Source organism: Elephas maximus, chromosome 21 (genome assembly GCF_024166365.1).
Source record: "Elephas maximus indicus isolate mEleMax1 chromosome 21, mEleMax1 primary haplotype, whole genome shotgun sequence".
Lineage (NCBI taxonomy): Eukaryota > Metazoa > Chordata > Mammalia > Proboscidea > Elephantidae > Elephas > Elephas maximus.
Window position 1 is genome coordinate 6,305,236 of NC_064839.1, and position 144,179 is coordinate 6,449,414.

Genomic DNA, 144,179 nt, shown 5'->3' on the forward strand with positions numbered 1-144,179 from the left:
ATAAAAAATTTTCATTTTGATGAAGTCCAACTTATCTGTTTTGTCTTTTGTTGCTCATGCTTTTTGCTGTCACATCTAAGAATCCAAAAACAAGGTCTTGAAGTTTTACCTCTACGTTTTCTTCTAAGAGTGTAATGGTTTTTGTTCTTATATTTAGGTCACTGATCCCTTTTGAGTTAATTTTTGTATATGGTATGTGATATGGGTTTAACTTCATTCTTCTGCATGTAGAGACCCAGCTGTCCCAGAACCATTAGTTGAGTAGACTATTCTTTCCCCGTTGAACGGACTTGGCGCCCTTGTTGAAAATCACTTGGCCGTGGACGTATGGGTTTATTCCTGGATTCTCATTTCTATTCCGTTGATCTATATATCTATCCTTATAAACAAAACCACAGTTTTGATCACTATAACTTTATAACATATTTTGAAATTGGGAAATGTGAATCCTCCTACTTTGTTCTTTTTCAAGATTGCTTTGACTATTTGAGATTCCTTGCAGTTTCATATGAATTTGAGGACTGGCCTTCCATTTTTGCAAGAGGCTGTTGAACTTTTGGGTTGGATTATGTCGAATTTGTCGATTGCTTTGGGTAGTATTGACATCTTAACAATGTTGTCTTCCAATTCATGAACATGACATGTCTTTACATTTATTTAGCTCTTTAATTTCCTTCAACAGTGTTTTACAGCTTTCAGTACACAAATCTTTAACCTCCTTCATTAAATTTATTCCTAGGTATTTTATTCTTTTAGGTGTTATCATAAGCGGAATTGTTTTTTAAATTTTCTTTTCAGATTGTTCAGTGCTGGTGTATATAAACACAACTGATTTTTGTACCCATTATTAACTTTTAATTATGTAACACCTGCAACACCCCATCCAAGCCCAAAAGAAGAGCATCACCAGTGACTTACATCCTCCCCGCTCCCCATTCTACAGATGGGCAAATAGAGGCACAGGAAGGTAAGAGGGCCATCCCAGGCTGCACAGCCAGTGGCAGAGGACTGGCACCCTACTGACCTGCCTGGGATCAAAGCTCCTTGCCTGGACCCAAACTCCCTTAACTCCCAAATGTTTTTCCTTTCCTAGAATCCCATCTCCTGATCTGCTACACAGCTCAACTTCTCTGTTAACTGGAATTAACTCATATTTCTTTTCCAAAAATATTGCAAGAGCACCTATGCAGTGTCAGGCCCAGGACACAAGATACTGAACACACAGATGTGATTTCCATCATGTACTAGCTGAGAGAGAAAGAAAACGAAGCAACCAACTAATGCGTGCATGAAAAATGGTGACGTTCATTCCAGAAAGATGTGGACAGGGTTTCCCCTGGGAGAGTAGTCAGGGAAGGCCTCTCTGAGGAGGTGACATTTGAGCCACCATCTCCCTGTGGGTACCTCTCCTGGTCCTTCCTTGTTTTTACAAGTCTTGTACTTTTGAGCCATCCTGACCTCTTGGCCTTTCCTCAGCCTTGGATCTAGGAGGTTTTTATCATGTGGTTAAAAGCTCTCTTGTAAGTGGAGCCCTCAAGTCCCTGTTCAGCCTTAGTGAAACTCACATGCAACATCCCATAATCTCTGCCCCCACCACCATTTAATGTAAGACTGCTATTTTTTTAAGGGGAGGAATATGACTTTTGAGCATTTATTTTCCTGACCTTTGGAGAGGTTGGAGGTGTATGTGGATTGTGTCATGGGCTAGGCCAATGTTTGTCCTCCAGGGAGAGACACATGTTAGAGCGAAAACAGACCCCTGTGGAGACCTGGACGTGGCCCCCTGTGGAGACCAGTTGCTGGCAGAGGGAAAGTGCCCTTACTAATGGGAAACAACTGTTGGTCTGAATGTCTCCTATGTGCCCTGGGTAGGGCAGAGGAGTCCCAGAGATGGAGAGGAACCTAGTGAAGGGAAGGAGAAATGGACGACGGGGGGAAGTGAGGGGAGCTGAGGCCAAAGGCCATCAAGGTGATGCAGGCAGCATTCACGAGTGCCCAGTGGGTGACACATGGTTTGCTGGCTATCTCACAGAAGCTCACAGTGCCCCATGAGGTGGGTGGTTTTTTCATCCCCATTGCACAGATGAGCAAAGCAAGGCTCAATGATGCACGAAAGAGTGCTCAGCTGGTTTCAGAGCCAGGAAGTCTGGCCCCAGAGCCTGCGCTCTCATATGCGACTTCTTCTGCTTCCAAACCTGATCACTGAAAGGAACATAGGGCTCAAGTCCAGGGCTTGGTCTCCCTGGCCTGTTGTGACTGCTCTGCCAGGACACCTAGACAGGATGGATGGACACATGGATGAACAGATACCGAGCGCGTATTTTTGTTGCTGTCACCCAATCTTTACCTCTGCCAGTGTGCTTGGAAGTAAGGTGGAGGTGGCTGTGTGTTGTCTATGTCTGAATCCTTCTCTCTCTACCTCTCTCTCTCTCAGTCTCTCTCTGGATCTCTGGGACTTGTTGTCACTCTCATCTCTCTCTCTGCTTTTATCTATCTATTTCTCCATCCATCCCTCCTTCCCTCCATCCATCCACCCATCCATCCTTTTACCTATCCATCCATCCATCCATCCATCCATCCATCCATCCATCCATCCATCCATCCATCCATCCATCCATCCATCCATCCATCCATCCATCCATCCATCCATCCATCCATCCATCCATCCATCCATCCATCCATCCATCCATCCATCCATCCATCCATCCATCCATCCATCCATCCATCCATCCATCCATCCATCCATCCATCCATCCATCCATCCATCCATCCATCCATCCATCCATCCATCCATCCATCCATCCATCCAACTATCCATCCATATCATGTATAGTCATTTTTTTTTTTTTGGTTGTTCCTCTGTCTGTGTCTCTTTCCATCTCTGTTTCCTTTTGCCTCTTCACATCTTGCTCTCCATTTTTTTAAATTCTCTCTCCCTCTGTCTGTCTCTCTGTTTTTCTAGGTCTCTCCCTGTCTCACTCTCTGTCTCCCTTTGTGTTTCTCTCACAGTCTTCATCTCAGTTTCTCTGTCTCTCATTCACTGACTCTCTCTGTGTCTCTCTCTTTCCCCTTTCATCTCTCTCTTTGTCCTTTTGCCTTTGCCTCAGTCTCTCTCCCTGGCTCACTCTGTCTCTGTCTCCTTCTGTCTCTCTTCATCTTCCCTCCCTCTCCTTTACTCCCTCATCTTATCTCTCTCTGACTTTCCTTCAGCTTCTCTTTTTCTCCTTCTGACTCTCATTTTCCACCCATCTCTGTCCTCTCCCCATCTCTCTGACTTGTTCATGGACCCTCTCTGAGCTCAGCCACCCCAGCATGTTATTGCTTCCTGAGCCTTTCCCCAAGGCCTGCCTCTGTGGCCCTCACATCACCCTGTACAGCATACAGGGCAGGGACCCAGTGCCCACCTGGAAGGGACTGCCCAGACCCAGCGCTGTGCAGTGACGTGCACACTGCCACTGGCTGGTGACTGGGGTTGAGGAGACTCTGAAAGACTTCCTTGCTTTGGGGACTTGGAGTTTGTGCTACCCCACTCCTACCCTCCCCCACCCCGATCTTCCCCTTTTTGCTGTGTGGCAGGACAAGAGTATTTTTAAGAAACATTATTCAGTAACTCCATATAGAACGCCTGCTGCAAGTCAGAACTGTGCCAGGGCTTGTCTTGTCATCTGCACCTCAGGGGTCTGAAGACAAGAAAGACCCTTCTGAGGCCCCTTCTTTGGGGACAGCTACCGTGACTCTGGCCAGAGGTGTCCCACCAGGCTAGCTCTGTGTCATCCTGGCTGAAGAATTAACTTCTTCCTGGAGCAGAGACCAAAGAGCCCATCCATTTGTACTTGTGGGACGAGGAGCTAGGGAGATGGGCACCGTTTGAATCCCTGCCATTCTCTGTGCTTTGGAAGGACTACAAGTTTCCTGAGTTTAAAGGGAAAGAAATGAGTTTCAAGTTGGAAAACTTAATGGGTATCTGGCATCTCTGTACCGTCTCCCAGTCTCACACACCTGGCGGTGGTTGTGGTGGGGGGATACATGAAAGGTGCCCACGGAGGACAGAGGAACCAGCTCACCCAAACCTAGGCTGGGAAACAGCCCACCCTCACTGCTTTAGAAACCCCCTTGGAAGCATTCAGGTACCCCTCCCCCCCAGTCCCTTCCTTTATCCCAAGCCTCTTTTTTGAGGTTTGGCTGCATTTTTTACCTTAACAAGTATTTTTTTCGTCGTCTTTGCTAGGACTTTTACAATGCGATTTCCTTTTATTTTAAAAACGGTGGCTTGCAAGCCTCTTCTCATCTGTGATTGTTTCATGTTTTCAGATTTCTGGAAGGTCTGGAGCTGGACCCTGGGTGGGGGACTTCCCATCTGCTCCTAGCTCTGCATGTTTGCTTGGAAAGGGTCAGGGCCTTGGAGCAGCAGCCTCTTTTTCTGACCTTCCCTGGTTTGGGCCAGCACTGATGGTGAAAGGTGCAGAGTTCTCATCTGCCTGGCCCCCCAAATCTCCCCACTCTCCACCAGGCAGAATACCATGAGGTTGGAAGCAGGCTACCTGAGTTCCAGCCTCTAGCTATATGACTTGGGTCAGGTACTGGCACCTCCTAAGCCTCAGTTGCCCCATCTGTATAGTGGGGATAATAGTAGTACTTACCTCACATTGGATCAAGTAGGATGATACAAGAGAAGTGTTTGCTACAGTGCCTGGCACAGAGTGAGGCGTAATAAATGGTACCTGCTGTAGTAGGGCGAATGCCATTCCCCCAGGCTCCATGAGCTAGCCCTGCCTTCTGTACAGCTTCATCAGCTGCTCTACTTGTCTGTGCACCAACCCCCAGCAGAACTCACCCTGCACCTTCCCAATGAGGAATCTTTGCTGTTCCCTGTTCCTGGGACGCTGGCCTCATTTCCACTGCTGTTGAAAGGTTCACACACACATGCACTTTGTGGCTGTTGTTGAGCTACTTTGAATTGGGGTTTCCTCCCTTGCAACTGAAATATCTAACATTTGCTGGAGTCTGGGTGATCTGCATTTCCAAGCCCTGGAAGCAGGAAGATAGGCAAAATGGTTCCTTGAGGCCCCTGTACAACTGCCTTCCAAGTCCAGCTAACATCTTTACAAACCACCCTCCGCCTTTTCCTGTTAGAGAGAGGAGACCTGTCTCCTCCACATGTGAGCTGAGAGAGAGACTCCACAGAAGGAGGAAGCCCCAGCCACCTTCCTTCCTGCTCAGAGCGGGGAGGGGACTCTCTTTGTGTTTTTGTTTTACCTTTTATTTTTTTTTGCAGATTTACCTTCCTAATTAGGTTTCACTCAGGCAAATATATTAGGATTAGTTTGTAATCCTTGAGCTCACAGAAAGTGAGGGTGGGACGGCCCAGGAGTGAGCCGGGAACCAGGAGGAGGCGTTTGCTGTGAAAAACCCACAAAGCGGGAAGGCACGTGGATAATGAGATGTGTCCACACTTTGCGTTCCAGCTGTATTATTTGTTTAAGAAGCAGTTATGAATTATCAATTCTGTGCTAGGTGTTGGGGATACAGAAGGGATGATGCAAATAATTAATGTGCTCAGCTGCTAACCCAAGGTTGGTGGTTCAAGTCCACCCAGAGGTGCCTCAGAAGAAAGGCCTGGTTATCTACTTCTGAGAAATCAGCCACTGAAAACCTGAGGAGCCCAGTTCTACTCTGACACACGGGGCTGCCATGAGCTGGTGTCAACTCAACGGCAACCTTTTTTTTCTGCCCGTCTTTGAGGGGCCCAGGAGTCCTTGTGGCACAGTGGTTAAGCACTGGGCTGCTAACTGAAAGATTGGTGGTTTGAACCCATCAGCAACTCCACAGGAGAAAGATGTAGCAGTCTGCTTCTGTGAAGATTACAGCCTTGGAAACCCAATGGGACAGTTCTACTCTGTCCTACAGGGTTACTATGAGTTGGAATTGACTGGACGGCAGTGGGTTTGGTTTGGTTTGTTAAAGGGCCCCAGGGGAGGGAAGACACAAGCAAGCAGGACAAGTAAACCTTGTGGTCACAGCCTGTCTCAGCTTCTGCTGCTGTTGGGGCTGTGTCCCGGTCTGCTGAGGCCGTGACTCACCTGCTTCTCCAGCCCTGGCAGGTGAAAGAGGCTCTTCAAAGAAGAGCACTCCCACTCGCCCTCTGTTTGGCCTCCCTGGTTGCACCTCTTGAGCTCACATTCCTGTGCCCAGCCATGCATACCAAGGCCCATCCTCCATGTCAAGTGGCTGGGTCAGGAGCAGGCACTAGCCTGCATCAGAGCCAATGTCCTCCCTTCCCAGCCATCCTCACAGGGAAAAGTCTACTCCACCACCCAGTCTTCCCTTTCCTATGGGGAGCACTCCCTGAGGTCCTTGGGTCCTCAGGGGGTCCCTTCCAGCCAGGGGTCATGGTCAGGACTCTGTCAATTTGCAAAGCCCTGTGCCTTAGGAGGGAAGAGGGCAAGGGTCAGCTCTCCTCCCCCCAGGCTCCTGGGCTCCAGGGACAAGGTGCTGCAGCATCAGGGGTATGCACAGGGCTAGCCTTGTCAGTCCCCAAAGGTGTGACCACATTCTTTTGCTTTCTATGACTGCCCACTAGCCTGACGTTTGCCCGTCCAAGAGGGACCTCAGGAAAGGCCCTCCCCTGCACAGGGAAGACCGCTCTCAGACCGCTAGTGAATCTCCCGAAACAGAAGCATTTGGGCAGCCGGCAAGTGGTGCCTTCTCAGCTCTGCTCTAGCAGCCCTCGAGATGCACACCCGCCCTCTCCATTAGCTGAGCCGCCCATAGCTCCAGGACATGCCCCCGAGGGAACAGGCCTCCTGGGGACACTCCAGCCGGCGGAAGGGAGCATTCGGCCTGGGCTTCGTCCTGTGCAGAGCGCGCTGGGGCTGTCTGTCTTCCATTTTGCCTGTAATTCTCCTCTGCAAATGGCTGTTATAGGACCCAGAGCTCTCAGAAAGGTCGTCTGCCCGGAGAAAAAAGCCATCCTCCATGGAGTGGGTCAGAGGGAGTGTGCTTATGGGCCATCTCACTCTCATGGAGGAGAGTTTACATCTGTTAGTAAATTTAAATGATGAGTTAAATGGGGTTTAGATGGCACTGCGAGCAAGTACGTCCTCTGCCTAACGACTGTGCCAGCCCATTATCCATTTCTGGGCTCATGCACAGGCTGTCTGTGGGTGACTCCTAGCTCCTGGCTGAGGGACGTCTGTCCTCTCCCTCCCGGTGCCGGGCACCGAGCAGCTCAGCCTCGTCCAGGTGAGTATGGCCGATGGTCTGTGCCGCTGGGGCTGGTTACGGCCCCTGCCTCCTGCCCCTCGCCCTGCCTTCCTCCTCCATCTGCGGTCAGTCAGTGCCTGGGCATCAGTGAGCTCTAGCCCAGCTTGGGAAACCTCATGCCACCACTCACGGCACTGTAGGAGAGCTGGAAGAGTTCTGGGATTTGTAGCCTAACCTCCCCACGTTAGAGCTGGGGACCCTGAGGGCCCTTGGCTTGGGAGGAGGTTGGGCTCTGCCTTGCTCCCTGCCTAGGGGGGCACAGTGTTCAGGACCCACTGGTTCTCAGCCCTGGCCGCACATTGGCACCCTCCCCCCACCCCGATCTTCTAACAACTGCAAAGCCTGGGCCCTGCCCCAGGGCTCCTGGTGCAATTGGTAGGGCTGCATCAGCATGGGTGACTGTCACAAGCCCAGGTGATTGATATGCACCCGGGCTGAGAAGCACTGGGTGTTTGAAGGGAGTAGCTTTGACCAAATAGCTGTTGCTGTGGCCTGTGTCCACACTAGTCTGGGGCCACCAAAGGGCATTCGCCGGCAGCAATGACATATATTATGTCGTTCTTCCTCTCACCTACTATTGCAGAACTCCCAGAAACCACCTGTTATGAATTGAATTGTGTCCCCCCAAAATATGTGTTGTGAATCCTAACCCCTATACCTGTGGTTGTAATCTCATTTGGGAATGAGTATTCTTTGCTGTGTTGACGAGGCAGTAGTTGTGTAGGGCGTGTCTTAAGTCAACCTTTTTTGAGATATAAAAGCAGATAAAGCAAGCAGCAGAAGAGCAGAGATGGGGGAAGTAGAAGCCACATGAAGATCAATAAGGAGCAGAAGCTGAACAGAGTCGAGGGCCTTCCCCCAGAGCCGACAGAGAGAGAGCCTTTCCCTAGAGCTGTTGCCCTGAATTCAGACTTCTGGCCTCCTGAATTGTGAGAAAGTAAATTTCTGTTTGTTAAAACTATCCACTTTTGGTATTTCTGTTAGAGCAGCTCTAGATGACTAAGACACCCCCTCAAACTGCCACCCAGGTATTTAGGGGGACTCTGCAGGCTTTTCTCACATGAGCTCATAAACACACCTGTGGCATGTGACCAACCTCTCTGTTCTGCACTGGCAGCCTTCAAATGCATTTGCTGCCTGAGAAGTTGTTTGGAGTCACCCAACTCCTGCCTCTGGAGGCCCAGGGGGGTTAAAGCCCAGTTCTCCTTCCTGCCCGTTCCTTGCTCTCGGTGCCTCATCTGAATCCTGCCCCTTTCTGTCAGCACTGCCTCTTCTGTAGGCACCGCTGTGCCAGCTGAGCCCTCACACCCTCTGCTGGGTCTGCCCCTCCCTTGGGCCATCCTTTCTGCTGGCCCTGCAGTCTCCTCTGAGCACCATACCTCCAGTGTTGATAGGCTGACACCCCAGCTGCCCGTGTCTCACCGCATTATGGAGTCCTCCCTGCCCTAAAACTGCAGGGGGCGTCTCCTCTCCCAGCAGCTGCTGCTCTCTGTCCTGTGGGCCCCACAGCAGTGCTGCTTGGTCCTCATGTCTTTTCTTTTTTAACAGACTTAATTTTTTAGAGCAGTTTTAGGTTTACAGAAAAATTGTGCAGGAAGAACAGAGTTCCCAAGTGCCCCTTCCCAGGCAGTTTCTCCTATTATTAAAACTTTGCATTCCTGTGGAACATTTGTTACAATTGAGGAACCAATACTGATACATTGTTATTAATGTTAGTTTACCTTTAGCTTCACTCTTTGTATTGTGCAGTTAGCTCTGTGGTTTTTGACAAATCCATAGTGTCCTGTGTCCACCATCACAGTATCATTCAGAAATGTTTCACTGCCCCAGACATTCCCTGTGCTCCACCTATTTATTCATCCCTCTCTTCCCCTGAGCCCCTGGCAACCGCTGATCTTTTTACTGTCTCTACAGTTTTGCCTTTTCCGGAGTGTCATATAGTTGGAATCATATAGTATGTAGTTTGTCAGTCTGGCTTCTTTCACTTAACAGTACACATTTAATGTTCCTCCATGGCTTTTTGTAGCCTATAGCTCTGATGTCTTCTGAGTTTTGATGAAAGTCATACTTTCAATTCTTTCTGACAGTTTCTCTCTTCCAAGGACTCAGAACATGAATCTAGAGGGCTTGATTAGGAGATAAGTCTGTGTGATAGACACTAGAACCCCCACCCCTGCTATGCTCAAACCCTTGTTATACAGCTAAGCTTGTCTGATGGCTCTCTCTTTAGAAAGAATTCAGGTAGACTCCTGCCCTCCATCCCTGCCCCACCGGTGCCCAGATACATCCTGTTGCCATCAGAAGACATGCTTTAGGCTCAAGCCACCGCCTCAGGACCCCACTGTCCTGTACATAGAGTTTTACATTTTAGGAAGTGATTTCTTATATTCCATGTTGATGGACAGTTTGCAGTTAAGATTAGGCACTGGTAATCTAGTTCACATCATTGTCTATTCCTGCCCTACCTTCTGCAGGCCCTTTCCAGCTCTCCATCCTGCCATCCGACTCGCATCTGCAGAACAGATGCACAGATAGAGATGGTAACACCCTGAGGAACAAAAGGGACCATTGACTCCCAGCATCCCTTCCTCTGCCAGTTTATTGGCGAGAATCGGATCACATGCCCACCCTTAAAACAATCACTGGTGAGAGTAAGGGGGAAACCATGATGGGCTGAGGCCTATCAGGGCCCAGCTTCTGAGGCTGGGGAGGGGCTGGACCACCATCAGAGCGCAAAGCTCTGATTTACCCACCAAATTCCCTCCATACGTTTGCATGCTTGCCTTCACTTCCTGAGGCTGCTGTACAAACTTCCACAAACTTGGAGGCTTAAAGCAGCAAAAATTTATTCTCTCACTGACCTGGAGACCATAAATCCAAAATCAAGGTGCTGGCAGAGCCATGCTCTCTCTGAAGGCTGTTGGGGAGGCCCTTGCTTCTTCCAGCTTTTGGTGGCTCCAGGCATTCCTTGGCTTGTGGCCACATCTCTCCCATCTCTGCCTTCATGGTCACCTTGCCTCCTACTCCGTACGTCTCTCCTCCATGTGTCTTTCATAAGGATGACTGTCATTAGATTTAGGACTGACCTGAACAGCCCAGGGTTATCTTCTCATCTCGAGATTCTTAATACATCTGCAAAGGCCCTTTTTCCCAAATAAGGGATTGGGACATGGACATATCAACCCACTATGATATTACTTACCTTTGTCAGCAAAGACAAGGCTGATGAGAGACTGTTTTGGTAGACAAACAGCAAGATGCCTGAGCATCTAACTAATGGGGCCCATGGGGAACTATTCAGTGATGCCGTATGACCTGGCCATACAAAGCCTGCTTGGAGCAGGAGGAAAAGTTGGGTTACTGTCTACCCTGTCTCTACTCTCTGGCTCATTTCACCCACTGACCCTTTTGGTCTTGAGCACCTGAATTTTTCTGTGATCCCAGAATTCTCTCATTGTGCCTTGTCTGACATCTGAAAGCAGCAAGTGGCCAGCCTGGTACTGAAAAGGAAAAAGTTTCTGGAAGACCCACCTGGGGCTAGAAGCCTTGATGTTGCTGTGGGTCTGGGGCTTGTGAAGGGAAGCTGAGATGGGGGAGAGCTGGGTGGAGGCAGGGGACTGGCCTCAAAGGCCAGAGAAGGTCTCCTGAGAGCCAGGCTCCTGGCTTCAGAGAGGGGTGGTGGGTATAGGGGGTGTGTGAGTTGTCACCTGGGCACTTGGGGTCCTCTAGGGATCCTCCTCTAACTGGGGAGCCCCCATGGCTGCCTTTCCCAAGCCCCCAGGCCCAAAAGCTAGAGGCCCAGGGAGAATAAAACAGCCTAGACAAAAAGCCTCCAAGGCAGTTCAAAGACAGAGAGAAACTGAGAATGAAGTTTTCAAGCCACATCTAAGAGGAAAGCTTTTCATCTGCCAGTGTTTGAACCAAGAATCAAGGTGGGCAAAGTTACTACCAGGTTAAAGTTCAAATGGCACAGAAAGGGGAGACGGGTAGATGAAACGGTGGCTGTCTGGCCAGAGGAAAAAAGCCCACGGCCCAGCCGGGGCACCTGGCTGCAGAGGTGCTAAGCTGCAGTAGTCCCAGCGAGGAGGGGCTGTGCCACTGCCATTGTTCAGCTTAAGAAGGAAAGTAATTGAAAGGAAAGGTAAGCCAAGGAGAGGAGGCCGGCGCGTGTGACTGGCTGGATTGTTAGAAAATAATTTAAAGGGAACTGGCCTATCAAGCAGTTTCTCTTATGAAAATGGCATCATTGAAGAGAATGGAAGGGAAGAGTAGAGGAAGTCTTTTTAGTCTTTAAAACAGTGAGTTTTTTTTTTTTTACCTTACCAAGTACAGACTTGAATATTATTTGAAATCCTGTCTTTTCTCCCTAACTGCCTGGGCTGGAGGCCCTCTCAGGAATCTTGGGGTTTTGGGGAGCTGGGGTTTTGGGGGGACCACATGGCTGCATCTTCACAGGCTTCTCGTTCTGAGGCCAGGCTTCCTGCTGCTTCAGGATGCCCACCTCTTGTTCAGCACCCTTGCTGGTTCTGCCCACTACTCTTTCTGTCTTATTGCCCCTCAGCTGTCTGATGCGTGACTGGCTCCCATCTGTGATTCCTGGGCTCTTGAAGATAAGAGCAGATGATTTAGTATCCCATCCCTGGGGGCACAGCTGCACCTTACATCCACACCTTTCCCCAGTATCGGACTGTACACAAGTGGAAAATCCATAATAACATTACTTTAATCCTCTGAAGCTAAAGCACGCTCAAATTTGTTGTTAATCAAGCACCTATTATGTGCCAGGCTGAGTCTAGTGAGCAAGACATAGGCCCTGGTGTTTAGGAGCCTATGGTCTAGTTGAATGGATGGACAAATAAACAAGGAGTAATAATATAGACTCATAGGAACTATGACAGAGGAAACATGGTGGCTGTGGGGACCCATTGCAGGAGCATCTAACCTGGTATAGAGTTCATCAGGGAAGGCTGCCTGAAAGAGGTGACTTTTGAGGTGAGAGTCATTAGTGAGGGAGCTTCTGCTTCTGGCCACAGTGGAGTAACATGGTCCAGATTTATCTTCATGCCTGACACAACCAAAAAACTGGACAAAAATTTATGAAACAATAGTTACAAGACACTGGACATTAAGAAATAAAGGACAGTGTTTCCTGAGAGACAGAAAACAAACTGGACAAACTCCATGATTGCCCTTAGCTTATTGCCATGAAAAAGTCTCCAGGACACAAAGGAGAACCTGGGAGAGACTGAGAGACTCCCTGAGTTAAGGTGACATTGCTGAGAGTCTGGAGACCAAGGCAGCTGGAGTTTGCAGGAGAGAGAACTGAAGGGGAGTGAGCAGTACAGAGAGAACTCCAGAGATGTGCAGAGGGTGGCCCTCAACTATTCAGCAGGATATTGGTCAGTGCACACTTGTGAGGAAATTTACTGAGACTCAGGAGAGAACCATCCAAAGAGTCAGAGTGAAGAATACCCAGTGCTCACACAGGACCAGCTAGACAGGAAAGCCTAATAACTCACTGGACATTGGGTGGAATAAGGTTTTGCCTCAGGAGTGGGAAATGATTAACCATAGTCTGAGCACTGCTCTGGTCCTGCCTAAAAAATCTTAAAAGACCCCAAAGGATCAAACTCTTTCTGGGTACTTTAACTGCACCCCAGAACAAACTTCAAGAATATTTATAGGCATACAAAGATATCTAGCACCCAGAAAGATAAAGTTCTTTATGTCTAGCATCCATTTACAAATTAATAGGTATGCAAAGAAGCAGGATAATATGATACATGGTGAGGAGAAAAATCATTCAATCAGAACTGACCCAGAACTGATACATATGTTAGAATTAGCATACAAGGACATTAAAGCAGTTATTATGACTGTATTCCATATGCTCAAAAAGTTAATTGGAGACATGGAAGTTATGACAAAGACCCAAATCAAACTAGTAGAAATGAAGACTACAATGTCTGTGACTGAAAGTACGCTGGATGGAATATATAGGAGATTACCCATTACGGAAGAAGAGATAAGTGAACTCAAATACATAGTAATAAAAACTAACAAAAATGAAACAGAAAGTGAAAAAACAAAAGAAAAGAAAATATAACAGCATAAGTGAGTTGTGGGACAACATTCAGTCATCTAATATAAATGTAGTTGTTGTTGGGGACAGAAAAAATATTTGAAAAAATAATGGCCAAAAATGTTTCCAGATTAATGAAAACTATAAACCCATAAATCCAAGAAGCTCAATGAACTCCAAGCACAAGAAACATGAAGAAAACTACACCAAGACACATTAAAGCTAAATTTCTCAAAACCAGTGGTAAAAAGATAACTTTAAAAGAAGACAGAGGGAAAAAAGACACATTATATATAGAGGACAAAGATAAGGATGACAGCAGATTTCTCACTGGAAACAATGCAAGAGAGAAGACAGTGGAGCAACATCTTTTAAGAATGGAAAAAAGCTGTCAACTCAGAATTCTATACCTACTGAAAATACTTTTAGGCAAAAATAAAGACTTTCGGGCACACAAAATCTCTATTTATTTTTATTTATTGTACTTTAAGTGAAAGTTTACAAATCAAGTCAGTCTGTCATACAAAAACTTTAGATATCTTGCTATGTACTCCTAGCTGCTCTCCCTCTAATGAGACAGTACTTTCTTCCTCTCCACCCTGTATTCCCCGTGTCCATTCAACCAGCTCCTGTCCTCTTCTGCCTTCTCATCTTGCCTCCAGACGGGAGCTGCCCACATAGTCTCTTGTGTCTACTTCAGCCAAGAAGCTCACTCCTCACCAGTAAGATTTGTATCTTATAGTCCAGTCCAATCCCTGTTTGAAGAGTTGGCTTCAGGAATGGTTCCAAGTCTTGGGCTAACAGAGGGTCTGGGGACCATGACCTCTGGGGTCCCTCTAGTCTCAGTCAGACCATTAAGTGAGGTCTTTTTATGAGAATTTGAGGTCTGCCTCCCACTGTTCTCCTGCTCTATCAGGGATTCTTTGTTGTGTTCACTGTCAGGGCAGTCATTGGTGGTAGTCGGGCATCATCTAGTTCTTCCAGTCTCAGGCTGATGTAGCCTCTGGTTTATGTGGCCCTTTCTGTCTCTTGTGCTCATATTTACCTTGCAGAAACACAAAATCTTAATGACCCATTTTAAATACAAAGACAAAAATAGGTTAAAAAACAAATAGCAGAAAGATCTTTGGAAAATCACCAAATGTTTGGATACAAAATAATGTGGTTCTAAATAACAAATAATCAGAAAAATAAATTAAAAAGGAAAGCAGAAAGTATTTTTTGAAACCGATAATACAATAAATCAAAATTTGTAGGAGGCCGCTAAAGCAGTCCTCAGAGAGAAGTTTATAGCACTTAATGCCTACTTTAAAAAAGAAGAAAGTTCTCAAATTACTGACCTCATCCTTCACCTTAAAAAGCTAGAGACAGAGGAGCAAATTAAACTCAAAGTAAGCAGAATAAAGGAAATAGTAAAGATCAGAGTGGAAATCAATGAAATAGAAAACAGAGAAGCACTGGAGAAAAAGATCAGTGAAACCAAAACCTGGTATTTTGAAAAGACCAATAAAAGTAATATATGTCTAGCCAGGCTGCATGAGAAACAGAGACAGAAGACAGAAGACAGAAATTACCAATATCAACAATGAGAGAGGTAACACCACAGTAGACCTTAAAGATATTAAAAATATAATAAGGGAATATTATGAACAACTCCATGTTAATAAATTCTATATCTTAGATGAAATTGACAAATTCACTGAAAGTCACAAACTGCCAAATCTCACCTAAGAAGAGACAAGTGACCTGAATAGCTCTACATCTGCTACAATAACTGAATCTGTAATTAAAAACCTTCTCCCAAGGAAAACTGCTGGCCCAGATGGCATCACTTGCGAGTTCTATCAAGCATCAAAAAGAAATAATAACAACTGTACACAAACTCTTCAAGAAAATTGAAGAGGAGAAACTATTTCCTACTTCATTCTATGAGGCAGGATTAACCTGATATCAAAACCAGGAAAAGCAATATAAGAAAACTATGGGCCAATATTCCTCAGGGACATAGATGCAAAAATTCTAAACAAAACTTTAGGAAACTAAATCCAAACACATATAGAAAAAGGTAATATATCATGACCAAGGAAAGCAAGGTTGGTTTAGCATTTTAAAATCAATTAATGTAATTCATCATATTCACACACTAAGAAAGAAAAACCAAATGGTAACCTTAATAGACACATTAAAAAAAAAACCTGACAAAATTCAATATCTATTCTTGGTAAAAATTCTCAATAATTTGGGAATATAAGGGAAGTTATTTAACTTGGAAAATCTACAGGTAACATCATACTTAATGAAGAACTGAAAGCTTTCCTCCTAAGATCAGGAAGAGACAAAGATATCCACTCCCACCACTTCTATGCAACATTGCATCGTCAGCCCTAGTAGGTGAAATGAGGCAGGAAAAAGAAATAAAAGCATCTATTTCAAAAAGAGGAAGTAAGAACATCTTTATTTGCATATGATGTGGTTGTCTATGTAGAAAATCTGATGTAATCTATAAACAGCTACTAGAACTAATAAGCATTTTTAGCAGGGTCATAGAACAAACAAAAATATACAGAAATCAATTGTATTTTTATATACTACAAAGAACAATCCGAAATTGAAAATACCATTTACTGTAGTACCAAAAACACAAAATACTAAGGAATAAATCCAGCAAAAGATTTGTAAGAACTGCAAACTGAAAACTATAAAACATTGCTGAGACAAATTAAAGACCTAAACAAATAGAGGGGTATGTCTTATTCATGGGCCAGGGACTCAATATTTTTAATAAGCCAATTCCTCCCAAATTTACCTGCAGATTCAAAGCAATTCCAGCCAAAATCCTAGCAGGATTTTTTTTTTTTAATTGACAAGCCAATTCAAAAATTCATTTGGAAGTGCAAAGGAGGTAAAACAGCCAAAACAACTTTGAAAATTACAAATTGGGAACCAACATTGTCTACAGTAACAAGGGAGCCACTTTGAGGACTAAGGTGCACCTGACCCAAGCTGTGGTATTTTCAGTCTCCTCATATGCATATGAAAGCTGGATGATAAATAAGGAAGACTGAAGAATTGATAACTCTCTGTTAAGGTGTTGGCAAAGAATATTGACTACACCATGGACTGCCTGAAGAATGAACAAATTTGTCTTGGAAGAAGTACACCCAGAATGCCTCTTAGAAGCAAGGATGGCAAGACTTCATCTCACATACTTTGGACATGTTGTCAGGAGGGAGCAGTCCCTGGAGAAGGACATCATGCTTGGTAAAGTAGAGGGTCAGTGAAAGAGAGGAAGACCCTCAACCAGATGGATTGACACAGTGGCTGTAACAGTGGGCTCAAACATGGCAATGATTGTGAGGATGGCACAGGACTGGACAGTGTTTTATTCTGTGTACATAGGATTGAGATGGGTCAGAACCAACCTGGCGGCAACAACGACAACAAGAGAATGTGGTACTGGTGTAAAGACAGAGAAAGAGATCAGTGGAACAGAACAGAGAGTCCAGAAATAGACTCACACATATATGGACAACTGATTTTTGAAAAAGTTGCAAAGGCAAATGGGTGGAGAAAAAATAGTCATTCCAACAAATCGTGTTGAAACAATTGGATATATATACACAAAACAAAAATTCTGATCTATACCTTGAACCATATACAAAATTTAGCACGAAATGGATCATAGACCTAAATGTAAAATATCAAGTTGTATAAATTCTTGAAGGAAACAGAGGAGAAAAACTCTGTGACCTTAGGTTTCTTAGAAATGACACCAAAAGCATGATCCCTAAAGAAAAAAAAAGGATAAATTGGACTTCATCAAAATTCAAAATTTTTGCTCTTTGAGAGAAACCATTAGAAGACTGCGAAGACAAAAGAGGCAGAGCCAACATCTCTTCTTTCTGCACCAAAACCCCGAAAAACTAAGTAAAACAGGTACAAATGTCAGCCCTGGAACCCTAAGCATCAAATAAAGGATAAAGAGCTCTATCGAGAGCAGAATGGAAGAAGAAACTGACAGAGAACGCGGAGAGCTACGGAGTGGAGGTCGCTTGCCAGCTAACGCAGCACAGGTTTGCCATCTTGGACCATAGTCACCAAGGAATGCAGACGTGGAGTACAGGAAGGCAATCTCAAGGAGCTCCCAACAGGAGACAGAGCACCCATTCCACACATCATGTTCTCTCCCTTCTCTCTTGCCTCTCTGCACAGCATACCGAGTGCCATGTCCCTGAGTGGCATTTACGTGGACCTCTGGACTCCCAGACCCCACCCCATACCACCTCCTAGCCCTGCCCTAATGAATGAGGTGTCCCTGAATGGCACAGGCATGGGCCTCCAGCTCTGCCAGCCCCAGTTCATGCTGCATACAACCCTCCCCCTGCCCCCGACTTGACCTGCCCTGCTGCACCATAGCTGAGTGGCCAGCCCTGTTCTCCTAGACAAGGTGGTGAGAACTATCATACAGACAACAACACACACTCAGCCCACCCAACCAGTCATAACCAAATAAAACAGAAAAGCGGGAGGAAACAAACAAACATACAATCAATAAACAAAGAAAATTCCTGAATGTCTGGGAGACAGCAGATAGTATCAAAACATATATATATATATATAAACCCAACCCAGTGCCGTCGAGTCGATTCCGACTCATAGCGACTCTATAGGACAGAGAAGAACTGCCCCATAGAGTTTCCAAGGAGCGCCGGGAAGATTTGAACTATTGACCTTTTGGTTAGCAGCTGTAGCAATTAACCACTACGCCACCAGGGTATATATATATATATATATACGCCACCACATATATATATATATGTATATAATGTATGTATGTATGTGTGTGTATATATATAAAACAGGATGGGTGGCCCCAGTATGTGACAAAATAAAACATCAGATGACCTTCCAGTAGAAGGAAAGGCACTGGAACTACCTGACAGGGAATTCAAAAGTCTAATATTCAGGGCTCTCCAGGAGATTAGGAAAGAGAGGAATGAAAACACAGACAAAACTAGGGAAAAAATAGACAAAATCATGGAAAATACAGACAAAATGAGGGAAAAAACAGACAAAGCAATGGAAGAACTCAGGAAAATAATACCGAAACAAAATGTCAAAATAAATAAACGATCAGAAATCATTCAAAAACAGCAACCGAAAATCCAAAAGATAAACAAGATTTCAGAAATGGACAGTGCCATAGAAGGTTTTAGGAGCAAATGTGAAATAATGGGAGACAGGATCAGCTAAACTGAAGGCAAACACTTGGATACCCCTCTGCCTGAGGAAAAATCAGAGAAATGAACAATGAAAACCTGAGAACAATGTGGGATACAATCAAGAGAAAAAATTTGTATGTGATCGGAGTTCCAGAGCAGGGGGAGAAAATGGAAAACACAGAGAGGTTCATTGAAGAATTGCTGACAGAAAACTTCCCTAATATCATGAATGATGAGAAGCTGACCACCCAAGAAGCTCAACGAACCCCATATAGGACAGGCCCCAAAAGAAAATCACCAAGACACATTATTATCACACTCGCCAAAACCAAAGATTTCTGAGAGCAGCTCAAGAAAAATGAAAAGTCACATACAAAAGGGAAACAATAAGACTAAGCTCTGATTATTTGGTAGAAACCATGCAGGCAAGAAAGCAATGGGATGACATATATAAAACCTTGAAAGAAAAAAATTGTCAACCAAGAATAATATATCCTGCAAAACCCTCCCTCCAACATGATGGTGATATTAGGACACCTCCAGAAAAGACTGAAAAGACAAACCACTGGACAGAGATATGTCAGAGACACCTCCAGAGAAGACTGAAAAGACAAACCACTGACAGAGATATGTTTGCAATCATATAGCTGATAAAGGGCTTGTTTCTAGAACATGTAAAGAACTTTAAAAACTCAATAATAGGAAAACAAATAAACCAGCAAAAAATGGCAAAAGATTTAAGCAGACATTTCATCAAAGAAGATACGTGATGGCAAATACGCACATGAAAAGATGCTCGGTATTATTACAAAAGAAAGTTGCTGTCCAGTTGATTTTGACTCATGGCAACCCCATGTGTGTCACAGTAGGACCATGCCCACAGGGTAGATTGTCAGACTTTCCTTCCAGGATGCCTCTGGGCAGACTTGAACCTCCAACCCTTTGGCTAGCAGCCGAGTGTCTTAAATGTTTGCGCTGCCCATGACTCCTCTGTTTCTTAGGTACTTCAACACTGTTTCTTCAATACTCAGGGTCATAATAAGTTAGGCAGGACCTGAAGGAATGAGGCTGTTGGCTGGAAGGAGAGGAAGACCAGAGGTGCCAGGGCCATGAAGGCAAGTCTAGAGGAGGTGCCCTGAGGCGTGGAGAACATGAGTCCTAGATCCCAGATCCCTATTTCCTCAGGTTGCCTCAGAACCTCCTTCCCAGTGCCGAAAGGCACTGTGTCCATTCACAAAAGCTAATGTGCCAAACATTCCTTTAACGAAGTCCTATTTGTGGAACCAGCAGTCAGACAAGTGGCTTCGAGTTCCCTGAAGTCATCTCAAGTCCAACGGCTGGGAGAGGTGGCCACGGCACTCAGGATGCAGCGTTTCAGAAAGCCTGTCATGTGCACGAGAAATGGCAGAAGCAGGGACAAAGGTGGGGGCGGGGTGGAAGAGGGGAAAGTAAAACTTCCAGAAAGGCCCTCAGTAGCTAGGCTGGCTGGTCAGCTGGTGAACTGGTTTTCTGCAGATTGGCTTTCGGCAAACTGATTTACATGAATCGGCCGGCTTGTCGTGGGAGGAATGGACAAGGGTCAATACCATTCACAATGTCAGATCAAGTGGTTCACGGACCACTGCTGAAATGAGAGCTGACTTTTTGGGACATTGCCTGGAGTGTTGTCAGGAGCCCACCGTCAGCCTCAGCTGTGCGGGGGCTGCCAGACAAGGCAGGGTCGCCCATGTGGATGGAGACAAGAAGATGCAACAAGCATGGCAAGCAACAAGACGGCCTCTAAGAAAGAACCAGGCCACGGTGACATAAGATGACATGTGGGCTTGTGGGGAGGAGTGGGAAGGGCGGCAGGCCCCTGCAAGTGTCTTCTGGGGAGACAGGATTGAAAGGGGCCTACAAGATGGGTTTAGATTCGACAAGGACAGAAAACGAAGGATAATGCCGGCAGGGGAAAGGTCCCCAGCTGAGGGTCAGGGAAGAAAAGCACAGGGACCAGCATGCTCTATAGCACCTTGCCCACAAGAGCTCTAGGCAATGAAAGGATCCTACATAACACTAAAACCAAGGAGCCCTGGTGGCATGAAGGTTAATCGCTCAGCTGCTAACCAAAAGGTTGGCGATTTGAACCTACCCAGTGGCTCCCCCCGAGAAAGACCTGGTGATCTGCTCCCATAAAGATTACAGCCTAGAAACCCCTATGGGGCAGTTCTACTCTGTCACATGGGGTTTCTTTGAGTTGAAAATCGATTCGATGGCCCCTAACCATAGCAATATTAACACTGCCCCTTGATCAGAGGGTCTGCAGCCAGTCTGAAGACTTCAACAGGAGTGGCTGAGCTTAGGGTGATAAGGTTTGTATGCTCGTTGGCTCATCTGACTTTGTTTCTGGTTTTTCCACCGGGGTTCATATTACTTGAGCATTAAAAGAAATGCGATGTATTTACAAGCTAACAAATCCAGCCCGTTTCCCTTCAGTTTAGTAATCCCCAAACCAGACCTTTGCTGGACTGCAGCCTGAAGACAGATCAGCCCTCCTGCAGGGGTGGGGGGCCAGGGATGTCCAGCCCCCAACTCTCTGCAAGGCCCCCAAGGAGCCTTGTATGTTCCCATCAGGCCACGGGCTTGACGGACACAGGCCAGGAGCAAGAGAGCCGGCTCGCCTGGCAGTGCAAGGTGTCAGGGCACAACAGAGCAGCCGGACAGGTGTGACAGATGCCCTGGACTCAGAGCTGGCTGTGCTGCACACACCACCGTCCTCACCCTGCTCCCTCCTGCACCTCCAGCTCCTTGCCGCCTAGCTCAGGTGTGGTGCATCTGTGGCCTGTTGGCAGCTCTCTCGGGCTGCAGTACTAGGGAGCTGTCAGGTTAAAAGCTGGCTTGCTCGATTTGATCCCACATGTGAGCTGTTTTATTTCCCTCTCTGTCCTTACATGGCTTTGGTGTGCTTTTATAAATATTTCACTAGCCTTGCTAAAGTCTATTTCATCTCTCTTAAATTTATTAAGTATAAATGCAGCAACAAGGCTGCCATAAGTCTCTCTTTACTGTCAAAATCTCAGGCACCCATGGAAGCAAATATAATTTGCTTTGTTTACTGTGGGTAACTCGGAGCCCTGTCTGCTGTATTGACATCTCGAATGCCCCCCAAATCTTCCTATTTTCACCAGCAGGATCTGCCATGTCATCATGTAGGGCCGAGGGTCACAGCCCCCACTCTGAAAATGGCATGACAAAGAACCGGTAGGGGCTGTTCTCTGAGGCTTGCATGGCAGGGAATCCCATGTTTCTCTGGCCTCTCCATGGCTCCCTCTAAGAGTAAAGGGTGTGCGCCAGATCTGAGCAGGCCCTGAGACCCGTCTGAGCATAGCTTTGCCCCTTGGATCACTTTTGAAGTGCCCAAGGGCCCATCTGCTGTGGCTAGTGACCTGGCCAAAAAAGATATAGCCCACTGTGAAATGATTGAGGGCATTGACACCCTTCCACCCCCGGACATGGAGCCAACAGAACCAGGGCATGACAGGAATTCTGGTCCCCCCAAACAAGCCCCACCCCCAAGCCCTCTATCACTTCCTTTGTCCTTTGTTAATTGCAAAATAAACACAGCCCTGCCCACCAACTGTGGAAAGGGAGTGATGCCAGCAGGGGCCAGCAGGCAGTGGGCAGGGTCTGCGGTGGGTTCTGGCCGGGCTTGCCCTCCATTGGCCCCGTGTGGTTTCCTGGAGGAGACGAGGGCAGCAGAGAATTGCTGTGCACGGGGACTGGGGAGAACCTGGTTAAGGGCTCCTGGAGCCAGGTGTTCACGGGGCCAGCAGGTAAGGCCAAGGAGGGAGATGCCCAGGTGGAAGACACAGGCATCTGGAATCAGGGAAGAGTTTTCTGTTCCACAAAGAACCGAGTCTATTTGACAAGGAAATGTGCTTTTCCCTATTTTTATTTCTTAATAAAAATATGCAGTCTGGTCAATGACTTATTCTGCAGTTGAGGACAGCAAGACCCTAAGACTAAGTCTCCGAGGTTTCTTGCCTCGGGGCTGCTTCTACTGAGATGGCCATTGATGGGGGTGACCATGAAAACAGTGAAGCCAACACCGCCCCAGGCACATTTCTTAAAAAATAGTTCTCTCCATCCCTCCCATTTTGTTCTACTTTTGGTGGTGACATCGGTATAAGAATTATTGCATTTCCTTTGACTACAAGAAGGATAAAGGACAAGGGTTGGCCCAGAATCTCTGCTTCTAACTACAAGCCTAGAAACTTCCACTAAACTTGGTGGGATGAAGGCTCTGATGACTTGGGGTAAGAGGCAGCAAGCCCCCAGATTGAACCCGTTGCTATAAAGCTGGTTTTGACTTATAGCAACCCTACAGGCTAGAAGTTCAGAATTTGCCCCTGGATGCCCCTAGGAATTCAGATCTGTGCTAAAACTCTCCGTGGCACCAGGAGGCTGGCTTCCACGGTGGCTGAGCTGCCTCTGAGTCCATCCTGCAGATTCAAGAAGAGGGGCACGTGGGCTTGTATGTTTTCTTCCTCACTGTCCCATTTGGACCAGCAAAAGGAGAGAACTTTTACCCCCAGCTGTGAAAGGAGAGAGTTTGGGGGGTCAGTTAAGACCTTGGTGAGGCCCCACTGCACAATGCATCAATATACAGTAAAACCTGTGAAAGCTAGAAACTGTGTAAGGCAGAAACCTGTCAGAGAAGGAAAAGCAAATATTTTCCACTAAAACGAGCCGTAGAGAAGTGCTAAGGCTGCACCCTGTCAAAGACGGAAAACGTGGGAGACCCAGAAAACCAAGGCGGCCCCGTCAGGTTCCGGCTCCCACAGGTCTCACTGGGACCAAGGCGGCCCCGTCAGGTTCCGGCTCCCACAGGTCTCACTGGGTTAAACTCCGCTCAGCTTACATTGCACGCAATTACTTTGTAAAGTTCTTTTGCCTAAAACTGCTAAAAGCATTTTAGAATCTTGCTTTTGAAAACATTAACTTTTATTTTCGTATTTTAGACTCAATAGTCTTGTTTTCTTTTTGGGTCTCAAGCATGTTGAGTGGCCCCTGAAAAACCTGTAGACTCTACTGCTTCAGAGGCAAATTGACTCCCTGGGTTTGGGACTGGGGAGCCAGAATGTGGGCAGGGGCTTCCGGGTGGGGTCTGGGAAGAATCTGTTTGCCCTGTGTCAGCGACCCAGTGCTGCAGAAACAGAAACACCATGAGAGAGCGGCTTTAAAGAACAGAAATTTACCTTTCCACAGTTCTGGGGGCTAGAAGCCCACATCAGGGTCCCAGCGGCGTTGATTCCTTCTCTCCTAGTTTCTGGGGTCGGTGGTAATCTTTGACGTTCCTTTGCCTGTAGGTGGGTCCTCACATGGCGTCTGTCTGCCCCCATGTGGGTCTCTGTGTCCATCCTGCCCTGTGAGGTGGGTCCTCACATGGCGCCTGTCTTCCCCTCTGTGGGTCTCTGTGTCCATCCTGCCCTGTGAGGTGGGTCCTCACATGGCGCCTGTCTTCCCCTCTGTGGGTCTCTGTGTCCATCCTGCTCTGTTAGGTGGGTCCTCACACGGCGTCTGTCTTCCCAGTGTGGGTCTCTTTGTCCATCCTTCTCTTTCTATAACTCAGCAGTGATTAGGTTTGGAATCCACCCTGCTCTGGCATGGCCTCCTTAGCACAACAAAGAAAACCCCTTATTTCCAAACAGGGTCATGTTTACAAGAACAGGGGTTAGGGTTTCAACACATATTTGGGGGGGCCCGATTCAATCCATCCCCTGGAACAACTGATTGCCCCCCTTCACCTTGCCTTTCTTGGAATTTCTCTGGGGGGCACAGCCCCGCCAGGCCCCTGCCAGCCTCGCTCCCAGGCTGTGTGGGGGTTGAGTCCTGGAGGTAAGTGACCAGGGCCACGTCACGCTCTCTGTGTCATCGCATGACGGTGTTCGTCGTGGGGCCTGGTGGCTTCCGTCTTCACATTGGGAGCCAGGCTGTTTTGAAATCTTGCCCCTTTCCTTCCATTCCGGGGAGGGAAGGTCGAGGCAGAATGCCTGTGCTTCCACCAGGTGTTCGAGATGCGAACTTTTCATTTTCTGTTCCTGCTGCCCACTGCTGGTGGAAGGGGTTTGCAGAGGCGCTGTAGCTTTCTTTGATCTGCTTTTTATTCACTTTTTTTTTTTGAGTTAAGTAAAAAAGTCCAGTCGCATCCTACTCAAAGTTTGAAAAGTTGTCATGTAAAGCAAAACCTCCTGCAGAAAAACGTGCTTTGGAAATCCTATAACTCTAGGACCTGATGAGTCCTGAGGTTTTAGCTTGTTTCTCCTGCGTTTTGGAGTCCCTGGGTGGTGCAAACAGTTAATGTGCTCAACTGCTAAGTGAAAGGTCAGAGGGTCAAGTCCACCAAGAGGCACTTCAGAAGAAAGGCCTGGCAACCTACTTCCAAAAAATTAGTCTTTGAAAACCCTACTCTGACACACGTGGAGTGGTCATGAGTCAGAATCACCTTGATGGCAACTTATTTTTCCTTTGGCATTTAATTTGTTTATTTAGTATACTTTAGATGAAGGTTTACAGAACAAATCTTGGGCATTTTAGCTGTGGCACCTCTTTCCCTGGAGTGCGGGGGCAAGGGCAGATGGACAGGGTAGATGAAGGTCCCTTTGTCTGTCTGTCTGTCTTGCTGAGCCCACTGAGCTGAACTTGGCTGAGAAGAACGCTCGTGTGATGCACACCTTGAACTTCTGCACATGATTTTACTCTGGTCAAAATGCTCCCAGACCCTCCGAACCGTGATTTTGACGGCCTGCCCGGCGGTGGCAGGGACAGAACTGACATCTCTGATTTTCATAGGGGGCCACTGAGGCTGGGAGCAGGGAAACCATTTGTGTTGGTGGTGTGATGAGTTGCTGGGACCTGAGACAGTGAGCACCTCCCCCGCCCCACACGGCCCCTTGGCTTGGCCTGGGGTTTCTGGGAGAGGCCCCTGATCAGCCTGTAGGGCCAAGGCTGGGCTCGCTCCAAACTGTGACTCAAGGACTTTTAACAGGTTGGGGCAATGGTTCTCAGTTAGAAGCTATTCTGCCCCTCAAGAGACATTTGGCAATTTCTGCAGTTCTGCTTGATTATCAAAACTGGGAGAAGCTACTGGCATCTAGCAGGTAGAGGCCAGGGATGGTGGTAAACATCTTACGATGCACAGAATGGTGCTCACCACAAGGAATTATCCAGCCCAGGATGTCCATAGTGCCATTGTTAAGAAGCCTGGTTTAAAGGTTAGTAACAACAGGGAGAAAACCCTGGTGGCGTAGTGGTTAAGAGCTATGTCTGCCAACCAAAATGTCGGCAGTTCAGATCCACCAGGCGCTCCTTGGAAACTCTATGGGGCAGTTCTACTCTGTCCTATAAGGTCGCTATGAGTCGGAACTGACCTGATGGCACTGGGTGAACGGTAAGAACAGTTGCATGTTTACTGCCTTTTTCTAGGTACTCAGCCCACAATGTACAGCAAGCATTTACTGAGTGCCTACTGTGAGTGTGGTGCAGTTCTAGTCGTACTGCCGCCCTTTGCATGAAGGAAAACATTCAGGTTTAAGGAGGGGGTCACAGGTGAGTTTTCTGGGAAGCAGGACCAGTGCCGGGGGCAGTGGGGGAAGCAGGACGGGGCAAAGAGAGAGGCCGGGCTGTGTCGCAGTCATGGCAAAGGCCTTGGCTGGCTCCATCGAAAGCCCTGGAGTTGGCATGGTCCTTCAGAGGGTTTCCAGTTGAGGTAAGAAATCCAGGCCTGATACTACCCCCTACATCAGCCAGCCACTAGGTGTGGGCTGCCTCCAGGGAGGGGGTGTTCTTGGGTGAAGGGTCTCTTTCAGGTAAAAAAAAGGTCCTGAGAGCCACTCAGCGAGAGCCAAGCCACCACCATCCCAGCAGCTGTTTAAGAAAGCTTTGGCCCTGGGAGAGGGACCGGAGCTCCCAGTGCCCAAGACAAGGGCAGGAGCATTCCCCAGGTTTGTCCCAGAGAAGAGCTGCCCACCTCGCTAATTTTGGCATTGGGAGTATATGGGGACTGAGGTCTTCTCACCCAGGACCCTAACCCTCTGGTGGAGTTTCAGCCTTTCCCGCCCCATAAGTCACAAACTGGCAGCTCCAAGACATGTTTTGTGCAGACCCTACAGCATTGTAATAGTTTAATGAGTTGCCACCATTCTAAGATAAGGAGAATTCACAAGAAGTTCTGAATTTCTAGTTTTCATGGGAACGTTGGGATCTTTTAAGGCTGGGCACGCTCCTGCTCTGAGTCTGGGGGACCGTTTCAAAAGGTGGGTGATCCTCCACTCTTGGTCATTTTACCCCTGACCCACGACCTTCTTTGCTCAGCTGTGTCATGACTCGCACTGCCGGCACAGTCTACCATTGGGCTGGGGGCTTCTGGGCTGAGTCTTGGCTATGTCTCGCCTCGCCCTGTCCTCCCTCCCTGCTTGTCCTATGACCTCAGTATCCCACTGAGGCTTTTAAACAAAATCTCAAAAATCAGAGAGAAAGCTTTTTGATGAAAACCCGTTAGAAACACATCCACCCTTTGTTCCCGGAACCTCCCTGCCCTTCTGGCTGGTTCAAGGGCTGCAGGCCTGAAAGCCAATCCCTGCTTCACCACAGTTTCCCTCTTTAAGTGGGCTGTGATTTTAACAGTGACGCCATTGCTAAGAGCCAGCCTGACAATGGGGTGAGGACGGTTGACAGAGGTTTCTGAGCGCGTTTCCGATCACGAGAGGTAACAGCTTCATTACTAGGTGATGAGTGACCCATATTTCCTAACATGATTTCCCTGCTGTAACTCAAATTGAGTTCATGTTATTCTAATGATATCAGTTGACCTTGAGAATTAGACCAAGAAGCCTGGGGTTATTCTTCCGACTTCCACTGCAGATTCTTGCGATGTGTTTGGAAACACAATTTGCTCCTAGTGGCCCTGAAGTAGGCAAGGGGAAAAGGAAAAATAGAAAACGAAAATCTCGACCTGCTCTGATTTTTTGAAAATGCATCTGGGCAATTTCAGACCTGGGAGGTTCCTCCTCTCTCGGGTCTGCTCCTGCCACGGGGGGCAGCTGGAGTCTTTCCTGCACCCACCAGCCACAGTCAAAGACCTTGGTCTCCTTTGCCCATACATCTTCCCCAGTCTCCTGGCTCTCCCCTGCCAGGAAGAGTTCTTGTCTAGGCCCTAGGGGCCTCCTGCCCTAGCATCTCCCCACTCACCCACCCCTCCAGGTCAGTCTTCCCAAACCAGGGTGGGTCTCGTGCCACTTCCCTGCTACCCTCACTAGTGCCCCATGGCCTGTTGGATAGAGCCCGAACAGCTCTTAGCCTGGCATTCAAGGCCCTTAATTCCAGCCCATATACATATCCAGAATATTACCAACAATATTTTTCAGAAGTCTTCAAAGAAAGATGTCATTTGATGACTAAGATGCACCTGACCCAAGCCTTCATCTTTTCAAACACCTCACATGCATGTGAAAGTTGGATGATGAAAAATAAAGACAGAAGAAGAATGGACCCATTTGAATTGCGGTGTTGGTGAAGAACATTGAATATTCTGTGGACTGCCAGAAGAACCGACAAACCTGTCTTGGAGGAAGTACAGCTAGAATGTTCCTTAGAAGTGAGGATCATGAGTCTTCACCTTGCTTACTTTTGCCACATCATCAGAAAAGACCAATCTTTGGGAAAGAACTTCATGTTTGGTAGAGAGTCAGCGAAAACAAGGGAAACCCTCCGTGAGATGGATTGACATGGTGGCTCCAATGATGGTTTCCACATAGCAAAGACTGAGGTTGGCACAGTGGTGTTCTGTAAACATAGAGTTGCCAGCAGCGGGCGCCTACTCGACAGCACCTAAAAACAACAGTAGTAATAACCCTTCTGCTGATCCAGTATGTTGCAGGCTCCACCACAATGTCTTACCTGCTCCCTCACCTATTTGCTATCGATGTCAATAAGTGGGTCCTGCCAACACTGCCCTTGAAGCACACGGTACTGAATGACTATGTTTGGTGAGTACACACCATGTTTTTAAACCTCAGTTCCTCTGCTCACCCATCTTCCCTCCTGAAGTACTCCTGCCCACCTCTCTCACTGTGTCCGGGCAGGCACAGGTCTCACCCTCCTCTCACTGACTTTCATTTCCAATATTTCTGGAGCTCTGCCTCTGCTCTGGGAGTTGGGATCATAGCCATGAGCAAGATGGAGCAGATTTCTGCCTTCACAGAGCTTCCATTTCAGGGCAGGAAAGAGAGACAGTGACCAAGAATACAGATAAAGAGTAGCATTGGAATCCCCAAGGTGACAAGCACTGAAGGCTTTAAACAGTGTGGGGTCCTGGGGGCCTTGGGGGAGCGGCTCCTTTCTGGAGGGAGTTAGGGAAGACCTCTCTGAGAATGACATTTCAGCAGAGAATGGGGGGTAAGAAGAAACCAGCCTGCAAAAAAGTGGGGGAAGAGGGGGGAAGGGGTCCAGCCCCAAAGCCCTGAGGAGGAATGGACTTGATTATTCTAAGAACCAACAAGGTCAGCTTCCATGTGCCCAAGGTGGGGAGGACTTTGCATAGAGGTGGCCAGGTGCAGCGGTTCAGAGCACCAACGCAGGCTGGATGATTGGGTTAAAGTCTACACTGAATAGCTGTGTGAGCTTGGCAAGTTATCTAGCTTCTTTGTGCCTCAATTTCCTCGTCTGCAAAATGGGATTTTTATAAGGAGTAAGAGTTGCTATAAGGAGTGAGTTCACATTTGTAGAATGCTTAGAATAGAATAACTGCTTAATAAAATAAAGAGCACTCGCTACTGGACAGCGCAAAAGGTTAACATGCACCTGCTAATAAAAGGGTTGGTAGTTCGAGTTCACCCAGAGATGCCTCAGAAAAAAGGCCTGGTAATCTATTTCCAAAAAGTCAGCCATTGAAAACCCTCTGGAGCACAGTTCTAAGCTGACACATATGGGGTTACCACTGAGTCAAAGTTGACTCAATGGTAACTGGTTTGGGGCTTTTTGTTTTTTTGTTTTGATGTAGACATCAGGAAATCACTCTTTTGGTAGAGATGGGTGAGGTTCCTGCGCCCTCGGGAAGCCTGGAATTTTCCGACCCTCCACTCCAAGTGTCCCTCATGGGGACGAGGAGCAAAACAACGGAAAAGACTCTTAAAATGTGCCCTTTCCTCAGGAGGAACAGCCAAGACCCTGTTTGCGGAGGAGAAGAATTTTACCAGGACTGGCGAGGAGCATGTGATAAGCCAGGATACAATGTGGCTTGAATCTTTGCCCGTGTGGAGCGGGAATGTGAAATTAAGCATTCAGACCTGGAAACCCCGTGTCTCCAGAGGATCCTGCTGTTTTGGAATACGTCACTTCTCCCAACGCAAAGCACGCAGCCGATGGAGCTGAAAGAAAAGGTGTTCTCGGGATGAAGGAAGATATGAGATTGTTAGAGGGAAAGATGATGGACAGACAGAGAGAGTGAGGCAGGGAGAGATAGGGAGAGACAGAGAGAGTGAGGCAGGGAGAGACAAAGAGAGTGAGGCAGGGAGAGACAGAGACAGTAAGGCAGGGAAAGACAGAGACAGTGAGACAGGGAGAGATAGGGAGAGACAGAGAGAGTGAGACACAGAGAGAGTGAGACAGGGATAAACAGAGAGAGTGAGGCAGGGAGAGACAGAGAGAGTGAGGCAGGGAGAGACAGAAAGAAGCAAGGTGGGGATGGGGGGTGGGGATGAGGGTAGAGACAGAGACAGATCAGGGGTGAAAGTCCTACCAGGATCCCTTTACTTCCTCCCACGTGCCTGAGGTAAAGCACGCACCACCTTCAAGGTCGTGCTTGGAAAAAAGTTGCTTCCTCAGGCTGCACCCCAGCGCCCACCCCCCCAGCATGCACCTACACATTCGTGTGCACAAATACACACTCACCATAAGCCAGGCCACATTTCTGCCCCGAAAACCCTGGGCTTACAGTCTTCTTTTTTCCGTCTGTGTTTGAAGCTGTTTGCTCGGGTTTGGAGAGCGTGCGCAGTCTCCTTCATAAGGCCTTCCATGTTTTACTTCGATTCAGGCAAACAACAAGAATTGGGCCCTGAATTCTTTCCATTGGCCTCCACTGCCCCCTTCGCTCTGGTTTGTGACCTCGTGGCTGAGATCGTCTGCTGTGGCAGGGTCCTGCCATGCCAGGCTGGCTCAGCTGTTGCCGTTGCCAGCATTTCCCTCCCATCTCCAGCTCCCGGAATGGCTGCAGTGGGTGTAGCCGAGGCTGCTTCTCCGTGGAACCCAGACGCTGGTTCTAAATGGAAGCCAGACGCGGTATGCAGTGAGGCTAGATAAGGCACGGTAGAGGCTTTCTATAAGCTAAATGCTTGGAGCCAGCACTTTCTGCCAGCTTTCCTGAGATACGTGGCCCCCTCTCTGACCCTCACTCATCCCCACCCTGGCCCCTGATGTTTACTGTTACCCTGAGGTAGGAGGGGGCAGGAGGCACCTTGGTAGCTGTGGACTGGCCTCTGCTGGGCTCAGAAATATCAAAAGATGTGGGGGAAATGGGTTAAGTTCTTGAATTTGAAGATTGGTCACAATAGCCATTGCCAATATCCATGAGTCCTTGTTGCTGTTGTGTGCCGTCAAGTCAATTCTGACTCACGGCCACCCCGTGTGACAGAGGAGAACTGCTCCATAGGGTTTCCCAGGCGGAAATCATTATGCAAGCAGGTCACCAGGTCTTTCTCCCACAGAGGTGCTAGAGGGTTCCAACTGCCAATGCAAAATGCTTCATGTGCGTGATTTTATTTAATCCTCATGAGGTGGGTACTGATACTATCCCCATTTTACAGATGCAGAAACGGAGGCTCAGCAAGATAGAGTCATTTGGACTAAGCCACATTGCCTAAATTCTAACTCCTGTGCTCCTGTACAGTCTGTGTTAGGATGATCTTCCCGTCTGTACGGCATTGATTTCCCTTGCTAGAAGACTTGGGAGCCACAGCCACCAAACAGAGAGCACGGCCTTCTCTTCCAACTGTGGGGCTGTGTTTAAAATACGTGCTTTTTCAGATCAAAGGGACTGATAAAATATCTTGCATGGATGAATAAAAAATAACAACAAAAATAGTTGATTTCAGTTGGACAGCCAATTATCACCGAGTAACTGACTCAGATCAACTGACTCGACCATATCCAGAGCCAGTCTGGGAGTAAAGGCACAGTCTCAGCGTCGGAGTCTGGTGCTGGGCAGCCCCACCCCTGCTTTTGACAAAAGAGATTGGGTACTTCAGCATCCAGTCCAGCGTGTCCCCATGACATTAGAACATTCAAGCATTTCAGTGAGGAAGAAAACAAAATGGCCAAGTCAATTTACAGTGCTATGTAGACTGAACACAGCTTGTTGGATAAAGTAGAGGGTCAACAAAAACGAGGAAAACCCTCAATGAGATGGATTGGCACAATAACCACAGCAATGGACTCAAGCATACCAACTACCAAGAAGATGGTGCAGGACTGGGCAGCGTTTGGTTCTGTTACACATAAGGTCGCCATGAGTTGGAGCTCGCTCAGTGGCAACTAACAGCAGATTGAGACTGGTTAATGTTTCCTCTTTTTGTATTTTGACTGATCATGCTGGGTATCACATAGACAGCCCAAGTGAGTTGGGTACCCTGTGCCTTTTCTCCAGTGGAAACAGAAAGCAGGGGTTCTCTGGGGTGTCACTGGGGGCTCAGAGCCTCCCTGGGGATTCTTAGCCCAGCAGCCATAACGACAGCCCACCTTACAGGTGGGGAGTTGGGCTCTGAGAGGTTAATCATGTGGATGGTGTGATGGAGCTGAGACTGGGAGCCCCAAGTTCCTTCCATTACACATACGTCTTGGGGTGCCAAATCATTGTAGAAGAATAATCTATCCAGATATTAAACTAAAATGATGGTAGTAGTTAAATCTAAATAACTACCCAAATGCCCACCAAGAGATGAACAGATGAACAAAATGCAGTATATACGTATGATGGAATATTTTTCCACCCTATAAGGAGTGAAGTTTAAACACATGCTACAACACAGATGCATCTTGAAAACATTAGTTTGAGTGAAATAAGCTGGACCCAAAAGGACAAACATTGTATGATCCCATTTATACAAAATAACAAGAAGAGACAAACACAAAGAGACAGAAAGTAGACGAGTGGCTGTCACGGACTGAGGGGAGGGAGAAATGTGGTGGGCACAGCGTTTCCATTTGAGGGGATGAAAACGTTCTGGAAGCAAACATTAGCAATGGCTGCCCAACGTCATAAGTGTGATTAACTCCACTGGATTGTACACTCGGAATAATTAAAATGGCAGATGTTATATTGTGTGTATTTTACTGCAATTAAAAAATAAAACACTGGTGGAAGCTGGGTGAAGGACGGATGGAACCTCTGCATTATCTCGCAGCTGTTAAGTCCAAAATTATTTCAAAATAATAGTTTAAAACAAATCTAAATACCCAACCAGGCGACCTGACTCAGTCCTCAAGTGTACTCCGTGCTCCGGGTGTGCGCTAGTGAGATGGTTGAGAAAAAGCCCTTTAAAGCCAGGCCACCTGGGGGAGGGCCCCAGCTCAGCTGTTCAGAAGTGCTGTAACCTGGGACAGCTTCCTCACCCTCCCTGTATTTTAGTTTCTCAATCTGTAAATCCGCACGCCAGTTACTGGGAAGTTGGTTGCGACGGGTGGTGACCCGTGTGTGCCGGAGTAGAACCGTGCCCCACACAGTTCTCAGTGGTGAGGTTTTGGAAATGGATCTCCAGGCCTTTCCTCTGAAACATCTCAGGGTGGGCTCTGAGGCCGGCCTTTGGTTGGCTGGTAAGCACGTTAGCTGTTTCCACCGCTCAGGGACTCCAAGGTAGGGGAGGAGCCGGAAAGAAATGCTAATTTCAATGATTTCTGCTTCTGTGTTTTCTCCCAAATCAGTCACCAATGCGGTAGATTGCAAAAATGGCCAAACATTCGTCCTCATCCTATACCTATTTCCATCCAACGTGCCTGTAGCTCCTCCAGTCAAGAGGGAGAGCCTTTCTCCATCTCTTGAATCTGGGCTTGCCTTGTGACTTGCTTTCATCAGCGGGTCAGTAGCAAACATGGTGCCAGTACTTGAAAAGTAAGCATTGAAACTTCCCTTTCCCTGTTCTTGGAACCTGAGACAGTCCTTCCACAAGCCTGGGCTAGCCTCAGGGCTGATAAAAGACCTGTGGCCCAGGGGCTCCCTACCCCACCCCCCATCGCCCTAGCCAATCACATGCCAACCGGCACAAGCAGAGTCGCCCTGTCACCCTGCTGCTGGCCTCAGACACATGAGGGAGTCCAGCCAAGATTAGAAGACCTGCCCAGCTGAGTCCTGCCCAAACTGCCCATGGAATTCTGAACTAAACAAAAGGTTGTAGTTTTAAACACTATGTTTTGGTGTGATTTGTCATGCAGGAAAATGACGTGATATATGACATGTAATTCAGATGTTTGGGGATGAGCAGAGTATCTGCTGGTGTTATTAGGTGCTGTAGAGTTGGTTCTGACTCATAACCACTCTATGCACAACAGGATGGAACACTGCCTGGTCCTGCACCATCTTCCTGACAACAAGTCCAAAGTAAGTGAGACAAGGCCTCACCATTCTGTCTTCTAAGGAGCATTCTGGTTGTACTTCTTCCAAGACAGATTTGTTTGTTCTTCTCGCAGTCCACGGTATATTCAATATTCTTTGCCAACACCACAATTCAGAGGTGTCAATTCTTTCTCCGTCTTCCTTATTCATTGTCCAGCTTTCACATGCATATGAGGTGATTGAAAACACCATAGCTTGGGTCAAGAGCATCTTAGTCCTCAAGTGACATCCTTGCTTTTCAACACTTTAAAGAGGTCCTTTGCAGCAGATTTGCCCAATGCAATATGTTGTTTGATTTCTTGACTGCTGTTTAGTGGGCATTGATTTTGGATCCAAGTAAAACAAAATTCTTGACAACTTCAATCTTTTCTCCATTTATCATGATGTTGCTCATGAGAATTTTTGTTTTCTTTATATTGAGGTATAATCCATACTGAAGACTGTAGCCTTTGATCTTCATCAGTAAGTGCTTCAAGTTGTCTTCACTTTCAGCAAGCAAGGTTGTGTCACCTGCATTACACAGGTTGTTAACAAGTCTTCTTCCAATCCAGATGCCCTGTTCTTCCTCATATAGTCCAGCTTCTCAGAGTATTTATTTCCTCAGCATACAGACTGAAAAAGCATGGTGGAAGGATACAACCCTGATGCACACCTTTCCTGACTTTAAACCATGCAGTATCCCCTTGTTCTTTTCGAATGACTGCCTCTCGATCTGTGTACAGATTCCTCATGAGCACAATCAAGTGTTCCGTAATTCCCATTCTCCGCAATGTTATCCATAGTTTGTTATGATCCACACAGTCAAAAGCCTTAGCACAGTCACTAAAACACAGGTAAACATCTTTCTGGTATTCTCTGCTTTCAGCCAAGATCCATCTGACTTCAGTGGTGATATCCCTGGTTACATATCCTCATCTGAATCCAGCTTGAATTTCTAGCAGGTTTGTGTTAGAGGTTCATGTTCGTGAGATATTCCTCTTGGGAAAATCTATTATTGTAACTTCTTTAGGACAGGAACTGTGTCTTATTTATTTCTGTTGCTTCAGCCCCTAACGCAGGGCTTGGCATGTAGTAGATGCTTAGTAAGTGTTGGTTAAAAGAATGAGTGAGTGAATTCCATTTAGAACACACCACCAGAGCTGTTAGCTGAGTTTTGGGAATTGTGTGGGGGAAGTGCCTGGCCTAAGATTCCCCCATGTTCATGGGCAAAGATCAGACCAGACTCAGGTCTTCTTCCCTCCGTGCAGAGCCCTGGTCACCCTCCAACATCTCCTTTCCCATATTCAACGTCTGTCAAGCTCTCAGTGCCAGGGGACTGAAGCGACATGTGTCATGTTGATGATGGATACGAATATTTTATCTTTCCTGCCTTCTTGTCAAAACCCACAATATTGCTTTCATAAATCAATTTCATCTGAGCACTCTGTTTGAGGTGCGGCATGCCTTTATGCATTTAGTCTTTGATTTGGTCTCCGGCCTGCCTTTATGAACAGCCTGACACTCAGGGACCCTTCGAGCAGGGATATTCTGATGGCAAACAGGCGGCTTCCTAACTTGGGCGGCTTCTCATCAACTTCAGTGCTTTTACATTAAAATAATCATTACAGCCAGGCTAGCTGGGGGCTGAGTGTTAGCCACTTAATTGCACCTACCTTTTAGCCCTCTTCTCGGAGACTGATTTTGGGGCTTTCTTAGCATAATGTGCACCAGGGTCTGTCAATGCAGGAAGCGGTGGTCCTCTTAACCAGAGCAGCAAAGCCAGTTGATGAGTTTCTCCTGTTAAATTTACTGGCTTTATTGAAAGGTCTTTGGGGAATTGCTTGCTCATTAAATACACCAAACACAGAATCTCTCTTAATACAGTATTATCTTGATGACATAGAAGACTTCCCCAGTGTGGGCTCAGAGAAATGGAACTGTCAATGCTTTTAGGAGACCACGTTTACAAAGGGCTCGCTTCCCCAGCAGCCACCATCGTGATCTCTGTGATTTGGGGTGTCCCTCTGTCTGGTCTGGTCCTCAGGTTGCCACACCCCACCCTGTCATGGGCCAAGTCAGTGTGGCAAGAGGCATGGAAGCTCCCAGAATTGTGGAAATTTAATTTCAGATTTATCACTTCAGTGACTTTAGAACTGAGGGGGAAAATGATTTAGAAACACACAATACTTTAGCCAGGCTCAGGTTCACACAGAGGCAGAAGGACGAGTTTAGGGGTAAGAGTAGGGAAGGGGTCAACGGCTGGTTCTTCCCACCCCAGGTGCTTTGGGACTCAGCCCTCGTGAGAACTGAGGACTCTACCCGGAGTTAGAGCCTGACCACAGCAGCCAGTGGAGGGAGCACCGTGCTAGAGGGCTGTGGCCTGGGCTTTGCCCCTGTGGGCCCTTACGTGTGATGTTAACCATCACTTCCCAAAGTCTGACTGTCAGTTTCTTCACAAGTAAAATCAGGTTAAAAAGCCTTTCCATCTTTACAAGTTTGGTGAGAAAAAAGATTCCATTACTTTCCTAAAAGGATGTGGGTCAGCTAACAGCACAGGAAGTCTTGGATAATTTTCACAGAACAGAAATAGAAGGGAAAGCCCAGAGTGGAGGGGAGGAAGGAAGCCCGCACATGCTTAGTCAGAGGAAGGACGGCGGGCACCAGGGAATCTCAGCAGCAGAAAGGTGGGGTGTGCTGCTTTAATGGTGACACACAGGGGTCTTCACTGCCAGGGCAGACACTTTTCCCTGCTCAACCCCAACATCTCTTCTCTCCTCCCTCTTCCTTTCAGAACCTCAGTTTTTTCAGGTTTTATGCCAGCTTCACAGGGGGCTACCTGTTAGCATAGCTACCTCCACCCCCTGACAGTCTAGAGAGGGCCAGTGTCCTTGTTGTGATCTGCCTTCAAGTTGGCCCCTGACTCTTGGTGACCCCATGCACAACAGAACAATAGCCGCCCGTTGTTTCTGCGTTGGTTGTATACAAACCAAAACCCCCATTGCCGTCGAGTCCATTCCAACTCATAGTGACCCTGTAGGACAGAGTAGAACTGCCCCATAGGGTTTCCAAGGAGCACCTGGTGGATTCCAGCTGTCGACTTTTTGCTTAGTAACCAAACTCTCGACCACTGTGCCACCAGGGCTCCTGGTTGTAGATAGGACCTTTGTAATCCATAGGGCATTCACTGGCTGATTTTCAGAAGTAGATCTCCAGACCCTTCTTCCCAGATGGACTTAGTCTGGAAACTCTGCTGAAATAACACAGTAACTCATCTCCACTGACAGACTGGTGGTGGCTTCGCATGAGGTACCTTGGCTGGGAAGCAAACCTGGGTCTCTCGCATGGAAGATGAGAATTCTACCACTGAACCACTACTGCCTCAGACTAGTATCTTAAGTTGGCCAAAACACTTGGGATTCATCCTCAACTACTACCACCATCCCCCCAACCTGTAGGATTCAGTGGAGAGGAAGACCCCCTGACCCTGCCCTTACGTTGCCTAATGGATGTGGTGTGTCCTCTTATCAGTCCTTATCGGCTGCCTCCTGAAAGGAGACAGCTTTGTGCAGTGAGATTTGGCTTGTTATTTGCAGTGTCCCACCCTGTTCTTCCCAGGGTGCTCCTTCACCAGAATGCTCATTAGAAGCTAGGATGGCAAGACTTTGGACAGATTATCAGAAGGGACCAATCCCTGGAGAAAGACATCATGCTTGGTAAGGTCAGCTCAAAAGAGAAAGACTCTCAACGACATGGATCGTCATTTGGCTGCAACAAAAAGCATCAAAAGAAAGTGGAAGGAATGCACAGAGTCATTATACTAAAAAGAATTAGTAGATGTTTAACCATCTCAAGAGGTAGCATATGATCAGGAACCGATGGTACTGAAGGAAGTAGTCCAAGCTGCACTGAAGGCATTGACGAAAAACAAGGATCCAGAAATTGATGGAATATCAATTGAGATGTTTCAACAAATGGATACAGTGCTAGAAGTGCTCACTTGTCTATGCCAATAAATATGGAAGACAGCTTCCTGGCCAACTGACTGGAAAAGATCCATATTTATGCCTATTCCCAAGAAAGGTGATCCAACTGAATGTGGAAATTATAGAACAATATCATTAATATCACACACAAGCAAAATTTTGCTGAAGATCATTCAAAAATGGCTGCAGAAGTATATCAACAGGGAACTGTCAGAAATTCAGGCTGGTTTCAGAAGAGGATGTGGAACCAGGAATATCATTGCTGATGTCCGATGGATCCTGGCTGAAAGCAGAGAATACCAGAAGGATGTTTATCTGTGTTTTATTGACTATGCAAAGGCATTTGACTGTATGGATCATAACAAATTATGGATAACATTGTGAAGAATGGGAATTCCAGAACACTTAATTGTGCTCATGATCATAGATCAAGAGGCAGTTGTTCGGACAGAACAGGGGGATACTGCATGGTTTAAAGTCAGGAAATGTATGTGCCAGAGTTGTATCCTTTCACCATACCTATTCAATCTGTATGCTGAGCAAATAATCCGAGAAGCTGGACTCTATGAAGAAGAACAGTGCATCAGGATTGGAGGAAGGCTCATTAACAACCTGTGATATGCAGATGACACAACCTTGCTTGCTGAAAGTGAAAAAGGACTTGAAGCACTTACTAATGAAGATCAAAGACCACAGCCTTCAGTAAGACTTGCAACTCATCACAAAGAAAACAAAAACCCTCACAACTGGACCAATGAGCAACATCATGATAAACAGAGAAAAGACTGAAGTTGTCAAGGATTTCGTTTTACCTGGATCCACAATCAACAGCCACGGAAGCAGTAGTTGAGAAATCAAATGACACATTGCATTGGGTAAATCTGCTGCAAAAAAAAAAGAACCTCTTTAAAGTCTTGAAAAGTAGGGATGTCACCTTGAAGACTAAGGTGTGCCTGATCCAAGCCACGGAATTTTCAATCGCATCATATACATGTGAAAGCTGGACAATGAATAAGGAAGACCGAAGAATTGATGCCCTTGAATTGTGGTGTTGGCAAAGAATATTGAATATACCATGGACTGCCAAAAGAATGGACAAATCTGTCTTAGAAGAAGTACAACCAGAATGCTCCTTGGAAGCAAGGATGGTGAGAGTGCATCTTTCATACTTTGGACATGGTGTCAGGAGGGATCAGTCCCTGGAGGAGGACATCATGCTTGGCAAAGTACAGGGTCAGAGGAAAGAGGAAGACGAGGTGGATTGACAGAGTGGCTGCAACAATGAGCTCAAGCATAGCAACAATTGTAAGGATGGCACAGGATCGGGCAGTATTTTGTTCTGTTGCACGTAGGGTCACATGCTTCTTTGAAAACACATTACATCATACCTAGCAGTGGGTCTTAGCACTACAGTCATTAGGAAGAAGTGATAGTGTAAGTGCTACTTGGAGCCATCTGCAACAACTGTGGCATGACTAGAAAAGTACCTGTGATGTTTCTTGGTGACAAAGTCACAGGTACTGCTCACACTATCATAATTTGTTGCCTACGTTTACAGTTTAAGGGACAGTAGGGTTTAGTTAGGTGTCAGTGTATTAGTCGGCTTTCTCCAGAGAAACAGCATCACTAAGGTATCCATTATCTACCTTATTGTATATATCTTATATCTGTCTGTATCCATACCTGTTTCTATATGTATATCCATATGTATGCATATACGTATACCTATATAGATCCTTATACCTATACCTCTATCTGTCTGTCTATCTATCTATCTACCTATCTATATCTATCTCTCTATCATCTATCTGGAAACTCTGGTGGCGTAGTGGTTAAGTGCTACGGCTGCTAACCTAAAGGTTGGCAGTTCAAATCCGCCAGGTGCTCCTCAGAAACTCTATGGGGCAGTTCTACCCTGTCCTGTAGGGTCGCTGTGAGTTGGAATCGACTCAACGGCAATGGGTTCGGTTTTTAGTACCATCTATCTCTCTCTCTATCGTCTAGATAGCTAGATAGCTATCTTTCTTTCTAATGGAGAGAGAGATTGATTTATTTTAAGGAATTGTCTCATGTGACTGTAGAAGCTGGTAAGTCCATATCTGTAAATCAGATTGTGGGGCGGAAACTCCCACAGGGTGTCTATGTTGTCCAAAACCAAAAATCCACTGCCGTCAACTCAATTCCAGCTCATAGTGACCCTATAGACAGAGTAGAACTGCTCAATAGGGTTTCCAAGGCTGTAATCTTGAAGGAAGTAGGCTGCTACATCTTTCTCCTGTGGAGCGGCCAGTGGGTTGGAACTGAGGCCTTTTCGGTTAGCAGCGAAGTGCTTAACCACTGAGCCACCAGGGCTCCTTATCGGCAGTTAAATAACTTTTCCTGGTAGAATGGAGACTTGACCCTAGACCCTAAGCCTGTCAATCACTGGGCCCTCTATCATCTGGGCTAAGTTACAGGGCCGACTCAGCCCATGGGGATCAATCCTATAATGCCAGGCAGGGCAACGTTATGAAAGCAGAGAGTTCCATGCCACTAATATCAAGCCACGCCCTTGGAAGCCTGAAGGAGGATTGTTCAAGATAAAGAGAAGGAACCCCTGCCTGACTTCATGGAAAATAATGTTATCCTAAAATACAGTGGTTTGAGCTGAAAGCTTGAAATGGTTTGGGATTAAACATCAGGCATTGTGTCCACCTGGTACCCTGGTAAGGAAAGACATGGTTAGGCATGGTTAGGGCTGTGTGGCATCCCAAGAAGAGCACTGAAGTAGGATTCCAACTTCAGCTCCCAGTTCTGGCTCTTGGAAACCTTCCATTGTCCTGGCCACAGTGATTGGTTTGGAGAGGGCCTTGTCATCCAAGACACACCAAGACAGCCAGTCAGAGGAATTCAGTCTCCTTCCTGCTGGGCTTGAAGCCAAGAGGGGGTAAATTTGGAGTGGCCAGAGCCACCTTGCATTTTGAGAGAAGAACCCATCAAAGAACAAGGCCCACAAAGGAAGGAGAGCTAAGCAGTGGGGAGAGGTCAACTGGGTCCTGATGACACCAGAAAGCTCCTGGATCAAGCTGTATCTGAAGCCAGACCTGCCATGGACTTGTCAGTTAATAAAGCCATGGACTTGTCAGTTAATAAGAGCTAACATATTCCCCTTTTCTTAAGCCACTTTGGGCTGTGGCTTTTGTCACTTGCAACTAAAGGAGTCCTAACTACCGCAGTGTATCAACCCCTTGGGAGTTTGAAAACCCATTTGTAGGGGTCATGGGGAGCCACTGCAAGTTTTTTTTTTTTTTTTTGCTTTTATTTATCTATTTTTTTTTCTTTTTTTTAAAATAATTTTTATTGAGCTTTAAGTGAACGTTTACAAATCAAGTCAGTCTGTCACATATAAGCTTATATACACCTCACTCCATACTCCCACTTACTCTCCCCCTAATGAGTCAGCCCTTCCAGTCTCTCCTTTCGTGACAATTTTGCCAGTTTCTAACCCTCTCTACCCTCCTATCTCCCCTCCAGACAGGAGATGCCAACACAGTCTCAAGTGTCCGCCTGATACAAGTAGCTCACTCTTCATCAGCTTCTCTCTCCAACCCATTGTCCAGTCCCTTCCATGTCTGATGAGTTGTCTTTGGGAATGGTTCCTGTCCTGGGCCAACAGAAGGTTTGGGGACCATGACCACCAGGATTCCTGTAGTCTCAGTCAGACCATTAAGTCTGGTCTTTTTATGAGAATTTGGGGTCTGCATCCCACTGATCTCCTGCTCCCTCAGGGGTTCTCTGTTGTGCTCCCTGTCAGGGCAGTCATCAGTTGTGGCCGGGCACCATCTAGTTCTTCTGGTTCATGTGGCCCTTTCTGTCTCTTGGGCTCATAGTTATCGTGTGACCTTGGTGTTCTTCATTCTCCTTTGATCCAGGTGGGTTGAGACCAATTGATGCATCTTAGATGGCCGCCTGTTAGCATTTAAGACCCCAGACGCCACATTTCAAAGTGGGATGCATTGCAAGCTTTTGAGCTGAGGAGTAGCAAGCTCTGAGCCACACTCCAGAAAATCTCTAGAGGTGCTTCAGGTTTGACTTCTAGAAAGTTCTGGATTTGATGCCTGCTTCTTAGAAGATGAGAGGACAAGCTGACCCGCACTCACCGGGGCCTGGCTCTGCCACCTGGCTGCCTCCACCTAGCTTGGGGCTAACGCTCTGGCATCTGCCGGCCCTGGGCTGGCTATGTTCACAAGCATCTCCCTGAGAGAAAGAACGTCACATCCAAGTGGCATGGTGGCTTTCCTTAAACAAAACAGCCCTTCTTCTTCCAGCTACCTTGCAAGAGTGAGAAACCTTGTTTAAACACCTGCAAGCTTCCTTTCATTGTCCCATGTCATTACAGGACTGCTGTGATGGGGGGCCAGGCAGGGAGGAGTGGGGGGATGCACTCCACCATTACAATCAGCTTGTTAGAGATAAGGATGCCCAGCGAGGTCCCTGCTTGCCTGGGGTGTGGAGTGGGGATGGCTAAGGCCGGGGTCCACGGTGGGGGAGCCAGGCCTGTGGCTTCTTCGGAGAGACATCTGAATGGGGCTTAGCTCCTCATTGGCCCTGGCAGTTCCAAACACCTTTTGTTCCCTTTATGGTGCTAAGAGCTCGGCTTTTGGCATCAGACAGCTTTGTTGCTATGTGACCACTGTCACCTTGTGTCATTTGTTGGAGCCACTTTCCTTACCATAAAAGGGGGCAGGTGAGGACTAGGTGAGAAAAGTAGCTGGAGTGCTTCCTGGAGGAGAGGATGGCCAGACCTCGTCTCTTGTACTTTGGACATGTTATCAGGAGGGACCAGTGCCTGGAGACTGACATCAAGCTTGGTAAAGTAGAGGGTCAGTGAGAAAGAGGAAGACCCTTTAGGAGATGGATTGACACAATAGGCTCAACCATAGCAACAATTGTGAGGATGGTGCTCGACAGGGTAGTGTTTTGTTCTGTTGTGCATAGAGTGGCTATGAGTCAGAACCGACCTGATGGCACCTAATAACAACAAGTGAGACTGCCTACAGATGGGCAGCAGTGCATCTGGCCTCTCTGTGGTAGCCTCTCTTGTCCCTATAAATGAGGAGCCCAGAAGAACAATGAGGCAATTATTGTCACTGCAGTGGTCATGGTCCTGGGGAAAAATGCCTAGCCAGGTGGGAGGACCCTGGGGGTGTAGGTCAAGAGGTGGGCTCCTTCTCTTGGACGGCTGTCCCTATTTTACGGAGGGGGACAGTGAGATGGCTGTCCCAGGCCCCATCCTTGCCTCAGATCCTTTGAACCATGGATTCATGGACTCAGTGGCATCCTGGGATTTCAGTGCTGAGAGGGACCTGGGGCCGTCAAGGCTCCCAAGCCACCCTCAATCAATGCTGATTTCTGGGGTCACTCCTGAAAGTGGGGGGCAGGGTAGGGGTTGTTGAGGAGCCCTGGTGGCACAACAGTTAAGTGCTCATTTGCTAATCCTAAGGTTGGCAGCTCAAACATACCCTGTGGCTTCAAGGGAGAAAGACCTGTCAATCTGCTCCTGGAAGGATTACAGCATAGGAAACCCTATCAAGCAATTCTTCTCTGTCACAGGGATTCGCTATGAGTCAGAACCGACTCCATGGCACCCAACAAGAACAACAGGGACTGTGATCGTCTGGTCACCCAGGGAAACCTCTCCAGGGCTCTCCCTCCTCAATCTTCATGCGTATTCCTGCAGGTACCTGAGGGTAGAGAGGCCCTGCAGGTTCTGTGTGCTGTCCTTCTGTCTTCTGACATTCTTTCCCTGGCAGGCAAGCTTTGGCCCTGTGGGAGAGCTCCCTTGGGCAGGCGCTTGGAAGGGAGGAAGGGGCAGGGAAGGCTCTGAGTGTTCTGGTGTCTCTGCCTTAATAGAACCGAACAGTTCCTGCCACACACTCGTCCCCTCTCCCTCTGCCACCACCCTCTCCACTTCTCTGAGAACTCATCTGGTCTCCCTGCTCCTGATCATGTTTCGCTCCACATTGTAGCCCTGGTGAAATTTAAAAAGTGCCAAATTGATCTTGTCATTCCTCCGTCTAAGACCACTTAATGGCTTCTTGTTTTTGTTGTTGTTAGTGGCTGCTGAGTTGCCCCTGACTCATGGTGTTACAGAGGAGAACTGCCCTATAGGGTTTTCTTGGCTGCAATCTTTATGAAAGCAGTTTTCCAGTCCTTTCTCCTGCAGAGCTGCTAGGTACGTTTGAACTGCCAACCTTTGGGTTAGCATTCGGTTGCAAATCCCTTGTGCCACCTGGGTTCCTTACTTAACGGCTATATTTCAAAATTACTGCCACTGTCTCCAAGGCCCCGTGTATGTGGGTCCTGCCTGGGTCTCCCCTTCTGTCTTGTGTTGTAGCTCCTGTAAGCCCATTTTTCCAGTTCCTCCCTAGGGCCTTTGCACACACTGTTCCTACTGCCTGAGCAGTCTTCACCACGCTCCGCCTCCTCCAGAAGTCTCAGTCTAGGTTGCCTGTCTAAATCAGGGGTCTCTGTTACACGCCCTCCACACTCCGGCCCCAGCCAGCCTAAGGTGTCTCTTCTCCAGCAGGGCAGGCTCTTGTTTCATGTGTGACTGCTTCTCTCCAGAATCCCTCTTGCTCGTTCAGTACTACACCCACCCAGGGCAGGGGCAAGTCCATTTTGCTCCCTCTTGTACCCCTGGCTTCTAGGCTAGCACCTAGTCTGGTGAGCCCTTGCCCAGCCTCAGGCCTGTTCTACCAGGTAACCCAGGGAAATCCCCGGGGGAAGGCTGGTAGTGGGTGAACCTTCCAGGCTCCGCTGCTGCCACACAATGGGAACCAAATAATTAGCTCTCCAATCAGACCTATAATAGAGGCTTAATCTGGGCTCATTGGTAATCAGGCTGCTCACAGAGGCCTTTCATCCCGGGCCCCAGAACACACCGCTCAGAGTGGAGAGCCTTGGCTGTGAGTCAGAGCTCACCCTCCTGTTCACTGGGGCCTCGGCCCACTGCCCCAGCCTGGCCTTGGCCCGCCTTCTGGCCTTCGTGTGTTTGGGCTGTTTCTGCGGTCCCAGGAAGCCCTGGGAGAAGACCGCTCCCCTCCGGCCTCCCTGCCCAGTGCAGGCCACCTGGCCACGAGGGCAGAGCCCAGGTAGCCGATGCCTCTCTGAGAGGCCAGGACAGGCCTGGGAAGCCACTGGGAAAATCAGCCTTGCTGAGCAGAAGGCCTCACTCATTATGGAGACACACCAATTGGCTCAGCCTATGAAAGCTTTCAGGTTCCTGCCTTAAGACTTAATTGCCTTCTGGACATTGGAAGAATGGAGGTGCTTCTCCAGGGAGTGGCTTCTCTCCTTGCTCTTTCTCTCCCCCCGATAACGACAGGACTTGTGACTGATTAAATGGGGAGGACAAACACCCTTTTTGGGGGCAAATGACAGGTTCCACCTACATTTAAAGCATGGTCCCATCCCCATTCCTCTCCTCTTCCCACTGACTTTTCAGAGGTGATTTTTAATTGCGTTTTCCCAGGAGGGGAGTGAGTTGAGAGCGGGGGGGGGGGGGGGAGGGGGGGCAGGCACGCTGGGCCAGGGAACTTCTCTTTCAGTGGCCAGCCTCAGCCACTTCTCCCAGCATCCTCGTTCTTGATGGGCTCTTCCTCCTTGTTTGGCTGCTCAGTGGACGTGTGGATGAGGTGAGCAGGAGGAGCACTTGTTCACACAGAACTGTACTCTTCACCCTGGCCTCCTGGCCTCTGGGTCTGCCCCTGCCTCCCCTCTGGACTCACCTCCCTCCACTCACGCCAAGCTCACTCTGCTCCGGCCACGCTGCCTTCCCACTGTCTGCAGACTCCCCGAGCTCACTCTGCTCTGGACACACTGTCTTCTCACTGTTCTACAGACTTGCCAAACTCTGGCTCAAGTCAGGGCCTGTGCCCTCAGCCGTTCCTCCCCCCAGAAAACTCAAATCCTAGATCTTTGCTCCTTCTTGTCATTTGGGAGTCACTTCAAATGACCCTGACTACTGTACAGAATATAAAGTCCCTGGGTTGCCCTTGACTGCCAACCTAGAAGCTGGAGGTTTGAACCCACCCAGTGGTACTGCAGAAGAAAAGGCCTGGCGATCTACTTCTGTAAAGATTACAGCCAAGAAAACCCTATGGAGCAGTTCTACTCTGTAACAGATGGGGTCACCACAAGTTGCAATTGACTCAAAGGCAACTAACAACAACAATAAACCCTATAGAATGTGAAGCACACCCATCATTTCACCCTCAGGCTCTCAAAATATTTGTCTGCACATCTATCAACTGTCATCTCCCCTCACTGAAACGCGAGCTCCATGAGAGCAGTGGGGTCTGGCCATGATGGTTCCCCTTACCTAGGGCAGGGCCTGGAGTACGAACCTTTGTGGGGAAAGAGAACGGAACATCCCTTTAGTGACCCACAAATGCTGTTTGGCCCCATGGGTCTGGCAGAAAGCCTCTCCTTTCCTGGAACGGGCCTCTCCTAGGACTTTGTCGTTGATAATGGAGCCTTCTTGAAGTCACCTCCATTCCCAAGCCGGCCCAGTGGGGCCAGGATAACGAAGCTGCTTTAACATAAATAATTTGCTTCCGAGGTGTAAGAAATGGGGAATATTTTTAGAAGGCCTGCCCTCCTAGGGGACGTAAATGACTTACGAAAACGGGATTTTTCAAAGTGGCCTTCAAGAGAAAAGGGAGCTGTGTGTGATGGCCAAGACAGAATTCTGTGAATTTGTGTGACTCATTATTCTGGCCGTCTGCACACAGACACACAGACACAGATGCACACGCTCCCTGGCATCCTCACCCGTCTTCCTGCCTTCCATTTCATGGTCTTAGCTGGAATCTGAAATAAAACCACCACAGCCCTCCTCCCCTGGCCCTCAGCGGCGGCCTGTCTGATTGGATGCCTCCCACGGCCCTGAAGACCAGAGCTTCAAGGAGGAAGCAGCCGGGGACACGCTGAGTCCTCGCTTCTTAAAGGGCGCGCCGCAAGTTACCTTGAAATGTTATTTAAAAAAAAAAAAAAGTATTTTAGGTTCAACAGACACTTGGGTTCCTGTTAACAAGTCATTTAAGGAGAAAGTGGGGGGAAGCCATTCAGATCAAGGCTTCTTTGACCACATGAACCTCCTTACTTTGAATCCTTACAATGTCGACGGGATGAAAGATTTCGTAGATACGCAGATGGGTAAATTCGCAGGTGGGAAAGGACAGATGTGAGCTACAACGGAGACCCAGGGACCTTGGGATGAGCTTTGTCTGGCCGATAAAGGAGAATAGATAAGGAGCGGGGGGAGTGGGAGACCCAGAAAACCAAGCACAAAAACCACCATAGTCCCATTGTGTTTCCACCGGAACCTTGATCTAGAGAAGGCGTGCTGTTTGGAGAGATAATAAGGTGACCAGCTCCTTCGATGAGGCACATTCTGAAAACTAGGGTCTACAGGTGTCATATCTTGCTGTCTCCCTGGGAACTTTCTCCCCTTGTCTACACAATCTGACCTTCCAGCAGGCATGGAAGCCCCAGAAAACCAGTTCAGAGCTCCTTGTCTTGAAGGCTCATGGTGGCTTTCCATTGCCCACAGGCTCAACTTCAAACTCCCAGTCTAGCACCCAAGGCCCACCATGAGTTGGCTCCAGTTTTGCTTTTTTCCCACAGCCCCCATGCCTATCCAAGACCTCTACTCCCACCAGACTGATCTCCTCCCTTACCCCTCTTTAGTCTTCCCTCCTCCATGGAGGTTCTACTTGCCAGAATGTTCTGTTCTCCACCTGTCCAAGGTCTACTCATCCTGGCAGAGTGGGCTCCAGCCCAACCTTCCCCAGGAGCCTTCTGAGGCAAGCCCATTCTAAGTGAGTTCCCACATACTGATTCTATGTGTTTTGGATCCATCTATTCTCCCTAGGAAGGAGCCTGCCTTGTAGGTATTAGTACCTGGCAGGGGACAAGAGAGTGGGCACAATAAGAAACAGTGTCCTCCTCTACACAGTGGGAAGGGGTCAGCTGTGGGCTGTAGAGTGCAGAGCATAGGGACTGCTACCATCTCCTGGGATTTTCTGTTCCTGACGCTGGGAGCAGGAGTTAAGGGTAACTTCCACCACATTGCTGCCACCCTCTGCCAACTGCTCTAAAGCCTGGAGGGCCCTTTGTTCCTGGAGCAAGTCTAAAACCCCCAGCCTCTCAACATCACCCTAACTCTTGCTTTCCTATAATAATTCATTCATTCAATAAACAATTGTCGAGTGACCCAGTATGTGCCAGACACTGGGGATTTGGTGGTAAATAAGCCAGACACAGTCCCCATCCTCTTGGACTTACAAACAATGAATCAAAAGCTCCCAAGTCCCCTGTCAAGGACCCTTCAAGGCCTTGCTAACATCACCCTAGTAGGAGCCAATTACTCCTTCTCTGGTTCAGTTTTACTGTCTTGGTTTTTCATCTAAAGACTCTAGTGAACTGCCCTGTATCATGGCTTCTTCTGCAAGTGTTCATCCACTCTACCTCACGGTGAATTCCTGGAGAGTTAGAATTATGTCCAGTTCTTCTTTGGGTGGCAAGCATCCTAGATGAGGGCATAAGCCAGGTAAAACAAGTATCTGGCACACATACCACTACTTCCTCGCCTTGTAGCCATGGCAGGTTTCATTAATGGATCCCAGCACTCATTGCTGCTGCGTCTGGACATAGTTTCAAGGTACCTCCTCAGAAAGGTCTGTCCAGGTTATATCTGAAGTGGACCTCCTCTCCCCCAGCTGTTTTCAATAACTAAACCCATCCTCTCACGCACTGTGCTCTTTACATTGTGTAATGTTGTGTTTTAAAAACTTATTTAAGACATGTTTCCTTTGGACTGGTGTGATTTATAAGGTTTTCATCGGCTGATTTTTTGAAGTAGATGACCAGGCCTTTCCTCCTAATCCATCTTAGTCTGGAAGCTCCGCTGAAACCCATTCAACATCATAGCAACACTCAAGCCTCCACTGATTGGTGGATGGTGGCTGCACGTGAGGTGTTTCCCTGGGAGCTGAGCCCAGGTCTCCCTCACGGAAGGTGAGACTCCTACCATTGAACCAGCACTGCCCTCAGCTATGGAGCTAGAGGGCTGGCATTCATTGTGGGGCAGAAGACGCGTGCCCCAGTGGGCTGAGTTGCAGGTCCTCTGCTCCTGTCCGTGTCCAGCGTGGCAGGGCCTGCCACTCACAGGACCTGTGCGGAGGAGACTCCTCGGTGCCCAGTTAGTGGGCTCTGCTGGTGGGAGGAGGGAAGGATGTGACTCTGGTCTTTCATTAAAGGATACAGTGAGTGGCTCCACTGCCCGCATCTTAATTTCCTCCCTGTCCTCCTGCTCCTCTTCTTCCTTTCCACCCAGGGGAGGGGGGAGAAGGGCACTGTGTGGGCCCCTTTGTTGTTTCTACAGCTGGGGCGGACAGCCTCTTCCCCCCGGGGACTTCAGGGCCCCCAGAGCCTGTTTCTCCACAGGCCCGCCTGCTCTGACCAGTGAAGCCTGTCTAATGTGCCCTGGGGGAGGCCGGTGCCTTCGGCAAAGCAGCTTGCACTGGCCCTGCAGCAGCAGATGTGCCAGCCTGCCTGGAATGGGTGGGAGTGTGTGTGTGAGGGGTGGGGGTTGGCTTAGTGACGGCCATGTGGGATGGTAGGGCCTGACCGGCTGTCACCAATCCCAGGAAGGGGATATGGGACAGTGGGTCTGGCCAGGCCCAGTGGCTCTGGGTAGCCATAGAGACACTCGCTTGGCACTCAGCTAGGGCAGAGAACAGGGTCCACCGGGGTTTGGGCCTTTCTCCAGAAAGGGCGGGGTCCATGGCTGGTCCTTCTAGGGGACCAGTTGGCTGGAGGAAGTGGGTCCTTCCAGCAGAGAAACTGTACCATTTCCCTGTGGCAGTCAGGGACCTTGAGTCCTGGGGACATGGTGTAAAGGAGGGACTTGGGGGCCAGTCTCCCACAGGCAGGCAAGTGTTGGAGCACTTTGAGGGCTTTCTCGGCCCCATAGTCTTCTTTTCTAGTCCCATCAAGGTACTAAGCAGAACCAGGACTCCACCTACTCCCCCCTCCTGCCTTTGCCTGGAAAGTCCCTTCCTCCCATCTCTTCCAGGTGAACTTCTATTTACCCTCCATATCCAACTCGAGTGACACCTCCCGTGAGACCCACAGGCAAGGCCAGTTGCTGCCTCTTCTGGGCTCCTACCCACTTTGTTCCTTTCTCTGTTACTGTATGCACCCTCTGTGAGTCATTGCTGAGTAACTGTGAAGTTCTTGTTTTCTGTCTTCTGGACTGTGTGCTCCAAGGCCATCACCATTGCTTTGGACATCTGCTACTTCCCTTTTCCCTTCTTCCTGTAATGGCACCTGTGGTAGCAGCCTCCAAGATGATTCCCAGAGGTCTTCACCTCCTGGTATTCACGCCCTGCATTCTTACTCCCCACACTGAATAAGGTCAACTTCTGTGACTGATAAGACACTGCAGACGTGACGGTGCGTGACTTCCAAAGTGAGAACATGAAGGACCCTGAAGCTCTCCCTTGTTCCTTTCTGGATTGCTCGCTCTGAGGAAGTCAGCTGCCATGTCATGAAGATACTCAAGTAGCCCTGTGGTGAGCAACTGAGGCCTCCAGCCAATGGCCGGCGCCAACCTTCCAGCTGTGTGAGTGCGCCTCCTTGGCAGTGGGTTCTCCAGCTGTGTGAGTGCGCCTCCTTGGCAGTGGGTTCTCCAGCTGTGTGAGTGCGCCTCCTTGGCAGTGGGTTCTCCAGCTGTGTGAGTGCGCCTCCTTGGCAGTGGGTTCTCCAGCTGTGTGAGTGCGCCTCCTTGGCAGTGGGTTCTCCAGCTGTGTGAGTGCGCCTCCTTGGCAGTGGGTTCTCCAGCTGTGTGAGTGAGCCTCCTTGGCAGTGGGTTCTCCAGCTGTGTGAGTGAGCCTCCTTGGCAGTGGGTTCTCCAGCTGTGTGAGTGCGCCTCCTTGGCAGTGGGTTCTCCAGCTGTGTGAGTGAGCCTCCTTGGCAGTGGGTTCTCCAGCTGTGTGAGTGCGCCTCCTTGGCAGTGGGTTCTCCAGCTGTGTGAGTGCGCCTCCTTGGCAGTGGGTTCTCCAGCTGTGTGAGTGCGCCTCCTTGGCAGTGGGTTCTCCAGCTGTGTGAGTGCGCCTCCTTGGCAGTGGGTTCTCCAGCTGTGTGAGTGCGCCTCCTTGGCAGTGGGTTCTCCAGCTGTGTGAGTGAGCCTCCTTGGCAGTGGGTTCTCCAGCTGTGTGAGTGAGCCTCCTTGGCAGTGGGTTCTCCAGCTGTGTGAGTGAGCCTCCTTGGCAGTGGGTTCTCCAGCTGTGTGAGTGCGCCTCCTTGGCAGTGGGTTCTCCAGCTGTGTGAGTGCGCCTCCTTGGCAGTGGGTTCTCCAGCTGTGTGAGTGCGCCTCCTTGGCAGTGGGTTCTCCAGCTGTGTGAGTGAGCCTCCTTGGCAGTGGGTTCTCCAGCTGTGTGAGTGAGCCTCCTTGGCAGTGGGTTCTCCAGCTGTGTGAGTGCGCCTCCTTGGCAGTGGGTTCTCCAGCTGTGTGAGTGCGCCTCCTTGGCAGTGGGTTCTCCAGCTGTGTGAGTGCGCCTCCTTGGCAGTGGGTTCTCCAGCTGTGTGAGTGAGCCTCCTTGGCAGTGGGTTCTCCAGCTGTGTGAGTGAGCCTCCTTGGCAGTGGGTTCTCCAGCTGTGTGAGTGCGCCTCCTTGGCAGTGGGTTCTCCAGCTGTGTGAGTGAGCCTCCTTGGCAGTGGGTTCTCCAGCTGTGTGAGTGCGCCTCCTTGGCAGTGGGTTCTCCAGCTGTGTGAGTGCGCCTCCTTGGCAGTGGGTTCTCCAGCTGTGTGAGTGAGCCTCCTTGGCAGTGGGTTCTCCAGCTGTGTGAGTGCGCCTCCTTGGCAGTGGGTTCTCCAGCTGTGTGAGTGAGCCTCCTTGGCAGTGGGTTCTCCAGCTGTGTGAGTGAGCCTCCTTGGCAGTGGGTTCTCCAGTTCCAGTTGAGCCTTCAGAGAACTGCACCCTTCCCTGGCTGACATCTCAACTGCGATCTAATGAGAAACCCCAAACCAGAACCACGGAGGGACAAGCTACTTCAGATTCCTGACCTACAGAAAGTGGGTGAGATAATAAATATTTGTTGTTGTTTGGAGTAATTTGCTACCCAGAGTCTTAGTTTCTTGGTGATTCTGTAACAGAAATACCACAAGTGGGTGGCCTGAATGAACCAAATTTATTTTCCCACATTTTAGGAGGCTAGAAGTTTGAATTCAGGGCACTAGCTCAAGGGGAAAGCTTTCTCCCTTGGGGAAGGTCCTTGTCTTTTTTTCAGCTTTTGTCCCTCCTTTCCTTAGCGATATCCATGTGGCCTGTGTCTTCCCTGTTTGTCCTTTCTTTAGAGCCTAATCCTCTCTTTTTCTGTCTCGGCAATGATTGGCTTAACACACACCCTACACTGATGTGGCCTCATTAACATAATAAAGAAAGCCCTATTCTCAAATGGGATTACATCCACAGGTATAGGAGTTAGGATTCACAATACATATTTTGGGGGACAAATTAATTCATGACACCCAGCAACAGATAACTAACAAGCCCCTTGGTTTCCTTGTAGGAAACTACCATTTTACCACCATATGTGACCATATGTCACTCAAGGTGCCCTGTCCTCCCTTTGCCCAGGGGCTGGAGTCCTGACCCAGGAGAGGACAATCAGAGCCTCTCTCTGGAATTTGTATTTCCGGCAAGGCATGGAATTGGTTGGGCTGATTCTGGAAGTTACTTGACTATACACGCACACACACAGTTCAGTTTTACCCAAGCCGGCCAGAGTTGGTTATTCCTGGCAACCAAACAACCTCACCTGATATGGGCATTGCTATCGCCACCTTCAGGATGCCGTCAACAATCACACTACTCACTGTGGGCCACTGAGCGCCTCCACCAGTGCAGCATTCAGTAGGTGCTCCATCATCATGTGCTGATAAATAAAAATCTAGAAATATGATGCTGTCAGGGCTAGTTACTAGGGTCCTCGTTTGTGTTCTGCTTGCACTCTTGGAGAATTTAAAGCCTGAGAATTCACGGTACTGGGTTCTGTGAGTTTCTCTCTCCCTCAACTCCCTCCTGGAGGAAAGCAGCTTTATGCTCACCTACCACAGGCTGGAGCAGAGCTGACCCATAGTCAGCCTACCTACCAGAAGCCTGGGCTCTTGGAGGGAACACTAGAGTGAGAGGAGCATAGGAGCCACAGGAGAAAGGGGCGCCAGCAGGGCTGGGTGACAATGGAGCCTTTGTTGTTGGCAGGTGGCAGTGATGGGCCACCCCCTGGCAGTGCCCTGGAGGTGACGGGCCCTTCCCTGAGAGCCAGGGCTGTGTGTCCATCTCAGAAGGCACAATTATAGCCTTGGGGACTCCCAGGAGAAAGCCTGGAGCCAGCTGGGTGCAGACCCAGCAAAGCCTCCATCTTTCAGGGAGTTCTTGGGCTTTTGAGGGCTGTGACCACCAGCATCTCAGCAGCGACCAGCGCAGACCAACGCTGGGGCTCCACACACCCCAGTGTGCTGCTCTTGGAATGTTAGAACCTTGGGGTATGAGAGATTAAGCCTCATTAATGGCTGAAATAGGATTTCTCACCAGTCCAGGACACGGGGCCACTACAATGCTCTACAGTGATTTGGTTGAAAAAAAAAGGTGACATTTCTTTTACTAGGAATAAGGTCCAAAGCTTATGTGAGCTCCGTGGTGACAGGAGTTATTCTTTCTGGTCTGTTTTGTTCATTATTGTATTTAGGGCCTAGTATAGTTTTATATAGTACCTAACACATAGTAAAAACTCATTGTCCTCCAGTCGACTCCAACTCATAGCAACCCCATAGGACAGAGTACAACTGTCCCCACAGAGTTTCCAAGGAGCGCCTGGTAGATTGGAACTGCCGACTTTTGGGTTAGCAGCCATAGCACTTAACCACTATGCCACCGGGGTTTCCTGACACATAGTAAAAAAAAAAAACACATAGTAGGCACCCAATAAATATTCATTAACAAAGGCATGGAGTCCCTGGGTGGTGCAAACTGTTTACACGCTTGGCTGCTAGCCACAGGTGCCTCAGAAGAAAGGCCTGGCAATCTACTTTAGGAAAATCAGTCATTGAAAACCCTATGGAGTGTAGTTCTACTCTGAAGCACATGGGGTCGCCATGAGTCAGAATCACCTTGACAGGAACTGGTTACTAAAGGCACGAGTGTGAAGTAGCTTACTGAGTGCCTAACGAGTGCTAGAGACTCTGGAAACTTAGGTTTTTTCATAACAGCACCGGGAACTTGGTATTCTCTCTCACCCACATCTTCTATCTCCTCCTCCCCTCCTCTCTGTCCCTTCCTCCCCACTCCTATTCCTGTTCCGATGTGTTTATGCACGTCCTTGTAAGTGGTGGTTGTCAGCGTGTGGGTGTTTTCACTTTGTATCAAGGCTAGCATGTTGCATCTTCTGTTTCCCGTCTTTTTTACCCTCCACACTTGCTATCTGCCATCCCAGGCATGGGCGGCCCCCAGCATCCAGCCACCCCTGTGGACACTGGGGCGAACATTCCCGGATACGGCTCCTGCGACAGAACACCTTCGGAATATACGCCCCGGAGAGGAATTGCTAGCCACTGCGATGTCTGTGCCTCACTAACCAAGAAGGGCCCAAGAGTCCACACCCCCCGCAAGGCGCGAAGCTTCCCTCGCTTCTGTGTCTGCGCCAACGCCGGCATTTCCCAGCTTTCTCCTGTTCTCCAGTCTCAGAGGTATAACCCAAACCCACTGCCGTCGAGGAATTCCGACTCATAGCCACCCTATAGGAAGGACAGAGTAGAACTGCCCCACAGAATCCCCAAGGAGCGCCTAGTGGATCTGAACTGCAGACCCTCTGGTTGCAGCTGTAGCACCTAACCACTAAGCCAACAGGGTTTCCAAAAGCTGTATGTGTGGACGGAGGTATAAAGTGGTACCTAATTGTTGTAAACTGCACTTCCTGCCCCCATTATTTTGGAAGAGTCGGAGCCTCCGAGAAGCGACGCGCCCGGGACCCTCGGCTGGCGCCCGCCCACCGTCTCTGGGTCGGGCTGGAGACGGCTGCCCGCGACGGGCTGAGGCTCGGCCCGTAGCCGGGTCAGGCCGCGCCGGCCGCAGGTGAAGGATCTTCCGCTGTGATGCAGCCCCACCTGGTGGTGCGCTGGCGGAACTAACCCGAAGGAAGGAAGGGAAACCAAGGGGTCAGGACTGACGTCCAGCTCGGGCGCAGGCGGGAGTCCCCGGGGCGCACCGGGGCACGAGGCTAGACCCCACGGAGGCACACGGACCTTGACACATTTGGCCCCACCTCAAGGGACTTCTTAGGTTTAGTCACTGCCTCGCGGGGGTGGAGGGAACACGAATGATCGTTTTACTTTTGAAGCTCCTATGGTTTTTCTTTTTTTTTTTAAAACAAATGAAACCAAAACTGTTATAAAACTTTGACATATTCTTTGTAAACATACTTTAAAGTAGGATATAACTACAGAAAAGGTCCTATATCTTAAGTGAACCTTCACAGAGTAAACGGCCTGTGCCAGCGGCCTCGAGGCACTCCCCCCGCCCCTTCCGTCACCACGCCTCCCTCCAGGGTCACCACCATCCTGACTTCTAACACCGCAGAACTGCGCCGATATTCTTTTTATCTTGCTACGTTTGCACAGCATGGTGTGATTTATGCATATTGTTTGTTCACACTATGCTGCTAACTGCACGGTTGGCAGTTCGAGTCCACCCAGACGTGCTTCGGAAGAAAGGCCCGGCTATCCATTGCCCCCCAAATCAGCCATTGCAAACCCTGTGGAGCATAGTTCTACTCTTACGCACATGGGGTCACTGTGAGTTAGGGGTCACAAAAAAAAAAAAAATTTTTATGAGTCAGGGGTCAACTCAGAGGCATTTAGGTACAACTGTTGATGGATGTTTGGGCTGATTCCAGTTTGGGGCAATATTGATAAAGTGCTATGAACATTCTGGAGCATGTCTTTGGTGCACATATGCACACATTTCTGGTAAGTATATATCTAGGAATGGAGACACAGGATCGTAGGGTAGGCGTATATCCAGGTTTGTGAGATACCGCCAGTTTTCCACAGCAGTGGATGAGAGCTGTGTCTGCCCCATTCTAATCAGCAGTTGGCACTCTCACTTTTTAGTCACTCTGGTGGGTGTGTGGTGGTACCCTGTTGTGGCCTCAGTTTACATTTCTTGATTACTACAGACATTTCCTATATTTGGTTAATCTCTTTTGTGAAGTGCCTATATAAGACTTAATCCATTGTTCTTCTGTTGAGTTATCTGCATTTTTCTTATTGATTTATAGAAGTTAAAAAGTACGTTCTGGATCTGAGTCCTTGTCAAGATATACTGCAAATATCTTCCCCGACTTGGATCACTTCCCTTTTCGATTCCTGATGACTTTCGATGAAGAGAAACCCTTAATTTTAATGTAATACAATTTGTTCGTCTTTTTTGTTAAGGATTCAGGCTTTTTTATGTTCTGTTTAAGACATTATTGCCTCCCCCAAGGTCATGGTGATGGTCTTCTCCTTTTCTTCTAAAAGCTTTCACAATCTGCATCCATCTGGAATTGATTTTTACATATGGCAGGAAACAGAGGGTCAGTATTTTTTCCATATGGATATTTAATTGGCCAGCCTGATTTATTGAAAAGACCCACTTTTCTCCACTGCGCTGCGGGTCAACTTTATCATGAACCAGGGCTATACATCTGTGAATCTGCTTCCAGTGCATGTAAGTCCATTTCTGTGTCTGGTGCTAACTCTTTAGAAAACTCCAGTATAGTTGTACTGTTCACGAGGTGATTTCAGAGTTTATAAAATAGAGGTTTATAGTGCACCGCAGGTGGTGCTGTGTGGCAGTGGCCTCTGACTGGAGGTTGGCTGGGCAACATTCCTTCTCGATGCTGTCTGTGAGTCTTTGGGTTCTCTATGGGCTTAAGGATAAAGTCAGAATGTAAGGAAGCTGAACCTGAGGCCCCTTGACTGCATAGGAAAGCCCTCAGAATGCCCCGTGAGCATGCCTGTGTAGCCCTAGTAGCTGGGACCGGCCCCCTGACTCTTCCTTCATTTATTTCCCCTTTTCCAGTCTATGCTCAGTTCTAGGGGAGGTGCGACAAGTTCCATCCCTGAGGGTCTGGGACACCAAGCTTCTGTTCTTTGAAGATGTGACATTCAGCTCAGCAGGAGCTGGAGCTGGGCCTCTTGCTAAAATGTCTTTACTTTGTGAAAAGGGGTTGCATGTTGATGAGAAAGTTGAGGAACTGGGGCCTCTGGAGCACAGGGGAGAATCTTCCAGAGGCCCTAGCCCTCTGAATCTACCAGCCTGGGGCACTTTCAGGGAACTGTCTCCTTGGGCCGTCGGCCTGGGCCCGAGCTCTGGCACTTTCCCTGGGCAGAGAAGTGGTCTGGGTAGCAGGATGTGGCCAGGTCAGGGAGGCTGTGGGTTCCAGTACCAACTCTCCATGAACTCAGTGTGACCTTGGGGAGTTCTCTGCTCCTCTCCGGGCCTCTGACTCCTCATCTGTGGTCTCCTTACCTCTGTACCTGCCCTTCAACTGCCCTTCACCATGTCACTTTTCTGCTTGAGACCTATCAGGGACTCCTCACTGACCATGTGAACAGCAGCATAGACATTAATCACACCTCCATCCTAATCCACTTCAGACTGAATTCTTGGCTCCTGCCTTCTCTTCTTTTGCTTTTCCAACCTCATTTTATGGTACCCGAAGCACTAAGTGCGATGGTTAATTTTATGTGTCAACTTGGCTGGGCTATGGTGCCCAGTTATTTGGTAAAGCACTGGTCTAGTTGCTGTTATGAAGTAGTTTTGTGTATCAGATTGGTTGGCCTCAAATAAAGCAATCATCCTCCATAATGTGGGGTGGGCCTCATCCAATCATTGAAGGCCGTAAGACCAAAAAAGAAGTTCCCTTAGGGTGCGTTCTGCCTCCAGACTATAGACAGACATTTTGCTGGAACACTTTTAGCTTTCACTCTTCCCTCTTTCTGATTTATGAATTTTGGGATGCAAGCCTGCAGGAGTCTCCAGCCTGCTGTCTGACCTATGGATTTTGGACTTAACAGCCCCCACAATTACTTGAGATAATTCTCTCCCTCGTTGTCTCTGCGCATGTGCACATGCACACACACACACATCAGTGATATATATATATATATATATATATATATATATATATATATATATATATATATATATATATATATATATATATATATATATATATATATATATATATATATATATATCATCTCATTGGTTTGTTTCTCCAGAGAAGCCTCATTAAGATAGACACTCGGGCCCAAACCCAGGTGTTATCGTTGAGTCCTCTCTCTCATCCCACACCACATCCAATCCAATAACAAATTCTCTTGGCTTTCCTCCAAGAGTGACCCACAAGATTTGCTTCCCTCAGCTTCACCCTATTTTAAGTCTCCAACTTCTCTTTCTTAAATAGGTTCTTGTGGAAGATTGACAGCAGAAATGGCCATAATTCTTCACTCCTCCCTGCATCCAGGCCTTTTGCAACGTGACTCTGAAGCTCCTTTCTCCGCCCTCGAACCTGAGCTGACTTTGGGACTTGCTTTGGTCACTGGAGGACAGAATGACATGTGAGTGGTAGTGTTGGTTCTGGGCCTCGACAGGGATTGCATGCTTCTTCTCTCTCTTGGAACTCTGTCCCACCATGAGCAGGAGCCCAGGCTAGCTGAGCAGAGACCAGCCAACCCAGTCAATGCCACCCTACACTAGCCAGCCCTCACAGACACGTGAGCCTAGCCTGGCTCAGGCGAACCTGGCTCAGTTCAGCTGAGCTGCTCCGCTGACACATGGACTCATGAGAAATAATGTTTTAAACTATGTTTTGATGTAATTTGTTATGCAAAAAAAAAAACCCTAAACCAAACCCGTTGCCGCCGAGTTGATTCTGACTCATAGCCAGCCTATAGGACAGAGTAGAACTGCCCCACAGGGTTTACAAAGCTGTAAATCTTTACAGACTGCCACATCTTTCTCCCATGGAGTGGCTTGTGGGTTCAAACTGCCAACTTTTTGGTTAGCAGTAGAGTGCTTAACCACTGCACCACCAGGGCTCCTCCCTTCAAGCCTTAGCTCGAATATTTCCTGAGAGATCTTCCCTGACCACCCTACCGACCAGCATCCTCCCCCCACACTCTGCCCAGTCGTTTTACTTCCTTCTACCCTGTCCTTTGTTTTTTCCATTTTATTCATCCTTTACTGAAATTGTCTCCCTAACTAGAATGTAAGCTCCACGAAAACAAGAATAGAGTCTGTTTTTGTTCACCGCAATATTCCTAGTAGTTATAACTGTCCCTGGCACATAGTAGGTTCTCAGTAAGTATTTGCTGAATGACTAGCAACCCAAAAGAAAAAGCACCTTTGTGGCACAGCCCACAAACTCTCTGTGCCTATTATCTCTTGTCACTCCCCTCCCCTCTGACTACACTCCAGCCAGACTGAGCGGTTTCTCCAACAGGTCGCGCTGTCCCTGGCCTCTGAGCCTTTGTACACACTCTTCCTTCTGCCCGCCTTTCTCTCCCCCACAAAATTCCTGGTAACTCCAACTCATCCTTAAAAGTTTTATGCTAGAAGTCTCTTCCTCCAAGAATTCTCCCACCCCCAACCAGCCAAGGCAGCAGCATCCTCCCCCAGCATTTCCATGGCAACTGACTCTCCATCACAGCTGATCGCCTGACTCACAGCGCTGATTCTGATTAACCGGACACTTTGTCTTTGAGAATGTAAGCCACGTGCAAGCAAGACCAGGTCTTTTTCTCTACTGCGTCCCTGGCTTGATCACAGATCCTGGCACTTGGTTGACGCTCAGTCAATATGTGATGGGTGAGGGGATAGCTAAAAGGGTCAGAAGTCAGTGGGCTAGAAGATCTGAACATCTGATCTTCCTGACTCTCCATGGAGGTGTCTTAGTCATCTAGTGCTGCTGTAATAGAAATACCACAGGTGGATGGCTTTAACAAAGAGAAGTTTATTCTCTCAGAGTCCAGTAGGCTAGAAGTCCGAATTCAGGGCGCCAGCTCTAGGGGAAGGCTTTCTCTCTCTGTCAGCTCTGAAGGAAGGTCCTTGTCATCAGCCTTCCCTTGGTCTGGGAGCATCTCAGGGCAGGAACCTCAGGTCCAAAGGATGCACTCTGTTCCTGGTGCTTCTTCCCTTGTGGTATGAGGCCCCCACTCTCTGCTTGCTTCCCTTTCCTTTTATCTCTTGAGAGATAAAAGGTGGTGCAGGCCACATCCCAGGGAAACCCCCTTTACATTGGATCAGGGATGCTACCTGGTAAAAGTGTTAGAATCCCACCCTAATCCTTTTTAACATAAAATTACTATTCCATCCTAATCCTAGCTTAAAATTACAATCACAATATAGAGGGCGACCACACAATACGGGGAATCATGGCCCAGCCAGATTGATACATACATTTTTGGGGACATAATTCAGTCCATGACAGATGGAAACCCGTGAAAGTCCGGGGAGAATGTGGGCCACAGGAGGACTCGAAGGAGCCAGGGTGGGGTGCAGTGGGATCACAAACACCCTCCTGGTCCTGCTGCCCACCACCTTGCTCACTCTACCAGGTGAGGAGAGCTCCAGGTCAAAGATCGGGGCACTGCTAGCCCCTGACTCTTCTGTGGTATCACAAAGGCTGGGCCTCCCTCTTCTGGAACATCTAGAGGCCCCCAGAGTAACCGAGGAGGAGCTGATGTAGCACTCCAGACCTGCAGTAAAGGACCCACAGGTCTTGGTGGACCACAAGAGGAGTACTGCAAGTAGCAATATAGTACTAATTGCAGAGGGAAAGAGAGCGATTGAATGAACAGAATCTATATCTCACTGTGAAGTTAGTCCTAATTAACAGAAGGAATTCGTTTCTGGTCATTTGCCCCAGGCCTTATCAGAAAGCTGGGCTGGGTCCATTTTTGGTCATTGTGTTTTAAAGATGAATATGGTGAGGATATTGGGGTGAATAAAGTGAACTATATGACAAACTGTGAGGGGAAAGAAACTCAAGTCTAAAGATGAACAGGCTTATGGTCATTATCATATCACATTGCTATTGTTAATAATTTATCTGACATTTGATTTTTCAGGGCCGTTTTAACTGATCTAATTTGTTCCTCATCACTTGTCCTCCTTGAATCTGAATATTTACTAGAAAAAGAAGGCTAACTACTACTCCTGCTCCAGTGGCCTGAACGAAAGGAAACGGGCTCAAATTGCAGCAAGAGAGAGGCAGAGTAAGAGAGCAGAAGGACTTCCTGAAGGAAAGGACACCTAGGAATGCAGGACGGAGGTTCCAGGTAGTCTGGACTCAAGTGAGCGCCGTTCAAGATGACTTCAGTTTCGCTTGTTTTGATGATGAATGAGGTAATATTGATAAAGTGCCTAAACTTGGAGAAGTTCAGAAAATGTTTCCTTCTCATTTTTGAACTACTCTCCCAAAGGAGCAGGTGTTTGCTGGAGCAGAGGTTGTCTCTCAATCATTTGAAAAGGTCCTGGACTTGAGGATATGGAGGCACTTCCCAGCTCTGAAAGATTCAGCTCCCCTTAGGGCACCCTGTGGTTGTCAGCATCCAAAGGTCCCTCCATTTTGATATGTTGAGAGGTCCCCCCTCCCCCACACCCTGAGGTCACCTCCCCATGCCCTGAAGTGACCTCCCCATGCCCTGAAGTGACCTCCCCATGCCCTGAAGTCACCTTCCTATGCCCTGAGGTCACCTCCCCACACCCTGAGGTCACCTCCCCATGCCCTGAAGTGACCTCCCCATGCCCTGAAGTCACCTTCCTATGCCCTGAGGTCACCTCCCCACACCCTGAGGTCACCTCCCCATGCCCTGAAGTAACCTCTCCATGCCCTGAAGTGACCTCCCCATGCCCTGAGGTCACCTCCCCACACCCTGAGGTCACCTCTCCACATCATAAGACCACCTCCCCACACCCTGACATCACCTCCCCACGCCCTGAGACCACCTCCCCACACCCTGAGACCACCTCCCTATGCCCTGAGACCACCTGCCCATGCCCTGAGGTCACCTCCCCATGCCCTGACATCACTTCCCCACACCCTGATATCACCTCCCCACACCCTGAGGTCACCTCCCTATGCCCTGACATCACCTCCCCACACCCTGAGGTCACCTCCCCACCCTGCCCACAAGATCCCGCTCCACGCAAGCAGAAGTATGCAAGGCTATGGTGTGACTGTCCTCTCCAGCCTCATACCCTTTGTTTTCCCTGAAGGACCACAGTGTCCTTTGTTCCCCTCTGGGGACTCTCAGCCTCCCCTTCTCGTTTCTCAGGCGTCCTTTCTAGGAAGTGCATCCACTAGCATCTTCTTTTGGCTTGGGCGAGGAGAAAAACAAGCTTCTCCTAAGTTGGTTCTGACCTGGGTGGCAACGGCAAACCAATGACCATCAGCACAATGATCCATGCAGTCTAGGCTTGTTTTCTGATTGCTACTGTCTTAAAAGGGACATACTAAGCCTGAAGGGCCAAGTGTAAGTGCCAAAGGGTGACATGTGGTGGGCTGAGGGTCCAACAACAGATGGAGCCTGAAGGCAGCCGTGAAAAGGGGCTATTCAGAGGGCTGTGCTGGGGGTTTGGGCGAACACCATTTTTGAATTGATATCTCCCTCAATCATGTGGGGGTGGATGTCCACGTTCATTCCTGCGTCCTTGCACAGCTTGAGCAAGGTCTTGATGTTGTTCTTGGACAACCTCAGGTACCTGTGCAAGAGAAGGCCACAGAGGTTGGCTGAAGGGGATTTCAGATTTTAGCAACAGCAAATATAGGAACTTGAGAAGGCACTGGACCTCCAGACATTTCTGGAGCTGACAGAGACCCTATAAAACACCAGACACACCACAGAGTTGGTGGGAGTTTGCACTGGTATAACCATTTTGGAAGTCAGTTTGTTAACATACTGTATATGCCAAGTACCTCCTCTTTGCCCTCATCAAGCTCCCTCCCCTAAAAAAAAAGGTTCGTTGTCTTTGACCCAGAAAATGTGCTCATGTTCTCAGCTTATCCCAAGGACAGAATTTAGTGGAAAGAAAAATCTGTATAGATGGAAGGTGTGCATTCTGGGGTTATCAACAAGAGGAAAATGGGGAAAATTCCATCAACAGATGAATGAGAAAGTAAATAATAGAATATCCCATTTCAAGGACTCCTCTGCTCTACTTAAAATGGCACTAGGAAGACGAAGGTGCAACATGGCTGTGACGTGATGGCAAGTGGGGAGAAAAAATAAGAATGTGAATTTCCACCTGTCTATTTTTTTTATTATCAGTAGCCTGTGTGAGCTTTGACTGATGCTAAAGGCTGGGGAATAAACAGGAAAGTGGAAACAATGGCTGGACAAAGTTGTAAGATTAGAGGTGAATATTTTCTTTTGATAATAAACAATCAGCCAACAATTAGGCCACTGATGAAAATATTAACTAAAGCCCCAGAATCCTGACTTCTACAGGGGACTGGATTGACCCCTTTTGTACTGCATGACGCAGACAGCATTCCTACCGCCATGTCCAGAGAGATCCTGTTCCACTGGCAGCCCTGGCCCTGGTCCCAGCTTTAGTATCAGGGGACAAACCCTCTACTCAAGCTGTCTCCTGGGTGGTTACTTTGCTACAGCTGTTGGGGGGCCATGTGTAGCAAAGACATGTTGATGTGACCCCTTGTTTCTACATGTCAGGAACGGCCTCCCTTCCCTTCGAGATTTTCCCAGAGCTTATCTGTTCTCATGGGCAGCTCAGACCCCACTCGCCAATCCCTATACCCCAACCACCTCCCTTAACAGCTCCAGCCACAGTTCACCCCTTCTTTCCTGACCAGTGCAGCCTTGGATTACCTCACATATATGCACAGGTGAGCACTCACTAAGGTCCCATTCTGGACATGTGGGCACTCACTAAGATCCCATTCTGGACACATGAGAACTCACTTAGATCCTATTCTGGACACTTGCGCACTCACTAAGGTCCCATTCTCGACACATGAGAACTCACTAAGATCCCATTCTGGACACTTGGGCACTCACTAAGGTCCTATTCTGCACATGTGAGAACTCACTAACATCTCATTCTGCACAAGTGGGCACTCACTAAGATCCCATCCTGGACATGTGAGCACTCACTAAGATCCCCTTCTGCACATGTGGGCACTCACTAAGATCCTATCCTGGACACGTGGGCACTCACTAAGATTCCATTCCAGACTCATGGACACTTACTAAGATCCCATTCAGGACACGTGAGCACTCACTAAGATCCCATCCTGGACGTGCGGGCACTTGCTAAGTAAGATCCCATTCTGCACATGTGGGCACTTGCTAAGATCCCATTCTGGACAATGTCATTTTTGTTTTGAATGATTTTCTAATGGCTTCATAGATGCTACTTTTACAAATACTCTGCCCCCCACCTCCCCCCATCCTCAGGTTAGGGGCTACCCCAGGTAGGCTGTCTCTGGCCTTGGGGCCTGGGTAGGATGTCAGACCTGTCCTGACAACCTGAAAGCCATAGTCAAAGTCGCCCAGCCAGGGAATCAGCCAGCAGGGTTAAGGAGCCACTTTGAGCTCGTGGAATCTGCCTGCCCATCTCTCAGCCAATCAGCAGTCATCCCACCCGTCATCCCTGACCCAGTCAGTCAGCAGTCATCTCACCCATCATCCCTGAGCCAGTCAGTCATCCCACCCATCCATCCCTCAGTCAGTCAACAACCATCCCCCCCATTACCCCTCAGCCAGCCAACAATCATCCCACCCGTCATCCCTCAGTCAGTCAGCAGTCATCTCACTCATTCAACCCTTAGCAGGTCAGTGAGCAAGCCAGATCTGGTGATGAGGCTATTGGGATGCCACGCATTTGAGGTCATCTGAAACTCAAAAGTGAGCTTACTGCTGTCGATGCCACAAGGACAACTACATTTTTCTGTTGCCCAGTTTCCTCATCCATTCAAGCTTCTGAACTTCATCAGTTACATTTTTACAGTAAAGGGTAACACTGAGCTTGGGAGAGGGAAGGGGTTCCCGGGTGGTGCAAATGGTTAACCACTCAGCTCTTAACCCAAAGGTTGGAGGTTTGAGTTCACCAAAGGTGCCTTGGAAGAAAGGCCTGGTGATCTCATTTTGAAAAATCAGCCACTGAAAACCCCGTGGAGTGCAGTTCTGCTCTGACACATAGGAGGTCACCATAAGTCGAAGCTGACTTGACAGCAACTGGTTCTTTTTTAGGGAGAGGGAGGCTTGGATTTTTGGGGGGAGAAATCAGGCTGTTTAGTGTTACTGAAAATCAGTGGTTCTTGATAAATAAGACAGAGAGCAAGACAGAAGGGAGACCCTTTGGTAAGAGCCATAAAAACCAAATGGCTTCACACTTGGTTCATGGCTCCTTTGGGAGTGCAAAACTCCAAAATACAACTGGTAGCCACTGGCGATGGGAGCTACTATCACCAGCAATTCACCACCATAGTGAACACGCCCCTTATGAGAATTCCCTGTTAAGACAAGTCCACAAACAGCTCATTCTCTCCTTCTTGAGTAATATCCCTGGTTCCTATTGTGAAATAAACTGAAATTGCAGAGAGCTGAAAGGTGGCACCAAAATGGCGGCACATGCCTATCCGGGAGGGACGTATGTGTGGAGAGGCTGCTCAGAAACCCCAATGGCTTCAGCCCAGGGGCAGGGCTCTGGAACTCAAGGACAGATCTCAGCCATGCTGAACTCCCCCCCCACCCCCCCAGACCTCCGTGCTCCAGCCCAGGACTCTGAGCCAAAGGCAACATTGGCAAAAGCCCCCTCCACCCGCCCACCACATGTGGTCTCTCACCGGCAGCTCAGCACTTCCTCTGGCTTCAACATTTTGACAGCCTCCATTTTGGGCTCAGTGCCCTTCTCCATGAGGGACTTCAGCTTGCGCTCATAAGAGGTGTCAGGTGTCTTGGTTGTCCAGTCTCTTATGAGGGTACCCCTCCGTGTGAAGATGCTATCCTGGTAAATGGGATCTACACTGCTTTGTCGATGGTATGAGCCTCCCCGCTGAGAGGACTCCATGGCGAGTACATCCTTGATCTCAAAATCTGAAAAGGATCAGATGCTGGAGATGAGAGGTATGGGAGGCAGGAAGGGAACGAAGGCTGAATGAGTGCTGAGAGGTACGGGAGGCAGGAAGGGAACGAAGGCTGAATGAGTGCTGAGAGGTACGGGAGGCAGGAAGAGAACGAAGGCTGAATGAGCGCATGGGCTTCAGAATCCTACCTGGTCTGAGATAGGAGGTCATCTGCTTTTTAATATTTGCTTAAGCCTTATTGATCTCTTCCTCCCTCCTTTCTCTGCCTTCCCAACTCTCTTCCCTCCTTTTTTTCCTTTCTCTTTCCTCTTATCCCCTTCACTCAATCTTTTCTTCTTTCATACCCCAGAAGGACTTCACCTACAAAGAATTAGCCTAGGGGGGTTTGGGAAGGTTTAAGAGGAAATGCGCTTTGAGCTGGATTTTAAGGGACAAAAATTTGCCAGATGGAAAAGACAGGAGAGCTTTGCAGGCAGAGGGAACAGTGTGCACAGAGGCACAAAGGTATGAGATGAAATGGAGAGGGTCTGAAGAAGAATGTGGCATCAACATTGGAGGAAGAGTCATTAAGACCAATGATTTCATTCTACTTTGATCAACAATAAACATCCATGGAAGCAGCAGTCAAGAAATCAAATGACATGCTGCAAAAGACCTCTTTAAAGTTTTAAAAAGCAAAGATGTCACTTTGATGCCTAAGGTGTAACTGACCCAAGCCATGGTCTTTTCAATCGCCTCATATACATGCAAAAGCTGGACAATGAAGAAGGAAGACAGAAGCAGCATTGATGCATCCGAACTGCAGTGTTGGAGAAGAATATCAAATATGCCGCAGATTGCCAGAAGAGTGAACAAATCAGTCTTAGAAGAAATACAGCCATAATGCCCCTTAAAAGTTAGGACGGTGGGACTTTGGCTTGTTTACTTGAGACATGTCATCAGGAAAGATCAATCGCTAGAAAAGGACATCATGGTTGGTAACGCAGAGGGTCAGCGAAAATGAAGGAAACCTTCAATGAGATGGATTGCCGCAATAGTGGAAACAATGGATTCAGTCACACCAAATCGTGAGGACGGCACAGGATCAGACAACGTTTCGTTCTGTCGTAGGGAAGGTTGCCATGAGTCGGAGCTGACTCTACAGCGACTAATGACCGAATGAAATACTGTTGGGGCTAGAACTTGGGGACCTTGTTTATTTATTTAGTTGTTCATCTGGTTAAATTTACTCCCAAGTATTTTACAGATTTTTTTTAATGGAATGTAATAAGGATATTTCCTACCTATTTCAACGCTTATCTAGTTACGACTGTTGTTAGGTGCTGTTGAGTCGCTCCTGACTCAGGGCGACCCTACGTACGACAGAAGAAAACAGTAACTGGCCCTGAGTTTCTGTAATAGTCATGACTAACATAGAGAAAAAAAATCTGTTGTTTTAAAAAATATGTACTTGGCCAGTATACCACCAACCACACCACATTTTACTAATTTTTAACTAGGATTTCTTGAGTTTTGTAGATATGCAATTACATCATTGTGGATAAAAGAAAATATCTTCCTTCTAATATTTATAAAAACTATATACTGTTCTTTAGATACATTTGATCAGCCCTCCAAAACAGTCCTACTGACGGATGGTAGCAGCCATTCTCATTTTGTTTCTGATTTTAAGTAAAATGAATTTAACATCTCATCACCTAGAATGATATTTGCTGCTAGTTTTTGGAATATATTTTTATATCGTTTTAGCTTTGGTAGTCCTAGTTTACAGAGTTTTTATTAGTAATTATTGTTCCATTACGTGTATTGCTTTTCTATCATCTACTCATATGATTTTTCCTTTAATTTACTGATGTAATAAATTATTTTGTTAGATGTGCTGATATGGAACCATTCCTAGCCTGATAGAATAAATCCCACTTGTTATTGTTCTGACTCCTAGCGACCCTATGTACAACAGAATGAAACACTGTCCAGTCCTGTGCCCTCCTCACAATTGTTGTTATGTTTGAGTCCATTGTTGCAGCCACTTCGTCAGTCCTTCTTGTTGAGGGTCTTCCTCTTTTTCGCTGACCATATTATATGCTTTACCAAGCGTGAAGTCCTTCTCCAGGGACTGATCCCTCCTGACGACATGTCCAAAGTATGTGAGACATAGTCTTGCCATCCTTGTTTCTAAGAAAGCATTCTGGTCATACGTTTTCCGAGAAGTAAATCCCTCTTAGTCATGGTACATTATTCACTTTATACATTGATAGAGTGTATTTGCTAAAGTTTTAATTAGATTTTTCGTGTGTATATTCATGTGAGATTGGCCTTCTTTCTTGATACACTATGTTAAAGTTAAGGTTATGCTGACTTGTTAAATTAATGCAGAAATGTCTATATTTTATATGGTCTGTAACACTTGAAGTAACACTGGGGTTATCTGCTTTTTTATTTTTGATAATTTTTATTGTGCTTTAAGTGAAAGTTTACAAATCAAGTCAGTCTCTCACATAAAAACTTATATACACCTTGCTACATACTCCCAATTACTCTCCCGTTAATAAGACAGCCCGCTCTCTCCCTCTACTCTCTCTTTTCATGTCCATTTCGCCAGCTACTAAACCTCTCTACCCTCTCATCTACCCTCCAGGCAGGAGAGGCCAACATAGTCTCAAGTGTCCACCTGATCCAAGAAGCTCACTCCTCACCAGCATCCCTCTCCAACCCATTGTCCAGTCCAATCCATGTCTGAAGAGTTGGCTTTGGGAATGGTTCCTGTCCTGGGCCAACAGAAAGTCTGGGGGCCATGACCACTGGGGTCCTTCCAGTATCAGTCAGACCATTAAGTCTGGTCTTTTTATGAGAATTTGGGGTCTGCATCCCACTGTTGTCCTGCTCCCTCAGGTGTTCTCTGTTGTGTTCCCTGTCAGAGCAGTCTTTGGTTGTAGCCAGGCACCATCTAGTTCTTCAGGTCTCAGGATGATGTAGGCTCTGGTTCATGTGGCCCTTTCTGTCTCTCGGGCTCATAATTACCTTGTGCCCTTGGTGTTCTTCATTCTCCTTTGATCCAGGTGGGTTGAGACCAATTGGTGCATTTTAGATGGCTGCTTGCTAGTGTTTAAGACCCCAGACACCACTCTCCAAGCTGGGATGCAGAAGGTTTTCTTAATAGACTTTATTATGCCAGTTGACTTAGATGTCCCCTGAAATCATGGTCCCCAAACCCCTGCCCCTGCTACACTGGCCTTTGAAGCATTCAATTTATTCAGGAAACTTGTTTTTGGTTTAGTCCAGTTGTGCTGACCTCCCCTATATTGTGTGTTGTCTTTCCCTTCACCTAAAGTAGTTCTTATCTAGTATGTAATTAGTGAATACCCCTCTCCCACCCTCCCTCCCTCCCTCCCACCTCTCGTAACCACAAAAGAATGTTTTCTTCTCAGTTTAAACTATTTCTCAAGTTCTTGTAATAGTGGTCTTATACAATATTTGTCCTTTTGCAACTGACTAATTTCACTCAGCATAATGCCTCCCAGGTTCCTCCATGTTATGAAATGTTTCACCGATTCCTCACTGTTCTTTATCGATGTGTAGTATTCCATTGTGTGAATATACCATAATTTATTTATCCATTCATCCGTTGATGGGCACCTTTGTTGCTTCCATGTTTTTGCTATTGTAAACAGTGCTGCAGTAAACATGGGTGTGCATATATCTGTTCATGTAAAGGCTCTTATTTCTCTAGGATATATTCTGAGGAGTGGGATTGCTGGATTGTATGGTAGTTCTATTTCTAGCTTTTTAAGGAAGTGCTGAATCGATTTCCAAAGTGGTTGTACCATTTGACATTCCCACCAGCAGTGTAGAAGTGTTCCAATCTCTCCACAGCCTCTCCAGCATTTACTAGTTTGTGTTTTTTGGATTAATGCCAGCCTTGTTGGAGTGAGATGAAATCTCATTGTAGTTCTGATCTGCATTTCTGTAATGGCTAATGATCGTGAACATTTCCTCATATATCTGTTAGCTACCTGAATGTCTCTTAGCGAAGTGTCTGTTCATATCTTTTGCCCATTTTTGAATTGGGTTATTTGTCTTTTTGTAGTTGAGTTTTTGCAGTATCATGTAGATTTTAGAGATCAGGCGCTGATCGGAAATGTCATAGCTAAAAACTTTTTCCCAGTCTGTAGGTACTCTTTTTACTCTTTCGGTGAAGTCTTTGGATGAGCATAGGTGTTTGATTTTTAGGAGCTCCCAGTTAGCTAGTTTTTCTTCTACATTCATTATAATGTTTTCTATACTGTTTATGCCAGGTATTAAAGCTCCTAACATTGTCCCTATTTTTTCTTCCATGATCTTTATCATTTTCGATTTTATATTTAGGTTTTTGATCCATTTTGAGCTCGTTCTTGTGCATGGAGTGAGGTACGGGTTTCAATTTTTTTTGCAGATGGATATCCGGTTATGCCAGCACCATTTGTTAAAAAGACTGTCTTTTCCCCATTTAACCATTTTGGGGCCTTTGTCAAATATCAGCTGCTCATATGTGGATAGATTTATGTCTGGATTCTCAATTCTGTTCTGTTGGTCTATGTATCTGTTGTTGTACCGGTACCAGGCTGTTTTGACTACTGTGGCAGTATAATAGGTTCTAATATCAGGTAAAGTAAGGCCTCCCACTTTGTTCTTCTTTTTCAGTAATGCCTTATTGATCCGGGGCCTCTTTCCATTCCATATGAAGTTGGTGATTTGTTTCTCCACCTCATTAAAGAATGTTGTTGGGATTTGGATTGAAAATGCATTAAACGTATAGATCGCTTTTGGTAGAATAGACATTTTTATAATGTTAAGTCTTCTTATCCATGAGCAAGATATGTTTTTCCACTTATGTAAGTCTCTTTTGGTTTCTTGCAGAAGTGTACTGTGGTTTTCTTTGTATAAGTCTTTTACATCTCTGGTAAGATTTATTCCCAAGTATTTTATCTTCTTGGAGAGTACTGTAAATGGCACTGATTTGGTGATTTCCTCTTCAATGTTCTTTTTGTTGGTGTAGAGGAATCCAACTGATTTTTGTATGTTTATCTTGTATCCCTATACTCTGCTGAACTCTTCTATTAGTTTCAGTAGTTTTCTGGAGGATTCCTTAGGGTTTTCTGTGTATAAGATCATGTCATCTGGAAATAGAGATACTTTTACTTCTTCCTTGCCAATCTGGATGCCCTTTATTTCTTTATCTAGCCTAATTGCTCTGGCTAGGACTTCCAGCACAATGTTGAATAAGAGTGGTGAGAAAGGGCATCCTTTTCTGGTTCCCGATCTCTATGGGAATGCTTTCAGGCTCTCTCCATTTAGGGTGATGTTGGCTGTTGGCTTTGTATAAATGCCCTTTATTATGTTGAGGAATTTTCCTTCTATTCCTATTTTGCTAAGAGTTTTTATCATGAATGGGTGTTGAACTTTGTCAAATGCCTTTTCTGCATCAATTGATAAAATCATGTGATTCTTGTCTTTTGTTTTATTTATGTGGTGCATTATATTAATTGTTTTTCTACTGTTGAACCATCCCTGCATACCTGGTATGAGTCCCACTTGGTCATGGTGAATTATGTTTTTGATATGTTGTTGAATTCTATTGGCTAGAATTTTGTTGAGGATTTTTGCATCTAAGTTCATGAGGGATATAGGTCTATAATTTTCTTTTCTTGTGGTGTCTTTACCTGGTTTTGGTATCAGGGATATGGTGGCTTCATAGAATGAGCTTGGTAGTATTCCGTCCTTTTCTATGCTCTGAAATACCTTTAGTAGTAATGGTGTTAACTTTTCTCCGGACCAGGGCTTTTTTTGTTGGGAGTTTTTTGATTACCTTTTTCATCTCTTCTTTTGTTATGAGTCTATTTAGTTGTTCTTTTTTTTTTTTTTTTTTTACCACTGTTTGTGTTAGCTTAGGTAGATAGTGTGTTTCTAGGAATTCATCCGTTTCTTCTAGGTTTTCAAATTTGTTAGAGTACAATTTTTCATAGTAATCTGGTATGATTCTTCTAATTTCAGTTTTGTCTGTTGTAATATCGCCCATCTCATTTCTTATTCAGGTTATTTGCTTCCTTTCCTGTTTTTCTTTTGTCAGTTTGGCCAGTGGTCAATCTTGCTGATTTTTTCAAAAAACCAGCTTTTGGTCTTGTTAATTCTTTCAATTGTTTTTCTGTTTTCTTTTTCATTTAGTTCAGCTCTAATTTTTATTATTTGTTTTCTTCTGGTGCCTGTGGGTTTCTTTTGTTGCTCTCTATTTGTTCAAGTTGTAGGGATAATTCTTTAATTTTGGCCCTTTCTTCTGTTTGGATGTGTGCATTTATTAATACAAATTGGCCTCTGAGCACCACTTATGCTCTGTCCCAAAGGTTCTGATAGGAAATGTTTTCATTCTCATTGGATTCTATGAATCTCTTTATTCTATCCTTAATGTCTTCTATAATCCAGTCTTTTTTGAGCAGGGTATTGTTCAGTTTCCAAGTGTTTGATTTCTTTTCCCTGCTTTTCCTGTTATTAATTTCCACTTTTATGGCCTTATGGTCAAAGAAGATGCTTTGTAATATTTCAATGTTTTGAATTCTGCTAAGGCTTGCTTTATGACCTAATATGTGGTCTATTCTAGAGAAGGTTCCATGTGCACTAGAAAACAAAGTATACTTGGTTGCTGTTGGGTGGAGTGTTCTGTATATGTCTATGAGGTCAAGTTGGTTGATTGTGGCATTTAGATCTTCCATGTCTTTATTGAGCTTCTTTCTGGATGTCCTGTCCTTCACCAAAAGTGGTGTGTTGAAGTCTCCTACTATTATTGTGGAGGTGTCTATCTCACTTTTCAATGCCTTTAGAGTTTGTTTTAGGTATCTTTCAGCCCTGTCATTGGGTGCCTAAATATTTAACATGGTTATATCTTGGCGTATTGTCCCTTTAATCATTATATAGTGTCTTTCCTTATCCTTTCTGATGGATTTAACTTTAAAGTCTATTTTGTCAGAAATTAATATTGCCACTCCTGCTCTTTTTTGATTGTTGTTTGCTTGATATATTTTTTTCCATCCTTTGAGCTTTAGTTTGTTTGTGTCTCTAAGTCTAAGGTCTATTTCTTGTAGGCAGCATATAGACGGATCTTGTTTTTTAATCCATTGTGCCACTCTCTGCCTCTTTATTGGCTGATTTAGTCCGTTTACATTCAGGGTAATTATGGATAGGTATGAATTTAGTGCTTTCATTTTGATGCCTTTTTTTGTGTGTTGTTGACAGTTTCTTTTTCCCACTTAATTTTATGTGCTGAGTAGATTATATATTGTCCTTTCCTCATATTTGTTGTTGTTGACTTTGTTTCTGCTGAGTCTTTTTTTTTTTTTTCTTGTATTTTATTTTGATGAGTAGGATAGTTTGTCTCCTTTGTGGTTACCTTATTATTTACCCCTATTTTTCTAAATTTAAACCTAACTTTTATTTCTTTGTATTGCCGAATCTTCCTCTCCATATGAAAGTTCTATGATTACATTTCTTAGTCTGTCTTTATTATTCTAATGTTGTCTTCTTTTATATAATAACATTACTGTTACCCTGTTTTGAGCTTTTTTTTTTTTTTTTTAATAATCTTGCTTTGTTTTTTCAGATTTCCCTGTCTGGGTTGACTTCTGGTTGCTCTGCCCAGTGTTCTAGTCTTGGGTTGATACCTGATATTATTGATTTTCTAACCAAAGAACTCCCTTTAGTATTTCTTGTAGTTTTGGTTTGGTTTTTATGAATTCCCTAAACTTCTGTTTATCTGGAAATGTCTTAATTTCACCTTCATATTTAGGAGACAATTTTGCTGGATATATGATTCTTGGCAGGCAATTTTTTTTTCCTTCAGTTTTTTAAATATGTCATCCCATTGCCTTCTTGCCTTCATGGTTTCTGCCGAGTAGTCCGAGCTTATTCTTATTGGCTCTCCTTTGTGGGTGACTTTTTGTTTATCCTTTGCTGCTCTGATAATTCTCTTTTTGTCTTTGGTTTTGGCAAGTTTGATTGTAATATGTCTTGGTGACTTTCTTTTAAGGTCTACCTTATGTGGAGTTCAATGGGCATCTTGAATAGATATCTTCTCATCTTTCACGAAATCAGGGAAGTTTTCTACCAACAAATCTTCAACAAGTCTCTCTGTATTTTCTGTTATCCCTCCCTGTTCTGGTACTCCAATCACTTGTAGGTTATTTCTCTTGATAGAGTCCCACATGGTTCTTAAGGTTTCTTCATTTTTAAAAATTCTTTTATCTGATTTTTCTTCAAATATATTAGTGCCAAGTGATTTATCTTCGAGTTCAGAAATTCTAGCTTCTACTTGCTCAATTCTGCTTCTCTGACTTTCTATTGAGTTATCTAATTCTGTAATTTTATTATTAATCTTCTGAATTTCTGATTGCTGCCTGTCTATGGATTTTTCCAGCTTATTAAACTTTTCATTATGTTCCTGAATAATCTTTCTAATTCCTTCAATTACTTTACCTGTGTGTTCCTTGGCTTGTTCTACATATTGTCTCATTTCTTTCCTGATGCCTTGGAGGGTTCTGTATATTAAACTTTTGTATTCTGCATCTGGTAATTCCAGGAGTGCACTTTCATCTAGAAGATGCCTAGATTCTTTGTTTTGACGGCCTGTTGAGGTGACCATGGTCTGTTTCTTTATGTGACTTGATATTGACTGTTGTCTCTGAGCCATCAATAAGTTATTGTATTAGTTTATGCTTGCTTACTGTGTCATAGCTTCTTGCTTTGGTTTCTTTTGGTATACCCCTATGGGTTTCTTGAGTGAGCTAGCTTGATTATTTTCTCCTTTGGAGCTCTGATGTCCTGTCCCCAGGTGGCTAGAGCTATTATTAGGTATATCAGTCTAGGAGTCCATTCAGTTTTCTTGTATGAATTCAGCTGATGTTTCCAGGTAGCTGATCATCAAGTGTGTGGTACAGGCTCTGTCCTACAGTCTTAGAGGGGCAGGGGTGATTGGTTTATATATCAGTATCTGATTGCAGCAGGGGGTCATGCTCTGAACAAGGCAGAGGGCTGAGAACCAACCCCTGAGTGTCTCTGAGGAAAGCGCGTCCCTGTTCCCTAGATCATGCAGGTGGGTGGGTTCTGCAGATGGACCACGGGCACCCAAAGTTTTTAATTGTAAGGACTGGGAGGTACCAGTTATCTTTGGACCCCTGTCACGGGTGGCTGGGTGACCTGAGTGGAGCTACCAGTCCTTAGGTCCCTGATGTGGGTAGGTGAGGGCCTTGTTTAATAGGCAAAGCAATGTCAAACATCAAACATCCACCTCTCCACCGCGCAGCTGAAATGGTTGGAGTCTGCAAACTAGGGCCTATAGCTCCCAAAATAGGCCCACACAGGTCCATGCAGAAGGGAAAGGTGCTCAAAGTCCACTGATGGTTTATGCCTGGACAGGAGCTGCTTCTGTCCTGAGCTCCCCTGGTTAGTGGAGCTAGCATGTTATCTTTTCCCCCATATGCAAATTTTTTGCTTCCCCATGGTCGGGAGGATGGCTCTAGGTGCTCACCAGGGCCTATCTCAGGCCCAGGGAATTCAGCCGCTGAAGCCGGTTTACAGGTGGGAGGCCGGGTTAAAAACATACACAAGTACTTAGCTTTTGCCGAGAGTGCCGTTCTCCTGAGGTTCCGGAGGTGTGAGTAGGCTGTGTGGCTGGCTGCTTCTCCAGGAGGAAACTGCGGCTGAACGCTAGTACCAGCCCACCGCCACCACTGCTCCTCCGGGAATGGTGCCTGAGGGCTCCCCGCAGTTCAGGTCTGGTAACTCCTCTCCGCTTCTGAATGGTCTCTTCCTCCGCTTGCCCCTCAGTTCATTTTCTAAGTTTGCCTTTGAAGCTCAGGGCTCCCAGCTTGTCACAAATATACTCATTTTACTTGTTTTTTTTCTGGTCTTTGTTGTAAAGAGGGCTCGCTGGGAGCGTGTCTATTCCGCCATCTTGGCTCCTCCCGGTTATCTGCCTTTTAAAGGTTAGATGGAACCCAGTGTGAAACCATTTGTCCTGATGCTGTTTTTGGTGGGAAAGTGTCAGTCACCGTTTCAACCTTCACTATGGTCATTGCTCTATTCAACTTTTCTACTCTGTACTGTACCAATTTTGATTATTTATAGTTCTCCAAGAGACCATCCATTTCCTCTAGGTTTTCAAATATATATGTCTTAGGCTGAGTCCTTTAGAGGAGTAAGACCAGTGAAGCCTGTATATACAAATATATATAACTAGAAAACCGAACCTGTAGTCATCGAGTCAGTTCTGACTCATAGCGCCCCTATAGGATAGAGCGGAACTGCCCCATAGGGCTTCCAAGGAACAGCTGGTGGATTCGAACTGCTGACCTTTTGGTTAGCAGAAAAGCTCTTAACCACTGTGCCACCGAGATTCCAGTAAATACAAACGGAGAGGTTTGTTCTAAGGAAATGGGTCACAAAATTGTGGAGGCTGGCAAGTCCCAAATCCATGAGTCAAGCATCATGCTGGAGGCTTCTCCTGACTCCCGTGGTTACAGCGGCTGGGGAACCCAAAATCTGCAAGTCAGACGGCAGGCTGCTGGCTCATATCCCAAGGACCAGAGGTCAAAGAATGGCAAGTTGGATGCAAGATCCAGAGAGGGCAAACTTTGACAGAACACCCATATATTTTGGAAGCAGGCCACACCTCCAAGGAAACTCCTTTCAGCTGATTGGTTGCTCACATCAGATCACAAAATGGAGGATGATTACATAATATCTGCCAAATCACCGAGAATATGGCCTAGCCAACTTGACACGTAACCTTAACCATCATAGTATATGTTATTGTTCTTAGTTGCGGTCAGGTCCATTCCAACTCACGTCGACCCCAGCTGTGCAGAGTAGAGCTGCTCTGTAGGGTTTTCAAGATTGTGACCTTTCAGAAGCAGCTCACCAGGACTTTCTTGCAAGGTACCTCTTGGTGGATTTGAACTGCCAACGTTTTGCTTAGTAATCCACAATTGCACCACCCAGGGACTCCTTCTATTGTATATAGGTGTATGTAGAATTCTATTTTAATTATTTTAACGTATTTCTTATTTTTGCTCGTGTATCCTTTCTCATAAAAATCTTGCATATTTTTTGCTTTTATTTTTAACAAGCCTCGTGATAATTTTATTTGTCACTGGCTTTTGCAAAGAGTTAGCTGTGGATTTTTCCGTTTGACTATTTTTGTCTTGTATTAATTTTAGCCAGTATTACTTTTCTCTGTTCATACTAATTCTTTCTTTCAGTTCTTATTAGTTTTTTCTTTTCTTTTTTGTTTTATAAAGATAAGAACAATTCTTTTAGTATTTGACTTTTACTGTAAATTATTCTCTGAGAATAAAATTTGCCTCTGTTTCATACGTATTTGTATGAAACAGGCAAATTTTCGTTAGTTTTTTCCCTTTGATCTGAGGGTTCCTTAGGAGCCTGTTCCTTACTTTTCAGTTGTTAAGTTTGGGGGTATCTGTTAATTCATTTCTAATTTTTGGTTTACAATAATATACATGGCCCTAAAATCTTTACTTTTTTGAATGCAAATGTTTTCTTTGTGGTAACATTCTTTGTCCCTATGAAAATGTATGCTCTCTATTCAGAGGATGTGAAGTCATGGTTCGTTAACTGCATTCCTGGGTTCTGTTTTGTCCCTCCTGTCATCTACTCAGTCTGTCTCTTTGGTTCTGGGAGAGGTCTGTTAAAATCTCCCACTGTCTTTGCATTTCTAGATGTTCACACTTTATCTTTTAGCTACTATATTTTTTGGTGCAAATAAGTTTATGGTGGTTATTTTTTCTTTTTAACATTTTAAAACATCCTCCTTTGTCCTGTGTGTTTCTTTTAGCCTTAATTCCACCTAATTTGATACATTGTCATGGAGTTTAATTTTGTTCCCATTTCCTCATAACCTTTTTGCCTATCCTTTTATTTTCAGCCTTTCTATAAAGTGTATGTAGATTTTGCCTTTTGAGCCAATTACGTCCTGATTTGGTATCTCTGTATAATCTTCAAGGAGTCCTTGGGTGGTGCGACAGTTAAATACTCAGCTACTAACAAAAAGGTTGGCAGTTCAAACACACCCAGAGGAGGAATGTTCTGGTGATCCGCTTTTGAAAGCTCACAGATCTGAAAACCCTGTGGAGCGCTGTTCTACTCCGCAACACTTAGGGCTGCCGTGAGTCAGGATCGACTCATGTCAAGTTTGGGTTTTTTTTTTTTTTTGGTTTTAGTATACTCTCTCTCTCTCTTTTTTGGTATATTCTGTTTTGGAGCCATGGTGGCACAGTGGTCAAGAGTTTGGCTGTTAACCAAGAAGTCAGCTGTTTGAGTCCACCAACCACTCCTGAGAAACCCTATGGGGAAGTTCTACTCTGTCTTATAGGGTCACTATGAGTTGGGATTGACTCAGTGACAATGGGTTTGGTTTTTTATTTTTGCTTTTATACTCTTTTTTGGAGATAATGTAACACGTGACTGATAAACCCCTAAATATTTCTGAATCTTCTAACATCATCCATTCACGCTGATGGTGACATACATGTGCTGGGTTAGGATTATAGGGTTATAGGTGCCATTCCACTTGCAGGTTGATGCCAGTACAATTCTTTTTCCTGCATAATTAAGTTGTTCTCTCTTTATACAAGCTTGCAGGATTTCATCAAAAAAGTTGAAGACTTTTACCAGGATATGCCTAGAGATAGTGAGTCTAGAGCTGACTCCATGGCAGCTAAAGACATCCAGATGAGACAAGGAGTCTAGACCCCTACAGTTATACTATGAAGGGACAGTGGCCTGGAGAGACAGTGTGACTTGCCCAAGGTCTCACAACGAGTTAGTGGCTGAACTGGGGTTCTTTATGCCCAATATGGCCTCTGGCTTGGGAGCTGGTCCCTGGCAGTGTGACAGAGGCAAGTGGCCTTAGCACTCCCTGCTGTGCATGGTGGAAATTGGTGCCATGTTCCAGAAGAATCGTGAGCCACACATCCTCTTTGATACAAACTGGAAATCCCTTAGAGAAAGGGCCATAACATCCCCCAAGACATCTTTTAATGCTCTTCTGGGTCAAAGTTTGTCTCAGGTGGAAAAGAATAATAGCAATATAAATGGTTATAAAACTAAATATATAAGCACTATTTGTTGAATGATTTTTCTTGTGCCAGGCAGTGTTCAAGAGGCTTTCTAGGGAGTGGGGCACTATTAATCTCATATACATTTAACATATCATGTACATTTTAACGAATGAGAATGTTGAGGATCAGAGAAATCAAGTAACATGCCCAAGATGCCATAGCTAAGCAGTGGTGGATCCAGGATGTGATCCTAGGTTGTCAGAGTCTTTTTGTGGAAGCCTGGTCTGGCCACCCCTTGGACAGAATTGACCCACACTCTTGGATCTGTGGCTGAACAGTGAAGTCATGTCTCTATGGGCCACGTTTGGGCCTCCAGGGGCTGACCCTACCCTCAGGGAGATAGTGGGGGCTGCTGACCTCCATCCCTCTGCATTAGGAGTTGCTCTGGGCATAGGTACTGGGAAGGGAAAGCCCAATGAACCAATGACCCCCTTTCCCCAATCCAACTGCTTATACTTTGCCAAGATTTTCCTTGGAAATGTGTTCCGATTGCTTTCCCAGAGTGATCATTCTAAAATTCAAATCCAACATGGTAACTTCTTTCTTAAAAATTTTCAGTAGTTTCCCACTGCATTCAATAAGGTTTGTTTTACAAATGTCAATCTGACTTCTGCTTTCAGCAAAGACAGAGTAACGGGGACTGGACTTACACTCCTACTTTAAACAATTTAAAAACTGGGCATATTACATGAAATAGCAGTTTTCAGACATTGGACAACAGGCAACACAGGATGATGATCCCTGAGAGATGGGAGAAAAATTAGGTGGGCCCCATGATTGCCTTACCTGGAAGACACAGGTTGCAGCATAGGTTGGGGTACCCAGGCAGAGCTGCTCAGCAGTTTCTCTGAGTTGGGGAAAGAGTAGATAATTTGGGATGCCAAGGCAGCTAGAATTCACAGGAGAGCGGTCTAGAGATATGCTGAGTACTACTCAGCACATATGAGTGAGGAAACTATCCAAGGCTGGGGAAGGAACTGTTGGAAAGGAGCAGGTAGGATAATTCCTGGATCTCACACAGGGATGAGAATCATTCACATTGCCAACAACCTGAGTTGAGAAGCTTTGTTTTTCATGGGGCATCAAGAAGAGTATTCAGAAGGGTATGTCTCAGAAGTGGGGCCAAATTATTCCTACACTAAGGGCTGTCTGGCCATACCTAATACAGCTTAAAGTCAAGCCTCAAAAAAATCAAGCTGTTTCTGAGTAACTTAACTGCATCCTGGAATAAAGCTCAAAAATATTTAAGGGACTAATTAAAAAAAAAAAAGTAGCACTCAACAACATAAAATTCACAATGTCTGGCATCCAATAAAAAATTACCAGGCATGAAAAGAAGCAGCAAGATACGACCGATTCTGAGGAAAATAAACAATCAATATAAAGAGACCAAGAAATGACCCAGATAAGAGAAATGGTAAGCAAGGACATTAAAACACCTATTATGAAGTATACTCCATGTGTTCAGCATGGCATGCTTATGCTAAGGAGAGACACAAAAGGTTAAAAATGACCCAAATTGAACTTGTAGAGATGAAAACTATAATGTCTGAAATGACAAATACACTGATGGGATTAATGTTAGACTAGGCATTGCAGAAGAAAAGACTGGAAAAAGTAAACAGTGAGCTATGGGATTTCAGATATCTATAGCTGGAGTCACTGAAGAGAGGGGGAGAGAATGTAGAACTGAAAAAAATATTAGAAGAAATCATGGCCAAAATTTTTCCAAATTGGATTAAAAGTATATACCCATAGATTTATGAAGCTCAACAAACTCTGAACACAAGATACATAGAAGCATGAATTCGATTATGCCAAGGCATATCATAATCAAATTGCTTAAAACCAGTTACAAAGAGAAAAATCTTAGAAACAGCCAGAGAGAGAAAAAAAAAAAAAAGACACACTACAGAGGAAAAAAGGTCAAGATGACAGCCAACATCTCATTGGAAACAATGCAAGTGAGAAGACAGTGCAGTAACATCTTTTAAGTACAGAAAGAAGACTTGTCAGTCTAGAATTGTGTACCAGGTGAAATAAAGCCTGTTTTAGATATATAAAATCTGAAGGAATTTATCACCATCAAACCCACACCATAAGAAATGCTCAAGGAAGGGCTCCAGGCAGAAAGAAAACTATACCAGATGATAACCTCGATCTACACAAAGGAATGAAGAGCACTAGAAATGTTAAATATGTGGATAAGCATAAAAACTTCTTTATACTCATTTAAAGCAAGAATAGTAAACAATATAATGTGAGGTTTACAACAGATGGAGCAGTACAGTGTCTGACAACAGTAGCATGGAGGCTGGGAGAGAAAAACAGAGGCACTCTCTTGAAACTTTCTTATGCTCTGTGTGAAGTGACATGATACTACTTGAAGGAAAGATGTATGCTATAAACTCTAATTAAATCAATCACTAAAATAATACAACAAAGAATTGTAGCTAATAGGCGAACAAAGGAGTTGAAATGGAAAGTCTTAAGGAGAAATAGACAAAACGGGGAGAAAGCCCACCAAACTGGAATATTTTTCACCCTTTATCTATGGAAGTGAGGTGAACCAAGAGCATAGTGGCAGTCTAACCATGTGGCTTCTTTTGCTGACTTGGGTCTGGGTTGGGCCCAGACTCACACTCACCTTGGGTCTCTATGAATCAAAATCGACTGGATGGCACCTAACAACAATAAGCTGCCTGCAAAGGAAGCTCCCCTCAGTCTTGAGTGCCACACCTGCGTGCACAGGTGGTTCCTGGCTGCCTTGGAGCACCCGCAGCACTTGCACTGGACCATTTGCTCTCCCCGGTGGCCATTGGTTGTATTGCATTAGAAGAGACAACTCCAATCTCCACTTGTGCATTTGTTTTGGGCCCGGGGAGGAAAACAGAGAGGATCAGATAGCTTGTAAGTCCACCTGCCCTGCTGGGGTCCTAGTGTAGTGAAATGAAAATAATTATTTAATCAGTTGGTATGAGAGTTTCTCTTAGGGAGAAAACAACTCGATAGATGACTTTGAGTGCGGAAAGAGATAGTGAAGCAAAGAAATTTCTCCAAGTGACGATTCAATGGGAATATTTGAGGTGAGGAATGTAGAGGGTGGAGGAGCAAGAGACCAAGAGTGAAGAGGGGGCGCTGAGTAGGGCCAGGACTAGGGTGAGGCAAGCAAGGTGTGCAGGGTGCAAAATTTAAGGAGGCACTCACTTTCGGGCTCATGCAAGTGCAGGGTTGGCACCTGGTAGTGACTCTTCCTTAAAACATATGCACTGAACACCTCACTTGTCCCATTCTAATCCCAGCCCTGGAGTTGAGCGTAAATATTAGGAGGCTGTTCCCTACTGAGAAAGGTAGCTAGGGAACAACTCTTGGTGGCAGGGGGACACAGGACTTTGAAGAACAAGGATGTCTTATAATTCACTTCTAATTTTTTTTTTTTTTGAAGAAGTATGGCCGAATCTTCCTTGGAAGCAACGATGGCTAGACTTTGTCTCACGTACTTTGGACATGTTATAAGGAGGGATCAGTCCCTTGAGAAGGACATCATGCTTGGTAAAGTAGAGGGTCAGCAAAGAAGAGGAAGACCCTCGATGAGATGGATTGACACAGTGGCTGCAATAATGGGCTCAAGCATAACGATTGTGAGGGTGACAGAGGGTCAGGCAGTGTTTTGTTCTGTTGTACATAGGGTCACTATGAATCAGAACTGACTCAATGGCACCTAACAACAACTTTTTTTATACCTGTTTTAAGTATTTGCTAACTTTGCAAGGGTGGTGTCACAGCTATAAGCTTCTAAAAGAAGAAATCATTTGTCACCTACATTTGTGGCTACATTAGCAAGAATGGGGAGCAATCAAAGAGCAACCACAAGTATTAGAAACCAGACAAGGAGCCTGTCCTTTCGGAGGCTGACACTAGAGAAAAGTTTCCCATAACTGTAGTAAGCTTACTTCCCTGGTGTAAGAGGGGAGGAGAAAAATACAGACTCTTGAAACTGGACTTCTAATACGTTTAGTGTGTAATTCTGGGATGTAATTCTTTCCTTCTGTTGCTCCCAAACCCTCAGTAAAGTCAGCTTACACACAAAGACCTTCTGTGAGAGGCTTGGGGAGGGACCAAGGCCACGAGGTATGAGCAGGGGAAAGAGAACAAACACCTACTGAAGCAAGAACTACAGACGCTCGGGGCCCAGCAGGACCAGGACTTTGGAGCCAGGTACAACACTGGGAATCCCAGAAAACCTGGGAAAAGGATGGGTCTTCCCAGGGGGCACATGCCTATCTAACTGTATTTTTAGAAATGAACTTTATATTTTGGAATAATTTTAGATGTATAGAAAAGTTACAAAGACAACAGAGCTCCTGTACAGCCTCCACCCAGGTTTCCCTAAGGTTAACATCTTGTGTAACACTTGTCAGAACAAAGACATTCATGTTGGTATATTGCAGAGGTCCCCCCCGCCCCCCAACCACCAGTTTTTCCACTAACTACTTTGAATTTAGAGCCAATTGTCTTGAAATCTGACAGGCAAGTTCCCTTTCTGAGAACTGCAGGTAGCCCAGGAGCACCAGGCCCAGCCTGGGTGCCTCTCCTTCACTGCTCACCTCTAGCACGGGACTGGGGCAGCTCAGGAGGCAAGTCTGCTGTGCTGTGCAGCACATATATGAACGTGCACTGACAGCCCCACCTGTCCACTCCTTTCTGCCTTCCTCCTTTTCTCACGCAAAGCCATTTGTTACAACAGCTTTGGCGTATTTGGTGTATTAAGTGAAAAGGCAAAAAAGGACTTTTTGTTGGGTAGAATGGGGCAATTTTATACAGAAGAACTGACTTTGGTACATGCCGGTGTCTCTGTCTTTACTTGGGTTAACTGAAATCCCTTCCAGGTCTTTCTTTTACCATACACCCTGTCCCAAGAGGCTAGGCAAAATAAATGCATCTGTTTTTCCAATACCACGGTAGAGCCCAGCTGAGAATTTTAGCAAAACATGATGTAAAGTAGCCATTTTCCAGCCTTGGTGAGGCACTTGCCCTGTGTCAGGCATTGTGCTAAGTGCTTTCCAGGCACCATCTATCCCTATGCGCCAACTACACTGTGCTACAGATGAGAAACCTGGGCCTCAGAGATGGAGGGCTTGCCCAGGGTTTCACAACTGTGAGGGTTACAGAGTGGGAACTGGGGTCTGGTGTAACTTGAGCTGGCCTTTCCTGTATATGAGCAACTTCTCGCAGGCCTCGGGCCAGCAGGCTCAGAACCTTCTGTGTTGGACTTTGCCACAGAATCTAATTAACTAGATAATTTTGAATGCATGGAGTCACACTCCACAGGAATAGCTTCAGGGGCCTGGGACACCATGCCAGCCCCTAGGTGTGCACCAAGCCTGGACATCCACTTGTCTCCTGTCCAAGTGCACCCCTCACCCCCACCCTGTGTGATCCCTAAAGGGCCCCCAAGTGGGGTTCTGGCCCTGTGTCCACCATCAGGTGACGTGGGTGCTGCTTCCCTGAGAGCTGTGTGGGCTTTGTAGCCTCTGGGAGGAGGGTGGCTCTGGAGGGCTTCCCTTACCAGGTTTCCTGGAGCCATCCTTGATGTAGTTGCTGGGAACCATGCTGAGGCGTTTTCCCCTTCGCTCCACCCCGTAGAGCCTTCGATACATGAAGGTGTCTCCATTTTTCCTGGTGCTTTGCCTTGAAACCTCAAAGGGGAGCAGGAGAGAAGTTATACCCTGGGGAGGAGGATCTGGCTTCACTTCCTTCCCCCACCCCTAACCAACCAGTTGCCATGGAGACGACTCCGACTCATGGCGACTCCATGTGTGTCACAGTAGAACTGTGCTCCATAGAGTTTTCAATGGCTGGGTTTTTTTTGGAAGTAGATTGCCAGGCCTCTCTTCTGAAGAGCCTTTGGGTGCACTCAAACCTTCAACCTTTCGGTTAGCAGCCGAGTGTGTTAACCATTTTCGTCAGCCAGGGTCTCCTCCACCACCCCTAGATGTAGTTATTTCAAGGGTTTGCTGAAGGGGCAGGCAAAGGGGACAAAGGAGAGACTCCCCCAGGAGGGATGAAGTGGGCAGAGACCTCACATTGTTGCTTGCTTACTAACTCCCCACTTTGATTCCCCCCATTTCTCAGTTGGAGCCTGAGAAACACATGGAAACACACTGCTCTCTGAATCAGTTAGGTTTGGGGTTGGCTCTGTCAGCTGTGTGACTGGAAAGCAGCTGTTGGGACATGGTTTTCTCATCTGTAAAGTGGCATTCCTGAGTGTTTTGGTGGGAGCAAGGTGAGAAGGTAAGACATGGCACCTGTGAAGGAAGAAGCTGCCCCGGGATGCAGTTCTCACTGGAGTGGGGACATATGTTGGGAGCTGAGAGGGTGTGGCTAATTTGAGTGTTTGTGTGGGCAGGAGTGGACGTCACAGCCTTAAATAAAAAAATAAGGACTGTACATTACAGAGTGAACCCTAATGTCAACTATGGAATTTAGTTAATAATTACAGTGTATCAACCTGGTATATCAGTTGTAACAAATATGCCACAGGAGTGCAACACATTAACAGGAGATCATGTGCAGGGGGGAGGGGTGCGTGGGAACATTGTACATTCTGCACATTTCTTTGTAAACCTAAAACTACTCTAAAAGTAGTCCATTAGTTTAGGGAAAGTAAGATGTAACTATTAAATGCTGTTTCTGGACCATAAATAAGAAAAGTGCCCACTAAGTGAGTGAGGGGGTTGCTGTGACCAGTAGAAATGGAAAGGAGAGAAAATTATCACCAATCCAGATCAACTCAAACACAATTGCCAAGCAAATGACTTTCGCAATCTCATTGTTACTGTTGTCCAGGATCAGCTAAAGAAAATAATCTCTCTTTTGTAAAAATTACTATGATAATTAATATTAATAAAAGTGTTAGTACAACTATTTAAAAAAGTAGCCGACATGGATTAACCTTGAAAACATTATGGTAACTGAAATAAGTCAGTGACAAACGGACAAATATTATGACCTCACTTATATGAAATATCTAGAATAGGCAAGTGTATAGAGAGGGAAGTTTATTAGTGGTTACGAGGGTGGGCAGGAGGGAGGGAGAAAGGAAGACAACACTCAGGGGACACTGAGCTTCTGTTAAGGGTGATGGGAAAATTCAGGAAGAGTTAATGGTGATGGCTGAACAACATGATGAGCTTAACATCACTCAGCTGTACGTGTGAAGATTGTTGAAATGGCAAATGCTTTGTTATCTATACATTTACCACACACACACACACACACACACACAAAGTGGCCAGATGCTGTAAGGTGAGGAGCAGGTAAGGAGCAGGTACTCGTTCTAATTATGGAGAGCATAAAGGGGAGTTGGGGGCTGACTCCAGGACAGCAACAACAAATGTTGGGGAGTGGGGGTGGGAGGGGCTGTGTTACCTGCCCAGGGAAAAGCACCTGGCGGTTTCCTCCCTGCTGCTGTTTCCGGATGCCTTTTGTTTTATTTCCTTTGGTCCCATTTGCTTTATGAATGGTCACCACATGCTTGGATTTGTTCTGAAAAGACACAGGAAGAAGAGAGCCTTGTAGCCACCCTTGTAGCCTGTGCCCCAGGAGGAAGGTCTGGGCACCGTCCAGGAAAAGGCTCCCTGGTGAGTGGGCTGCCCTCCCTCCTGAGTCTCCTGTAGCCACATTCTTCCTCTGCCGGCCATCAGCCTCCAGTGACCACACACAACCCTCCAGAATGAGCTTGTAAACCCCAGATCATCTCTGTCCCTCTCCACCTTGGAATCCGTCATTGGAACCCTGCCACCCTCCATGTGAGGGTCCCATTCCCCAGCCTGGTAGAAATTCTTTCCAGCCCCCAAATTGCCTTTCTAGCTGTGACCTTCAGGCTGGAACCACTGGAAGGCTGACCTGTTTTCCAGCAGGTCCTGCTTGTTCAGACTCCCAGGCCTTTGTCCACTCAGGATTTTCTCTGTCTCCTTGTACCACGTCCACCCCTAGACTGCCTTCGTAGAGTCCTCTGGCCAGACGAATCTCACCTTTCTCCTTCCCCAGGTGCTTCTTGCAACTTATCAAGGAGCTGAGCTCACCCTGCCTTTCGTTGGCTTCCTTGTGGATATATCTGGCCTTCCAGTGCCCAGAGAGGAGGCAGGGAGGGCAGACTCACTTAGGGTCTCCAGAACCCAGCATTGGGTAGAACCCAGAAGAGATGCATTATGGGGCGGGCAGGCAGGATGTACTCCTGTCAGTTTATAAATTGGGCGGGGAAGAGCTGAAGCATCATGGCAAGTGCAGTGCAATGGAGAATATTAAATCTTCTCTCAGGGACATGCGACTTGTGATAGTGGGTGACAGTGGCTAAGACTGTGATCTCCAGGTCAGATCTCCTGGGCTGGAATCCTGCTCTATTGCTTAGTGGCTGGGTAACCTCTGACAAGTTCCTGCCCTCACTGTGGCTCAGTTTCCTTACCTGAAAGATGGTGATGATAATAGGATCTGTCTTCTAGGGTTGTGAGAAATAAAAGAATTAATAAACGTAAACACGAAGCCTTCCATTAATGTCAATGACCGTATTGTGGGGATGAAGGAATGTCTGGATAAGCCAGTTGGGTCTGAAGGAGGAAGTCACCAAGGACATTATAATGGATTGAATTATCTCCCCCAAAATATGTATTGGCATCCTAACCCCTATGCCTGTGGACGGCTTCCTGGGTGGCACAAATGGTTTGCAGTCGACTACTCACCTAAAAGTCGGCAGTTCAAACCCACCCAGCAGCACCACAGAAGGCTGGCAATCTGCTTCTGTAAAGATGAAGCCACGAAAGCCCTACAGAGCAGTTCTACTCCGTAGCCCCTGGGGTTTAACCTGAGTCGGAATTGCCCCCCGGCAATGGGTTGGGTTTGGTTTGGTATATCTGTAGTTGTAATCCTGTTTAGAAATAGGGTTTTCTTTGTTGCATTAATGAGACCAAATCAGTGTAGGGTGTGTCCTAAACATCGTCACGTCTGAGTGACGTGAGGAGCAGCATGTTGTTGTTAGGTGCCATTGAGTCAATTCCATTCATGACGAACCCATGCCACACAGTAGAACTTCCCCATAGGGTTTTCTAGGCTGTACTCTTCACGGGAGCAGATTTCTAGGTTTTTCTCCCATAGAGCCACTGGGTAGGTTCAAACTACAAACTTTTTGGTTAGCAGCAGAGTGCTTAACCACTGTGCCACCAGGGCTCCTTAGACACGGAGCTCTTTAAGCACAAATGGGGAGAAGATAGATGCTATGTGAAGATGGCCAAGGAACCAAGGAATGCCAGTGCCGCAGAAACTGAGAGACAAGGATATTCCCCCAACGTAGAGAGGCCTCCCCTAGAGCAGATGTCCTAAATTTGGATTTCTAGTTGCCTAACCTGTGAAGGAGCCCTGCTATCACAGTGGCTAAAGAGCTTGGCTGCTAGTGAAAATGTCAGCAGCTTGAGTCCGCCAGGCGCTCCTTGGAAGCTCTGTGTGGCAGTTCTGCTCTGTCCTGTAGGGTTGCTACGAGTCGGAGTTGACTCGATGACAGCAATGTTTTTTTTTGTGGCACAGTGATTAAGAGTTTGGCTGCTAAACAAAAGGTGGGTAGTTCAAATCCACCAACCACTCCTTGGAAACCCTATGGGGCAGTTCTACTCTGCCCTGTAGGGTCGCTATGAGTCCGAATTGACTCCATGGCAACAGGTTTGGTTTGATGAGAAAATTAATTTCTGTTTTTAAAGCCACACGTTGGTGTGTGGTGGTGTTTCTGTTACAGCTGCACTAGGAAAAGAAAGCAGACACCTTAATGTCGCAAATGCCTTCTAAGGAGAGGGATTCTGGTTAACTTCAGAGGAGAGGTGGGAGTGAGTTGGCCAGGGGTAGTCCTCCCCTAACCTTCCCCTACACAATGCTCAGCCTCTCCTGGGGACTCACCTGAGTAGCTCACTCATTTTGGGGGAAGCCGAGTGGGATTGATGTGGTGATGCGTGCAATGCCACCCTGCCCCCCCCCAAAAAAAAACTGCAAGCAAGGAAACTAACTCAGTGGCCTTTGTGACTGAGACTTTTGGGCCTTGGGGTTTTCTCAAACAGGTCACAAGCGTCCAAGCCCTCTGGGTAGTGCCATAAGCCGTCTGGAGTACGAACCAGCCAGGGTTGCCAGGCTTGGCCCGGGAGAAGGAAGAGAAGGTGTAGGGGTGGCCTGAGGGGCACAGACCATTCCATTCCCCCCCTCAACCATCTCCTCTAAAAGGTCCCCATCACTTGCCGCTGCCCCTGGCCTGCCACAGAAGCACCTCCCTCTTGGGAGCATCTTTTTTAAAAAAAATATTTTATTGTGTTTTGGGTGAAAGTTTACATAGCAAATTAGATTCCCATTTACCAATTCATACACAGATTTTTCTGTGACATTGTTACAATCCCCACAATGTGTCAGCACTTTCCCCATTTCCTCCCTGCCTGCTCCGTTTCCATCCCTCCAGTTTTCCTGCCCCATCTTTGCTTTTGTGCAAATGCTGACAGTTTGTCCGGTCCTCTTTATTTGGATGACATGTAACCTCCGGGAGTGACTTCAGTTCTAGGTTAAAAAGGTTGTCTTAGGGGCAATAGTCTTGGGGGTTCCTTTAGTTTCTATCAGTCCAGTAAGTCTAGTTTTCTTTATGAATTTGAGTTTTATTCTACATTTTCCTCCCATTGTAACTGGGATCTTCTATTGTGTCCTTGGTCAGAATGGTTGGTAGTTGTCTTAGTTATCCAGTGCTACTGGTACTATAACAGAAATACCACAAGTGGACGGCTTTAACAAAGAGAAGTTTATTTCCAAAAAAAAAGTAGGATAAAAGTCCAAATTCAGGGTGTCAGCTCCAGGAGAAGGCTTTCTCTCTCTGTCGACCTCCTCATCAATCCTCCCCCGGACTAGAAATTTCTCTGCGTAGGGATCCTGGGTCCAAAGGGCGCCCTCTGCTCCCAGCACTGCTTTTTTGGCGGTATGTGGTCCCCTGTCTCTCTGCTGGCTTCTCTCTTTTATATCTCAAGAGACCACCTCAAGACACAATCCAATCCTGTAGGTTGAGTCCTGCCTCACTAACACAACTGCTGCCCATCCTCCTTCACCAACATCATAGAGGCAGGATTTACAACTCATAGGAAAATCATACAATACCAGGAGTCATGGCCCAGCCAAATTGATACACACATTTTGGGGGGGACAAAATTCAGTCCATGACAGTAGTGGCAGCAGGGCACCATCTAGTTCTGGTTTCAGGCTAGAAGAAGCTGTGCTTCCTGTGGGCCCTTAGTCGTATGGACTAATTTCTTCCTTGAGTCTTTAGTCTCCTTCACTCTTCTTTGCTTCGAATGGGAAGAAATCAATAGTTGTATCTCTCCATGATCTTGCCAGCATTTGTTTTCTTTCTTTTTTTATCAATGCCATTTTTGCAGAGGTGAGATGCTATCTCACTATAGTTTTGATTTGCATCTTTCTTTTTTTTTTTTTTAATGGCTAATGTGAGGCCCTGGGTGGCTCAAACAGTGAACTGCTTGACTACTAACCGAAAGGTTGGTGGTTCAAATCCACCCAGAGGCACCTTAGGAAAGGCCTGGTGATCTACTTCTGAAAGATCACAATCATTGGAAACACTATGTTGTGGTGTGTGTTTCTACTATGAAACACGTGGGGTTGCCATGAGTTGGAATTGACTCTGCAGCAGCTGGTTGGAACTCAGGTGGCTCAGTGGTTAAGACTGTGGCCGCTAACCACAAGGTCGGCAGCTCGAATTCACCACCTGCTCCTCAGAAGCAGCTCCTGTGGGACAGTTGTACTCTGTCCTATAGGGTCGCTATAAGTTGGAACCAGCAACAGGGTTTTTTTTAATGGCTAATGATCATGAGCATTTCTTCATGTATTTATTAGACTCCTGAATATTCTCTTTGGTGGAGTGTCTGTTCACGTCCTTTGCCCATTTTTTGACTGGATTGTTTATCTTTTTGTTGTTGATTTGTTAAAATTTTCTATATATTTTAGAAATTAGACCCTTTGTCAGATATGCTGTTACCAAAATTTTTTCCCAAATGGGGGTTTTCCTGAAAGGCGGGGTATGCTTAACTAGATAAAGCAGAGAAAGTGGGGTTAGTTATGGAGTCTAACAAAACCCATTAGCAGGGGAATTGGGTAAATCTGAGTTTGATCCCTGGCTCTATCCTTTATTAAAACCCTTTCATTATTGAGTTATTATATGTTTGTAGTTTTTTGGTGATGTAATGTTTTTTCACTAATGGAATGCATATGGAATCATTGAGAGTTGGTAATTTTTTATTATGTAAGATGGATTTTTATAAATATTATGTGGTCCACATATGTACCTGTGGGGTCTAGAGGTAAGATGGGTGGAATGAAGCAGGGAAGAAACCACGAAACTTTTGAAAACATGAGGCAACATATAAAGGCACCTGACTGGCTGCCCACAGTCGTTGTTGCAGTCTGCCTCTTCTTAGCGCTGCCTTCTCTGCATCACTTTTGGGTTCCCTGCACAGGTAAATGCTTTCTGACCTGTCGGAGCTGGTCGTCATTTGGCACCCTGCTGACTCTGGCTTGTTTCTGACAAGAAAGGAGGGTCTCCCTCTTGTTATTCACTTGAATATTATCTAATCCCAAAACCACAGCTTTCCCAATAACACACAGGAAACCATAAACATACTTGCAAGGCTTATCTCGCTGTTCAGAAGCCCGAGAGGTGAAAAATGTAAGCAGTGCTTACATGTACCATTGGTCACACAGCATGTCAAGGACACATGCTCACACTGTATTGTGCCTGAAAATAACCTATTCTCTTGAATATTATCTATCCCCAATAACACACAGGAAACAGTAAATGTACTTACAAGCCTTACCTCGCTGTACGGAAGCCCAAAAAACCAAAAGTTTTATACAATCACTCCTCTAGAATTATACCTCATACAGTAACCTCTCAACCCAAAAATATGGCACCAACTAACTTCCTTCTGTTTACGCAGTTATGCAAGTCCCAGCCCCAGTGCCAGCATGTACTAAAGTGGTGAAAGAAAAAAAAAAAAAAGCCTCTCCAGAAACCCGAGAGGTGGAAAATGTAAGAGATATCTATATGTACCAGTAGGGGTAAAAGGGTTAACTATATGACCTCGAGCAAATTACTTCTCTTCACCTCTGCTTCCTTATTCTTCAACAGGGGATTGTAATGGTGCCTACCTTGTATCCTGGCTGGGAGTGGTCGATGAGATAACCTGTGTGCAATGCTAAGCATAGGGCCTAACACACAGGAAATGCTTAATAAAAAGTACCCATGTGACGAGCTTCATCATGAGTGCTGCTGTACTGCTGTTTTCACCCACTTTGCTCTGGGGTCCAGGGGCATTCGAGATCAGGTGGAGAGAGAAGGCACTTTCCATGGACGTGGCTACAGATGAGCCTTCCTCAGAGCCTGGGGGGGGGTCTCTGGGGGGAAACTGAGGCAAAATTGATTGCCTTCGTTCCTGGAGAAAGAGGGAAGGGCAGGTTAGAGAGGAAGAAGTCTGTTAGTCAGAGTCACAGGGGGGATGACAGCACTGGGCATTGCCTTTGACCTTGGAGCTACCAGTGGGGAGGAAAGTGGCCAGGGACAGTGGGAAGGATCCCATCCTGACATCTAAGCCCTGAAACCTCTGCCCCTTGGCAGTTCTCGAATGCCCACCTGGACAGCTTGCTTCTTCTTGCCCTGCCTCCGCTCCAGCCACTCCAGCACCCGCGTGAGGTCGGACATGCGTCTCTCCTCAGCCGTCTTCCACGTGGACTTGCGCTCAGTGGGCATTATGTCCTTCAGGTCCTCTGCTTTCTCGGACATGATGAAGTCCTAGTCCAGTCTTGGTTGAGAGGGTGACGCTCAGTCTCTTGATCCCTCTGACTCTACTTGCTGACTAGGATGGTGTAGAAGGTAGGACGTAGCCTCCAGATGCGAACATAAAGGGCAGGTCAGACAAAGCAGCCGGAATATTGTCCTTAAAGGGCGGAGGGTGGGGTGGGGCTATTGTGAGGTCATTGTCAGGCTTGGTGGCTGGCCCAGGGGTCAGAGTGTAGGTGGAACATTGGCTACTTCCCACCTTTCTCCATGTGGCCGCTGGCCCTCTGTAGGCACCGTGTGTACCCTGCACTCTGCCTCGCCACCTCTACTTCACACAGGTCTCACCAAAGCAGAGTGCAGCTCACCTACCTCCCTTTCTCAAAAACTTTCCATGGCTCCCTGCTGCCACACATAGTTGTGTGTCATCCAGGCTTTTCACAATGAATTCTAAGTAGAACAGAGGCTTTCATGGGCTCAATTTCTCCCATATTCACGCATTCACTTATTCATATAGTAGTTATCAGACACCTACTATGTGCCAGGCACTATGCTGGTGATAAAATGCAGAATAAAAATATAGCCTTAGACCTCCTAAAGCATATAGGCTAGAGGGAAAGAGAAGGCAACAGTCAAATAATTACCTTATGAATACATAATGACAAATGAAGATGAGCACTCTGAAGGCAAGGTAATCAATTCTACTAAAGTCCATACAATGGAACCAGACTTGGACAGGGCAGTGGATAATCACACCTGGACAAGTAGGCTTCAGTGAAACTCTGGATCAGAAGGACAAGCATATGCAAAGGCCCTATATCAGAAGGACAAGCATGTGGCAGGATAGAGGCATGGCACATCGAGGAACAATACAAGGCCAACGTGGCTTCAGGCAGTGAGAAATTATCTGTAGAGGTGGGCAGAGGACAGACCACGAAGGATTTTGGAGTCCACAGGGAGGGTCTGAGCAAAGGGAAGGCAATGAAGTGATTCAAATAGGGGAGGAGGGAGTGACATGATCAGGCTTCCTCTTTTGTCTCAGTAAACTTTTACTGAAGAAAACTACATATATGGAGATGTGCCAAAATCGCACGTGAAGATACCTGTGCAAACGGAACCCCAGGATTTTCCTTCCTGCCCCCGGCCGGTCACTGCCACAGGGGTAACTTGACTTGGAATTCCATAGATTTGTTTTCCCTGTTTCTGAATTCTCTATACATGGAATTACACAACATGTATCCTTTTGTGTTTTTTTTTTCTTTCACTTTACAATGTGTTTGTGAGATTCATCCACAAGCTCACTGTTTGAAAATATCACCCACAGTGTAAGCTTCAGCCTGCTGTTTTTCAAATCCTATGGGCTTTTGTGCTTTCACACTTTGTGCTCTTCTCTCAGGTTGGAATGTCCTTTCCTGATTTCTCTACCTGTAGAAGCTTTCCTCATCCTTCTCTTGTCAAGCTCTACCTTCTCTGACAAGTCTTCCTTGGCTTTTCCTCAGCAGAGTTCATCTCCTACCATGTCCCTCCAACACTTTGCTGATGATTCTTAATTTAGCAGCGAAGTCAACAGTTAGTGGTTCTCACTTTGACTCCTAAACTGGAGACCAACTTCTCATCAAAACCAGTTCCACCAGACATTAATCTCCATGAACACAGGGACCATGTCGATTTCACTCACCACACACCCCTGGCACCTTGCACAGTCCTTCTCACATATATAGTGGGTGCTCAGTGAATATTTGTTGAATGAATGAGATAATAAATGAATGAGCATCGACATACATTTATAGATTCTGATAGAAACTGATAAAACAAAAGAGATTACTAAAATAGAACTGACAAGAGCACAGGAAATGGGGCACTCATATATAGCAGGTCAAGAGATGGAACAGATTATATTTACCCCAAATCCTTGTAGAAGAAGAACTCTGTTTTTAATTGGGGGAAATCACTTTTTGAGTGCTTAGGCTAGAATGTGGAGCCCTGAGGATGTCTGAATATGGGCAGAACTATTTTGTATGAGGTAAGGAAAGAAAGATTTCTCTGCTGCTCTGAAGAGCCAAGGAAGGGAAAGGAGGGAGCCATCCAGATGAAAAAAGGCCATACATGTTATGATGTGACTTTTCCCACCCCCAAACTTCAATGAATTTACCAGGCTTAGAAAATGTGCGTGCATGAGTGAGATTCACACCTGAATTTACATGGGGCAGATACGAAAGGACAAGTGGAGGGCAGAAGTGGGAGCATGAAGTCATAGACTCTAGAAGCAGGGATTGGAGTGACAGCTAAAGCCAAAGCAAGCCAAGAGTGCCAGGAACCATTAGAAGTGGAAAGAGGCAAGGGAGAATCTTCCCCTGGAGCCTTCAGAGAGAGCACGGCCCTGCCAACACCTTGATTTTGGGGTTCTAGCCTCCACAACAACCATGTACAACCAGAATCTCATTAGAGGCAAGGATGGTGAGACTACATCTCACATACTTTGAACATGTTATTTAGAGGGACCAGTCCCTGGAGAAGGACATCATGCTTGGAAAAGTAGAGGGTCAGCAAAAAAAGAGGAAGACCTTCCACGAGATGGATGAACACAGTGGCTGCAACAATGGGCTCAAGCATAACAGCGATTGTGAGGATGTTGTGCATGGGGTCTCTATGAGTCAGAACTGACTCAGCTGCAACTGACAACAACAACAACAGTCTCCAGAACAGTGAGACAAAAAAATGATGTCATTTTAAGTCACTCAGCTTGTGGTACTTTGTTAGGATGGCCTTAGGAAATGAATATAACACTGCCCCATGAGAAGCCATAAATGAACAAGGTGAGCCCAAGACCACCTCAGCTCGCCACCTGGAGACAGCTGCCAGGTCGAGGCACAAGAAGGATCACAGACGGAGCCCAGCAAATGCCCTGAGTTGAGGAGCTGGAGCTTACAGTCTGGGGGAACCACGGTGGCTGAGGCAAACAACCAGAGATGAGAGAACCTTATGGAGAGAGAACTCTGACACCACTAGAGGGCCCCCTTGAGGATTTCGCTGAACACACGGGTGTGAAGAAGCTACCCGAGGCCAGGGAAAGAACCATCTGAGAAGATAGAGGTAACAGCAGCTGGCCGGGAATAGTGCGTGCTCCCACCAGGCAGACCTGAAAACCTCATAAACCACGGGGCACTGGGTAGAGTAACTCAAAGAGTCGTAATTAGTAATGGGAATAACTAGCTGTACACAAATGCTGCTCTGGTCCTACCCAACAAATCTTAAGAGCAAGACCGGATATGTAAATTATCTCAATAAAAGTGTTATTTAATAAAAGCAATACTTGAAAGGATCAAACTATTCCCAGATAATTTAACTGAATTTCAGAATAAAGCTCGAGAATATTTTTGTGTTGTTGCTATTGTGCTTCTAAGGAGCATTCTGCTTGTACTTCTTCCAAGACAGATTTGTTCATTCCTCTGGCAGTCCATGGTATATTCAATATTCTTCTCCAACACCACAATTCAAAGGAATCAATTCTTCAGTCTTTTTTATTCATCGTCCAGCTTTCGCATGCATACGACACAATTGAAAACACCATGGCTTGGGTCAGGCGCACCTTAGTCTTCAAGGTGACGTCTTCGCTTTTCAACACTTTAAAGAGGTCTTTTGCAGCAGATTTGCCCAGTACAACGTGTCTTTTCATTTCTTGACTGCTGTTTCCATCAGTGTTGATTGTGGATCCAAGTAAAATGAAAAAATTCTTGAGAGCTTCCATATTTTCTCCATTTATCATGATGTTGCTCATTGGTCCAGTTGTGAGGATTTTTGTTTTCTTTATGTTGAGGTGTGACCCATAGTGAAGGCTGTGGTCTTTGATCTTCATCAGTAAGTGTTTCAAGTCCTCTTCACTTTCAGCAAGCAAGGCTGTGTCATCTGCATAATGCAGGTTGTTAAAGAGTCTTCCTTCAATCCTGATGATGTGTTCTTCTTCGTATAGTCCAGCTTCTTGGATTATTTGCTCAGCATACAGATTGAATAGGTATGGTGAAAGGATACAACCCCGATGTGCACCTTTCCTGACTTAAAACCCTGCAGTATCCTCTCGTTTTGTTCCAACGGCTGCCTCTTGATCTATGTACAGATTCCTCAGGAGCACAATTAAGTGTTTTGGAATTCCCATTCTTCACAATGTTATCCATAATTTGTTCTGATCCACACAGTTGGATGCCTTTGCATAGTCAATAAAACACAGTAAACATCTTTCTGGTATTCACTGCTTTCAGTCAGGATCCATCTGACATCAGCAATGATATCCTTGGCTCCAAGTCCTCTTCTGAATCTAGCTTGAATTTCTGGCAGCTGCTTTTGAATGATCTTCAGCAAAATTTTACTTGTGTGTGATAGTAATGATATTGTTTGAAAATTTACACATTAGGTGAGATCACGGTTCTTGGAGTTAGGAAAAGATATAGATCTCTTCCAGTTGGTTGGCCAGGTAGCTGTCTTCCAAATCTCTTGGCATAGAGTGAGCACTTCCAGTGCTGCATCCATTTGTTGAAACGTCTCAACTGATATTCTGTCAATTCCTGGAGTCTTGTTTTTCGCCAATGCCTTCAGAGCAGCTTGGGCTTCTTCCTTCAGTACCATCGGTTCCTGCTCACATGGTACCTCCTGAAATGGTTGAACATCGACCAATTCTTTTTGGTATAGTGATTCTGTGTATTCCTTCCATCTTCTTTTGATGTTTCCTGAGTCGTTTAATATTTTCCCCATAGAATCCTTCAATATTGCAATTAAAGGCTTGAATTTTTTCTTCAGCTCTTTCAGCTTGACAAATGCAGAGCATGTTCTTCCCTCTTGGTTTCCCATCTCCAGGTCTTTGCACATGTCACCATAATACTTTGTCTTTTTGAGCAGCCCTTTGAAATCTTCTGTTCAACTCTTACTTCATCATTTCTACCTTTTGCTTTAGCTACTCTGAGTTCAAGAGCAAGTTTCAGAGTCTCTTCTGACATCCATTTTGATCTTTTCTTTTTTGCCCATCTTTTTAATGATCTCTTGCTTTCTTCACGTATGATGTCCTTACATGTTAAATCTATTCTTGACATGGTCTCTAAATTCAGGTGGGATATATTCTGGGTTGTACTTTGGCTCTGGTGGACTTGTTCTAATTTTCTTCAGTTTCAACTTGAACTTGCATGTGAGGAATTGATGGTCGAAGTTGGCCCCTGGCCTTGTTCTGACTGATGATATTGAGCTTTTCCATTGTCTTTTCCCACAGATGTGGTCGATGTGATTCCTACGTATTCCATCTGGCAAGGTCCATGTGTATAGTTGCCGTTTATGTTGGTGAAAAAAGGCATTTGGAATGAAGAAGTCGTTGGTCTTGCAAAATTCTATCACTCAATCTCCAGAATCATTCCTATCACCAAGGCCATATTTTCCAACTACCAGTCCTTCTTTGTTTCCAACTTTCACATTCCAATCACCAGTAATTATCAATGCTTCCTAGTACTATGTTTGATCAATTTCAGACTGCAGAAATTGGTAAAAATCTTCAATTTCTTCATCTTTGGCCTTAGTGGTTGGTGCGGAAAAGTGAATAATAGTTGTATTAACTGGTCTTCATTGTAGGGGTATGGGTATTTTCCTATCACTGACAGCATTGTACTTCAGAATAGATCTTGAAACGTTCTTTTTGACAATGAATGCAAAGCCATTCCTTTTCAAGTTGTCATTCCCAGCATGGTAGACCATTTGATTGTCCGATTCAAAATGACCAGTACCGGTCCATTTCAGCTCACTAATGCCTAGGATAGCGGTGTTTATGTGTTCCGCTTCATTTTTTATGACTTCCGATTTTTCTAGGTTCGTACTTCATATATTTCATATTCTGATTATTAATGGATGTTTGCAGCTGTTTCTTCTCATTTTGAGTTGTGCCACAACAGCAAATGAAGGTTCTGAAAGCTTGACTCCATCCAGGTCATTAAGGTCGATGCTACTTTGAGGAGGCAGCTTTTCTCCAGTCGTCTTTTGAGTACATTCCAGCCCGAGGGGCTCATCTTCTGGCACTATATCAGACAGTGCTCTGCTGCTATTGATAAGGTTTTCACTGGCTTATTCTTTTCAGAAGTAGACCACTGGGTTCTTCTTCTCAGCCTGTCTTAGTCTGGAAGCTCACCTGTCTGCCATGGGTGACCGTGCTGGTATTTGAATACCGGGGGCATAGCTGCCGGCATCACAGCAACATGTTAGCCCCTATAGTACAACAGACTGACAGACAAGTAGGGGCAAGAATATTAGGAACACAAAATACCCAGTGCCAAAAAAAGGTAAAATTCACAATGTCTGGCACCCAATTAAAAATATCAAGCATGAAAAATGCAGGAAAATATAATTCATAAGGAGGAGAATAATCCATCAAACGTGGCCCAGAACTGACACAGATACTAGAATTAGCAAAGACATTAAAAGTAGTTATTGTAACTTTACTTCCTATGTTTAAAAGTCAGGGAAAATATCAAACACAGTAAGTAAAGAAATGCGAGATATAAAAATGGCCCAAATCAAACTTTTAGAGAGGAAAACTACCATGTCCAAAACAACAAAAAACTGGATGGCATTAGTGGCAAATTGGACATTGCAGAAGCATAGATTAGTAAACTTGAACACATAGCGAAGGGACTGAATGAAAATAAAAATATACATAACATTCAGATTCTTTATTTTTCCTTGAGCCAGTTTTGGAAGTTGTGCTTTTGTAGTCATTTGCTTTTTTTTTTTTCATTTCTTCTAAGTTTTTTGATTTGTTGGTATAAATTTCTTGGCGTAGTATTCCTTTATAATTCTTTCAGTTTCTGTTGGTCTGTAGTGATCTCTCCTCTTTCAGTCCTAATTTTGATAATATGTAGTTTCTCTCTCTTTTCTCCCTCCATCAGTTTAGTTAAATTTCGTTAATTTTGTTGATCTTTCCTAAAAACATTTTTTGCCTCATTGAGTTTCTCTGCTACTATTCTCTATTCTGGTTCATTGATTTCTGCTCTAATTTTGATTTATTTCCTTTCTTCTGCTTGCTTTGGTTTTAGTTTGCCTACTTTGGGTTTGGTTTGCACTTCTTTTTCTAGTTTCTAAAGGTTGAAGCTTAGATCATTTATTTAAGACACTTCTTTTAATATAGAGTTTTAAAGCCCTAAATTTCTCTCTAAGCACTGTTTTAACTGCATCCCATAAATTTGTCATTTTAATTCAAAATGTTTTCTAATATACTTGGGGGTTTCTTCTTTGACTCATGGGCTGTTTAGAAGTATGTTGTCTTAGTTCCAAATATTTGGAGATCCCCAAGATTCTTTCTGCTGTTGGTTTTTGATTTAAATTATTTGGGGTCAAAGAACATAATTTTTATTATTTCAATACTTTTAAAAGATATCAAGACTTGCTATGTGACCAACCATAGAGTCTGTCCTGGAGAATGTTCCCTGTGTACTGGAAAAGAACGTGTATCTAGCAGTTTGTTGGGTGGAAAGTTCTATTTACGTTAGTTAGGAAGAGGTTGTTGGTAATGTCATTCAAGTCTCCCATGCCCTTGCTAATTTTCTCTCAAGTTGTTTTATCAGTTATTGAAAGTGAAGTATTGAAGTCTCCAGCTATAATTGTTGAAGTATCAACTTCTCCTCTCAAATCTGTTTTTGCTTCATGTATTTTGAGACTCTGCTTTTAGGCACATAAATATTTGTAATTTTTATGTCTTGCTGATGAATTGATCCTATAATTAGCAGTAAATGTCCTTCTTTGTCTCTAGCAATGTTTCTTGTCTTAAAGTCTGTTTTATCTGATGTCAGTCAAGCCACTATAGCTGTCTTAGGGCTACTATCTGCATGGTGTTTCTTTTTCCATTCTTTCACTTCAACCATTTGTATCCGAGGAGCTCTGGTGGTACAGCGGTTAAGAGCTCGGCTGCTAACCAAAAGGTCAGCAGGTCAAATATACCAGCTGCCCCTTGGAAACCCTATGGGGCAGTTCTACTCTGTCTTATAGGGTCACTATGAGTTGGAATCAACTCAGTGGTAAAAGGCTTGCTTTGGTTTTTTAACTAGTTTCTGAATCTACAGTGTGGTTCTTATAGACAGCTTACAGTTGAAGCTTGTGTTTTTATCCAATCTGACAATCCCTGCCTCTGATTGGGTTATTTAGATAAATCACGTTTAACGTAGTTATCGATACGGTTGGGTTTACATTTGCCCAATAAGGTGTTTCTGTGGAGAGAGAGGGGGAATTCCCCAACAGGAAGCTGAAGTGATGATGCCAAATGACCTGGGCTGGGAAGCCCAAAATCGTAAACGTCCACTAGAAAGTTTTCCTGATTATCTTGGAACCCAAGGCCCAACTGGACAGCTGGCTCTTAGAAACTAAACAGATGGGAATCAAGGCTGTGGGCTCCATTTCCCAGGGGTCACACGGCCCTCTCATTCCTGCCCCTCTGTCTGTCTGTCTCTCCTTCTTTCATTTTATTCTGGCCATCTGCTTCTCTGTCTCTATCACAGCCAGTGTCTTCTCCTAGATCATTTTACCCAAGTCGTTGTTTTTACATGGCATTTTATTTCAAGTACCTCCCACTAATTGCACTCTTCTTGATTCAATTCCCTCCCCCTCCCCCCAGTAAAAAAGATCTTGATTGAGTCAGACTGACATATCTTGGGTCAGATCTGACTTTCCTTGGGGCAGCTGTACCCCTGGTCTTACTGACAATGGAGGGGTGGACACAAGCAAGAAGGGCACTGTCATACGTTCACCTTCCCATTTGTCGCAGGCTGTGGCTGGGGCAGACAAGGATAAATAGTAACACGGGAAGCAGGTGAGTGGATGAGTGAGGGAGTGAGTCAATACCTGGGAACCAGCCTCAGGCCTCTTAACCCCAGGTTTCTCTTCCCCAAAGCTGTAGTGGGCAGCAGCAGCCCCATGTTCTGGAAGACCCATCCATGTCTTCACAGACCACAGCCAGAGTCCCTGTAGAACCTTCAGTGGGAATTCGTTACTAGAACTCTACTGCTGTGATCACAAAATATCAGCTAACAGTTATCACTGCCATTTTGAAAGAGACCCAGGTCCAAATCAAGGAAGCCTCAGATGCCCGTTTCTTGGGGCAGCAGTGAATTCAGTTCAAGGGACATCTAAGGGCGTGTGCTTGGCTCCAGGCACTGTGCTGGACACGGAGGGATGGGGATGCGAAGATCTGTTAGGGAGTCCCTGCCCTCAAGAAGCATAAACCTTCCTGGGGTGACTGGTGTCTCCCCACATTCCCTCCATTGCTCCTTTGTAGTTGGAGGGACGGGCCCAGATTGGTCTAGGCCAATCACCACATGGCTTTCCCCAGGGCAGAGTGATTTGCGCAGGAGGGGCCCAATCAGCATGGAACATAGGCTCTCCTCTGTGAACGGTGTGGCACTGGACGTGAAGCCAGCAATGGTGGAGGCAATTTTGCTAGAATGTGGAAAGCTTCCGTAAGGACGAGTCCTGTTCAAAGAGGAGGGTGGAGCCAAGAGACGACTGAAAAACGGAGCCAGTGTGTAAGCCTTCCAGACTTTACATGTGTAACTCAGTTGAGTTGTGATTTCTGTTCCTTGGAACCAAAATCTTTTAAGTATTACAAGTCAGTAATCTGGGTGAAATGGTAAGAGTACAAATGTGACTACAAGAAGTGCCGTGGGGACAAAGGAGGGCCTGATGAGGCCAGCCTGGGGAGGTTGGAGAAAACTCCATGGAGAAAGCGTCACTGGAGCTAGGTCTTGAAGGGTGCAGGCGACTTTGAGGATAGGGCATCACACTCCAGCTAGAGGGGATGGCAGGGACCATGACACAGAGGTGAGACCGCACAGGGTGTGGGCCGGGGAGGAGAAAATAACCTGGGACGATGGGCTGGAGGAGTAGATTGGGGCCAGAGAATGAAGGTCCTTGAATGCCTTACAATTTTGGAAATGTCATTTATTTGTTCAGCAAGCAGCTCTTGAATGCTTCTTATGGGCCTGGTACCTCTAAGTGATGTGAGCAGAAATGGAGGCAGAGTCGGGAGGAGAGTGAGCAGGTAGAACCAGAGAAACCAGGAGGACTGTATATAGATACATATACACACATGTACATACATATACATATACATGTTCTTATTCATATACGTATATGTACAGTTGTTGTCAGCTGTTGTCAACTCCTGGCAACCCTGTGCACAATGGAACAAAGCCAGTCCTTCACCGTCCTTATGACGAGCTGGGAATCAGACTGTTATGATTCATGAAAGTAGCTCACCAGGCCTTTCTTCCTAGTCTGTCTTAGTCTGTAAGCCCCACTGAAACCTGTTCAGCATCACAGCAACACAAGCCTCCACTGACAGACAGGTGGTGGCTGCTCATGAGGTGCTCTGGCCAGGAATCGAACCTGGGTCTCTGGCATGGAAGGGAGGGTCCTTCCACATGAAGCAGCGCAGCTAGGAAGCCCTGAGGCAAATCCATACTTGGACTCGGGGTTAAGTTGAGGGTTGGGAGAAAGAAGCTCCTGGATGTGGGGGTGCAGTGAAGGGCAGCGCCCCCCTTCCTGAATGGTACTCACTGTAACAAAGTTGTAAGGCAGCTCATGTTTAGAAAGGCTTCCGTGAGAGATGTCAGGGGCAGGAATGTGAAGAAAGAAATCGACCGAGCCCAGAGGGAAGGATACCGTTTGAATGCTTTCTGCCACCAAAACCAACATGCAGTGCTGCCTCTGGCTGCCCCCCGCCCCAGATTTGCTCCTTCTGGCTTTTAGGGGGTGGGCGAAGAGACCCGGAACCCCTTCCTGCCTCCCTCTTTGCCCCCCTCCGTAAACAAATGTCAGAAGCTGGGAGGTCCAGAGGCCCTTTGATGGCAAATGAAGTGCCAGGGTTGTAAGACCAGAGCCCTGAGGCAGCCGAGTGCCTAATGCTTCTGGGGCCACCCACCACACACCCTTGTCACAGCTGGAGAGAAGACAAAGCCAGACGGCCTAAGGACCTTGTCCAAGGTCACAGCCAAGCAGAGGTAGAGCTGTTAACGATGATACCTGGAATCTATGTACTTCCCCAAAGACTCTTCATATCTATTACATTAAATCGGCAACCTCAAGGTCAAGTGCAGGGCAGGTAAGGTACATGCCAGGAGCCAAGCAGGTGGCATAAATGAGTGAAGGTGGCTGAGTATAAGGTAGGAGTGGGGTATGGAGTGGGGTGAACTGACGAGCACTTGCGTTTCCTGAAAGGACAGCTGTCACTCAGCTTGTCTGATGGTGGCCACGTGGGAGTGTCTGCCCAGTGTGGGCAATGATCTGGTTTTTCAAGCAAAGCCAGAAATCCAGATTTTTATGTGAAAGCTAGTTAGAAACAAAATTAAAAAAGAAATACTGATTGGATAAAACACATGTGGTCCCAGTCAGGCCTTGGGGGGGCCATTTGCAACCACTGCCTTGATTGACCTTCACTGCAGGTAGGAGGCGTGTCAGCCCGAGCAACAGAAGTTGACATTGAGGCAGAGAGAGGGGAGGCTACTTCCTCAAGTTCACTCAGGGAAGAAGTACAGGCAGGATTTGAATCCAGTTCTCCTGACCCTGAGTCCTTGAGAGCGCTGTGCGGTTCCAGGAGAGAGAAGTCCAGAAGGGGCTTCAACAGCAGCTGCCCGCCAGTGTCCAGGAGGCGCTGGGCGTTGAGAAAGGTTTGGACACACCTCCCTGTCCTGGCTCAGCTGGTGGGTAAATGTGGGTGAAATCCATGTGGCTTTCCCCCTGGGTGCGGCACAGATGGGTAAATGTGGGTGAAATCCATGTGGCTTTCCCCCTGGGTGCGGCACAGATCCCACAGACACGGGGTAGCTGTCGGTTTTTATTTTGTCCTACTTTCTGGTGTTCTAATAGCCAATATCATTGCAACCCACAAGGGTCATTTAAAATATATATAATCTTATTAGTGAGAACTGGCTTCCCTGTGGCTGGTGCAAGTTTCGGAGAAAATCATTGGTCCCCAGTCTCAGCAGCGCATCTGAGGAGGAATGGGGGTGGGTGGTGGTTCTGGCTCTCAGGTGCCACATCTGCCCTAGTTTTCCAGAACACTCCAAGCAAATGTCTTCATTAGGCTGCAGGATGGATATGCTTCAGAGTGGGCTACGATTTACATATTTGGAGACCTGCAGGCTCCTTCCCCTGAGACTGTCCTTCCTTTGCTCTGCAGGGCCCCAAGGAGGCTGCTGGCTTCCCAGGGGTGCAGGTCTGGGGCTCGGTGGCTCTGAGGGTGACGTAAAACACCAGGAGAGTGAGCAGCACGGAGCTGCAGAAGCTGGGCTGATCAGGGGCCAGGCCCACTGATGATCTTGGCCTTGCTACTTGGCCTCTTGGGGCTTGGCTTTCAGCTACAAAGTGTCTAGGACTCGGTTAGGGCTTGCAAACCAGAGGCCTGTGAGGTTTGAGCCTTAGATATGTTTTATGTGGCCTGCAAAGTGGTTTAGGAGTCAGGACATTGCACAAAACATTCAGATTCCTGATTTTCTTAAATAAGTGAATGACCTGGCATTCCTGGGTCAAGTTGCACCTTCCCCCTGAAAGGGGCCGTCTGTTGCCAGTCCTTGCATGGCCAGCTTCACTTGTGTTCGTGACCTGCTTGGCCCCTGAAAGCAGGTGAGTTTGTTACTCCTGGTTGTTGTTATGTGCTGTGGAGTTGATTCTATCTCATGGAGACCCCGCATGTGCAGAGAACTGCTCCATCAGGTTTTCAAGGCTGTGACCTTTTGGAAGCAGATCACGAAGTCTGTCTTCAGACATGCCTATGGAGGGGTTTGAACTGCCAACCTTTTGGCTAGTAGCCAAATACTTAACTGCCACCCAGGGACTCCTGGACTAGGCAGCAATTCTAAATGCTTTACAACCTTGCAGAGACAAAGTTATTTCCTCCTACCTTTGATCTGTGGGGGTAGGGATCCTCATCCCATTTTAAAGGTTTGGAGCCCGAGGCTCAAAAATGCGTGGCCACCCAGGCCCTTGGTTGTCCAGTTACTATGTGTTGAGCTGGAGTCATGCACGTCAGACCCCAAGCCCACCCTCCTTCCAGGCTCTCATTTCGTAAGGATCTATCCCCATTGCTTACATGGGCTAACTGAGGCCAGCATTCCTTCCAGGCCTTACTACTGTACTAATGAAACCCTGGCACTTCAGTGCCCAGCCTCTGGAAGGAGAGACAGGAGGGGCCGAGGTTGGGAACACGTGGAATGTTCTTCTGGGAATAGAGACCTTTGTGACTAGTGATTTACAGAGAGGCGGGGCAGGGCCAGCACAGACAAAAAAGCCCTCTCTGTGTCCCCCTTTTTCTCGCCTGTATAGTGGGGACAAAATGCGTCTTGTAGATTATGGGGCTTACAACAGAGCTTGGCACATAAAAAACCAACAGGTAAGCTCCTGGCTGCTAATCAAAAGACTGGTGGTTCCAACCCACCTGGCAGCCCTGCAGGAGAGAGACCTGGCGATCTGCTCCTGTCTGCCTAGAAAACCCTATAGGCAGTTCTGCTCTGTCACATGGGGCACTAGGAGTTGAAAACTGGCTCAACGACACCCAAAGACAACAACATCATTTTGGTGCACATAAGCAGCTCTGTGGAGAGCCAGGAAGGACCCGGGGCTGGGCATTTGCCCCTGGGCCCTCCCTTCTCTGGGTGCAGTTTCCCTGCCTCTGCTCAATGTCTTGCCTCCAGTTCCAAGTCTGGGTTTTGGTTTCTGGGTTTTTCGTATCAGCAGAACCCTTGGTGACTCAACGCAGAATGCACCCTGTGCTCCGTTGCACAGATGGACGACACCCTCGTCACATTGTCCTTCCTGGAACCCACCTGCCCGCCATCAGCTCCTCCCTGCATTCATACCACCCTGAATGTCTCCCCCTCCTCTGGCTTTTGCCTTTGCAGCATCACTGAAATCCCACTGGTTCTCAGGCCCTGCACCAGGGTTGGACACTCCCTGTCCCTCACTGTCTACCATGGGAGTTCTCCACGGGGCGCTTCTGCCCCCCAAGGGACATGGAGCAGTGCCTGCAGGCATCTTGGGTTGTCACAGCCTGGGGGGAGGGGCTAATGGCACTGAGTGGGTAGAGGCCAGGGATGCTGCTACGCGGCCTGCAATGCACAGGAAGCCCCTACAACAAGAAATTGTTGAGCCCAAAATGCCAGCACGGCTGAGGTCGGGAAACCCTGGCCTGTTGGACACCACAAGCCTGTGGTCAGAGGTTTACAATGAAATGGGACAAGGGTCTAGTAGGAGTAGGCCCAGACGTTTTGGGGTCCAGAGGTGGTCTGTGGTAGTTCATGTGTTGCTGTGATGCTGGAAGCTATGCCACCGGCATTTCACATACCAGCAGGGTCACCCATGGTGGACAGGTTCCAGTGAGGCTTTCAGACTAAGACAGACTAGGAGAAAGGCCTGGTGATTTACTTCTGAAAGTCAGCCAAGGAAAACCCTATGGATCACAACAGAATATTGTCTGACACAGTGCTGGCAGATGAGCCCCCTAGATTGGAAGGCACTCAAAATACACAGAGGCTGCAAGAATGGACTCGAGCATACCAATGATCGTGAAGATGGTGCCGGACCAGGCGCCGTTTTCTTCTGTTGTACATGGGTCACTGTGAATCAGAGTTGACTTGCAGCTAACAACAACAACAGGGAAGCAAGGGAAGGCTTCGTGGCGGAGTGACAACACCACTGATTCCACTCTGCAGGTGGCGGAGCCACTTCGTAGACGTTCACATACGCCTCAGATACGGTCCCCGTATGCAGCTGACTTGCCCAGGATGCAAACACAGCTCTTCTGATCCTTGAAGCCTCATCTGCTCTGCTAATTTCATTTGCACCCTGGATCCAGCCATCCCTAAGGTCTTGTACTCTGGTTACATGGAGCTTCCAGGCATTTTGCTTGCTTACACTTGTCTGAGTTAGTGTTCGTAGATGGATAAACATCACACCTGACCTAGGCATGCTCACACCTCTATGCAGACCTTACCTATCACCCTCACACACCTGATGGCTCCTGACTGACAGCTGCCTCCTTCCTCCTCCCTGAGGCTGGTGGCCTCCATCTGGGCTGCTGCTGTGGCAGCTGCCATCCCAGCAGCACCAAAATAGCCAAGCATCGATTGTGTGATTGAACTGTTCCGTCAGCCCAGACTCGGGGAGCCACAATCAGATGTGGTTCCTGCAACAGCTGCCCGAGCAGGGCTGGCAGTTTAATTAAAAGCCCCATGTACTCAGAGATTAACTAATCACAGCGGGATGGGAGGCAGTGATGGTGCCGGCGACTTCTCAGCTGGATTTGGCTGAGAAGCTCCAAATGTCTGCCTTCCGGCGGCCCACAACAGCAGGAGGCAACACCAGTGTAGACACACCGAGCATTTGCTGATCAGATTCCCAGCTGTCTCTAGGGCTTAAAACTTACAGGAGAAACAGTGAAAGGGGACCCAGGAGGGAGGGCGAAGGCGTGGCTGTCATTGCAAGGAACTGGGACGGGTGAGGAGGGGGGCTGGAGAGGAAGGGACAGGCTACGCAGGGTGAGAGGAGACACCACACCTCTTCATCTCCAGGCGGGGCAGCACAATGGTTAGTGCGTGGGACAGCCAGGCCGCCAGGGTGCAAGCCATGGCTCTGCCACCTACTGTGGTGTGACCTTGGACCCATTTAAACCTCTCTGCTTCAGTTTTCTCGCTTATAAAATCTGGAGTTAATAATCATGCCAACCTCCCAGAGCTGGTGAGGGTTCATGCCTGTAAAGGTTTTGGAACATAATAAGAAAATCAAAAATACTAACCTTACTAGCTTGCAAAGCACAGGGCAACTTCCTCCCAGGAAAAAAACAAAGGCCATGAAGCGACAAGTGATTCTGGCTCCAATTTACCAGGTGCCTCCTCCCACCCTCACCTCCCCTAGGAGAAAAAGGCTGGACTTTGAAGGCCACCAGGCCTTGAGGTGGTGAGGGCTGGGACAGCGCTAAAGCACAGGATGGAAGGGCAGCGCCTTACCTTCTAAGTCAGCAGAACTGCACGGAGCAAATCCAGGGGCCACGTTTCTGTGGAACTGTGGGTCTGGCACCCCCTGGTGCTGTGTGGGGAGCAGTGAGGCTGCCCCTTCATGGCCTGGCTCAGTCTTGCTCTTGGGCACAAGTCCCTGGCTCCTGATTCTGGGACCCGCCTGCCAAGGGTGAGTCTCTGTGACTTGGACATCACTAACGTGGCCTGCAAAGATCCCTAACACCCAACAGGAAAAGTTCACACTCCTTCTCCTGGCTTCAGTGTCCCCCATGGTCAGTCCCAACCTACCTTTCCAGTTCTGTCTCTTGTTACCCCCTTGTGCCCCCTAAGCTCCGGCCAATCTGGGTTGCCTGCTGTTCCTGGACTGCAGCCCCCAACCTGGCTGGCTGTCCTCCCCCTTGTCTCTGGAAGTCTCAAGCCTCCCCCTTCAGGGCCAGTTCTGCAGAGTGGTCTGCAGGGATGACTGGCCTCTCCTAAGTGGTGTCAACTCACGGTGTGGCCTCCCCACAGACCTCCTCCCGTTCCAGACCATATAGATCCTTGTAGCCTGTGCAGATGAAACCACGTGATTCGAAGTGTCATTGTAATTGTGTAATAATGACAGCTCAGACCAGATCATATTACCAACTGACAAATCCACTGCCGTTGGGTCAATTCTGACTCATAGCGCCCCTATAGGACAGAGTAGAACTGCCCTATAGAGTTTCCAAGGAGTAGCTGGTGGATTAGAACTGCCAGCCTTTTGGTTACCAGCCATAGCTCTTAACCACTATGCCACCAGGGTTTACCAGAGCACATTAGAAGGTTCAAAAAGTAAATTTAGCATAGAGTTTTAGCTTGTAGGTACATTGACACATGCAGCCTGGGCTTATGAAAAATGTTTCTTGTTATAACTAACTACAAGGATATTTTTATTAAAAAAAAATACATTTCTGCTGAAACACTGCACAAAAATTTTGTAGTCATTTTGGTGTCACCCCCTGACAGTGTCCTCTGGTGTGGTCCACACCTCCTGTACCCCCTAGTGACATCACTGCTTCTCTTTGGCCTCTGAGCGGTGGTGTGCTCATCTTGTTGCACTGCTTATAGGAGGCCTGAGGTGATGGCTCCAGGTGGCCCTGGGGGACTCTTTGAGGGTGGTTGCTGGAGCTAAGACCAACAGGACCAACAAAAAGAGCGAGCCTTGTGTAAACCTGGGGGCGAGCACCTGGCAGAAGAGCTAGCACCTGGAAAGCTCCTGAGATGAGAAGACAGGGACAGGGGTGTCTGTGGAACAGGTAGACCAACAAGGGGACAGGAGTGAGGGCTAGCATACCGTGAGGCAGGACCAGAGGAAGAGGAGGTCATGACTTCCAGTGGGCGGTGATCACCATCATGGCACGAGGTGGATGCAGTCGGGGGCAGTGAGGTGGCAGACCTCACCTGCCCCATGCCCAGCTGCATGGTCACTGGGTGGACATCATACAGCTCGTGGCAGTCCGAGTGGTGAAGTGAGGCCCGTCTCGGGGGACTCCCAGAAATAGGCCCTGCATGCACCGAGGACTCGTGTGAGAGTGATGCCTTAGGGTCTGATCCAGGCAAGAACAGTGTGGCTGGGCTGTGTGGGCCTGGGGAGAAGGAGCCCCGTCAGCTGTCTGCACCAGGGCTTGCAGCCTGGTGACCTTCTGGGACTGGAGCCCTCCCCGAGCCTCCCTTTGCTGGGCCCAGCTTGCTCATCAGGCAGCCTTGGGTTGCAAACATCAGCAACTGCCTCCGGCTGACTTGAACAAAGAGGACATGTATTGGAAGGATCTGGAGTAGCTCTCCAAGCAGAAGGGACAGGTGGGGGACTAGGTGTTGGGAAGCCCAAGATGGGGACATACTCACCGGCTATCTGCCTTGCCAGCACTCCATCTGTGTGTCCCTCTGCTTAAGTGTCTGATTCAGGGATAGCAGACCTGATTGGCTGAGTTTCTATCACATGATAACCCTATTCTAGGGAAGGCGGGACTTGACTAAGGACTAAGAGCATATCCAGTGGGGGAGGGATGGTTCCCCAAAGCAATACTGGAGTGCTAGTACAAATGGTTAACATGCTCTGCTGCTAACCAAAAGGCTGGCTGTTTGAGTCCACCCAGACTCGCCTTAGAAGAAAGGCCTGGTGATTTACTTCTGAAAAACTAGCCATTGAAAACCCTATGGACCACATGACACACATGGGGTGGCCGTGAGTCGGAGTCAACTCAATGGCAACTGGTTTGTTTTTGGTGGTTTTTTTCGTGTTAGAAGAGGGAAGTGAATATTAAGTGAAGCAAACATGTCCAAAAAATTAAAACTGTGTTCCTCCCACTGAGCCAGGTCCAGTTTTGAGGGAGGGGGGCTTGTGGTGCCCATGCCAGTGAGGGGTGGGGGGGCTGGAACCCAATGAAGATGCCCTCCTTCGCCTCTCAACGTGTGCCCAGTGTCCAGGCCCTTCCCCTCCCCCACGCAGTCACTGTCACAGCAGGAAAACAGCCAGTGAGGGTCCCTTCATGTCACTCCCAAGTCCCTCAGAGGCTCCAAGTGTCTGAGATACTTTCCAAACCTTGAGAAATATTGAAGGTGAGCTGATACAGGGTCCTGGAATCAGAACAAGGATTTAAATGGTAGCCACGTCTCTCACTGCTGTGTGACCTTGGGCAAACTGCTAACATCTCTGAACCTTTGTCTCCTCTCTGGTAATAATGAGACTTAACAGATGGGAAAGTGCTTGAAAACCTGAAAAGCCACTCAGGACTGCCTTCATCTTCGGTCACAACTTAGGAGGGAGTTGCTTCAGTTTCAGCCACTGGCAGTCATCCGCACCCCTACCTGCGGTGTCATCTCTTCCTGTCCTTCTCCATGCTTTCCCCGAGGTGGGGACCTGTCCCTGCATTTCTGCTGAAGAGGCTGCTTTGGGAGCCTGTCCCAACACCTAATCACCTTAGCCTGGAGAGGAGATGCCTGTCAGCCAGCAGGCAAGGGACAGGTCACCAGGGAGGCTGGGGGCTGAGGAGCCCCGGATGATGGGGTGGAGAGGTGGAGAGTAGTTGTGATGTGAGGAAGGCTGTGGAGGGTGGGTGAACAGCCTCAGGCACATCCAGACAAGAGGCGCCACAGCCTTGGTGCTGAGAAAGGACGTTTGGGTCATGTTCCCCTTGGAAAAGCCTGAGGGACCAGATTTCTGTGCCAGAAAAAAAAAAAAAAAAAACATACTTGTTGCCGGCAAGTCCATTCCAACTCATAGTGACCCTATAGGACAGAGCAGAACTGCCCCATAGGGTTTCCAAGGAGCACCTGGTGGATTCAAACCGCTGACCTTTTGATTAGCAGCCATAGCTCTTAACCACTACTCCACCAGGGTTTCCTTCTCTGCCAGAATTGCTGAAAATAATGTAAACTCCGGTTTTTAGCAGCCCCTGGTTGGCACAGATGATCAGTGGTTTGCACCCACCCAGAGGCACCTCAGAAGACAGACATCTGCTTCTGAAGGGTCACAGCCTTGAAAACCCTGTGGGGCAGGTCTACTCTGCACATATGGGGCTGCCATGAGTCAAAATCAACTCGACAGCAACTAGCAACAACAGCTTGGCTTTAATAGGATTGGCCACTCACCAGACAATACAAATAAGCACTACTTACTGTTTGCAAAAGGCATTCATGACCATTTTCTAATTTGGCTTTATCCCTACCTCACAGACAAGAAACTTGAAGCCAGAGAAGACAAGAGACTTGCCCAAGTTCACACAGTGGTGACTTAATACAACAGAAATTTCTCTCTCACTTACAGAAATATGCTGGTCTGGCCCTGCCAGTGTCAGGGATCCAGCCTCCTTCCATCCTGTGCTTCGCCAGCCTCAGCACAGGGCTGCCTCCAAAATGGCAGCTTATGCACCAGCAATCACGCCTACCTTTCCAGCAAGGAGGAAGGGTGAAGCAGTGGGACGCTGCTCTCTTTAAGGACACTTCTCATGGCGCTTCTACCTCCAGGTTGTTGGCCAGATGTAAGGTCTGTGGCTCGGAAATGAGGCTTTACTCTAGGCAGGCAGCATGTGGCCAGCTAAAATACTGCTTCTGTTTCTGAAGAAGAAAAGGGAAATAGATGTTGGGGGACAAGTGGCAGCCATTGTTGCAGCTAGAGAGTGACAAAAGTGGACTTCACCCCAAGTCCCATTTCCCCAGCAGCCCAGTCCTCAGCCTGGTACTTTCTTTGAGGGGGAAGCAGAGAGTTGTAGCTGTAAGGGGAGGGACCACATATGAAGCCCATCTTCATGAGGGTGGGTGGGCCTGGAACCCTAGGGTGTCAGCCTTTCCTTCTCCTGGGTCCACCAAGGCCCTTTCCTGTGGGACGAGACTCCACCCAAGGAATAGTACATTCCAGAAGAATGGTGGGGTAGAAAGAGCTCCCTGGGAGCATCTGTTGTGGGGGGGGGTGGTGGCAGGGCGGCAGGCAAGGGGAGCTTTGCTGGACTTAGCCCTTGCCTAGGAGTAGGGGGCATGGTTTTTGAGTTCCTGTCTCATCTATAATTTTCTAGGTGACAGTGAGCAGGTCTCTTAACCTCTAACTTCCTCCAGTCTCAGTTCCTTCATCTGTAAAATGGGGGCAATGGGGGGGAATTCAGAGCCCTGGTGGTTTAGTGGCTAAGAGCTACAGTGAGCTACAGCTGGTAACCAAAAGGTCAACAGTTAGAATCCACCTGCTGCTCCTTGGAAACCCTGCGGGGCAGTTCTACTCTGTCCTATAGGATTGGTATGACTCAGAATTGTTTTTTTTTGGTGGGGAATTCAGGCCTGGAACTAGGGTGAGGTGTGAGATACTCACTTTGGGTACAAAATTTAAGGAGGCACCAAAAAACTCAGTAATCGACATAAGTTATATTTAATGTAATTTTTTTCACTTTGGTGAAAATATAGTCATAAATCATTTTGACAATTTTCACACCTACAACTCAGTGACATTGACAGCATTATTCAAGCCGTGCACACATTCTTGCCATCCTTCTCCGAGTTGTTGCACTGCCACTGACTTAAACTCACTGCCCCCAAGCTTCTCATCTAAACTTTCAAGTTGCTGTTGTCAATTTGATGTCACATAGATAATTCTTTAAAGGAGCACAATGCTCAAAGCAGACATACTTTACTGATTAAAACATGAATTTTTTTTTTTTGGTTCAAAGAAGGCTACAGGGGATAATTTTGATTTAAGGTTTAAAATTTAAAGATTATCTCAGGGCAATAGTTTTGGGGTTCTTCCAGTCTCAATGGCTCCAGAGGGTCTAAATTCCATTAAGAATTTGAAATTCTCTTCCATTTAATGCAATTAAAAAAAAATCAAAATTAGTGCAAAAAGTTCATAATGAATAAAATATCAACATTTTAAATAAGGACAGGATCAGTCACAGTGCTGTGATGAGCCACACTGGAGCCTGAGGCAAAGGAAGGATCAGTAACACCGACCCCAAGTTTTTGGCACTCCTTTAAAGTTTGTGTGCTCTGCCAGTGCTTCGCCTGCCTCACCCTGGCCCTGGAGAGGATGAAACAAGCCTCATACTGGGTACTGGGCATGAGGGCTGGGAGCCTCATCCCCAGGCCCCTGGTCTGACTTAGGAACTGGGATGATGGAGTAGTCTCTACGTTGAGATCCTGAAGGTGGTGTTTCTTCTCCCCTTGGATAAATTCATCTTAATTAGCCCCACCAGATAACCACTCCTCCTGAGGCCGAGGCCGCTGAATGATGGAGACAGTCGCCGTGTCTTCCTTCCCTTCGAATTGTTTTGCCAAGTGACAAAGGCAGAGATGTATGTCCTGCTCAGGGCTGGCTTGCAGAACTCGGTCTAATGAGATACTAATGAGGCTCCCAGAGGACGTTTGCTCCACATCCAGCCCAGCCAGGGAGGCCTATCGCTGGGTGCTGGGGTGGGCGCCCAGCACGAGGGGGACACGTGTATGTGAGCGGTGGAGGGTGGAGGGGTCCATCCAGGAGGAAGACAAATCCCCCAGGCTGAGCTCAGAGCCCCGAAGAGGTGAGAACCAACTAAATCCCTGAAGAAATATCTTCCCTAGCCACTCGGTGAGCACTTAGTGAGCACCTACTGCGTGACCTTAGCCACTCAGTGAGCACTTAGTGAGCACCTACAGTGTGCCAGGCACCAAGTAAGTAGAGGAAGGAGGGTTGATAAAGAGAGGTCAGCTGTGGCACCGACTTTAAGATATCTGTAAGTAAAAGCTAAATGTTTCTTCATATGTCAGTCTATATACGGAACTGAGAAGTGTGTCAGGTTAGATGGTTAGGTGTGAGTAGAACCCATCTTCTTAGTTCTCGTACTTGACTGGGTATGTTAGTGTGTGTGTGTGAGACAGTGTGTGTGAGTGAACTTGTGTGTGAGTCAGTGTGTGCCTGTGAGTGTGGGTCATGAGTGTGTGAGTATATTCGTGGATGTGTGCAAGTGTGTGTACAAGTGTGAGTGAACGTGTGTGTGAGTGATGTGAATGTGAAACAGTGTGTGAGTGTGTTTGAGAGTGTGTGTGAGTGAGTGTGTAAGTGTGTGTGTGTGAGTGTGTCTATCTGAAAAGGGGGCTGCACTGCTCCGGCTTCTCAGGAGGGGAACCTCTGAAGCCCAGATCTTGCCTGCTATTCTAACACTAACCAGCAGATGGCGAGAGTGCTACGGGAACGTCCAGGACTGCAGGGGAGGCTGGCTGGGAAGAAAAAGGAGAGAGAAGGAAGGAGTGAGGGAGAGAGAGAGGCAGAGAGGGAGGAGGGGATCAGAGGGAGAGACAGGAAACAACGAGGGAGAGGGAGAAGGGGAGAGAGACAGAGACAGAGACAGGCAGACAGACAAACAGCCACTAAGTGAGGGCCCTTTGGGGACCGGCACTGAGCATGCCATCCACAGAATGGAGAAGAAGGCAAGAGGGAGACAGGGCAGACAACAAGAGACAGACACACAGAGGGCGCAGAGAAAACAAAGGCTGCCTGTCGCTCTTTTGGGTATCTGTCCCTCCCCCCTCCCCCCGCCCCCATGATGGGCTGCTGATGGCATGTGGAGGCTGTGGTGAGTTCCGGGCGGGCAAGTGGGTCAGTGGGAGCACAGGATTGATCACCTGCTGCTGGGATGGTGGGGCCAGGGGGGACACCAGCCCAGCAAGGACTCCATGCCCCCGCATGCCTCCCTTGAATTACCCTGAAAGAGCCATCATCCTGACCATAAGCTGCCCACTGTGCCAGCAGCTCAAGGTCAGGGGTAAAGGGAACTTTGACTGGCAGCTCAAGATCAGGGGTAAAGGGAGCTTTGACCAGCAGCTCAAGGCCAAGGGTAAAGGGAACTTCGACCAGCAGCTCAAGGTCAGGTGTAAAGGGAACTTTGACCGGCAGCTCAAGGTCAGGGTTAAAGGGAGCTTTAACCAGACCCTCTGGAGGAATCAACTGTCCCCTCTGGATCCAGAAGGAATGCAGCAGATTAGGAGGGGCCATGGGTACTCCCAGTGCAAGACCCAGCTGCAGACTAAGGATAACGTTAATAGTTACAACAACAATAACTTTAGTAGCTACCACAGAGCCCGGCCACCCTGTAGCCACTTCGGATGACAGTGGGCATTATTGCTCCACTTTACGGAAAATGAAACTGAGGCTCAAAGAACTTAGTGACTTGCTCAAGCATACACAGCTAGTCTCAAACCCAGGGTTGACTGATTCTAAACCCTGTATTCCTAACCATTACCCCACACTGCCTCTCATCTCAAAAGGCCTTCAACCACACACTAGAACTGAGGGAAGAGGGAAGGAGAAAGGGATCCCATGGCACTGGGCAGGGATCAGGACTCCTGTTCTAGGCCAGCTTCACCATCAGATTCTTGAGAAAGTCCCTTTCCTCTCTGAGTCATTGCATCTTTACCTCCGAAGAGAAATACTAGCCTACCTTCATGTGCTGAAGGAACAGAAGATGTGCAAAGAGCAGCTTTCAAGAGTTGTCCCCAATTTTCTCACTAAGTGACACAGCCACCCTATGAGATGGTCATTGTTTCCATCTTTCAGATGAGGAGACTGAGGGTCAGGGAATTTAGGTGACCTACCCAAAGTGACACCCCCCCAAAAATACCCAGTCGCCAAAGAGTGGAGTTGATTTTGACTCATGGTGATCCCATGCATGTCAGAGTAGAACTGTGCTCCATAAGGTTTTCAATGGCTGATTTTTTGTAAGTCAATAACCAGCCAAGATAGCTTTGAATGGACTCCAACCTCCAACCTTTTGGTTAGCAGCCAACAGGATTAAGGAGCTGCACCACTCAGGTCATGCAGCTAGGACTCAAAGCCAGGCCTTCTGACTCCGTGGTCTAGCCAGTAGGGTGAGGAATTTGAGAGGAGTGGAAAATACAATCAGATGTGAAGGACACTCAACACTGCTGACACAGTCGATGGTGACAAGTCCGCCTAGCAGACTTGTCTTTTCTGAAGCCTCCACAAAATTCCTGAGAAAGGGCAAATATCACGAAGGGCCTACAGTGAACACAGGCCCCAGGTTAAAGGTCTGGAAGTGGCCCCAGAGGGCAGGGAATACAGAAAAGTGCTCCCTGGACACTTAGTCACCCAATAAGCTGCCCAAGGTGATGGCCTCCCTCTGGCCTTGGTTTGCTGAACAGTGAACAGCTCTTGTTTCCACGGCACAGCCTGTGCAGGGCCATATGCAGAGAGGAACGTGTACTCTTTTCCTCAGAGACACATGAGGGACACCTAAATCTAATAAGTTAATCTAGACTCCTAGAAACAAGATTAAATTTTCAAATAAAGGCAGGCTCTGACAGCTAAGGCATAAATCTTTTATTTAAAATAAAGACTAAACTCATTCAAATGCAATCAGCAGTGACAGATGCAGATAAAAACAAGCTCTGATAGAAGAGACACAGCGCAGATCTGTTCGCTCGTGGTGACATATCACAAGGGGTGACCTTAAGGACAGTCTGGGCTTCAGCAAAGAGTGAGGCCTTCGCATCCATTTCCATGTGGCTTGTTGGCCTGAGGTGGTGCGACCCTGAAGAAGATGCTGATGTGAGTGGGAAGGCATTCACCTGGAAGGTCATGGCCCAGTTGCCACTGCCTAGGCTGCCACAAGAGGGCAGGGAAGAGAGATTTGCAGCCTGTAGAGGTGTGTGGAGTGTCAGCAAGGCAGCCAGAGGAGGAGGGAGCAGGCAGCTGCAAAGAGAGGATCAGGGAATGCTGAGGCAAGAGGAGAAGACAAGGAAGGAAGGGGGGCCTTTCTCAGGGGCACCTGGGCAAAGGGCAAAGTTCTCAGGTCCTAACATAACAGCCTATCCTTAACCTCGTCTGCTCGTGGGTGAGCTTTTGAGCACTGCACTGTGCTGTCCCTACATAATCATCAACTCAAACCCTTTCTACAGATGGTACACTGAGGCTAAGAGGGGTTAAGTGCAATACCCACAGGCAGTTAGTAGCAGAACATGCTGACCAGAGGGCTGTGCTCTGTTCAGCACAGTGTATCATGGCTCACAGAACAGCACACCATGGATCACAGAACGGCACACCACGTCTCACAGAACAGCACACCATGGCTCACACAACAACATACCATGGCATTGCTTATTGAAACACTTCCTAAAGAATCATGAAGCACATTAGAATATTAAAGGCTCTGAGAAGCCCTGCAGTAAAGAATCCTGTTTTACTTTATATAACCCAGCATTTTCCCAACTCATTTGAACATGAATGTATTTTTGTTTTGCTCACTGGACGTAATATCATATGAGCCCACTTTGGGAAACATTGATCTAAGAGTATTGTGTCAAGGCGGTCCAGGCTTATCCAAAATGTGTATTACAGTGCAGGAAATTTTACCAGTAAGTACTTAAAGCTATTATGCAGGTGCCCAGGAGAGCCACAATTGACACTGGTGATTCCTGATCGTTCTTAGGACAAGTCTCCTTGAGTAATCTGATGAAGGCTGTGGATTTGTTCTGGGTGGAGGGGGAAGTACACACATGCACCATACACATGCACACAACATGTTGAATTTAGCTTTGGGGGTTCATGGGTCCTGTATTGCCCACAGGCCTCAGCTCATGAGCCTCTACTTAAAGTTGCTATCAGCTAAATTCCTTGGTGGTACTGACGGCCAAACAGAAGGCCTTGAGGGGTTGCAAATATAACGGGGGAGGCCCAGTGAGAGGGTCTGGGTGAAGGAGCTGAACACACTCCTGGCCTTCTGGCGAAGGAACCCTGGTGAGTCATGTCAGTTTCATGTGTTCAGTGGATGGGCCCCTCCTAAGGGCCTGGCGTAGGGGCTGGCGCGCAGTGGGCAGCTTGTTGAGCAGATGGCTCTGCAGGCCTGAGGAACTCCTTCCCACAGGGCTGTGGGAGCCTCAGTCTAAGAATCCCCACATCTCTCTGGGCCTCCCAATCACCTAGCATAGGGGAGGCCTGTTGGTACGGATTCCCTGTCCCCCTTTATCTGGGAATAGCACCCCAGTTGCCCTGGGGGACACACCGCTACCCCACACCTGGTTTGTGTGCATTGGATGGAATGGACCTCACCCCCAGCTTCAGAAGTGAACAAATGACTCGGCCTGGCCAATCAAAGAATCCCTTCTTCTTGGCAACATCAATTGCCCAAGGCAGGACAATTAGTGCCAAAGGGATAATTTATGGGACTTTTAGTGAGAAAGAGGGGTTCCCTCATGGCTGTTGAAGGTGCACTAGCAGATACTGGAGGCCCCCTTGATCTGTGAAGGAAGCCTGTCTGCATAGACACCAGAGATGGGAGAGGAGAGCCTGGTGTCCCAATGAGGCTGTTCGAGTCTGTATCCAGCCATGTGAGAAAGCAGACCTACCCTGGCACATCCACCTGAGTCATTGCATTTCCTTTTTTGCTTAAAATTAAGACTGCATGAGTTGGATTTCTGTCACTTGCAACTGAAGAGTCCCCTGCCAGAGACCCAGGCTCAGGTATCTGAATCAGAACTCCAAGAATGTGAATATATATATACATATATATTCTCCCTTCCCCCCCCTCCCCCCGATTTCTAGTGATGTAAAAGCTCTACCCAACAATCTAAAAAAAAATTTCCCACTCAGGTGGGGAATCAAAATTCCCAAGTGAACAAGCTGAGCTGATAGAGAGACAGCTCAGGCCTAATGCACCAGTGCATGCCCAGGAGGGGAGACATGTTATAGGGCTGGTCCCTTGTTCATCCTTGCTGTCGATCTCTCAGATGGGGCTAATATTATTGTGATTGTAACACCCTCTGAGCTTTGGACAGGAGGGAGGGACTGCTCTGTTGTCACCAAAGCCCATTCCCTCATCCTCCTATACCATGCTGGATTGCATTGCTCAGCCCCTGGTAGGTAGGTGTGGCCAGGGGCTGGGTTCTAGCAGAAGTGATGTGTACCACCTAAGAGGTCCCGTGGGTATTTGTCCGTGATTCTTTCTCTTCTGGATCAATGCAAACACAGTGGCCTTAGCAGCTATGTTGGCAGATGGTTGAACCACAAGGAGGAAAGAGCCAGGGCACCAGAATCACTCTTGGAGGTGAGCTTCCTGACAACAGAAACCCCTGTGTGGGGCTTTATAGGAGTGAGAAATGAGTGTCTTTTGCATTACATCACTTGGAATTTGGGGTTTATCTGTTACATAAAATTCCTTAACAGCCATTTTTTTTTTTAAATGAATTCCAGATAACGTTTCCATCAATTGATTGATCTGTGCCTGCCAAAAACTCTGGGTGGCAGTCTGGGAATGACATTTTATAGAAGACAATGCTTTTTCTATGTTATGTAGTTGGAGGGAATGAGAGAAAGTGGTTCTTAAGAAGACCGCAGTTTGATACGGATGTAAAGAAATTATTAAGATGTGTCTTTCCTGGCCCTGGCCCTCCCTGGTCACCTTTAGACATTTCTATGCATCTCTTCCCTGGATTCAGCCTGGACCTTCCCACCTCTGCGCCCGCCTCACGGTGAAGAATTATGGCGTGCCGCCTCTGTCCATGGTGCTGAACCCAGTCACGTGTACACGGCGGCGCAGCAGAATGAGCCTGGACCTACCTGCTAGACAGAGCTGGGTTTTGCTTCTAAACATATGTTCCCTTGGAAAGTCTTCTACTTTCTCTGAATGTTAATTTTCTTATCTGTAAAGTGGGACAATTATACCTTCCTTATGAGGTTGTTATGAACATTAAATAATGTGGAGAAACTCGTGTGAAGTATGTGCTCAATTTGTGTTTTTTCCACCACCCCCTTTTTATCTTGAACCTCCTGCTGCTCCTCCCTACCAAGAGGATGAGGTGAAATGATGACAATTCATACTTATGTGTAGGATTGACTTCTCATTCACTGAAATTTGACTGAATTAAAAGGAAAAAACAAACAAATGTGATTATTCCTCATGATTATAGCTGCCATAGGCTGTAAAAATCCATTGCTGTGGGGTCACTTCCAACTCATAGCAACCCTGCAGGCAGAGCAGATCTGCCCTATAGGGTTTCCAAGGCCGTAATCTTAACAGAAGCAGACAGCCACATCTTTCTCCCATGGAGCGGCTGGTGGGTTCAAAACACTAACCTTTTGTTTAGCAGCTGAACGCTTAGCCATTGTGCAATTGGGGCTCCTTCTGTAGGCTATACAGGGCTACAAAACATTCTAAGTGTTTAATGAAAATCTGAGGCTTGAGAAAAAGTATGTGTTTTGTCCCCCAGTTTCTTCCTTTGTAAAATGGTTGGTAGGGATGGTGGTTCAGTGGTTTCCAACCCTGTAGAATCACCACTCATTGATTCCTATCTTTGTAAAGATTTTGTCAACTAAACATCCTGCAATTATTAAGGAATAACAGGTTTATTTCCCCATCTTATTAATAAAAGACATTTAGAAGTGATTGTGCAATAAAAGGAGTATTAAGCTTCCCAGTTTAATGATCTGGCTGATGCTTTAGTTAGTCTGTGTGGCCTCATTATCAGCTAATGTGTGGCTTCCCTTAGGTTTTTCTGAACTTTTGCCAAGGATTCACAGACCCCATTGCTACTGCTCGGTCTTCTTCCAGTGGGTTCTCAGGGTTCTTTTGGCTTTGACCTGGTTCTGTTGAGCTCTGAATGTACTGAGAGGGATGGAGCAGAATGGTCACAGGAAAAGAGAAGGGAGGCAGGGATGTAGTGGGGAAGAAACTTTGACCTTGGGGACTCGACCATAAAGACATCCCCCTGATATTTGGCTTAATCCACAAATAGAATCTGTAATCCTCACTGGGATCACCTCACCAAAGAGTGCTCCTACCACAATGGATGGGTGATGGGGAGTAGCAAGCGGCATTCTGAGTGTGGTGTGTGCTTGCCCGCATGTGTGTGCAGGTGTGGGTGTGTGTGTGTAACCGGAAGGTCAGTTTATTAATGAAGATTATGACTGCCAAAAGGAATAGTCAATTGGTTCTCTTTCTGACAACACATTCATATGATGTGGGGAGCCAACTTGAAATCAAAAGGATGCTTGCCGAGCATAAGATTAGAGGTAGGGGGGTTAGTTGGATAGTTTCAATGGCATTGTCTTCAAACTATGATGGCTGTTGGGATATAACTTCCAGAGGTTTTATTCAAACCCATTCACCCTGCCCTGATAACACTGAAAGCAACCATTAACACCTTGTCTTTGGGCTCTGCTTTCCTGCACTTGTGCCTGCTGGCAGGCAACTGGCCTGAGATACTCCAGCTACCACATCTCATACGTGCTTTGGGGTTCAGTGATAGTTGAAAGTCTATTCCCGTGATGTGGTGGGAACCTTGGGCTGGCTGTTCAGTGTTGACACTGGGGAGAGCAAGCCCCTTCCTCATCCTCATGGCCTCCTTCTGGAGTATCTTGTTGGTTTGTTTCACATCAATGGTGCTACGCTAAAGTTTGGACGACACCACCAACAAGTAAACACTGACAGGAAACTGGTAAGGCCAGTGCAGAGAGGGAGGCCAGTACTTGTACTGAAGGCTGATCAAGCGTGTCCACTCCCACCCCATGAGAGAAATGAGGAGCAGGACAGGGGGAATCAAGGCCAACATGGAGGATACTGCCTGCCATCAGCAGGTAATGCCTGTACCTTAAACTCAGACTCACATGCAAAGTCCAAGACCTTCAGCGAGGGCTTACTTAATGCTGCCTCATTTTGTGATAATTTACATAAAAAAAGACATAAAAGAGGATAAAATAAATAGCTGAGGAAATCAGGGCCAAAATAAATTAAGAGCAGGAAAATAAGGCCAGGGGTAAGATTAGCACACATGTAACCTGCCGTGATCCAGTCTCTGCAGTGATCTGGAAATCAGGTCTGATCCTCCTAGAAGCCAGAGAATGGATGGAAACACGACCAGTTCCAGGGTTAGCGGCAACAAGGCAGTGTGGTCCACACCCTGGGAGAGGAATGCACTTCTGCAGGGGTATAGAAGAAAGATACGTGACCTGGCCTGGAGGACTCCCTGGAGGAGTCCTGGAGGAGCACCTGGAGGAGGTGCTACCCAAACAGCAGGCTCTGTCTCTTCCAGGGTTTCTTCACACAGGAATCATTGACCTCTCCTGGGCTCCCCAGAGAATTCCACATGAAGGCTGGTGTCATGGATTGAATCGTGTCCCCCAAATGTGTGTCAACTTGGCTGGGCCATGATTCCCAGTATTCCATGGTTTCCCTCCATTTTGTGATCTAATTATCCTATGTGTTGTAAATCCTAACCTCTGTGCTAATGAGGCAGAATTAGAGGCAGTTATGTTCGTGACGCAGGACACAACCTGCAGGATTAGGCTGTATCTTGAGTCAATCTCTTTTGAGATATAAAAAGAGAGAAGTGAGCAGAGAGGAGAGGGATCTCATTACCACCAAGCAAGAAGAGCCAAGAGAGGAGTGTGTTCTATGGACTCAGGATCCTTGTGCTGAGAAGCTTCTAGACCAGGGGAAGATTGATGACAAAGACCTTCCCCAGAGCTGACAGAGACAGAAAGCCTTCCCCTGGAGCTGGTGCCCTGAATTTGGGCTTTTAGCCTACTAACTGTGAAAGAAGAAACTTCTGCTACAGCAGCACTAGATAACTGAGACAGCCAGGAAAGAAGGTTGCATGTAGGCTTTCAGAATTGTTTGTGTATTAATGATCCATGCTGCATATCAACCAGAGCCAGTTGTCTTGGGTCGACTCTGACTCATGGCGACCCCGTGTATGTCAGAGTAGAACTGTGCTCCACAGGATTTTCAATGGCTGATTTTTCAGAAGTACATCACCAGCCCTTTCTTCTGAAGTCCCTCAAACCTCCAATTTTCAGTTAGCAGCCAAGCGTATTAACTGTTTGCACCATCCAGAAACTCTACTGCATAACAAACTACCCCAAAATTTAGTGGCTTGAATAAAAATAAACATTTATTATCTTACACATGTCTGTGCGTAGTTCTAGCTCAGGGTCTCACATGAGGCTGCAGGATGTCAGTTGGGGCTGCAGTCATTTAAGGCTGATTGGAGCTGGAGGGTCTCGTTACAAGATGGCTCACTCACACAGCTGACAAGCTGATGCTGGCTGTGGGCAGGAGGCCTCAGTTCCACACCACATGGGTCACTCCGTATGGCTGCTTGAGTGTCCTCACACCTGGCAACTGACTTCCCCCAAAGTGTGTGGTCCCAGAGAGAACTAGGTGGAAGCCCCAATGTCTTTTATGCCCTGGCCTTGGAAATCACCCCGCTCAATTCTGCAACATCCTATTTGGTACACAGATCATCTCTGTTCAATAGAGGGTGTGAACACCAGGAGGAAGGGATCATGGGGGCCCATCTTGGAGGCTGGCTACCATAATAACAAAGGTAATAATGATAAACAATAGAAACCACAATCACAGCTAACATGCACTGGGAGCCCAGGCACTGGCTAACTCACCTATATAATTCTCACTGAATGCTCTCAGCGACCTACGGTTTGGGTACTATTATCTGCCCTATAATACAGAGGAGAAAATGAAGGTTGCATGAGTGGCCCAAGATCTCACAGCAGCTAAGTGTTGAGGTCTGGATCTGAGCCAGCGTCTGCATGACCTCAACGCTACTTGGCCTCTCCAAGGTGCCCTCTCCTCAAACTCGAGAGGCACTTCTCCTGCTGCTAAGCCATTCCTCCGGGGCACTCCGACACTGGCTCTGAGGCCCCCTCCAGGAGAGGACTTTCTCCTCCCAAGGCCTTGGGCCTCTGCCTCTCCCCTGGTTTGATGAGCTGAGCCGGTAAGGCACATCTGACCTTTTCAGGTACTGTTCTCTGTGCTCCTCACTGCCGCTGTCACAGAGAAATGAACCTCCTGTCCGTTCTGCCAGCTGCTGGCCCACACCGCAGTGGCTGCTGAGGGCTGGATGTGTGATTTCCCATGGGCCTGGGACACAGCCTTCCGGCAGCCAGACTGCTGCCCAGTCCATATGCTAAGTGGAGTCCTGGCATGTCCTCCCAGGCTCAGGACGGAGGCTTGTCCGGGAGGGCCAAAGATGTTGGGGCTACATGGGGTCCACAGCAGCCATTAAACTTCAAATCCATACCCGACAACCCCTCTTCCCCCACTGCCAAACCAAATCGACCCCTCTGGGGAGTCAACACCCAGCACCCTTGCCTGCCCCTGCTTCCCCCTCCCCTCCCACTGGGAATGAACTGCCCCCTCCTGTAGGCAGCTGTTCACTTGTGTTGTTTCTTCCTCTGCTGAGGATCCTTCATTTCAGCCTTGGGCTATGTCGACTTGCAGGCGCTCTTTTTACAAAAATAAGGCGCTGTTACTCAGATCCTGAGAAACTGTACAGCCTCCCTCCTTTTCTTTTTGCATGCTGGGCACATTCCTTGTCTCCACCCAATGACATGCTAAGCTGAAAAAGTTAATTTATCCAAGTGGGAGCATGTCAACATCAGCCTGAAATAAAGGTGCTGGCTCTCTGAGCTGGACTTGGGATAAAACCCAGACTCCCCACCAGGTGACAAAGCACTGCAGGACCTGCCCCCAACCCCCACTCCTGACCTCATCTGTCACTCTCCCCATCACAGGCTATGCTGCAGCCTGCATTCCTGTCCTCCTGATGTGCCAGCTGCAAGCCAGCCTCAGGGCCTTTGCACCTGCCAATCCCTCTGCCTGGAGACTATCTCCCTGTGTCTCAGCATAGCCGGCCCCTTTCCAGCATTAGAGACTCAGCTCAGCCTTCCCTGGCCTCTCCATCTGTCTACCACTCCCTAAGGCTTCTCTGTTACAACACCTGGATTTATCTTTCTGGCCGCACTGATTAATTTCAGAGACCAACTTTGTTTTATTAGTTTCACTTGATTATCTTTATCCTCCTCTAGGACATAAGCAGCACAGGAATGGGGATCCTGTCTGTCTTGCTTGGTGCTGTATCCTTAGTGTCTAAAAGAGTACCTTGCACCATGTTGTTGTTGTTGCTGGTGCTGAAGAGTCAATTCCACCTCATAGCAAACCCATGTGACAGAGCAGAACTGCCCCGTGGGGTTTTCTAGGCTATAATTTTTACAGAAGGGGGTCCCCAGGTCTTTTTTCCGCATAGCCACTTGCTGAATGGGTACACAGTGAGTGGTCACACACAAAATACATGCTCCATGCAAACGTCTGCGCTCCCCCTGCCTTAGGGGTCTCTTCCCAGCACCCAGCATCTTATCTGCAGGATGTAATAGGGGTTAATGAATTAATGAACCCTCACTCCCTAGATTCTCTGCCTTTTAAGGGGACAGGAGAGTGGTACGTTTCTCAGACACTCCAGCATCTTGAGGAGCAGCTGCTCGGTGCCTGTTGAGTTGAGCAGATTCCCCCGACAACGTGCTGTCGGGAGTTGGTGATGAAGATGCGCTGGGCGCTGGGAGCCTGACTTGTTGGAAAGATCACACCTGCAGCTCTCCTGAGCTGTGCGTGCCGGGTCACGCGGTGCGCAGGTCGACCCTCACGCGCGAGACGTGTTGATGGAAAAACGGAATCTGCCTCAGATGCCGAGCGTCGGAAGAGCGGCAAGACATCCCTCTGACACTTGAAAATTACAGATTTGAAAGACTCCTTCTCACTTGTCAGCTGCTCTGGCCTCCCTGCCCAGGCGGCTTCCCCACTGCCAGAGCCAGCCAACAGCTATCTGAGATCCCGCCATGGGCGCACCTCAGCCCTCCCCGGCACTTGCGTTTTAGGGTGTTTTATCGGGTCTCTCAGTTATAAAGAAACCCTGGTGGCATAGTGGTTAATAACTACAGCTGCTAACCAAAAGGTCAGCAGTCGAATCCATTCAGGAGCTCCTTGGAAACTCTGTGGGGCAGTTCTACTCTGTCCTATAGGGTCGCTATGAGTCGGAATCGACTCCACGGCAATGGGCTTAAAATATTTCCTGAACCCATCACTTGCACGTGAAGCTTGTCTTGGGGTCTGCTTCTGAGAAATCTGACTAAAGACATAGGATTCATTCCACAAGCATTTATTGAGCATCTACTGTGCACCAGGCATGTGCTAGAAGTGGGGGTAGGTCAGTGAGAGAAGCAGAAGTGGCCCACGTCTCTGTCAATTTCGGTGCTCTAGGCTACTAAAAAAAAAAAAAAAGGAAATTAAACAATAACTTATCCTTTCCCATTGATGGGAAGGCGGAGGACTGGTTGATACAGCAGCTCAGTCCAGGTTCTTTCCATCACTCTGTTCCGCTGTGTGCAGGGTTGGCGTCATGTTTATGCTGGAGCAGGTGGCTGCAGTGATTCCAGGTATCACGTGCAGACATGATGACATCCAGAGGAAGGACGCAGACCATCTCCTCTTGTGGTTTCTCTTTGGAGCAAGGATACTTCCCCCAGAAGTCCTTGTCTCCTAGCAAAATTAGCTTTGTCTTATTGGCCTGAATTAGGTCACATGCTCCTTCCTGAGCCAATCACTGGCAAGAGGATGCACTTTCCCTTAGGCCAATCAGGTCCACCGTTGGAGCTATTGATGAGAGGGTTTTCCTGAGGGTATCTATCAGCTGGGGAAGAGTGGGGGGTGGCTGGCTGAATGAAACCGCAGCTGGCATTCTGTTAGGAAGGAAGACATGCGGATTGACGCTGGGCAGGGAGCCCTGTCCACTGCCTCCTCACCTCTGTACCATCTTGGTTTCCTTCATCACACCTCCCTCAGGCTATAACGAGACATTTATCTGTTCTGTGATTTGGTCTGTGTCCCTCACTATGAGCTAACTCCCTGAGTAAGCAACCTCACCACTGTATTTCTGTGATTAGCAAAATGCCAGGTGCACAATTGTGCTCAATAAATATTTGGTAAATAAATGAATGGATAGATAATAATGTATGAATGGCCCATGTATGAAGGGTGTTTCAATATAAGAAAACCAATCGATGTAATACATGACGTTAACAGAATGAAGGAAAAAAACCCACACGATCATCTCGATTGATGCAGGAAAAGCATCTGATAAAATACAACAGCCTTTAATGATAAAGAACTCAGCAAACCAGGAATAGATGATAACTTCCTCAAAGTGATAAAGAGCGTCTACAAAAAACATACAGGCAACATCATACTCAATGGTGAAGAATGAAAGCTTCCCCACTATGATCAGGAACAAGACAAAGATGCCTGCTTTCACCACTGCTATTCAGCCCACCAAAACCCACAGCCGTCGAGTTGATTCTGACTTATAGCGACCCTATAGGACAGAGTAGAACTACCCCATGGAGTTTCCAAGGAGTGCCTGGCAGATTCGAACTGCCGACCTTTTGGTTAGCAGCTGTAGCTATTAACCACTACACCACCAGGGTTTCCCTGCTATTCAACACTGAAACTGGAATTTCTAACCAGAGAAATTAGGCAAGAAAAAGAAATAAAAGGCATCCAAATTGGAAAGGAAGAAGTATAACTATCTCTCTTCACGGTGATGTTATACCATGTGTAGAAAATCCCAAAGAATCTGTGCAAAACTATGAGAGCTAATAAATTCAGCGACGTTTCAGGGGCCAAAATAAACACACAAAAATCAGTTATGTTTCTATACACTTGCAATGAACAATCAGAAAAGGAAATTAAGAAAACAATTCCATTTATAATAGCGTTCAAAAGAATAAAATACCTAGAAATAAATTTAACCAAGGATGTGAAAGACTTGTGTGCTGAAAACTATAAAACACTGCAGAAAGAAATTAAAGAAGATCTAACTAAATGAAAAGACAGCCTATGTTTATGGATTGGAAGACATAATGTAGTTAAGATGGCAATACTACCCAAAGCACTCTACAGATTCAATGCAATCCCTATTAAAATCCCAATAACCTGTCTTGTAGAAATGGAAAACCTGATCCTCAAATTCATACGGAATTTCAAGGAATCAATAATGGCGAAAACAATTTTTAAAAAGAGGAACAAATACTATGGTACTAGCATTGGGAGTCCAGAAATAAACCATCTATGGTCAGTTGATTTTTTACAAGGGTTTCAAGACCATTCAATGGGGAAAAACAGTCTCTTCAATAAATGGTGCCAGGATGACTGGATAGCCACGGGTAAAAGAATGAAGTTGGACCTCCACTTCCCACATATACAAAATATACAAAAAATAACTCAAAGTGGGTCAATGACCTAAAGATAAGAGCTAAAACCATGAGGGTCTTAGAAGGAAACATTGAGGTGAATCTTCGTAATCTTGGGTTTGGCAGTGGATTCCTAGCTATGACAACCAATGCACAGCAAAATAAAAATACATAAATTGGACTTTATAAAAATTAAAAATATCTGTGTATCACAGGACATTTTAAAGAAAGTGAAAATATGACCTACATTAATGAGAGAAAATATTTGGAACCTATGTATCTGACAAGGGTTTTGCATCCAGAATATATAAAGAACTCTTACAACTCAACAACATAAGGGCAAACAACCCAGTTAAAAAACGGGCAAACGACTTGAATAGACATTTCTCCAAAGAAGATACACAAATGGTCAAAAAGCACAAGAAAAGATGCGCAACATTATCTGTCATTAGGGAAATGCAAACCAAAAGTGCAATGAGACACCACTTCACAAACACTAGGCTGGCCATAATAAAAAGAAAATAACAAATGTTGGCAAGAAAATGAAGAAATTGGAGCCCTCATCCATTGCTGGTGAGAATGTAAAATGGTGCCCCTGCTGTGGAAAACAGTTTGGTGGGTCCCCAAAAGTTAAACATAGAATTAGCACGTGACTCAGCAATTCTACTCCTAGATATATACCCCAAAGAATTGAAAACAGGCACTCAGACAAACACAGGTGCACACACGTTCATAGCAGCGCTATTCACAACAGCCAAAAGGTAGAAACAGCGCAAATGTTGATAGAGGGATTAATGGACAAATTGCAGTATATACACACAGTGGAATATTATTCAGCCATAAAAAGGAATAAAGTACTGAAATAAACTATGATGTGGGTGAACATGAAAAACATAATGTGAAATGAAAGAATCCAGACACAAAAGGCCACATATTGTATGATTCCGTTTATACGAAACGTCCAGAATAGGTAAATCTGCAGAGACAGAACGCAGGGTGATGGTTGACAGGGGCCAGGGGGAGCGGGAATGGGGAGGGACTGCTTAATGGGTACAGGGTCTCCCTTTGGTGTGATGAGAATGTTCTGGAAATAGAGGGGCGGCTGCACAATATTGTGAAAGTGCTAAATGCATTGATTTGTTCACTTTAAAGTTGTTGATTTTGTGTCATGTGAATTCACTGTGATTGAAAAGAAGGTGATGGACGGATGACGTGAGCAAACGGGTGAATGGGCAAGTGCAGGCCACAGAGCAGACGTGAACAGAAGCTGGGGTGCAGCTTCCCAGCCCCTCGTGTGGGTAGTGTCCTGAGAGGATGGTGGGGCAAGGGTGCCTCTCCTTACCTAAGAAGCCCAAGGGTAAAGCAGAAACAGGGCCCCCTCTTCCTGAGGGCAGCAGCTTTGACATGAAAGACCTCAGCTCAACCTTGGCTCTGACGCTAATTGCCTGGCACTTGAGGCATTGCTCCTGCACTCTGGGTCTTACTTTAGAGCAATTGTGAAGACTCAGCCATTGAACCATTTGTGGGGTGCTAATTATCTGAAGGTTCTGGGGATGCACGTAGGAAAAAAAGCACAAGGTGTTACGAAAGCTTTTATGGAGACCCAGCTGGGGGTCAAGGAAGGATCCCCAAGCTAAGGCCTGAAGGATGAGTAGGCATAAAAGGTAATGAGTTGGAAGTGGGGCGCAAAGCACCGCAGGCAGAGAAAAGGCACGCTCAGAGGCCTTGAGGCAGGAATGGGGCACTTTGAGGAGTGAAGGCCAGTGTGGCCTGAGCTTTGGGTGGGGTGATGAGCGTGTTATGACGGGAGGCAGTGAGGCCAACAGGGGCCAGATTAAGGAGGGCCTCAGAGGCCACCACAGGGACCATGTGCCTTATTCAAAGTGTAGTGGACCCACCGAGGGGTATGGATGGAGCAGTGGCCTGATGAGAACTGGCTGAGTGGAGGAGGTCAAGTTGGAGGCCAGATGACTGTATGGGACCAGCTTAGGGGCTCTGCAGCTTTCCAGCGAGTTGAAGATGCCTTGGACTGGTGCAGTGACAATGGTGAGGAAGAGAAATGAACCGACTGGAGAGATACTTGGCAGGCAAACCTGGTAGCCAAGGAGAGCCAGAGATTTTGCCCAAGCTGGGCTTCAAGGCCATGTGCTTTCTGTTGAGCAGAATAAACTAGGTTTTCCCCATCAAGGAGGATAAAATCCAAGGGTTTGCAGAGGGAAGCTTTTGTTCAGACTGTGTCTGGGGACTGGAGGGGAGAATCAAGCACAACGCAGTTAGGGGATCTGTGTAATCAATCACGCTAGCTTAAATTACATGCAACGTCCAAATGTGTTGCCTAGCATTTTCCTACACCAAACGGAGGCCCAGGTGATAACCAGCATATCTGGGGTGTCGCTATTTGAAGCTGGAGAAAGGGATCCTTGTTATTTCTGGCAGATGGGAAGGTTGGAGGGGGAAAAGTAAGGGAAGTGTTTGGGGGTCTAAGTTCTAGAAAAGCTAACACTCCAGTCAAAATGGGCTGCAGTGTTACAGAAAGCGTGTGGAATTTGGAGTGGGAAGGCCTGCCTCTGAGTCCCAGCTATGCTACTTATTAGCTGTGCCATCTTGGGTGGGCCACTTAGCCTGTCTGACTCACATTTTCCTTATCTATGGCGCGGGGGGATGACAACAGTTACCTCAGAAGGCTGCTGTGGGCATTAAATGAAATAATGGTGAAAGTGCTTTGTCAGCTAGCTGCACAGCACTATCAAATGCCAAGGGTTATGGAGAACGCATCTTTTAAGCAAATAAATATCTAATTGGGTGATATTATTGAATTAATGTTAATTTTGGGGTGCTCTGTAGGAGAATGGCTTTATCTTTAGGAGATACATGCTGAAGTATTTAGGAGTGAAATGTGAGGATGTCTAAAATGTTCAACTTGTTCAGCAAAAAAAAAAGTACAGCTCAATGAATCATCACTACACACATACACACACACATAAACACATACGCATTGTTGTTGGGGCCGTCAAGTCATAGCATCCCCATGTAACCAAGGAGAACTGCCCCACAGGGTTTTCTTGGCTGTAATCTATGCATCCATATAGGGTTATCTATACCCATCAACCTGTCTTATCTATATATGTATATCAAGAGACATAAAGAAAATGTAGCAAAATATTAACCATTGGTGAATCCAGCTGAAGGACAGGAGTGCTTATTAAGCACTTTTCAACTTTTAAGTAGATTTGAAGACTTTGGAGATAACCAGTGGCAGGAAAATCCTTCTTCCCAGGTGGACTGTAGGTCTAAGTGGGAAAGGCGAAGCAACATCACCACCGAGGGAATCAGGGGGCAACACCTGAACGCCCTTGGGTACAGCCAGAGGCCCACAGTAGAGAAACGCAGCCGCTGCCAACCTGGCCTGGCAGGGACGGAGTGGAGGGGAGAAGCACCCCAACTACTCTCCCAGCCTCCTCCCATCTCCTCCTGGTGCCGCCGTTGGCTGAACTCAGTCAGAAACAAAAGGCAAGGCTGAGGGAATGAACTCCTCAGACTCAGCCTCCAGAGGCAGGGAGCAGGGAGCAGAGAGAGAAGGAGAGATCTGAAGGGGTAACCCAAGAAGAGCTGGCACCGTTCCTTTCGAGGGAGGGTCAGGCAGCTAAAATGCCAGACACATATCTCCACCACCTTCCTTAAAGCTGAGAAATAGGAAATGATGCACTCCTGGTCAGCCCTCTGCCTGTAAGGTAAAGTCTGGGGCTGTATCTGCGAAATAATTTCCTTTTTGATTGGAGATGATGCATGAGGAGAAGCCAGTCCCCTCCCGCCACCTGGTTATGGGTATAATAGTGTAAGGATGATACCTGGAGTGGCTGCAGCCATCGTGCCGCCACGAGGGGAGGCCAACAGGACTTTGGAGCAGTCCACGCAGCCCGATGTCAGGTGTCGTTGAGTAACTGAGCCTCCCTGGAACCACCTGCCACCACACTTTTTGTGAAGAAAAGTCTCCCTTTATGAAAGCCACATTGATTGAGTGGAGCCTCGGTGCTGCAGTGGTTAAGAGCTGGGCTGCTAATCAAAAGGTCAGCAGTTCGAATCTACCAGCCGTTCCTTGGAAACTATGGGACAGTTTTACTCTGTGCTATAGGGTTGCTATGAGTCGGAATCAACTTGACAGCAATGGGTTTTGACTGGGTATCTCGTCTCCTGCAGCTGACAGCATCCTAACAGAAGCACAGGTCAAAGTAGAAGAGCCCTCCTTGTCTTGTTTCTCATAGGTCACGCCCTGCTCCTGACCTTCTAGGATTTTCACTCTGATGGCAAAAAGAAACAGGGAAGACAAGGAAATGTACACTAAGGAGGAGGAAGGCACTGAGAGGAAATCTGTTGTATTAGAGGAAGGAAATGTACAAACGTGCTTTATAGTTTGTTAACAGAAATATAATGAGGGCAGTGGTGGTTCAGTGGTAGAGCTCTCGCCTTCCATGCGGGAAACCTGGGTTCAATTCCTGGCCAGTGCACCTCATCTGCAGCCGCCACCCGTCTGTCAGTGGAGCCTGCACGTTGATATGATGCTGAACAGGCTTCAGCAGAGTTGCCAAACCGAGATGGTCTAGGGAGAAAGGCCTCGTGATCTACTTCTGAGAATCACCCGGTGAAAACCCTCTGAATCACAATGGCCTGATCTGCGACCAATCATGGGGACGGCACAGGATCAGGCAGCGTTCCACTCCATTGTGCACGGAGTTCCCATGAGTGGTCTGCTCCAGGCCTGGTCTTGCTGGTCACCTTCATTTCTGATAAGAGGCTGCTAGACCCTCATTGCTTCCCTCTTGTGGCTCTCTCGGGTTACCCCCTCTATTTTGTAAAATATCACTTTCTTTAAAAATTCAAGTGCACAGCTTCTCTGAAACCATGAACGTTTCCGAAGATCATTATCACCTGCTGGTAACTGTAAACTCCAAGAGGCAGAGGATAGATACCTGGAGAAACGGGCGGCTGCTCTGCCTGCCGTATTTTATTTACACTCTAGATGGAAACTTGTGCTTTTTGGAGGAGTGTAGAGAGGTTGGAGTGAGGGAAGCTGAAGTGTGAGGATCAGACATTCTGGTTAAAGACTTTCTTAGAACACGTTAGCTTACTTCTGTGAAGTGCCTACTGGATTGCAAACATCGCTTTAAAAACAAAACATAGGTTATGTCTAAACGAAAGACTAGAATAATTTACCAAGGCACACTCACAAGTCCCACTCTGAACAATAATTTAGCCCTTATGAAGTCATTCTCATTTTCCTGTTCTTTTCAACTGTATTCAAGGAGGAAAAAAAGCAAAGCTTGATCTTCAGCTGAATAGCATAATCCTCAACTAATTAGCCAGAGAGATTTCCTTTTTTTCCAGTCTAAACATTTTAATACCCCACTATCAAAGGCACAGACAGTCCGATGGAGACAGTTTCAGATCACCTTGAGAATCACACTTCAGAAAATTCTGGTCTTTTTAAGAATATTTGAGGATGCATTAATTCCGTCTCTTTGTGTCCTTACACTGTGGGTTCACGTATTTTCCTTTCTCTCATGTCTACCGGTAAGGAGAGTTAAAATTATTTATTTGACTAAGTGTACAATATCCAACTCCTGGTTTATACAGTGTCTTAGTCATCTAGTGCTGCTGTAACAGAAATACCACAAGTGGATGGCTTTAACAAACAGAAGTTTATTCTCTCACAGTCTAGGAGGCCAGAAGTCCAAATTCAGGGTGTCAGTTCCAGGCGAATGCTTTCTCTGTCGGCTTTGGAGGAAGGTCCTTGTTATCAATCTTCCCCTGGACTAGGAGCTTCTCCCCATAAGAACCCTGAGTCCAAAGGATGCACCCGGCTCCCGGCACTGCTTTCTTGGTGGTATGAAGTCCTCCTGTCTCTCTGCTTCTCTCTGTATATCTTAAGAGAGATTGTTTCAAGACACAATCCAATCTTCGAGACTGAGTCCTGCCTCATTAACATAACTGCCACCTAGCCCACCTCGTTAGCATCACAGAGTAGGATTTACAACACATAGGAAAATCACATCAGATGACAAAATGGTGGACAATCATACAATACTGGGAATCATGCCCTAGCCAAATTGATTCACATATTCTGGGGGGACACAATTCAGTGCATGACATACAGAAAAATAAAATCATTTGTTTGGCCCCACTTAGACAAAATAATCACTTAAAGAATGGAATTTTCTACTTTTTACCAGGTGCGTGTGTGTGACAAATAGATGCAACAATTACCTACTGCACAACAAGGCCTTTTAGCCTGCTGATCCCTAACAATACCTTTTTGAGTTTAGATATGCACTGTGAAGAACTGACGCAATTGAATTGTGCTGCTGGTGAAGAATATTAATATACTATGGACTGCCACAAGAACCAGCAGGTCTGTCTTGAGGAAGTACAACCAGAATGCTCCTTGGAAGTGAGGATGGTGAGACTTCTTCTTGCTTACTTTGGACATGTCATCAGAGGAGACCAATCTCTGGAGAAGGTCAAAGTGGAGAGTCAGCAGAAAAGAGGGAGACCCTTGATGAGATGGATTGACACAGTGGCTGCAACAATGGGTTTAAACATAGCAACGATTGTGAGGATGGCACAGGACCAGGCAATGTTTTGTTCTATTGTACCTAGGGTCACTATGAGTTGGAGACATCTCAATGATACCTAACAACAACAGCAACACGTATGTACTAAAGAGAAATATCACCATCTTCCAGCCCATGATGGCCAGCTGTTCTTATGGTTCTTGTCTTATTGTCTTGTGCTTACTTCTCTGTGCATCCATCCTTCTACTAGACCCCTGGTCTTAGTCCTGGCAGCACATTAGCAGCACTTGAGGGTCAAAAAAATATGGATGTGTAAGCCCCCAGACCAGAGATCCTGATTCAATTGTTCTGGAATGGGGCCCAGCCATCAGTATATTACAGATGACCTCCAGGTGATTCTAATGCCTTGCTGGTGCAAAGGCACTTGGCTGTTAACCAAAAGGTTGGAAGTTCAAGTCCACCCAAAGGTGACTCATGAGAGGCCTGGTGATCTACTTCCAAAAAATCAGCCATTGAAAACCCTACAGAGCACAGTTCTATTCTGACACATGTGAGGTTGCCATGAGTAGGAGTCCACTTGATGGCAACTGGTTTTGGTCTTTGATTGTTGGCTCTTCCTAGTAGCAAGAAGCAACACTGTCTCCTTCACTTGGTATTCCCAGCACCTGCCATGAACCTGGCACATGTTAGACACTCAGAAGTTGGTTATGAATTACACACTAAATATACTCACGATGAACTTGGAATCCCAGTATGATCACCACAAAACATCACAATTTTCTGATGTATTTCCCAGAAGCAATGTATTAAGCCTTAGGCCACCCATTCTAAAGAAGCAGTGTTGCTGTAGCACAGATTGCCAGGGATCACCCTGGGCTCGTGTTCCATTGCTTGTTAATACTCAAAGACAATAGCATACGTTTGGTCAGCAAAAACAAATCAGTATTTTGAAAAGAAACACTAACTAAAAACACATAGCAATAGATCATAGACACATGAAGAAAAATAACAGAAATATCAATGTTACCTAATCACTTTCATTTGCCCTAAACTGTAGAGAACACTGCTCAGAATAAATACCCATTTCTTCTATGTGGCTTTCAGACAAAACTTTAAAATCCCTATTGGAATACAAAAGCAAAACAAACAAACAAAAAAAAGCCACCAATTTTCAGTCTTATCTTTGGCTGATTGATTGGTTAATTGATTCACTCAGCTCGGGCTTACTGGGCATCTTCTTTGCACAAGGCACTATTCTAGGCCCTGGGATAGAGCAGTGAAGTCCAGTGACACGTACCTGACCTCCTGGAGCTTGTATTCCAGTGTGGGAGATGGACAAGAAACAGCAAGCAGATGAGATACAACGTGCGCCGTGAATAAAACAAAGTAGGAGGAGCTCATAGGGAGGGACCGGGGAGGACCTGGGCCCTGGTGGTCAGGGAAGGCCTCTCTGAGGAAGTGACCTGGGGGCTGAGACCTGAATTAATGAGAGCAGACTCTACCAGCAGAGGGACAGCGAGTGCACAGCCCAGCAGCAAGAAACAGCTGGCAATCTGAGTGGTAGGAAGACCAGGCCTCAGACTTAGCAAGCCAGGGAGGAGTAGTAGGAAGTGGGAGGCAGGGGCTTTATCATCCAGGGTCTTGTATGCACAGTAAGGAGTTTGGAATGACGCCATTAAAATGGTGAAGAATACCATCAGTTTTCACTCTGTCAGAACTGCTACCACAGAAAGGGTCTGTGATAGGAAAACTGGTAAGAGTGAGTCTTCTAGCCCCAGGGAAGCCATTCCATTGGACCAACTCTCACGGAATCACTTAAATAACAGAAAAATTACAAGAATTTATTTTCTTCTTGAGCATTGGAATGGGAGTGGCCCTGTTGACCCAATTCATGAAAGAGACACTGTTCCCCAGATAGCCACTGGTTTGTCTGCTCTCTTCATCTAGACCCCTGTCACTTTCCCAAAGAGGCCTTCCCTCTCTACCACCCACCACTTGCCCCCTCCTCTTATTCTGGTGGTCTTCATGGTCCAATCACCACCTGATATTATATTACGCATCTATTTTGCTCACTTTATATTGCCACGCCTCACTAGAATGTAAGCCCCTGCAGTCATGGACTTCATTTATTTTGTTTTCTGCTGGCACATGGTAGGTGATCAACAAATACCCATTGAATGAATTTGGTGGGTAAATGCCACTGGACTTTGCTGCATTTATCTGGGCACAAGGGACTTGGGAGAGCCCTTGTGTTTCTGGGCTGCTGTTTCCCAAGCACATTTGTGTCCCTTCTAATCTTTCTTCCTTAATCACTTTAAATGTACTGACAAGCACAACTGACCAATTAATAGTGTTTATGTTCTTGTATGAGTTGGAATTGACTCGATGGCACTGGGCTGGGATGTTCTTGTTACATCATTTGTAATCCATGATGCTCTTTATATTTGTAATGGTCTTTCAATTTTTCATGGCTCAGAATGGAGGGCATGCATAATGAATACAAATACCAAATTGATTAAAAGTAATGCATATTCTACCGCTTGCTGGGTTTATGCCTGTTATTAATGACAGAAATCCAGCAAATTCTCATGAAAACACTGATGACATACAACCTTTAATGCAAGACGTTGGAGCACTAGGGATCCTAAATTTTCCTAATTACTGAGCAACAGCAGACATTAATTTCCCAGACAGCAACCTTTGTAAATAAGAACATCAGCATGGCTGCTTTGTCCAAATTCTTTTTGCTAAGCACAAAACCCATCACGCAACCCATTTTTACTTCACCAGACTATTTGTGTTGTGTTTCGAGAAAAAAAGATTCACTTGAGAGATCACCTTATGAGAAAGTATAAAGGATGCTACTTGTGAGAAATCAAATTTATTGTCACTCAGGGATTGCATGTGTTTTGGAATGCTAATACATTTCGATACAGATTCCACACTTGCTTCATCTGGTGTATTAGGCATTAAAGCATCACAAAGGTGATAAAACAAAAAAGAGAAAGAAGACACAACTGAGTCTAAAATGGAGACTTTGGTACAGAGATGACATCCACTTGGCTAGATGTGCAGTCTTGGTCTCTGACTACCACAGAATGAGCTGGATGTCAACAAGAAGCTGTACTGTATTTGGAACCAACCTTTTTTCCCCATTGACTGGCAAACCTTCCAGAAGAAGGCGTTTTCTTTGATACACTGGTGGGTACACTGACTGGTTTACCTAGGTTGGTACTGGAAAAACAGTGAAGCAGCTTACTGATAGGTCTGTAAAGAGCAGAGGGGAAGTAGGTAGGAGCATTTGTTGAGGCCCTTGGAATCCAGCATTTGCAGCATGCTGGATGCTAGAAGCCTGACCACTGCTACCAAGCCCCTGCCCCCTGCCTTCCAATACAGATTAGTTGCTCTGCAGGAGGGTGGTTGTTCTGCAGGAGGGTGGTTGTTCTGCAGGAGGGTGGTTGTTCTGCAGGAGGGTGGTTGTTCTGTAGGAGGGTGGTTACTCTGGAGGAGGGAGGTTGTTCTGCAGGAGGGATGTTGAGGGAGGGAATGGTCGACTGTGATCCGGTTCATTTTCCCAACAGCTCCTCAGATTAAGTCCTGGCAGATGTGCATCCATGATGAGCTGGGCTGCAAGTGGGTGGGATTCCAAACCCAGAGAAAACAGTGGTCTGCCAAAATGTGCTCTGCCAATTTGGGGCCTCGAGTAGCCTTGGCAAAATCTAAGCCAACTTGGTAGGTTCCCTGTGCATTTGTGAGTATGCGCACCATCTTCGGTTGCAAACCCCAGGATAAATCCAGAGCCAAGGGTTTGAGTGAAGTGGTGTATTGGGAAATGAAGGAATCCTGGGTAAGTGAGCAGAGATGTGAGACAGGGAAGGGAAGGTTGTCGGCCAGTTAAGGTGTATTATTAAGTCAGCTACCACAGTGGGTGACTGCAGTTGAAACTCAAAGGGAAACTGGAAAACTGCAAAATACATGCCTCAGAATCACCTCAGCCAAGGGGAGAGGGAGCTGGGGAATTTATACCCACACACCCAGGAATCACTGGTCAAAGGTGTCCCCAGGGAGACGTTAATTCTTAGGTACTGTCAACCTCCCATTCTCATAGGCATGGGCAGCCTCTCTGACAAAGATTCAGTGAAGATGGATGGAGCACCAACAAAGACTACTATGAGAGTCACCCCAAAGGCTTAGGATTTCCTGGAGTGCATGCAAAATCTAGACCCCATGCTGAACTTCTGAAGGCTTCACCATTGCTCTTGACCGAAATGTCTCAAGAATGAGCGTCGTGCATTAAAGAGCGTCATTTGAAAGGAAAACGAAACTAACAGGCTATCATTGCTGAATTCTCCTCTCTATGGAGATAGATACAAGACAGATTTCATGCTAAAATTTAGGAAATACACATGCCCTCCTCCTCCACTGTCATATGTCTATGTGAGAGGATAGAGAATTCACAACTAGTTCTAAAAAAAGAGCCAAACCAGGAAAAGAAATACATTCACAGGCCATAGAGAAGAGAAGGCGACAGTGCTAACACAGAGAAGGGCAGAGAGGAGTGAAGTTTTATTTCTCATAATTGCAAAAGACCCATGAAATAATTTTTGGTACCATTAAACATTTTTCCTCAGATGAAGCTCAAGGTAAACGTATCTGTTCTAGAATGTTCTGATGTCATATGGGATCTGGCTGTCAGATAGGACCTCATTTTGTACTGGAATTCATCTTTTTAAGTCAAAGAATTTGTCAGCATCACCATTTCTTTTGATATCTTAGTGGTGAAAAGCCTTTCTCAATACATGATAATAATAATTAACTTTTATTAAGTCCTTACTGTGTGTGAACTGGAGCCCTTGTGGCAAAGTGGTTAACAGCTTAGGCTGCCAACCAAAAGGTCAGCAGTTTGAATCCACCAGAGGATCCTTGGAAACCCTATGGGGAGTTCTACTCAGTCCTGTAGGGTCATTATGAGTTAGGATGGACTCGACAGCACACAACAGGTATGAATTGTATTACATATATTAACTAATTTAATACAACAAACCTATGAGTTAGCTATTATTTCCCCCATTTTACAAAGAAGGAAACTGAGGCTCAGATAGGTTAAGTGACTAGCCCAAGATCACTCAGCAAGCAGAGCTGGGATTTGAGCCCAGGTGATCTGACTCTAGAACCCAGGTTTTTACATCTCTGCATCATCATGTTTCTACTGTGTGCCTTAGTAACTTAATTGCTTATTTTGATAAGTAAATGTTTTTACAAACACAAATCCTGTCTGCACACGTGGGGTTGCCATCAGTCGGAATTGAGTTGATGGCAACTAACAACAACAAGGATGCTTAGATCTTAAGGATGGCGATGGTTCCACCCTTTACTCCAAAGGTAAGTGCGATACCTTCACATGAAGAACACGCTGAAACAGAGCCCGCCTGAGAAGGAGAGGGGCCTTGACTTCCCACCTTCACGTGAAAAACACGCTGAAACAGAGCCCACCTGAGAAGGAGAGAGGCCTCGACTTCCCAGGGCTGCACCTGGCTTCTCCACCAGCACGCCCAGGTCACTACACCAGCAAGCCTTCTGAGTTTTGCTCACGCTCATCTTAAACAACATCTGCTCTCTAAACCTAGGGAAACTCACTCTGGGATACAGGAAATCAATTTTGTTTGCCTCTCTTGGCTACCAGATAAAACCATTCAACCACTGGACTCCATCTTGAGCAAAAATAAAACACCCAAATGGCACTACACTCTTATTACCTTTTCTTGACATTTATTAAGTAAAAGAAGGACGTGTGTGTGATTATAGATAGAACCATCGCTTAGAAAGCACGTGACTGACAGCTTTCGCTCGCATTTATTACAGTGTGATCCTGAGTATAAAAAGGAATTACTTTTTTTTTCCTGTAAGGCTTATAAACACAGAGCTCGAGAGGCCTCTCGTTCCTCCAAACCTTCTTCAGGAGGCGACGAGAAGGGAGAGCTCAGGTCTGACGGCAGAAAAGCTTACGGTTTGCTTTTGCACGTTATTCCTGGTACGGTGTAAGCATGTACATGGCACAGGCCCAGACACACAGAAATTTATTGGATAAATTTAAAAGAAAGATGGTTTTTCCACTTCTAACACTTAAGGGATTTATGAAAGATAATGTTTTAAGAGCCACTACTACACAGATAAAAGACCCTCTTATCTGTCTTAATATTTAGAGAATCAGTCTAGAGAAGGACCACAGTAGGAACACCAAAGTTAGACTGGGTAAAATGATAAAAGTGTTCCAAAGGGAACAGTTTACGTGCGCATGTGTGTGTTTACATGAGAGAATAAATCATTTCAAGAAGAGCATCCGAGAATTCCATGACTCTGCCTTGCCTCTGTTCCTCCCACATGTTCGTGTTCAGTAACAACAGAAGCTTCGCAAGGGTCAGGCGCGAATCAGTCAGAAGGTTCTTTTAGAAACTGTGACCGGTCACAATGCGCCTTTATTTAGTCCACATTTTATCCAGCCCTCATAATAAGTAATTTTTATTACAGGAGGCTGATGTGTGATGAAGGGTAGCCTGCATCACTGTGGCTATCCTGCAAGACACCCACAGAGACTCTGCCATCTGTATTTTCAGAACAGCGACTGCCTCCGGTGTGGGGGAGGCAGGTGGAGGAATGAGCAGTGTCTACTTGAGACGCCATGTTGATGGCTCCAAGTGTCGTGATGGTGAACAGGACTGGGCTCTGTTGAAAGTAACTCTAATCAGGAGGTCTGAATTTTAGATTCTTTTGTGCTTCCGTAAACTCCTTGTGAGTCAGTCTACCTTGTCTCAGATACTCAGCTAAAAACAAATATATGACATTATTGTGCACAGAAGTCCTCCAAAGACAGTACTATATAGACTGAGAATTTAACGTAATATTAAACGATATTAATTCATTAAGATACTTTTTAAAAAGTCTTTATGAATTTCAAAGAGCCATTAGTTGAGTCATGTATTAAAAACATAAAGTTGGCCATTCACTGGCATTTGGGTTTTTTACCTTCTTAATCTGGACAATGAGATCTTGGACAAAAATGACCCAGACAGATAATGCTAAACTGAAAATTCTGCAAATGCTGATAAGTAAATATATAAATAAACTTAAAATGGAAATGGAATGGCTAATTAAAAACCCATCTCTGGCAACATGAAAAAATTGGACACTATAGAAAACAAGGATGTCAAATTAGAAAGGAGATCAGTGAGGTTGGAAAATATATTTATGGTGTCCAGGTTTCCAGGGTAAAAGCTACATAACGAAGGTGACAGTAGATCTTGAATGTTATGATGGGAAATCCCCAGAATCAACTTGGTGGTGGGGGATGGGAGGCAGAATTTAAAGTTCAACTAGGGAAAACTAATGGTTTTGACAACAGCAATGATAAAGGTACCAAGGGCAAAAAGTTTCTAAACATGACCCATAGGGAAACAAGAATCACTGCTATATAAAAGATTAGAAAAAGAAATTATAAAAGGTTCTTTTCCCCTCAAAGTTCAACTTACTTCCAGATTTGAAGTCTATTAAGTTAAAAAGCCTTCTAATCTGTAAAATGGAAAGAGTGGTAGCAGCTTACACTCATGGAGCACTTACTATGTGCCAGGGGTTGTTCCAAGTGCCTTACATGTAGTGGCTCAGGTGACCCTCA

General features: G+C 46.7%; 1 protein-coding gene and 1 long non-coding RNA gene across 3 annotated transcripts; one reads left to right on the forward strand and one right to left on the reverse strand.

Moving 5' to 3' along the window:
* The first annotated feature begins 52,001 nt into the window (after window positions 1-52,001).
* On the forward strand, window positions 52,002-61,700 carry LOC126064982 (uncharacterized). 2 transcript variants are annotated; one of them, XR_007514700.1, is made up of 4 exons: window positions 52,002-52,294; window positions 54,711-54,963; window positions 58,728-58,881; window positions 61,458-61,700. It is a non-coding gene; the product is annotated as an uncharacterized LOC126064982 (long non-coding RNA). The 2 variants fall into 2 exon arrangements; XR_007514701.1 differs by having other exon boundaries at window positions 52,002-52,290.
* A 1,180-nt stretch (window positions 61,701-62,880) lies between these two features.
* On the reverse strand, window positions 62,881-93,395 carry C21H16orf78 (chromosome 21 C16orf78 homolog). The gene is made up of 5 exons (XM_049864735.1): window positions 93,246-93,395; window positions 86,966-87,082; window positions 85,104-85,233; window positions 66,135-66,384; window positions 62,881-63,028 (listed from the first exon to the last, which is right to left on the reverse strand). The coding sequence occupies exons 1-5, from the start codon at window positions 93,393-93,395 to the stop codon at window positions 62,881-62,883; spliced, it is 795 nt and encodes a 264-aa protein (XP_049720692.1).
* Window positions 93,396-144,179: the final 50,784 nt, after the last annotated feature.

Coding starts and splice junctions, on each gene's coding strand:
- C21H16orf78 (XM_049864735.1), bottom strand. CDS start 93,395: ATGTCCGAGAAAGCAGAGGACCTGAAGGACATAATGCCCACTGAGCGC. Junction 66,385..85,103: donor GGATGGCTCCAGGAAACCTG/GTAAGGGAAGCC, acceptor GATCCTTTTCAG/ATTTTGAGATCAAGGATGTA. Junction 63,029..66,134: donor GAGGAAGTGCTGAGCTGCCG/GTGAGAGACCAC, acceptor TCTCTTGCACAG/GTACCTGAGGTTGTCCAAGA.